Genomic DNA, 138,190 nt, shown 5'->3' on the forward strand with positions numbered 1-138,190 from the left:
CCTGTCGTAAGAGGAGAATAATGGGTACTAGTCGAGAGGTGAAGAGTGTATGTGTGTCTGTGCGTGTGTGCGTGCGTGTGTGAGTGTGTGTGTCTATGTGTCTGTGTCAGTGTGTGTGTGTCCGGTCGGCTCGCAGAGATGAGAACACGGCCGTGGCAAGAAGGCCCTGTCTGTCGTAAGAGACGACTAATGGGTAGGAGTCGAGAGGTGAAGAGTGTATGTGTGTGTGTGTGTGCGTGTGTGCGTGTGTGTGCGTGTGTAAGTGTGTGTGTATGTGTGTGTGTGTCTGTTTGGCTTGTAGAGATAAATTCTGTTCCCTTGGAAGTTTTTTCTCTTGGGATTGTTCCTGTAGCTTCCTCGCGATATTTAAAATAGGTTCTGAGTCGTGTTCTCAATTCGTCGACGGTTCCCTTGGGATCTAAGCCGTATTTTTCGGCCTCGCTCTGCAATTCCTCTTTGCAAAGTCGGTTTATCCACGACGTACCTGTTACTGAGTCTGTGTCTTTATCTGTCGGCATGTTATTAATTTTTGCTCGGGCGCCAGTTTGTGATGGGTAGCTCTTTCGGGGCGACAGACTCAGTAAAACACAGGTTTGAAGTAAAAATAAATCTATTAATTTAGTATATCTACAATAATTAAAAATAAAAGGAATTCTACGTTGTATACTTATACAATGAATAAAACTAAAACGAATTCTACTGGATCCCGTGATGAACGAATTCCTCGGCGAACGTCTATAAAAGAAAAGAAATTAATTAGTACTACTAATAAGAAACGAAATGGGGGAAATCGATCGCGCGCAGATTTATACTCGCTTTCGCTTCAATTCAGCGAAAGCTCCGAATATGCTCGCAAAACAAAATATTTAGCTGTGCAGACCCGTGTGTGTGCGTGTGTGCGTGTATGTGTGTGTGCGTGTGTGCGTGCGTGTGTGCGTGTGTGTGTGCGTGTGTGCGTGCCTGTTTGCGTGTGTGTGTGTGTTTGTGAGTGTGTGTGTGTGTGTGTGTGTGTGTGTCCCTTCGGCTCGCAGAGATAACAAAATAGCGGTTGCAAGAAGGCAATGCCTGTCGTAAGAGGCGACTAATGGGTTGGAGTCAAGAGGTGAAGAGTGTACGTGTGTGCGCGTGTGTGTGTGTGTATGTGAATGTGTGTGTGTATGTGTGTGTGTATGTGTGTGTGTGTGTCCCTTCGGCTCGCAGAGATAAAAATACAGCCGTGGCAAGAAAGCCATGCCAGTCGTAAGGGGCGACTAATGGGTAGGAGTCGAGAGGTGAAGAATGTATTTGTGCGTGCGTGTGTGCGTGTGTGCGTGTGTGTGTGTGAGTGTGTGTGTGTATGTGTGTGTGTCCCTTCGGCTCGCAGAGATAACAAAACAGCGGTTGCAAGAAGGCAATGCCTGTCGTAAGAGGCGATTAATGGGTTGGAGTCAAGAGGTGAAGAGTGTACGTGTGTGCGCGTGTGTGTGTGTGTGTGTGAATGTGTGTGTGTATGTGTGTGTGTATGTGTGTGTGTGTCCCTTTGGCTCGCAGAGATAAAAATACAGCCGTGGTAAGAAGGCCATGCCTGTCGTAAAAGGCGACTAATGGGTAAGAGTCGAGAGGTGAAGAGTGTATGTGTGTGTGCGTGTGTGCGTGTGTGCGTGTGTGTGTAAGTATGTGTGTGTATGTGTGTGTGTCCGTTCGGCTTGCATAGATAAGAATACGGCCGTGGCAAGAAGGCCATGCTTGCTGTAAGGAGCGACTAATTGGTAGGAGTCGAGAGATGAAGAGTGTATGTGTGTGTGTGTGTGTGTGTGTTCCTTTGTGTGTGCGTGTGTAAGTGTGTGTGTATGTATGTGTGTGTCCGTTCGGCTTGCAGAAATTAGAATACGACCGAAGCAAGAAGGCCATGCCTGTCGTAAGAGGCGACTAATGGGTAGAAGTCGAGAGGTGGAGAGTGTATTTGTGTGTGTGTGTGTGTGTGCGTGCGTGTGTGTGTCAGTGTGTGTGTCCTTTCGGCTCACAGAGATAAGAACTCGGCCGTAGCAAGAAGTTCCTGCCTGTCGTAAGAGGCGACTAATGGGTAGGAGTCGAGAGGTGAAGAGTGTATGTGTGTGTGCGTGTGTGCGTGTGTGTGTGCGTGTGTGAGTATGTGTGTGTGTGTTAGTTCGGCTTGCAGAGATAAGAACTTGACCGAGGCAAGAAGGCCCTGCCTATCGTAAGAGGCGTCTAATAGGTAGGAGTCGAGAGGTGAAGAATGTATGTGTGTGTGCGTGTGTGCGTGTGTGTGTGTGTGTGAGTGTATGTGTGTGTGCGTGTGTGCGTGCGTGTGTGCGTGTTTGTGCGTGTGTGCGTGTTTGCCTGTGTGTGTGTGTTTGTGTGTGTGTGTGTGTTCCTTTGTGTGTGCGTGTGTAAGTGTGTGTGTATGTATGTGTGTGTCCGTTCGGCTCGCAGAGATTAGAATACGGCCGAGGCAATAAGTCCATGCCTGTCGTAAGAGGCGACTAATGGGTAGGAGTCGAGAGGTGAAGAGTGTATTTGTGTGGGTGTGTGCATGTGTGCGTGTGTGTGTGAGTGTGTGCCTGTGTGTGTGTGAGTGTGTGTGTGTCCGTTCGGCTTGCAGAGATAAGAACACGGCCGTGGCAAGAAGTCCCTGCCTGTCGTAAGAGGCGACTAATGAATAGGAGTCGAGAGGTGAAGAGTATATGTGTGTGTGTGTGCGCGTGTGTTTGTGCGTGTGTGAGTGTGTGTGTATATGTGTGTGTGTCCGTTTGGCTTGCAGAGATAAGAATACGGCCGAGGCAAGAAGGCCTGCCTGTCGTAAGAGAAGAATCATGGGTAGGAGTCGAGAAGTGAAGAGTGTATGTATGTCTGTGCGTGTGTGCGTGCGTGTGTGAGTGTGTGTGTGTGTGTATGTGTGTGTCAGTGTGTGTGTGTGTCCGGTCGGCTCACAGAGATGAGAACACGGCCGTGGCAAGAAGGCCCTGCCTGTCGTAAGAGGCGACTAATGGGTAGGAGTCGAGAGGTGAAGAGTGTATGTGTGTGTGTGTGTGAGTGTGTGCGTATGTGTGCGTGTGTAAGTGTGTGTGTATGTGTGTGTGTCTGTATGGCTTGCAGAGATAAGAATACTGCCGAGGCAAGAAGGCCATGCTTGCTGTAAGGAGCGACTAATGGATAGGAGTCGAGAGATGAAGAGTGTACTTGTGTGTGTGCGTGTGTTCGTTTGTGTGTACGTGTGTATGTGTTTGTGCGTGTGTAAGTGTGTGTGTGTATGGGTGTGTGTGTCCGTTCGGCTTGCATAGATAAGAATACGGCCGTGACAAGAAGGCCATGCTTGCTGTAAGGAGCGACTAATTGGTAGGAGTCGAGAGATAAAAAATGTGTATGTGTGTGTGTGTGTGTGTTTGTTCCTTTGTGTGTGCGTGTGTAAGTGTGTGTGTATGTATGTGTGTGTCCGTTCGGCTCACAGAGATAAGAACTCGGCCGTGGCAAGAAGTCCCTGAATGTCGTAAGAGGCGACTAATGGGTAGGAGTCGAGAGGTTAAGAGTGTATGTGTGTGCGTGTGTGTGTGTGAGTATGTGTGTGTGTCCGTTCGGCTTGCAGAGATAAGAACACGGCCGAGGCAAGAAGGCCCTGCCTGTCCTAAGAGGTGACTAGTAGGTAGGAGTCGAGAGGTGGAAAGTGTGTGCGTGTGCGTGTGCGTGTGCGTGTGTGCGTCTGTGTGTCTGCGTGTGAGCGTGCGTGTGTGTGTGAGTGTGTGTGTATATCCGTTCGGCTCGCAGAGATAAGAACATGGCTGTAGCAAGAAGGCCCTGCCTGTTGTAAGGGGCGACTAATGGGTAGGAGTCGAGAGGTAAAGAGTGTATGTGTGTGTGCGTGTGTACGTGTGTGTGCGCGTGTGTGAGTATGTGTGTGTGTCCGATCGGCTTGCAGAGATAAGAATACGTCCGTGGCAAGAAGTCCCTGAATGTCGTAAGAGGCAACTAATGGATAGGAGTCGAGAGGTGGAGAGTGTGTGCGTGTGCGTGTGCGTGTGCGTGTGTGCGTGTGTGCCTGTGTGCGTGTAAGTGTGTGTGTGTGCGGTCGGCTCGCAGAGATAAGAACACGGCCGTGGCAAGAAGGCCCTGCCTGTCGTAAGAGGCGACTAATGGGTAGGAGTCGAGAGGTGAAGAATGTATGTGTGTGTGCGTGTGTGCGTGTGTGTGTGTGTGTGAGTGTATGTGTGTGTGCGTGTGTGCGTGCGTGTGTGCGTGTTTGTGCGTGTGTGCGTGTTTGCCTGTGTGTGTGTGTTTGTGTGTGTGTGTGTGTTCCTTTGTGTGTGCGTGTGTAAGTGTGTGTGTATGTATGTGTGTGTCCGTTCGGCTCGCAGAGATTAGAATACGGCCGAGGCAATAAGTCCATGCCTGTCGTAAGAGGCGACTAATGGGTAGGAGTCGAGAGGTGAAGAGTGTATTTGTGTGGGTGTGTGCATGTGTGCGTGTGTGTGTGAGTGTGTGCCTGTGTGTGTGTGAGTGTGTGTGTGTCCGTTCGGCTTGCAGAGATAAGAACACGGCCGTGGCAAGAAGTCCCTGCCTGTCGTAAGAGGCGACTAATGAATAGGAGTCGAGAGGTGAAGAGTATATGTGTGTGTGTGTGCGCGTGTGTTTGTGCGTGTGTGAGTGTGTGTGTATATGTGTGTGTGTCCGTTTGGCTTGCAGAGATAAGAATACGGCCGAGGCAAGAAGGCCTGCCTGTCGTAAGAGAAGAATCATGGGTAGGAGTCGAGAAGTGAAGAGTGTATGTATGTCTGTGCGTGTGTGCGTGCGTGTGTGAGTGTGTGTGTGTGTGTATGTGTGTGTCAGTGTGTGTGTGTGTCCGGTCGGCTCACAGAGATGAGAACACGGCCGTGGCAAGAAGGCCCTGCCTGTCGTAAGAGGCGACTAATGGGTAGGAGTCGAGAGGTGAAGAGTGTATGTGTGTGTGTGTGTGAGTGTGTGCGTATGTGTGCGTGTGTAAGTGTGTGTGTATGTGTGTGTGTCTGTATGGCTTGCAGAGATAAGAATACTGCCGAGGCAAGAAGGCCATGCTTGCTGTAAGGAGCGACTAATGGATAGGAGTCGAGAGATGAAGAGTGTACTTGTGTGTGTGCGTGTGTTCGTTTGTGTGTACGTGTGTATGTGTTTGTGCGTGTGTAAGTGTGTGTGTGTATGGGTGTGTGTGTCCGTTCGGCTTGCATAGATAAGAATACGGCCGTGACAAGAAGGCCATGCTTGCTGTAAGGAGCGACTAATTGGTAGGAGTCGAGAGATAAAAAATGTGTATGTGTGTGTGTGTGTGTGTTTGTTCCTTTGTGTGTGCGTGTGTAAGTGTGTGTGTATGTATGTGTGTGTCCGTTCGGCTCACAGAGATAAGAACTCGGCCGTGGCAAGAAGTCCCTGAATGTCGTAAGAGGCGACTAATGGGTAGGAGTCGAGAGGTTAAGAGTGTATGTGTGTGCGTGTGTGTGTGTGAGTATGTGTGTGTGTCCGTTCGGCTTGCAGAGATAAGAACACGGCCGAGGCAAGAAGGCCCTGCCTGTCCTAAGAGGTGACTAGTAGGTAGGAGTCGAGAGGTGGAAAGTGTGTGCGTGTGCGTGTGCGTGTGCGTGTGTGCGTCTGTGTGTCTGCGTGTGAGCGTGCGTGTGTGTGTGAGTGTGTGTGTATATCCGTTCGGCTCGCAGAGATAAGAACATGGCTGTAGCAAGAAGGCCCTGCCTGTTGTAAGGGGCGACTAATGGGTAGGAGTCGAGAGGTAAAGAGTGTATGTGTGTGTGCGTGTGTACGTGTGTGTGCGCGTGTGTGAGTATGTGTGTGTGTCCGATCGGCTTGCAGAGATAAGAATACGTCCGTGGCAAGAAGTCCCTGAATGTCGTAAGAGGCAACTAATGGATAGGAGTCGAGAGGTGGAGAGTGTGTGCGTGTGCGTGTGCGTGTGCGTGTGTGCGTGTGTGCCTGTGTGCGTGTAAGTGTGTGTGTGTGCGGTCGGCTCGCAGAGATAAGAACACGGCCGTGGCAAGAAGGCCCTGCCTGTCGTAAGAGGCGACTAATGGGTAGGAGTCGAGAGGTGAAGAATGTATGTGTGTGTGTGTGTGTGCCTGTGTGCGTGTGTGTGCGTGTGTGAGTGTTTGTGTATGTGTGTATGTCCGTTTGGCTTGCAGAGATAAGAATACGGCCGAGGCAAGAAGGCCCTGCCTATCGTAAGAGGCGACTAATTGGTAGGAGTCGAGAGGTGAAGAGTGTACGTGTGTGCGTGTGTGCGTGTGTGTGTGCGTGTGTAAGTATGTGTGTGTGTCGGTTCGGCTTGCAGAGATAAGAGCACGGCCGAGACAAGAAGGCCCTGCCTGTCGTAAGAGGCGACTAATAGGTAGGAGTCGAGAGGTGGAGAGTGTGTGCGTGTGCGTGTGCGTGTGTGCGTGTGTGTGTCTTCGTGTGAGCGTGCGTGTGTGTGTGAGTGTGTGTGTATGTCCGTTCGGCTCGCAGAGATAAGAACATGGCTGTGGCAAGAAGGCCCTACCTGTTGTAAAGGGCGACTAATAGGTAGAAGTCGAGAGGTGAAGAGTGTATGTGTGTGTGCGTGTGTGCGTGTGTGTGTGCGTGTGTAAGTATGTGTGTGTGTCTGTTCGGCTTGCAGAGATAAGAACACGGCCGAGGCAAGAAGGCCCTGCCTGTCGTAAGAGGCTACTAATAGGTAGGAGTCGAGAGGTGGAGAGTGTGTGCGTGTGCGAGTGCATGTGCGTGTGTGCGTGTGTGTGTCTGCGTGTGAGCGTGCGTGTGTGTGTGAGTGTGTGTGTATGTCCGTTCGGCTCGCAGAGATAAGAATACGTCCGTGGCAAGAAGTCCCTGAATGTCGTAAGAGGCGACTAATGGGTAGGAGTCGAGAGGTTAAGAGTGTATGTGTGTATGTGTGAGTGTGTGTGTGTCCGTTTGGCCTGCAGAGATAAGAATACGTCCGTGGCAAGAAGGCCCTGCCTGTCTTAAGAGGCGACTAATGGATAGGAGTCGAGAGGTGGAGAGTGTGTGCGTGTGCGTGTGCGTTTGCGTGTGCGTGTATGCGTGTGTGCCTGTATGCGTGTAAGTGTGTGTGTATGTGTGTGTGAGTGTGTGTGTGTGCGGTCGGCTCGCAGAGATAAGAACACGGCCGTGGCAAGAAGGCCCTGCCTGTCGTAAGAGGCGACTAATGGGTAGGAGTCGAGAGGTGAAGAGTGTATGTGTGTATGTGTGTGCCTGTGTGCGTGTGTGTGCGTGTGTGAGTGTGTGTGTATGTGTGTGTGTCCGTTTGGCTGCAGAGATAAGAATACGGCCGAGGCAAGAATGATCTGCCTCTTGTAAGGGGCGACTAATAAGTAGGAGTCGGGAGGTGAAGAGTGTATGTGTGTGTGCGTGTGTGCGTGTGTGTGTGCGTGTGTGAGTATGTGTGTGTGTTAGTGCGGCTTGCAGAAATAAGAACACGACCGAGGCAAGAAGGCCCTGCCTATCGTAAGAGGCGACTAATAGGTAGGAGTCGAGAGGTGAAGAGTGTATGTGTGTGTGTGCGTGTGTGCGTGTGTGCGTGTGTGTGTGCGTGTGTGAGTATGTGTGTGTGTGTATGTTGGGCTTGCAGAGATAAGAACACGGCCGAGGCAAGAAGGCCCTGCCTGTCGTAAGAGGCGACTAATAGGTAGGAGTCGAGAGGTGAAGAGTGTATGTGTGTGTGTGTGTGCCTGTGTGCGTGTGTGTGTGTGTGTGCGTGTGTGAGTATGTGTGTGTCCGTTCGGCTTGCAGAGATAAGAACACGGCCGTGGCAAGAAGGCCCTGCCTTTCGTAAGAGGCGACTAATGGGTAGGAGTCGAGAGGTGAAGAGTGTATTTGTGTGTGTGTGTGTGTGTGCGTGCGTGTGTGTGTCAGTGTGTGTGTCCGTTCGGCTCACAGAGATAAGAACTCGGCCGTGGCAAGAAGTTCCTGCCTGTCGTAGGAGGCGACTAATGGGTAGGAGTCGACAGGTGAAGAGTTTATGTGTGTGTATGTGTGTGCGTGTGTGTGTGTGCGTGTGTGAGTATGTGTGTGTGTAACGATGCTCTGATCGTTTAACAGTTCGAACCGTGGGAGTATCAATATTTGCGCATCCGCTTCTACAACCTGACGGCGTAGTGGGATTCAAACGGCTATTTAAGGCGTGTGAATAGCGGAATTAGACAGTCTTGTAGCTAGCGCTCTAGGCTCCCTGACTCGCCGGTGTAGTGAACCAGCGAGCCATTTTGGACAGAGATAGTTCCGTATTGAGGATCATACTCTGTCCCTAACCAAGCGAAACCCATCGGTATTGCGTATTGAGCATTACCGTGGATCTGCACAGAACCAACCGGGACAGAGATTTCCGTATTGAGGATCATACTCTGTCCTTAGCCAAGCGGAACCCGTCGGCATTGTGTATTGAACATTGCCGCGGGTCTGCACAGCTAAATATTTTGTTTGCGAGCATATTCGGAGCTTTCGCTGAATTGAAGCGAAAGCGAGTATATTAGTAGTACTAATTAATTTCTTTTCTTTTATAGACGTTTGCCGGGGAATTCATTCATCGCGGGACCCAGACGGAAACGTAGAATTCATTTTGTTTTTGTTTTATAAGTATACAACGTAGAATTCCTTTTTTTAATTTTTATTTATTGTATATACTAAATTAATAGATTTATTTTTATTTCAAACCTGTGTTTTACTGAGTCTGTCGCCCCGAAAGAGCTACCCATCACATGTGTTAGTTCGGCTTGCAGAAATAAGAACACGACCGAGGCAAGAAGGCCCTGCCTATCATAAGAGGCGACTTATAGGTAGGAGTCGAGAGGTGAAGAGTGTATGTGTGTGTGCGTGTGTGCGTGTGTGTGTGAGTGTGTGAGTATGTGTGTGTGTCCGTTCGGCTTGCAGAGATAAGAATACGGCCGTGGCAAGAAGGCCATGCTTGCTGTAAGGAGAGACTAATTGGTAGGAGTCGAGAGATATAGATTGTATGTGTGTGTGTGTTTGTTCCTTTGTGTGTGCGTGTGTAAGTGTGTGTGTGTGTATGTATGTGTGTGTCCGTTCGGCTCACAGAGAAAAGAACTCGGCCGTGGCAAGAAGTTCCTGCCTGTCGTAAAATGCGACTAATGGGTAGGAGTCGAGAGGTGAAGGGTGTATGTGTGTGTGCGTGTGTGTGTGTGTGTGCGTGTGTGAGTAGGTGTGTGTCCGTTCGGCTCGCAGAGATTAGAATACGGCCGAGGCAATAAGTCCATGCCTGTCGTAAGAGGCGACTAATGGGTAGGAGTCGAGAGGTGAAGAGTGTATTTGTGTGTGTGTGTGTGTGTGTGTGCGTGTTTGCGTGTGTGTGTGAGTGTGTGCCTGTGTGTGTGTGAGTGTGTGTGTGTCCGTTCGGCTTGCAGAGATAAGAACACGGCCGTGGCAAGAAGTCCCTGCCTGTCGTAAGAGGCGACTAATGAATAGGAGTCGAGAGGAGAAGAGTGTATGTGTGTGTGTGTGTGTGTGTGCGCGTGTGTTTGTGCGTGTGTGAGTGTGTGTGTATATGTGTGTGTGTCCGTTTGGCTTGCAGAGATAAGAATACGGCCGAGGCAAGAAGGCCCTGCCTGTCGTAAGAGAAGAATAATGGGTAGGAGTCGAGAGGCGAAGAGTGTATGTATGTCTGTGCGTGTGTGCGTGCGTGTGTGAGTGTGTGTGTGTGTGTGACAGTGTGTGTGTGTATGTCCGTTCGGCTCGCAGAGATAAGAACATGGCTGTGGCAAGAAGACCCTGCATGTTGTAAGGGGCGACTAATAGGTAGGAGTCGAGAGGTGAAGAGTGTATGTGTGTGTGCGTGTGTGCGTGTGTGCGTGTGTGTGCGTGTGTAAGTATGTGTGTGTGTGTGTCCGTTCGGCTTGCAGAGATAAGAACACGGCCGAGGCAAGAAGGCCCTGCCTGTCGTTATAGGCGACTAATAGGTAGGAGTCGAGAGTCGCACGTGTGAGCGTGCGTGTGTGTGTGAGTGTGTGTGTATGTCCGTTCCGCTCGCAGAGATAAGAATACGTCTGTGGCAAGAAGTCCCTGAATGTCGTAAGAGGCGACTAATGGGTAGGAGTCGAGAGGTTAAGAGTGTATGTGTGTGTGTGTGAGTGTGTGTGTGTCCGTTCGGCCTGCAGAGATAAGAATACGTCTGTGGCAAGAAGGCCCTGCCTGTCTTAAGAGGCGACTAATGGATAGGAGTCGAGAGATGGAGAGTGTGTGCGTGTGCGTGTGCGTGTGCGTTTGCGTGTGCGTGTGTGCGTGTGTGCGTGTAAGTGTGTGTGTATGTGTGTGTGTGTGAGTATGTGTGTGTGCGGTCGGCTCGCAGAGATAAGAACACGGCCGTGGCAAGAAGGCCCTGCCTGTCGTAAGAGGCGACTAATGGGTAGGAGTCGAGAGGTGAAGAGTGTATGTGTGTGTGTGTGCCTGTGTGCGTGTGTGTGCGTGTGTGAGTGTGTGTGTATGTGTGTGTGTCCGTTTGGCTGCGGAGATAAGAATACGGCCGAGGCAAGAAGGATGTGCCTCTTGTAAGGGGCGACTAATAAGTAGGAGTCGGGAGGTGACGAGTGTATGTGTGTGTGTGCGTGTGTGCGTGTGTGTGTGCGTGTGTAAGTATGTGTGTGTGTTAGTTCGGCTTGCAGAAATAAGAACACGACCGAGGCAAAAAGGCCCTGCCTATCGTAAGAGGCGACTAATAGGTAGGAGTCGAGAGGTGAAGAGTGTATGTGTGTTTGCGTGTGTGCGTGTGTGTGTGCGTGTGTGAGTATTTGTGTGTGTCCGTTCGGCTTGCAGAGATAAGAACACGGCCGAGGCAAGAAGGACCTGCCTTTCGTAAGAGGCGACTAATGGGTAGGAGTCGAGAGGTGAAGAGTGTATTTGTGTGTGTGTGTGTGTGTGTGTGCGTGCGTGTGTGTATCAGTGTGTGTGTCCGTTCGGCTCACACAGATAAGAACTCGGCCGTGGCAAGAAGTTCCTGCCTGTCGTAGGAGGCGACTAATGGGTAGGAGTCGACAGGTGAAGAGTGTATGTGTGTGTGTATGTGTGTGCGTATGTGTGTGGGTGTGTGAGTATGTGTGTGTGTTAGTTCGGCTTGCAGAAATAAGAACACGGCCGAGGCAAGAAGGCCCTGCCTATCGTAAGAGGCGACTAATAGGTAGGAGTCGAGAGGTGAAGAGTGTATGTGTGTGTGTGTGTGCCTGTGTGCGTGTGTGTGTGTGTGTGTGCGTGTGTGAGTATGTGTGTGTGTCCGTTCGGCTTGCAGAGATAAGAACACGGCCGTGGCAAGAAGGCCCTGCCTTCCGTAAGAGGCGACTAATGGGTAGGAGTCGAGAGGTGAAGAGTGTATTTGTGTGTGTGTGTGTGTGCGTGCGTGTGTGTGTCAGTGTGTGTGTCCGTTCTGCTCACAGAGATAAGAACTCGGCCGTGGCAAGAAGTTCCTGCCTGTCGTAGGAGGCGACTAATGGGTAGGAGTCGACAGGTGAAGAGTGTATGTGTGTGTATGTGTGTGCGTATGTGTGTGCGTGTGTGAGTATGTGTGTGTGTTAGTTCGACTTGCAGAAATAAGAACACGACCGAGGCAAGAAGGCCCTGCCTATCGTAAGAGGCGACTAATAGGTAGGAGTCGAGAGGTGAAGAGTGTATGTGTGTGTGCGTGTATGTGTGTGTGTGCGTGTGTGAGTATGTGTGTGTGTCCGTTCGGCTTGCAGAGATAAGAACACAACCGAGGCAAGAAGGCCCTGCCTGTCGTAAGAGGCGACTAATAGGTAGGAGTCGAGAGGTGGAGAGTGTGTGAGTGTGCGTGTGGGTGTGCGTGTGTGCGTGTGTGTGTCTGCGTGTGAGCGTGCGTGTGTGTGTGAGTGTGTGTGTGTCCTGCAAGAAGTTCCTGCCCGTCGTAAGATGCGAATAATGGCTAGGAGTCGAGAGGTGAAGAGTGTATGTGTGTGCGTGTCCGTCTGCGTGTGTGCGTGTGTGTCTGCGTGTGAGCGTGCGTGTGTTTGTGAGTGTGTGTGTATGTCCGTTCGGCTCGCAGAGATAAGAACATGGCTGTAGCAAGAAGGCCCTGCCTGTTGTAAGGGGCGACTAATAGGTAGGAGTCGAGAGGTGAAGAGTTTATGTGTGTGTGCGTGTGTGCGTGTGTGTGCGCGTGTGTGAGTATGTGTGTGTGTCCGTTCGGCTTGCAGAGATAAGAATACGTCCGTGGCAAGAAGTCTCTGAATGTCGTAAGAGGCGACTAATGGGTAGGAGTCGAGAGGTGAAGAGTGTATGTGTGTGCGTGTGTGTGTGCGTGTGTGAGTAGGTGTGTGTCCGTTCGGCTTGCAGAGATAAGAACACGGCCGAGGCAAGAAGGCCCTGCCTGTCCTAAGAGGCGACTAATAGGTAGGAGTGGAGAGGTGGAGAGTGTGTGCGTGTGCGTGTGCGTGTGCGTGTGTGCGTGTGTGTGTCTGCGTGTGTGTGTGAGTGTGTCCGTTCGGCTTGCAGAGATAAGAATACGTCCGTGGCAAGAAGTCCCTGAATGTCGTAAGAGGCGACTAATGGATAGGAGTCGAGAGGTGGAGAGTGTGTGCGTGTGCGTGTGCGTGTGCGTGTGTGTGTGTGCGTGTGTGCCTGTGTACGTGTAAGTGTGTGTGTGTGCGGTAGGCTCGCAGAGATAAGAACACGGCCGTGGCAAGAAGGCCCTGCCTGTCGTAAGAGGCGACTAATGGGTAGGAGCCGAGAGGTGAAGAATGTATGTGTGTGTGTGCCTGTGTAACGGTATTTAATTAAGCATCAGATTTAAGTAATCTTTTTAATACTGTGACACACATTTGCAAAATATATTATTTGTTTACAACATTGAAAATATCGTTGTAACGAGGACACACTCTGACCTAGTGAAATTTGCAATGTAGTCGAAAGATTATTAAATAACGTGTATCAATTCACAAATAACAAACGTATTATGATAACAAACTAACGTGTGTTAAATAGCTGGAAATCACAGGATCATTGGTATTATTATTATCAATATAGTTAAGAATGAAGAATCAAGAGAACGGTCTAAGTTAGTCAACGTCAACTGAGTACTATTTAGTATTGTACTTGATTCTAATAAACTAAACTATGAGTATCTAGTGTGTTTTAAATAAATATACCACACGAGACGAAAAGTGAAGCATTATTTATTACATGGCGATCCTACCTTTCGAATAAGGAGTTTTCTGATTCGCAGAAACAAATAAAAAATGCCAACCACATACTGGAAATTTAAATGGAAATTTACATAATGGATGATATATGGAAGCCACTGTACCAGTTTCGAAATAGAAAATGCATCGGCACTTAAGAAAATTCCCGCCAAATTCTGAACCAAACCCGCCAGGAGCCCCGCGACAGAATCCCAGCGCATGATAATGGAAAATAAATCGGAAAAATGGATGAATGGACAAGAGTGAATTATCAAAAACAATATGTGAAATATATTATGTAAGTAAATTTTATTTTTATCCCTTATTTATATAAATTATGCAGTCTAACAGATAGAAAGATTACTTAGTATTTGAATATAAGAATTTAACTAATTCAAATTCAGAATGTTGAGTACACAATTTTTATGGCTTTTAAAAGTACAGAATATAATTTATTTTTAAATTATCGCTAAATAACTGTTTATATATCAAATTCTATTTATTTTTATTTCTATTTTTTTAATGAAACAAATATGTGCCATATAATTTTATTTGCTGAAGGTATAGTTTTAAAAATTATTTATATTTGACCATGAAAATATACTGTGACTAAGTCGGAAAATATTAAATTACGACATGAATTTGCTTAAATGGCAAATTCTTCAATTAATATAGACGAAGAAATTGGATATGACTTTATTTAACTATTTAGCTAAAATAAATTAGGATATTTAGAATTATTGTTACATTTATAAGGAAGAAAAACGAATTTAAAAGAACTTTTAAAGACAATTGACCATGGCGTCAGAAAAATTTTCATTATGTTGGAACAATTTCCACGAAAATATGAGTTCAGGAATAAATTCATTATGGAAGAGTCAAGATTTTGTAGACGTAACGCTTTCAGCACAAGGAAAATGCATAAAAGCCCATAAAATGGTTCTTTCGGTTTGTAGCCCATATTTTAAAGAAATTTTTATGTCAAATCCCTGTCAACATCCTATAGTAATTTTGACAAACGTGACTTACGAAGCACTAAGAGACTTACTACAATTTATATACCATGGAGAAGTACAAATTAGACAAGAAGATTTAAATACCTTCATTGAAACGGCCGAATCATTGCAAATACAAGGACTCACTGGAGATAGAAAAGTTTTAAATGATAATAACATTATGGAAATTTCGGATAAAGAATATACTCAAAATGTAAAAGATTTTAAACCAGTTTCTCTACCTGTGACAAAGAAACAACAACCTATAAAGAAGGAAGAACATAGCGACACAGAGCAAGAAATAAGTATGGCTCTTACAACAAACGAATTTTTAAATATCGCAAGCAAGGTGTTACCCAGCGAGTTTGATGGAAAAGCAGGTAAACTGCAGTCATTTTTAGATGCACTAGAACTCCTTGAGAAAATAGCGATAGGACACGAGGAGACAGCGACAACATTAATAAAGACAAGATTAACGAATAAGGCCAGAAAAGTTATAGCTACAGAGGATACAATCGCAAGAATAGCAGAGGTACTGAAGAGAGAACTGAGAGGCGACAGTCCAAAGACGGTAATAGCTAAATTGGCGAAGAAAAGACAAGGACATAAAGATGCAGAGGTCTATGCATCTGAAGTTGAAGAATTAGCGGAACAGCTAAAAGTTGCATACGTAGCGGAAGGAATGTCATTGGAACTAGCGAAAAAATACACAACGGAGGCAGTAGTAGCTGCAATGAAACGCAACGTCAACACAGAAAAAGCTAAATTCATTCTGGAAGCATGTAACTTTTCAACCACACAAGAGATAATGTACAAATTTTTATCGATCGACGAGACAGAAGATAGCACACAAGGAAAAGTATTAAATTACAGGAACAAATACGATTTTGATATGAGAAAAGAAAGTAAGAATACAATATATGGATATTATAAAAATAAATTCGAAGGAAGAAAAGAATATAGGAACAAAAATTATAGAAATATAAGGGAATATGAAAGACATAATACGAGGATATATCGTAATAGAAACAGAGCAGATTGGCAATCACAACGAAGAACAAAGAATAGTCAATGGACACAGGTGAGATGCCACAGAAATAGAGGCACAGCAAGATTATATTACGCACCGCATGCGAATACGAATACAGTGAGAGGAGTAGATTTTTGACAGAAATGTAGGCAAACTGCATATGGTTCGACCTTAATGGTTGAAACCTACGTCGAGCAGGAGACTGCTAAGAGGATAAGCTAGGGTGGTACTTGAATCCCAACCCGCTGAGAGTCCTGCGGCTCCAGCACGACAATACAGTAACTACAGAATATATTAAAATTGCGGAACGAATTTTGAATAATGATTTTTTTTAATGAAGTAAATGGAAAAATGATTGAAAAAGAAGTTTGTCACAATGAAAGACGATTCCCTACAATTATTTTATTTATATGCAAGAGAAGAAAATATGTTAAGTAAAGTAAGTAAGCACAAAGGCGAAAAATGATGAACAGATTATTTTGAAAAGTATATGTCAGTATTATTACATATTTGGAGAAATTAATTTCGAGATCGAACTGAAAAATAGAAGAAACAGTTACAGTAATAAAAAAAAACCAGAAGTTGAGAAGGAATTTACAGTAGGATTAATAGATAAACCGATTAAAATTATGTTACCTATACGAATCATAAATGTAAATAATCGAGACATATAAATTAGATGTTTAATTGCGAAGATACAAAACCAGGAAAAATTTTATATATTTTATATGGAAGAAACAAGGCAAAGAGTAAAAAAGAGTCAAACAACTATTAAGCACAGTAAAAATCATTAATATTTGAAGAAAAAGGCCCATAGAAAAAATGCAAAATATGTAGACGTTTTTATTTGGGAAAAGACGTATATGTACAAAGCAACAGTTAGTTTGTAAACCAAACAAAACAAACTGTACCTATAATATTTTATCACAACAACAAACACAGTAGCACAGTATTCGTACCTAATATAAACATTACATAACGACATTAGGTTAATGATAGAGTTGGAATGTACGTAGTCAGCATGTCCATAAACTTGAAATAATTAAAATATAACTGACCAGGTTAAATATTTTAATATTAAGATCCGTATATTTAAAATTTTATTTACGATGCAAGAGGAAATATTAAGACCCTCGGAGAGACTTGGTGAGATTTTGGCTCACAAATGTGAGTGCAGAAGATTATAAAGAAAATGATAATAATGAAATGAGAATAAAACGAGATGAAAAAAGAATTAACCAAATCTTAATAAAATACGAAGAGAAAAATAATAATTTTTTTAAGGAAAGTATAAAAGCTTGTATAGTACAAGATAAACATAATACAATCAATACATAATATAGTACAAGATAAGCAGATCAAGAAGAGTTATAATTAATGACTTCCACATGTTACAGGAAGGATATGGAAGAATAAATAGGATATGTTAAATACAGAAATATAAGTTAATACTATTTGTGGAACGAATTACGAAGAAATGTTGAGAAATATGTGAAATGTGAAGAGATGCGATGACTGCCAAAGGCATAAGCAGTAAATCATAAACAAGGAACCCATGAAAATGTACATGGATGAAAATGGAAACAGATATATTGACGTACAATGCGAATTAAGCAACTACGTAGAAGAATATGTAATAAAAAATAAAATAAGCCAAAACAGTAGCCAAATCATTGGTAGAAAAATTTATCTTGAGGTATGGAGTACCCAGAAAAATAATAGCAGACCATGGCAGAGAGTTTATAGCTAGGATAATTAAGGAAACAATACTTTGCTACAATTAGAGTCAATGAATATACTCGTAGTATATACATGTACTTTTGAATGCAAATAATATATTTAAATGAATATAATGTGTAAATATAGTTTTAAGTTCGTACAATATATATTTAAAATATGTATAACAAAAAGAAAAATGTTAGACTGTATAGTAGTAACTAAAAAAAAAGAAATAGGGATAAATGAATAAATGAATAAAACGACAAAACTTTATTGTGAGATGTCAAAGTTATTAATAGTGTATATATGAAAAGTGAAAACAGAACTATTACTTGGTACCAAGAATTAATGCAAGAATTAATGCAAGAATTAATACAAGAATTAATATAAGATTTTATTATTATAAATTTTTATTTATTATTTAAAATATGTAAAGGTTATTGTAAATATTATGTGCACATAATAGGGGGTAAGATATAATATGTAATCAACCACATAATAGGTGGTAATATAAGGTAATATAATCTAAATGATTTAACGTAAGGTAAGAAAAAACGTACGTAAAATATTAAATTAATATACCAGTAATACATAATGAAGGATACCAGATAGCATATTATAAGGGAACAATTTGGGTAACCTTATAATATGCTGAGGTTAGGTTAGGTTAGGTTACTAAATTTTTTAGATATAAGGAAATATGTACCAAAAATTTGTATATAATTCTATAAATATGTATATGTAAATACTGAATGTAAATAATGTATATATGTACAGTAATCAGTTGATGATGACACGAAAAATTTTCTTCTTTCGGAAGGGAAGAGTAAAAACAGTTCATGTAATTGATTGAAAACGAACAGCACTCAGAAAATTTTTCTTCTGAGGGATAGGGATGTAACGGTATTTAATTAAGCATCAGATTTAAGTAATCTTTTTAATACTGTGACACACATTTGCAAAATATATTATTTGTTTACAACATTGAAAATATCGTTGTAACGAGGACACACTCTGACCTAGTGAAATTTGCAATGTAGTCGAAAGATTATTAAATAACGTGTATCAATTAACAAATAACAAACGTATTATGATAACAAACTAACGTGTGTTAAAAAGCTGGAAATCACAGGATCATTGGTATTATTATTATCAATATAGTTAAGAATGAAGAATCAAGAGAACGGTCTAAGTTAGTCAACGTCAACTGAGTACTATTTAGTATTGTACTTGATTCTAATAAACTAAACTATGAGTATCTAGTGTGTTTTAAATAAATATACCACACGAGACGAAAAGTGAAGATTATTTATTACACCTGTGTGCGTGAGTGTGCGTGTGTGAGTGTGTGTGTATGTGTGTATGTCCGTTTGGCTTGCAGAGATAAGAACACGGCCGAGGCAAGAAGGCCCTGCCTGTCCTAAGAGGCGACTAATAGGTAGGAGTGGAGAGGTGGAGAGTGTGTGCGTGTGCGTGTGCGTGTGCGTGTGTGTGTGCGTGTGTGCCTGTGTGCGTGTAAGTGTGTGTGTGTGCGGTCGGCTCGCAGAGATAAGAACACGGCCGTGGCAAGAAGGCCCTGCCTGTCCTAAGAGGCGACTAATAGGTAGGAGTCGAGAGGTGGAAAGTGTGTGCGTGTGCGTGTGCGTGTGCGTGTGTGCGTGTGTGTATCTTCGTGTGAGCGTGCGTGTGTGTGTGAGTGTGTGTGTATGTCCGTTCGGCTCGCAGAGATAAGAACATGGCTGTGGCAAGAAGGCCCTGCCTGTTGTAAGGGGCGACTAATAGGTAGGAGTCGAGAGGTGAAGAGTGCATGTGTGTGTGCGTGTGTGCGTGTGTGTGTGCGTGTGTAAGTATGTATCTGTGTCGGTTCGGCTTGCAGAGATAAGAACACGGCCGAGGCAAGAAGGCCCTGCCTGTCGTAAGAGGCGACTAATAGGTAGGAGTCGAGAGGTGGAGAGTGTGTGCGTGTGCGTGTGCGTGTGTGCGTGTGTGTGTCTGCGTGAGAGCGTGCGTGTGTGTGTGAGTGTGTGTGTATGTCCGTTCGGCTCGCAGAGATAAGAATACGTCCGTGGAAAGAAGTCCCTGAATGTCGTAAGAGGCGACTAAAGGGTAGGAGTCGAGAGGTTAAGAGTGTATGTGTGTGTGTGTGAATGTGTGTGTGTCCGTTCGGCCTGCAGAGATAAGATTACGTCCGTGGCAAGAAGGCCCTGCCTGTCTTAAGAGGCGACTCATGGATAGGAGTCGAGAGGTGGAGAGTGTGTGCGTGTGCGTGTGCGTGTGCGTGTGCGTTTGCGTGTGCGTGTATGCGTGTGTGCCTGTGTGCGTGAAAATGTGTGTGTATGTGTGTGTGAGTGTGTGTGTGTGGGGTCGGCTCGTAGAGATAAGAACACGGCCGTGGCAAGAAGGCCCTGCCTGTCGTAAGAGGCGACTAATGGGTAGGAGTCGAGAGGTGAAGAGTGTATGTGTGTGTGTGTGTGTGTGTGTGTGCGTGTGTGTGCGTCTGTGAGTGTGTGTGTATGTGTATGTGTCCGTTTGGCTGCAGAGATAAGAATACGGCCAAGGCAAGAAGGATCTGCCTCTTGTAAGGGGCGACTAATAAGTAGGAGTCGGGAAGTGAAGAGTGTATGTGTGTGTGTGCGTGTGTGCGTGTGTGTGTGCGTGTGTGAGTATGTGTGTGTGTTAGTTCGGCTTGCAGAAATAAGCACACGACCGAGGCAAAAAGGCCCTGCCTATCGTAAGTGGCGACTAATAGGTAGGAGTCGAGAGGTGAAGAGTGTATGTGTGTGTGTGCGTGTGTGCGTGTGTGTGTGCGTATGTGAGTATGTGTGTGTGTCCGTTCGGCTTGCAGAGATAAGAACACGGCCGAGGCAAGAAGGCCCTGCCTGTCGTAAGAGGCGACTAATAGGTAGGAGTCGAGAGGTGAAGAGTGTATGTGTGTGTGGGTGTGCCTGTGTGCGTGTGTATTTGTGTGTGCGTGTGTGAGTATGTGTGTGTGTCCGTTCGGCTTGCAGAGATAAGAACACGGCCGTGGCAAGAAGGCCCTGCCTTTCGTAAGAGGCGACTAATGGGTAGGAGTCGAGAGGTGAAGAGTGTATTTGTGTGTGGGTGTGTGTGTGTGCGTGCGTGTGTGTGTCAGTGTGTGTGTCCGTTCGGCTCACAGAGATAAGAACTCGGCCGTGGCAAGAAGTTCCTGCCTGTCGTAGGAGGCGACTAATGGGTAGGAGTCGACAGGTGAAGAGTGTATGTGTGTGTATGTGTGTGCGTGTGTGTGTGCGTGTGTGAGTATGTGTGTGTGTTAGTTCGGCTTGCAGAAATAAGAACACGACCGAGGCAAGAAGGCCCTGCCTATCGTAAGAGGCGACTAATAGGTAGGAGTCGAGAGGTGAAGAGTGTATGTGTGTGTGTGCGTGTGTGCGTCTGTGTGTGCGTGTGTGAGTATGTGTGTGTGTTAGTTCGGCTTGCAGAAATAAGAACACGACCGAGGCAAGAAGGCCCTGCCTATCGTAAGAGGCGACTAATAGGTAGGAGTCGAGAGGTGAAGAGTGTATGTGTGTGTGTGTGTGTGTGTGTGTGTGTGCCTGTGTGCGTGTGTGTGTGTGTGTGAGTGTGTGAGTATGTGTGTGTGTCCGTTCGGCTTGCAGAGATAAGAACACGGCCGTGGCAAGAAGGCCCTGCCTTCCGTAAGAGGCGACTAATGGGTAGGAGTCGAGAGGTGAAGAGTGTATTTGTGTGTGTGTGTGTGTGTGCGTGCGTGTGTGTGTCAGTGTGTGTGTCCGTTCTGCTCACAGAGATAAGAACTCGGCCGTGGCAAGAAGTTCCTGCCTGTCGTAGGAGGCGACTAATGGGTAGGAGTCGACAGGTGAAGAGTGTATGTGTGTGTATGTGTGTGCGTATGTGTGTGCGTGTGTGAGTATGTGTGTGTGTTAGTTCGGCTTGCAGAAATAAGAACACGACCGAGGCAAGAAGGCCCTGCCTATCGTAAGAGGCGACTAATAGGTAGGAGTCGAGAGGTGAAGAGTGTATGTGTGTGTGCGTGTATGTGTGTGTGTGTGCGTGTGTGAGTATGTGTGTGTGTCCGTTCGGCTTGCAAAAATAAGAACACGACCGAGGCAAGAAGGCCCTGCCTATCGTAAGAGGCGACTAATAGGTAGGAGTCGAGAGGTGAAGAGTGTATGTGTGTGTGTGCGTGTGTGCGTGTGTGTGTGCGTGTGTGAGTATGTGTGTGTGTCCGTTCGGCTTGCAAAAATAAGAACACGGCCGAGGCAAGAAGGCCCTGCCTGTCGTAAGAGGCGACTAATAGGTAGGAGTCGAGAGGTGGAGAGTGTGTGAGTGTGCGTGTGGGTGTGCGTGTGTGCGTGTGTGTGTCTGCGTGTGAGCGTGCGTGTGTGTGAGTGTGTGTGTGTCCGTTCGGCCCGCAGAGATAAGAATACGTCCGTGGCAAGAAGGCCCTGCCTGTCGTAAGAGGCGACTAATGGGTAGGAGTCGAGAGGTGAAGAGTGTATGTGTGTGTGTGCCTGTGTGCGTGTGTGTGCGTGTATGAGTATGTGTGTGTGTTAGTTCGGCTTGCAAAAATAAGAACACGACCGAGGCAAGAAGGCCCTGCCTATCGTAAGAGGCGACTAATGGATAGGAGTCGAGAGGTGGAGAGTGTGTGCGTGTGCGTGTGCGTCTGCATGTGTGCGTGTGTGCCTGTGTGCGTGTAAGTGTGTGTGTATGTGCGTGTGTGAGTGTGTGTGTGTGCGGTCTGCTCGCAGAGATAAGAACACGGCCGTGGCAAGAAGGCCCTGCCTGTCGTAAGAGGCGACTAATGGGTAGGAGTCGAGAGGTGAAGAGTGTATGTGTGTGTGTGCCTGTGTGCGTGTGTGTGCGTGTATGAGTATGTGTGTGTGTTAGTTCGGCTTGCAAAAATAAGAACACGACCGAGGCAAGAAGGCCCTGCCTATCGTAAGAGGCGACTAATAGGTAGGAGTCGAGAGGTGAAGAGTGTATGTGTGTGTGTGCGTGTGTGCGTGTGTGTGTGCGTGTGTGAGTATGTGTGTGTGTCCGTTCGGCTTGCAGAGATAAGAACACGGCCGAGGCAAGAGGGCCATGCTTGCTGTAAGGAGCGACTAATGGATAGGAGTCGAGAGGTGAAGAATGTACTTGTGTGTGTGCGTGTGTTCGTTTGTGTGTACGTGTGTATGTGTTTGTGCGTGTGTAAGTGTGTGTGTGTGTGTCCGTTCGGCTTGCATAGATCAGAATACGGCCGTGGCAAGAAGGCCATGCTTGCTGTAAGGACTAATGGATAGGAGTCGAGAGGTGGAGAGTGTGTGCGTGTGCGTGTGCGTCTGCATGTGTGCGTGTGTGCCTGTGTGCGTGTAAGTGTGTGTGTATGTGTGTGTGTGAGTGTGTGTGTGTGCGGTCGGCTCGCAGAGATAAGAACACGGCCGTGGCAAGAAGGCCCTGCCTGTCGTAAGAGGCGACTAATGGGTAGGAGTCGAGAGGTGAAGAGTGTATGTGTGTGTGTGCCTGTGTGCGTGTGTGTGCGTGTATGAGTATGTGTGTGTGTTAGTTCGGCTTGCAAAAATAAGAACACGACCGAGGCAAGAAGGCCCTGCCTATCGTAAGAGGCGACTAATAGGTAGGAGTCGAGAGGTGAAGAGTGTATGTGTGTGTGTGCGTGTGTGCGTGTGTGTGTGCGTGTGTGAGTATGTGTGTGTGTCCGTTCGGCTTGCAGAGATAAGAACACGGCCGAGGCAAGAAGGCCATGCTTGCTGTAAGGAGCGACTAATGGATAGGAGTCGAGAGGTGAAGAATGTACTTGTGTGTGTGCGTGTGTTCGTTTGTGTGTACGTGTGTATGTGTTTGTGCGTGTGTAAGTGTGTGTGTGTGTGTCCGTTCGGCTTGCATAGATCAGAATACGGCCGTGGCAAGAAGGCCATGCTTGCTGTAAGGAGCGACTAATTGGTAGGAGTCGAGAGATAAAAAATGTGTATGTGTGTGTGTGTTTGTTCCCTTGTGTGTGCGTGTGTAAGTGTGTGTGTGTATGTATGTGTGTGTCCGTTCGGCTCACAGAGATAAGAACTCGGCCGTGGCAAGAAGTTCCTGCCTGTCGTAGGAGGCGACTAATGGGTAGGAGTCGACAGGTGAAGAGTGTATGTGTGTGTGTATGTGTGTGCGTATGTGTGTGCGTGTGTGAATATGTGTGTGTGTTAGTTCGGCTTGCAGAAATAAGAACACGACCGAGGCAAGAAGGCCCTGCCTATCGTAAGAGGCGACTAATGGGTAGGAGTCGAGAGGTGAAGAATGTATGTGTGTGTGTGTGCCTGTGTGCGTGTGTGTGTGTGTGTGTGCGTGTGTGAGTATGTGTGTGTGTCCGTTCGGCTTGCAGAGATAAGAACACGGCCGTGGCAAGAAGGCCCTGCCTTTCGTAAGAGGCGACTAATGGGTAGGTGTCGAGAGGTGGAGAGTGTGTGCGTGTGCGTGTGCGTGTGTGTGTGTGCGTGTGTGCCTGTGTGCGTGTAAGTGTGTGTGTGTGTGCGGTAGGCTCGCAGAGATAAGAACACGGCCGTGGCAAGAAGGCCCTGCCTGTCGTAAGAGGCGACTAATGGGTAGGAGCCGAGAGGTGAAGAGTGTATGTGTGTGTGTGTGTGCCTGTGTGCGTGTGTGTGTGTGTGCGTGTGTGAGTATGTGTGTGTGTCCGTTCGGCTTGCAGAGATAAGAACACGGCCGTGGCAAGAAGGCCCTGCCTTTCGTAAGAGGCGACTAATGGGTAGGAGTCGAGAGGTGAAGAGTGTATTTGTGTGTGTGTGTGTGTGTGCGTGCGTGTGTGTGTCAGTGTGTGTGTCCGTTCGGCTCACAGAGATAAGAACTCGGCCGTGGCAAGAAGTTCCTGCCTGTCGTAGGAGGCGACTAATGGGTAGGAGTCGACAGGTGAAGAGTGTATGTGTGTGTGTGTATGTGTGTGCGTATGTGTGTGCGTGTGTGAGTATGTGTGTGTGTTAGTTCGGCTTGCAGAAATAAGAACACGACCGAGGCAAGAAGGCCCTGCCTATCGTAAGAGGCGACTAATAGGTAGGAGTCGAGAGGTGAAGAGTGTATGTGTGTGTGCGTGTATGTGTGTGTGTGTGCGTGTGTGAGTATGTGTGTGTGTCCGTTCGGCTTGCAGAGATAAGAACACGGCCGAGGCAAGAAGGCCCTGCCTGTCGTAAGAGGCGACTAATAGGTAGGAGTCGAGAGGTGGAGAGTGTGTGAGTGTGCGTGTGGGTGTGCGTGTGTGCGTCTGTGTGTCTGCGTGTGAGCGTGCGTGTGTGTGTGAGTGTGTGTGTATGTCCGTTCGGCTCGCAGAGATAAGAACATGGCTGTGGCAAGAAGACCCTGCCAGTTGTAAGGGGCGACTAATAGGTAGGAGTCGAGAGGTGAAGAGTGTATGTGTGTGTGCGTGTGTGCGTGTGTGTGCGCGTGTGTGAGTATGTGTGTGTGTCCGTTTGGCTTGCAGAGATAAGAATACGTCCGTGGCAAGAAGTCCCTGAATATCGTAAGAGGCGACTAATGGGTAGGAGTCGAGAGGTTAAGAGTGTATGTGTGTGTGTGTGTGTGTGTGAGTGTGTGTGTGTCCGTTCGGCCCGCAGAGATAAGAATACGTCCGTGGCAAGAAGGCCCTGCCTGTCTTAAGAGGCGACTAATGGATAGGAGTCGAGAGATGGAGAGTGTGTGCGTGTGCGTGTGCGTGTGCGTCTGCATGTGTGCGTGTGTGCCTGTGTGCGTGTAAGTGTGTGTGTATGTGTGTGTGTGAGTGTGTGTGTGTGCGGTCGGCTCGCAGAGATAAGAACACGGCCGTGGCAAGAAGGCCCTGCCTGTCGTAAGAGGCGACTAATGGGTAGGAGTCGAGAGGTGAAGAGTGTATGTGTGTGTGTGCCTGTGTGCGTGTGTGTGCGTGTATGAGTATGTGTGTGTGTTAGCTCGGCTTGCAGAAATAAGAACACGACCGAGGCAAGAAGGCCCTGCCTATCGTAAGAGGCGACTAATAGGTAGGAGTCGAGAGGTGAAGAGTGTATGTGTGTGTGTGCGTGTGTGCGTGTGTGTGTGCGTGTGTGAGTATGTGTGTGTGTCCGTTCGGCTTGCAGAGATAAGAACACGGCCGAGGCAAGAAGGCCATGCTTGCTGTAAGGAGCGACTAATGGATAGGAGTCGAGAGATGAAGAGTGTATTTGTGTGTGTGCGTGTGTTCGTTTGTGTGTACGTGTGTATGTGTTTGTGCGTGTGTAAGTGTGTGTGTGTGTATGGGTGTGTGTGTCCGTTCGGCTTGCATAGATAAGAATACGGCCGTGGCAAGAAGGCCATGCTTGCTGTAAGGAGCGACTAATTGGTAGGAGTCGAGAAATAAAAAATGTGTATGTGTGTGTGTGTTTGTTCCCTTGTGTGTGCGTGTGTAAGTGTGTGTGTGTATGTATGTGTGTGTCCGTTCGGCTCACAGAGATAAGAACTCGGCCGTGGCAAGAAGTTCCTGCCCGTCGTAAGATGCGAATAATGGGTAGGAGTCGAGAGGTGAAGAGTGTATGTGTGTGCGTGTCCGTCTGCGTGTGTGCGTGTGTGTCTGCGTGTGAGCGTGCGTGTGTTTGTGAGTGTGTGTGTATGTCCGTTCGGCTCGCAGAGATAAGAACATGGCTGTAGCAAGAAGGCCCTGCCTGTTGTAAGGGGCGACTAATAGGTAGGAGTCGAGAGGTGAAGAGTTTATGTGTGTGTGCGTGTGTGCGTGTGTGTGCGCGTGTGTGAGTATGTGTGTGTGTCCGTTCGGCTTGCAGAGATAAGAATACGTCCGAGGCAAGAAGTCTCTGAATGTCGTAAGAGGCGACTAATGGGTAGGAGTCGAGAGGTTAAGAGTGTATGTGTGTGCGTGTGTGTGTGCGTGTGTAAGTAGGTGTGTGTCCGTTCGGCTTGCAGAGATAAGAACACGGCCGAGGCAAGAAGGCCCTGCCTGTCCTAAGAGGCGACTAATAGGTAGGAGTGGAGAGGTGGAGAGTGTGTGCGTGTGCGTGTGCGTGTGTGCGTGTGTGTGTCTGCGTGTGAGCGTGCGTGTGTGTGTGAGTGTGTCCGTTCGGCTTGCAGAGATAAGAATACGTCCGTGGCAAGAAGTCCCTGAATGTCGTAAGAGGCGACTAATGGATAGGAGTCGAGAGGTGGAGAGTGTGTGCGTGTGCGTATGCGTGTGTGTGTGTGCGTGTGTGCCTGTGTGCGTGTAAGTGTGTGTGTGTGCGGTAGGCTCGCAGAGATAAGAACACGGCCGTGGCAAGAAGGCCCTGCCTGTCGTAAGAGGCGACTAATAAGTAGGAGCCGAGAGGTGAAGAATGTATGTGTGTGTGTGCCTGTGTGTGTGAGTGTGCGTGTGTGAGTGTGTGTGTATGTGTGTATGTCCGTTTGGCTTGCAGAGATAAGAACACGGCCGAGGCAAGAAGGCCCTGCCTATCGTAAGAGGCGACTAATTGGTAGGAGTCGAGAGGTGAAGAGTGTACGTGTGTGTGCGTGTGTGCGTGTGTGTGTGCGTGTGTAGGTATGTGTGTGTGTCCGTTCGGCTTGCAGAGATAAGAATACGTCCGTGTCAAAAAGTCCCTAAATGTCGTAAGAGGCGACTAATGGATAGGAGCCGAGGGGTGAAGAATGTATGTGTGTGTGTGTGCCTGTGTGCGTGAGTGTGCGTGTGTGAGTGTGTGTGTATGTGTGTATGTCCGTTTGGCTTGCAGAGATAAGAACACGGCCGAGGCAAGAAGGCCCTGCCTGTCCTAAGAGGCGACTAATAGGTAGGAGTGGAGAGGTGGAGAGTGTGTGCGTGTGCGTGTGCGTGTGCGTGTGTGTGTGTGCGTGTGTGCCTGTGTGCGTGTAAGTGTGTGTGTGTGTGCGGTCGGCTCGCAGAGATAAGAACACGGCCGTGGCAAGAAGGCCCTGCCTGTCGTAAGAGGCGACTAATGGGTAGGAGCCGAGAGGTGAAGAATGTATGTGTGTGTGTGTGATCGTTTGTGTGTGCGTGTGTAAGTGTGTGTGTGTATGTATGTGTGTGTCCGTTCGGCTCGCAGAGATTAGAATACGGCCGAGGCAAGAAGGACATGCCTATCGTAAGAGGCGACTAATTGGTAGGAGTCGAGAGGTGAAAAGTGTACGTGTGTGTGCGTGTGTGCGTGTGTGTGTAAGTATGTGTGTGTGTCCGTTCGGCTTGCAGAGATAAGAACACGGCCGAGGCAAGAAGGCCCTGCCTGTCGTAAGAGGCGACTAATATGTAGGAGTCGAGAGGTGGAAAGTGTGTGCGTGTGCGTGTGCGTGTGCGTGTGTGCGTGTTTGTATCTTCGTGTGAGCGTGCGTGTGTGTGTGAGTGTGTGTGTATGTCCGTTCGGCTCGCAGAGATAAGAACATGGCTGTGGCAAGAAGGCCCTGCCTGTTGTAAGGGGCGACTAATAGGTAGGAGTCGAGAGGTGAAGAGTGCATGTGTGTGTGCGTGTGTGCGTGTGTGTGTGCGTGTGTAAGTATGTATCTCTGTCGGTTCGGCTTGCAGAGATAAGAACACGGCCGAGGCAAGAAGGCCCAGCCTGTCGTAAGATTCGACTAATAGGTAGGAGTCGAGAGGTGGAGAGTGTGTGCGTGTGCGTGTGCGTGTGCGTGTGCGTTTGCGTGTGCGTGAATGCGTGTGTGCCTGTGTGCGTGAAAATGTGTGTGTATGTGTGTGTGAGTGTGTGTGTGTGGGGTCGGCTCGTAGAGATAAGAACACGGCCGTGGCAAGAAGGCCCTGCCTGTTGTAAGAGGCGACTAATGGGTAGGAGTCGAGAGGTGAAGAGTGTATGTGTGTGTGTGTGTGCGTGTGTGTGCGTTTGTGAGTGTGTGTGTATGTGTGTGTGTTTGTTTGGCTGCAGAGATAAGGATACGGCCAAGGCAAGAAGGATCTGCCTCTTGTAAGGGGCGACTAATAAGTAGGAGTCGGGAAGTGAAGAGTGTATGTGTGTGTGTGCGTGTGTGCGTGTGTGTGTGCGTGTGTGAGTATGTGTGTGTGTTAGTTCGGCTTGCAGAAATAAGCACACGACCGAGGCAAGAAGGCCCTGCCTATCGTAAGTGGGGACTAATAGGTAGGAATCGAGAGGTGAAGAGTGTATGTGTGTGTGTGCGTGTGTGCGTGTGTGTGTGCGTATGTGAGTATGTGTGTGTGTCCGTTCGGCTTGCAGAGATAAGAACACGGCCGAGGCAAGAAGGCCCTGCCTGTCGTAAGAGGCGACTAATAGGTAGGAGTCGAGAGGTGAAGAGTGTATGTGTGTGTGGGTGTGAATGTGTGCGTGTGTATTTGTGTGTGCGTGTGTGAGTATGTGTGTGTGTCCGTTCGGCTTGCAGAGATAAGAACACGGCCGTGGCAAGAAGGCCCTGCCTTTCGTAAGAGGCGACTAATGGGTAGGAGTCGAGAGGTGAAGAGTGTATTTGTGTGTGGGTGTGTGTGTGTGCGTGCGTGTGTGTGTCAGTGTGTGTGTCCGTTCGGCTCACAGAGATAAGAACTCGGCCGTGGCAAGAAGTTCCTGCCTGTCGTAGGAGGCGACTAATGGGTAGGAGTCGACAGGTGAAGAGTGTATGTGTGTGCATGTGTGTGTGCGTGTGTGAGTATGTGTGTGTGTTAGTTCGGTTTGCAGAAATAAGAACACGACCGAGGCAAGAAGGCCCTGCCTATCGTAAGAGGCGACTAATAGGTAGGAGTCGAGAGGTGAAGAGTGTATGTGTGTGTGCGTGTGTGCGTGTGTGTGTGCGTGTGTGAGTATGTGTGTGGGTCCGTTCGGCTTGCAGAGATAAGAACACGGTCGAGGCAAGAAGGCCCTGCCTGTCGTAAGATGCGACTAATAGGTAGGAGTCGAGAGGTGGAGAGTGTGTGAGTGTGCGTGTGCGTGTGCGTGTGTGCGTGTGTGTGTCTGCGTGTGAGCGTGCGTGTGTGTGTGAGTGTGTGTGTATGTCCGTTCGGCTCGCAGAGATAAGAACATGGCTGTGGCAAGAAGGCCCTGCCTGTTGTAAGGGGCGACTAATAGGTAGGAGTCGAGAGGTGAAGAGTGTATGTGTGTGTGCGTGTGTGCGTGTGTGTGCGCGTGTGTGAGTATGTGTGTGTGTCCGTTCGGCTTGCAGAGATAAGAATACGTCCGTGGCAAGAAGTCCCTGAATATCGTAAGAGGCGACTAATGGGTAGGAGTCGAGAGGTTAAGAGTGTATGTGTGTGTGTGTGTGAGTGTGTGTGTGTCCGTTCGGCCCGCAGAGACAAGAATACGTCCGTGGCAAGAAGGCCCTGCCTGTATTAAGAGGCAACTAATGGATAGGAGTCGAGAGGTGGAGAGTGTGTTCGTGTGCGTTTGCGTGTGCGTGTGCTTGTGTGCGTGTGTGCCTGTGTGCGTGTAAGTGTGTGTGTATGTGTGTGTGTGAGTGTGTGTGTGTGCGGTCGGCTCGCAGAGATAAGAACACGGCCGTGGCAAGAAGGCCCTGCCTGTCGTAAGAGGCGACTAATGGGTAGGAGTCGAGAGGTGAAGAGTGTATGTGTGTGTGTGTGTGCCTGTGTGCGTGTGTGTGCGTGTGTGAGTGTGTGTGTATGTGTGTGTGTCCGTTTGGCTTGCAGAGATAAGAATACGGCCGAGGCAAGAAGGATCTGCCTCTTGTAAGGGGCGACTAATAAGTAGGAGTCGGGAGGTGAAGAGTGTATGTGTGTGTGTGCGTGTGTGCGTCTGTGTGTGCGTGTGTGAGTATGTGTGTGTGTTAGTTCGGCTTGCAGAAATAAGAACACGACCGAGGCAAGAAGGCCCTGCCTATCGTAAGAGGCGACTAATAGGTAAGAGTCGAGAGGTGAAGAGTGTATGTGTGTGTGCGTGTGTGCGTGTGTGTGTGTGTGTGTGAGTATGTGTGTGTGTCCGTTCGGCTTGCAGAAATAAGAACACAGCCGAGGCAAGAAGGGCCTGCCTGTCGTAAGAGGCGACTAATGGATAGGAGTCGAGAGGTGGAGAGTGTGTGCGTGTGCGTGTGCGTGTGTGAGTATGTGTGTGTGTCCGTTCGGGTTGCAGAGATAAGAACACGGCCGTGGCAAGAATTCCCTGCCTGTCGTAAGAGGAGAATAATGGGTAGGAGTCGAGAGGTAAAGAGTGTATGTGTGTCTGTGCGTGTGTGCGTGCGTGTGTGAGTGTGTGTGTGTGTGTATGTGTGTGTGTCAGTGTGTGTGTGTCCGATCGGCTCGCAGAGATGAGAACACGGCCGTGGCAAGAAGGCCCTGCCTGTCGTAAGAGGCGACTAATGGGTAGGAGTCGAGAGGTGAAGAATGTATGTGTGTGTGCGTGTGTGCGTGTTTGTGTGTGTGTGAGTGTATTGTGGCGTACAAAACCGAATCTATATAAAAAAATTACAAAATGAACCAAATATAAATCAGACGTACACCCCGAAAGAAAAGTACTATACGGTGACAGTCTGGGAATGGCTCGCGGCTAGACAAAACAGTGGAGATGGTCGTGCGGTCCACAAAACAAAAAAAAATCCGAAGTTATATCAGGGGCGCCAGGTAAATTGGCCCACAGCCTTCCCTACGTTACTATTCAATAAACCACCAACTTACCAATAGGTTTACTACTAAAATACTAAGTAACAGTATACAACCTGAATAAATAAAAAAAAATAAATGAAATTGTCAGATTAGAATTTAGTCAATTTTAATAAATAGATTCCCAAGATAGTTGAAAATAAATGCATATTACAATATTATTTAACTTTACCATAGGCTTAATAAAAAAATAATATAAAAATGCGGCTTCTACTTGCCTAACAAAAATTCATAAGTTATTTCTATTTAACAGAACAAAATGAAAGGTAAGACGTATAAAAAGTACCGGACGCTAAGGGGTGTGCGGTTCAATACCAACCAAAAAAAAATAATTACCGCAAATAGGACACCACGTGAGCTCAAGTGCGTGCGCAGAAATTAATATAAAAAAATAAATCTCAAATATATAACCCCCCCTTAGACGCAGTTTACAAAATTAAAATAGGTATGTGTAAATATTTAATTAATAAAATAAACCGCAAATAATATTTAAAAAAAAACTGTTAAAGTATTTGTAAATATGAAAATAAAAACTAACAGCAAATAATCTTTAAAAAAAAACTATTGTATCCCGTAAACAAATTAGACGGTGCTTAAATCTTCCGTTGAAAATTAATTATCGATCCATACCTCGAATTTTCATATACTTCACCGCGTGGAATTCCAGTTACAGTTCAGCGTGTCTTCAATCCAAAATCCCATACGATTGTCGCTGTACATAGACTTGTGTGACAATGTTGAAAAGTTAAAAATTACAGCCAGACGGAAAAATACGAAGAAGAAGAAGCAGGAAAAAAAACAAACAAACCAACCCTGAAGCAAGAAAACAATAATTACCATCTGTGTCTAAAATAATTATTTGGAATTAAATATATTGATTTTAACACTTTGTTTATCTGCCTTTTGGCGATAATGGAGCAATACAAAAAAAAACTTGTCTCCGAACTTGAATGTATGAAAACTGATAAAAATGTGAATAGCTTTTTACAGATGGGATAAAAAAATAACTACAACTTTTTAATTAATTAAAAACGAAATGTTCTAACACTCACCCTTCTTAGCCAGATTAGGGGTTTGAAATATCCCAAATTGGACCGAAGCGTAGTCGGCTATTTGGACTCGTGATTAAGGCTAATTTCTTGATCTAAATACGACTCCCGGTATTCACGTGTACTGTAGATCCGCTTTTTTTTAGCGAAATTGTGGATATTCCAAAAAACCCTTCCACGAAGGCAGCAAATCCTCTTGAATATCCACACGGTTCGGACTAGTCCAGATCCCACATGGAACAGCAGCAAAAGCAAAAAACAAAATGCCGTTTTTAATCTAGCCCAACCTTTCAGTAACACCGTCAAACCTAGAATCCCTTTCTTTCCGTCCTCTTTCGAACACTTGACAACTTGACACACGGAGGTCACCGAATAATACCGAGATTCAAAAATTTCAATTTTATGATCCCAATTCTTCCAAGATAACTCTAGAAAGAACGATCTAAATTAGTTTCTTCACAAAAAAGAGGACGTGTTCCCTTAACTTCAGCACAATTTGACAGACATTACCCCTATTTGAAAATTACTAATTTTATTTTCGCCACCTTGCTTATAATATATTATAGGCAACCGCTTTTACACGTCCTGAATTATTTAAATTTTGATAAAATAGAGGTGGGACTTTCTACTTTAAATTTGGAACGTAACAACACCTTCCTTTCCCAGAGGGAAATTTACGAGGAAAAACTAGAAGAAGAAAATTTTCCCTCGCGCTAGCGACGCACTACCTAAACTCCGAGCGAAGTCCACAACACAATCATCATCCACCCCGTCTTCACCATGCGCAAGTACTTGGACAACGAAAGACATACCAATCTCAAACCACACGCACAAAGCAACAACTTACTTACAACACTTACTCCACTTCCACACAACAGTCATCTCTCATCGTATGAGATCAAGTAGAATAGTTTCAAATTCCAACGTCAATCTGACAACACTGATTAGGTCGGTTACTGGATGTTGCCCTTATTCGCGACCTCCCAGCTCTGGGGCATCGCTAGTACTTCACTATACCTCGCATAACATGAGTCCATAAGAAACTCTCCACCATTCCACTCTTACTGATACTGCGAGAAACATCTACCGAAACAGTAGTGTAATTCCAATTGTTCATTAAAATAAAAATGAGATAGGTCTTTCAGAATTTAAATCCGTATACAACGAAATTTAGTGAATCATCCAAAACTAAGCTATTATCCAACAAGATTCACCAAAACATAATTATGTGGCTTCGAAAAAATCCCAATTAAATAGAATGGCTTACTAACATCAAAACAAATCCCAACGCCATATCATCGAAGACAACATATTTCTGACCAAAGCTAAGTGACATTCAATTCCATAAATCAAAAGAAATTAGGGCTACCGTAACCCTACGACTTCGTATTGGCTACCTAACACAAAAAAAAAACGAATCGGTTGACCATCCAAATACATCCTAAGAACCGATCATAGCCAACACTCAGTCATCCTTCACGGACACAACAAAAAAAAATAAATACAACCAATTTCAGAAGACTAACTAAATTTACTTAGACTAGACAAAACTTTTGCTAGTCCGTTCTACTCCGACCTAAATCCTATCGGGATCACCAGTCGGGTTACTAATCCTTAAATCCTTAATATTCCAAATACCTTGATCCTTGCCATTTTCATCCTCTAAACTATATGTCCAGGGGGAAACTTTCTTCTTCACGAAGTAGGGTCCTATCCATCTAGGAGCTAACTTTTTCGTGAAATATTTAGCGGCATCTGACAACACAAAATTTCTCCGCCATACTGACTGATGGGGCTGAAATTCCTCTGGACGTCTCCGTAGATTATAGGTCTTCTCACACTTAGCCGAAGCTTTATCTAAACGTTTTCTAACATCAACAAATAATTCCTGGAGTCCACGCGATCGATTATATCCCATTTTAGCTACTTCGTCCTCTGGGTCTCCGAGTTTGTCCTTTCGGGAAAAATCTCGTCCATCCACTACCATCTTCCGACCGAAATTTATGAAGTAGGGATCTTGACCAGTCGACTCGTGGTATGCAGTGCGCGTAGCACATGCTAGTTTGGCCAAATTTTCATCCCACTTCCTATGGTTGTCAGCTATATAAGTTGCCATCATTGTTTTAAGGGTTCGGTTATAGCGTTCAGATGGATTGCACTGTGGATGATACAACGCATTATAACGAACTGAGACACCATAGGTTTCCATCATTGTCTTGAAAATACCCGAAGTATACTGGACACCATTATCACATAGTAACAGACGTGGAACTCCAAATACGAGGAAAACTTCTTCTTCTATTTTCTTAACGACATGCACGGCTTTTGAGGATTGCAACGGAAATACCAAAGAAAATTTACTAAACACATCCATTACCACTAAGATAAACTTATAGCCTTGAGTTGATCTTGGGAAAGGTCCCATAAGATCGGTTGCTACTATCTCCCATGGTTGAGTAGCTTTAGGTTGAGGAGTCATAAAGCCTTTGGGCTTACCTTGTTCCACCTTATGCATGGCACACAGTGAGCAACGTCCAACGTAACGAGACACATCACTCCGCAGTTTCGGCCAAAAATACTTCTCGTTAATACGCTTATAAGTTTTCAGGATCCCCATATGACCTGCTAAAGGACTATCATGACACAACTTCAGCACTTCCAATCGTTGACCCTTAGGAACGACTTCCTTCCAATTGCCCACTTCCTCGACCAAAAATCCATGACTGGGACGGATGTATTTATAAAGTTTGCCACCAGACATTCTCCACTGAGGATACTTAAAGGGATTAGACTCGATTTTTCTACAAAGTTTATCATACCAACTATCACCACTAGGAAGCGGTACAACCTCTTCAACCATATCAAGCACGGGAACTGAACGAGATAACAAATCGGGGACAACATGTTCTTTTCCTTTCCGATGCACAATCTTAAAGTCATATTGTTGCAATCTTACCGCCCATCGAGCTAATCTTCCAGTAGGATCCTTCAAATTTTGAAGCCATACGAGGGATGCGTGATCAGTCACGACCGTAAACGGAACACCCTCCAAATAAGGACGCAGTTTTTCGACTGCCCATAACACAGCTAAACATTCCCGTTCCGTCGTGGAAAAATTCCTTTCTTGACGCGTTAGTGATCTGCTCAGGAAACTAATTACTTCGTCACCATCCGGGCCTGGCTGCAATAACACGGCGCCCACTCCATATCCTGAGGCATCACATTGGACAACAAAAGGCAAATTGTAGTCAGGACAATTAAGTATCGGAGCAGAAACTAGACATTCTTTTATTTTCTGAAAAGATTCTTCACAACTCGGGGTCCAATTGAATTTTCTTCCTTTCTTCAATATCGCTGTAATTGGAGCTAGTAGTGTCGCAAAGGAAGGAATAAATCTTCGATACCAGGAAAATGTGCCTATGATGCTACGAACTTCCTTGACGGATGTGGGTGTTGGGATACGTAGCATAGCCTTGACCTTATCACCATCAACATGTAGTCCATTCCTATCAACCACATGACCCAAATACTTTAGTTCCGGTCTACAAAATTGACATTTATCCCAGCTAACGGTTAACTTAGCTTCTCTCAAGCGTCTAAAGACTTCCTCTAAGATCCTTACATGTTCTTCAATAGACTTTGTCACGATGACCACGTCATCCAAGTAAGTAAAAACATAGGGTTCCAACTCCGGACCGAGGACACGATCTATCAACCTCTGCCATGTAGCCGGGGCATTATGTAATCCAAAAGGCATTCTGCAAAACTGAAAAAGACCTCGACCAGGAACCGTAAAAGCAGTATAAGGCCTGGAAGCCTTAGCAACAGGTACCTGCCAATACGCCGACTTAATGTCTATGGTGGAAAGATAATGCGCGTTCTTCAATTTATTTAAAATATTAGAGATGTACGGTAATGGGTAGCCATCTCTCTCTGTTACGGCATTGAGCTTTCGATAGTCTACGCAGAACCTCCATTTTGATTCTTCACCTTCTGGAACCTTTTTCTTCACCAAGAGAATCGGGGACGACCAAGCACTATTCGATCGCTCCACTACTCCTTTCGCCAACATATCTTCTAGCTCTTTATCAATATGGCTTTGGATTACTGGGGATACAGGATGGTAACGTTGTTTTATGGGTGCAGATTTACAAACAATCACATGCTCAGTGACATCAGTACAACCAAGAGAAGTGCCCATTAGTTCACGACTTCTATTAATAACTTCCTCCAATTGCGACTTCTCTGCATCGGTCAAAATAGTTTGACCTCGGAGATGATCCACTGAACCTACCATTGCTGGAGCGTCCGAAAAATACCATTCGTTATGCCTCAAATCTGGAACGATACCCATAACACGCCAAAAATCAGATCCTAAAATCAGAATGTGCGGTACGTCCAAAATAACTAATACTGGCAAGACACGCAAGCGATCCCTAACCATGAAAGGTACTAAACATTCCCCCAACGATTCACACATCTGACCATTCGCCACTCTACAAACGGTCTTCTTCGAAGTATACAACTCTAAACCCAAGTTTTGTAAAAATTTCCAACCAGTTCTTCCTACAATGGTCTTTGAAGCACCAGAATCCAATAATCCCAAAATTTCCTTTCCTAAGACTTTAACTTTCAAATATGGACGTTCATCTCCTTCGGAATGATGTAAAATAAAGTCTAAAATAGGACGTAGGTTGGTCGAGTCAACGTCAGCAACACCTCTTCGACCAGTTAGGTGCGCTTCCTTCCGTTTCCCGAATTACACGAAGGACAAGTTCTGACTGTAAACCCTTCTTTCTTACACTTAAAACAGTGAACAGCCTCCTTCTTCATTAGACACCCTACTGCCTTATGGCCTGACTTATTACAACGATAACAGATTAAAGTCCTAAACTTTCCTCTAGCCGACTCCGATTCGGATGAAGCAACAGGACCCTCACTAACACTACTAAAACTTTCAGCATCCACACTGATATAAGCTAGGTCCTTTTCCAAAGTATTCATTTTCCTACTATTCGGTTCAACATAGTTCCTAATACAATCACGTCTTTCCTCTATACTGCGACATAGAACACGAAGTTCCTCCAAGGTACCTGGCAAAGTATCACGTAATCTATCTTGATAGAACGGATGCAAATTCCTAATAACTATAGACAATTTAACTTCCTCTGGAACATGACAACGCAAGCGATTAAAGTAACTATTCATTATTGCCAAGTAAACTCCAATAGTCTCAGACGAATGCTGAGTTCTCCTCCGAAGCTCTTCAAAAAGCGCTTCCCCATGGTGAGCTGACAGGTACTCCCTACGAAACTCTTCAACTAATTCAGCCCAACTCCCTACACGTAGACGAACATCTTTATAAAACTGATAGGCTTTATCCGAAAATAAATCTATACCTGATTCCAAAAGTATACTATCTGGTACATGACGAGCGAGACTCAATTCATTCACCATCTCAAAAAATGCAGAAATAGACATACCCCTAGCAGAACCTGAAAACTTTTCTATTCCCCATTTATGGGGAAGTATCATCCCAGAAGAAAAACTAGAGACAGACCCTGAAAGAACATTATTACCAGCTTGTGACATTGCTCCAGGAGAAGAAGCATGAACTTGTCCTACCCCTGCTTGAAAAGACTGATTTAAAACCGAAATCACATCGAGCGCTACTGGTACCGAACCAGATCCGATTGGATGCTGCTTATCATGTAAATCCTGTGACAACTTCAAAATCTCAGCAAGAAAGTCTGACTTAACAACCTGGGCTGCGTCTGCATCATCACCTGTTGGCAATACCATAAGATCAATTCTCCCCAAGACATGGTTAATCTGTGTCCGCAATCTCAAGGACTCAGCACAAGTAGGAGTTCCGGCAAACTTTCCAACAGCCGTATTCAGCTCTGCAAGTTTAGTCTCGATTGCAGTTTTATCCTGTGAAAAGGTGAATGGGTGCTCAGGATATCTAAAGCTTTTATTTGCTGCCTCACGACTAAGTGCATCAGACAGACTAGACCTCATAGATTCAACAGTGCCAGTAGACACTCCACGAATTTTGAGTTCATATTCCAGTTCCTCTTTCCTTAAGTAGTTGGGTACAAGTTTTCGCACCATCTTGCCAAAGTTCAAAATTTAAAAAAATGTATCAACCGAAAGGAGCAAATATTCAAACAAAATCAAGATATAAGTAAAAATATTAACACACAGGTACAGTTTACTTTATTAATGGGAGCAAACCAAAAGCAAAATAAAAGTAATAGTCGCTTTATTCAATCTATAAAATTTCACAAAAGATTTTCAAAATTTCATTGTTTCAGAACAAATTACAAGTCACAACATAATCTCAAAAAAAGATTTTACATTCCCTAACATAAGTAAGTTAAACCACAATGTAGAATTTCGAAGTCCAACTTCTCAAAAAAATAAATTTGAACTCCAACTGAAATAGAAATATTTCAAAGTCCTAATATATCCATAATTCTTCTAAGTTCCACAACACCACTTCAAAGTATCTTCTTTTAAGTTCCATTTTTGGCTTCTTCCAACTTCACGTCACACAAAAAAAAACTAGTAAGCACTTCTTGGCATACACTTCCACTAAACACGAAGTTCTAAGACTACTACTAAGTGCAAAACCAGTGGTAAAGTAAATAAATCAAAGTTAGTCAATTAAAGCCCAAACACGTTAGGTTAACTAATTAAGAGGAATCTACACAAGGGGTTGACAAAAAAAGGTTAATTAATTAAGGGCCCCACGTTGGGCGCCAAAATATGTGGCGTACAAAACCGAATCTATATAAAAAAATTACAAATTGTACCAAATATAAATCAGACGTACACCCCGAAAGAAAAGTACTATACGGTGACAGTCTGGGAATGGCTCGCGGCTAGACAAAACAGTGGAGATGGTCGTGCGGTCCACAAAACAAAAAAAAATCCGAAGTTATATCAGGGGCGCCAGGTAAATTGGCCCACAGCCTTCCCTACGTTACTATTCAATAAACCACCAACTTACCAATAGATTTACTACTAAAATACTAAGTAACAGTATACAACCTGAATAAATAAAAAAAATAAATGAAATTGTCAGATTAGAATTTAGTCAATTTTAATAAATAGATTCCCAAGATAGTTGAAAATAAATACATATTACAATATTATTTAACTTTACCATAGGCTTAATAAAAAAATAATATAAAAATGCGGCTTCTACTTGCCTAACAAAAATTCATAAGTTATTTCTATTTAACAGAACAAAATGAAAGGTAAGACGTATAAAAAGTACCGGACGCTAAGGGGTGTGCGATTCAATACCAACCAAAAAAAAAATAATTACCGCAAATAGGACACCACGTGAGCTCAAGTGCGTGCGCAGAAAATAATATAAAAAAATAAATCTCAAATATATAACCCTCCCTTAGACGCAGTTTACAAAATTAAAATAGGTATGTGTAAATATTTAATTAATAAAATAAACCGCAAATAATCTTTAAAAAAAACTGTTAAAGTATTTGTAAATATGAAAATAAAAACTAACAGCAAATAATATTTAAAAAAAAACTATTGTATCCCGCAAACAAATTAGACGGTGCTTAAATCTTCCGTTGAAAATTAATTATCGATCCATACCTCGAATTTTCATATACTTCACCGCGTGGAATTCCAGTTATAGTATGTGTGTGTGCCCTTCGCTCGCAGAGATGAGAAAACAGCGGTGGCCTGTCGTAAGAGGCGACTAATGGATAGGAGTCGAGAGGTGGAGAGTGTGTGCGTGTGCGTGTGTGTGTGTGTGCGTGTGTGTGTCCGTTCGGCCTGCAGAGATAAGAACACGGCCGTGGCAAGAAGTCCCTGCCTATCGTAAGAGGAGAATAATGGGTAGAAGTCGAGAGGTGAAGAGTGTATGTGTGTGTGTGCGTTTGTGCGTGCCTGTGTGAGTGTGTGTGTGTGTATGTGTGTGTGTCAGTGTGTGTGTTTCCGGTCAGCTCGCAGATATGAGAACACGGCCGTGGCAAGAAGGCCCTGCCTGTCGTACGGGACGACTAATGGGTAGGAGTCGAGAGGTGAAGAGTGTATGTGTGTGTGTGCGTGTGTGGGTGTGTGTGCGTGTGTAAGTGTGTGTGTATGTGTGTGTGTGTGTCTGTTTGGCTTGCAGAGATAAGAATACGGCCGAGGCAAGAAGGCCCTGCCTCTTGTAAGGGGCGACTAATAAGTAGGAGTCGAGAGGTGAAGAGTGTATGTGTGTGTGCCTGTGTGCGTGTGTTTGTGTGTGTGTGTGTGCGTGTGTGTGTCCGTTCGGCTTGCAGAGATAAGAACACGGCCGAGGGAAGAAGGCCCTGCCTGTCGTAAGAGGCGACTAATAGATAGGAGTCGAGAGGTGAAGAATGTATGTGTGTGTGCGTGTGTGCGTGCATGTGTGCGTGTGTGTGTGTTTGTGAGTGTGTGTGTGTGTATGTGTGTGAGTGTGTGTGTGTGTATGTATGTGTGTGTCCGTTCGGCTCGCAGAGATTAGAATACGGCCGAGGCAATAAGTCCATGCCTGTCGTAAGAGGCGATTAATGAATAGGAGTCGAGAGGTGAAGAGTGTATGTGTGTGTGTGTGTGTGTGCGTGTGTTTGTGCGTGTGTGAGTGTGTGTGTATATGTGTGTGTGTCCGTTTGGCTTGCAGAGATAAGAATACGGCCGAGGCAAGAAGGCCCTGCCTGTCGTAAGAGAAGAATAATGGGTAGGAGTCGAGAGGTGAAGAGTGTATGTATGTCTGTGCGTGTGTGCGTGCGTGTGTGAGTGTGTGTGTGTATGTGTGTGTCAGTGTATGTGTGTCCGGTCGGCTCACAGAGATGAGAACACGGCCGTGGCAAGAAGGCCCTGCCTGTCGTAAGAGGCGACTAATGGTTAGGAGTCGAGAGGTGAAGAGTGTATGTGTGTGTGTGTGTGCGTGTGTGTGTGTGTGTGCGTGTGTGCGTGTGTGTGCGTGTGTAAGTGTGTGTGTGTATGTGTGTGTGTCTGTTTGGCTTGCAGAGATAAGAATACGGCCGAGGCAAGAAGGCCATGCTTGCTGTAAGGAGCGACTAATGGGTAGGAGTCGAGAGATGAAGAGTGTACGTGTGTGTGCGTGTGTTCGTTTGTGTGTACGTGTGTATGTGTTTGTGCGTGTGTAAGTGTGTGTGTGTATGGGTGTGTGTGTCCGTTCGACTTGCACAGATAAGAATACGGCCGTGGCAAGAAGGCCATGCTTGCTGTAAGGAGAGACTAATTGGTAGGAGTCGAGAGATATAGATTGTATGTGTGTGTGTGTTTGTTCCTTTGTGTGTGCGTGTGTAAGTGTGTGTGTGTATGTATGTGTGTGTCCGTTCGGCTCACAGAGATAAGAACTCGGCCGTGGCAAGAAGTTCCTGCCTGTCGTAAGATGCGACTAATGGGTAGGAGTCGAGAGGTGAAGAGTGTATGTGTGTGTGCGTGTGTGTGTGTGTGTGCGTGTGTGAGTAGGTGTGTGTCCGTTCGGCTCGCAGAGATTAGAATACGGCCGAGGCAATAAGTCCATGCCTGTCGTAAGAGGCGACTAATGGGTAGGAGTCGAGAGGTGAAGAGTGTATTTGTGTGTGTGTGTGTGCATGTGTGCGTGTGTGTGTGAGTGTGTGTGTGTGAGTGTGTGTGTGTGTGTGTGTGAGTGTGTGTGTGTCCGTTCGGCTTGCAGAGATAAGAACACGGCCGTAGCAAGAAGTCCCTGCCTGTCGTAAGAGGCGACTAATGAATAGGAGTCGAGAGGTGAAGAGTATATGTGTGTGTGTGTGCGCGTGTGTTTGTGCGTGTGTAAGTGTGTGTGTGTATGGGTGTGTGTGTCCGTTCGGCTTGCATAGATAAGAATACGGCCGTGGCAAGAAGGCCATGCTTGCTGTAAGGAGCGACTAATTGGTGGGAGTCGAGAGATAAAAAATGTGTATGTGTGTGTGTGTGTTTGTTCCTTTGTGTGTGCGTGTGTAAGTGTGTGTGTATGTATGTGTGTGTCCGTTCGGCTCACAGAGATACGAACCCGGCCGTGGCAAGAAGTTCCTGCCTGTCGTAAGATGCGACTAATGGGTAGGAGTCGAGAGGTGAAGAGTGTATGTGTGTGCGTGTGCGTGTGTGCGTGTGTGTCTGCGTGTGAGCGTGCGTGTGTGTGTGAGTGTGTGTGTATGTCCGTTCGGCTCGCAGAGATAAGAACATGGCTGTAGCAAGAAGGCCCTGCCTGTTGTAAAGGGCGACTAATAGGTAGGAGTCGAGAGGTGAAGAGTGTATGTGTGTGTGCGTGTGTGCGTGTGTGTGCGCGTGTGTGAGTATGTGTGTGTGTCCGTTCGGCTTGCAGAGGGAAGAATACGTCCGTGGCAAGAAGTCCCTGAATGTCGTAAGAGGCGACTAATGGGTAGGAGTCGAGAGGTTAAGAGTGTATGTGTGTGCGTGTGTGTGTGTGAGTATGTGTGTGTGTCCGTTCGGCTTGCAGAGATAAGAACACGGCCGAGGCAAGAAGGCCCTGCCTGTCCTAAGAGGCGACTAATAGGTAGGAGTCGAGAGGTGGAGAGTGTGTGCGTGTGCGTGTGCGTGTGCGTGTGTGCGTCTGTGTGTCTGCGTGTGAGCGTGCGTGTGTGTGTGAGTGTGTGTGTATATCCGTTCGGCTCGCAGAGATAAGAACATGGCTGTAGCAAGAAGGCCCTGCCTGTTGTAAGGGGCGACTAATGGGTAGGAGTCGAGAGGTAAAGAGTGTATGTGTGTGTGCGTGTGTGCGTGTGTGTGCGCGTGTGTGAGTATGTGTGTGTGTCCGTTCGGCTTGCAGAGATAAGAATACGTCCGTGGCAAGAAGTCCCTGAATGTCGTAAGAGGCGACTAATGGATAGGAGTCGAGAGGTGGAGAGTGTGTGCGTGTGCGTGTGCGTGTGCGTGTGTGCGTGTGTGCCTGTGTGCGTGTAAGTGTGTGTGTGTGCGGTGGGCTCGCAGAGATAAGAACACGGCCGTGGCAAGAAGGCCCTGCCTGTCGTAAGAGGCGACTAATGGGTAGGAGTCGAGAGGTGAAGAATGTATGTGTGTGTGTGTGTGTGTGTGTGTGTGTGTGTGTGTGTGTGTGTGTGCCTGTGTGCGTGTGTGTGCGTGTGTGAGTGTTTGTGTATGTGTGTATGTCCGTTTGGCTTGCAGAGATAAGAATACGGCCGAGGCAAGAAGGCCCTGCCTATCGTAAGAGGCGACTAATTGGTAGGAGTCAAGAGGTGAAGAGTGTACGTGTGTGCGTGTGTGTGTGCGTGTGTAAGTATGTGTGTGTGTCGGTTCGGCTTGCAGAGATAAGAGCACGGCCGAGACAAGAAGGCCCTGCCTGTCGTAAGAGGCGACTAATAGGTAGGAGTCGAGAGGTGGAGAGTGTGTGCGTGTGCGTGTGCGTGTGTGCGTGTGTGTGTCTTCGTGTGAGCGTTCGTGTGTGTGTGAGTGTGTGTATGTCCGTTCGGCTCGCAGAGATAAGAACATGGCTGTGGCAAGAAGGCCCTACCTGTTGTAAAGGGCGACTAATAGGTAGAAGTCGAGAGGTGAAGAGTGTATGTGTGTGTGCGTGTGTGCGTGTGTGTGTGCGTGTGTAAGTATGTGTGTGTGTCCGTTCGGCTTGCAGAGATAAGAACACGGCCGAGGCAAGAAGGCCCTGCCTGTCGTAAGAGGCGACTAATAGGTAGGAGTCGAGAGGTGGAGAGTGTGTGCGAGTGCGAGTGCGTGTGCGTGTGTGCGTGTGTGTGTCTGCGTGTGAGCGTGCGTGTGTGTGTGAGTGTGTGTGTATGTCCGTTCGGCTCGCAGAGATAAGAATACGTCCGTGGCAAGAAGTCCCTGAATGTCGTAAGAGGCGACTAATGGGTAGGAGTCGAGAGGTTAAGAGTGTATGTATGTGTGTGTGAGTGTGTGTGTGTCCGTTCGGCCTGCAGAGATAAGAATACGTCCCGGGCAAGAAGGCCCTGCCTGTCTTAAGAGGCGACTAATGGATAGGAGTCGAGAGGTGGAGGGTGTGTGCGTGTGCGTGTACGTGTGCGTTTGCGTGTGCGTGTGTGCGTGGGTGCCTGTGTGCGTGTAAGTGTGTGTGTATGTGTGTGTGAGTGTGTGTGTGTGCGGTCGGCTCGCAGAGATAAGAACACGGCCGTGGCCAGAAGGCCCTGCCTGTCGTAAGAGGCGACTAATGGGTAGGAGTCGAGAGGTGAAGAGTGTATGTGTGTGTGTGTGCCTGTGTGCGTGTGTGTGCGTGTGTGAGTGTGTGTGTATGTGTGTGTGTCCGTTTGGCTGCAGAGATAAGAATACGGCCGAGGCAAGAAGGATCTGCCTCTTGTAAGGGGCGACTAATAAGTAGGAGTCGGGAGGTGTAGAGTGTATGTGTGTGTGTGCGTGTGTGTGTGCGTGTGTGAGTATGTGTGTGTGTTAATTCGGCTTGCAGAAATAAGAACACGACCGAGGCAAGAAGGCCCTGCCTGTCGTAAGAGGCGACTAATAGGTAGGAGTCGAGAGGTATAGAGTGTGTGCGTGTGCGTGTGCGTGTGCGTGTGTGCGTGTGTGTGTCTGCGTGTGAGCGTGCGTGTGTGTGTGAGTGTGTGTGTATGTCCGTTCGGCTCGCAGAGATAAGAATACGTCCGTGGCAAGAAGTCCCTGAATGTCGTAAGAGGCGACTAATGGGTAGGAGTCGAGAGGTTAAGAGTGTATGTGTGTGTGTGTGAGTGTGTGTGTCCGTTTGGCCTGCAGAGATAAGAATACGTCCGTGGCAAGAAGGCCCTGCCTGTCTTAAGAGGCGACTAATGGATAGGAGTCGAGAGGTGGAGAGTGTGTGCGTGTGCGTATGCGTGTGCGTTTGCGTGTGCGTGTATGCGTGTGTGCCTGTATGCGTGTAAGTGTGTGTGTATGTGTGTGTGTGAGTGTGTGTGTGTGCGGTCGGCTCGCAGAGATAAGAACACGGCCGTGGCAAGAAGGCCCTGCCTGTCGTAAGAGGCGACTAATGGGTAGGAGTCGAGAGGTGAAGAGTGTATGTGTGTATGTGTGTGCCTGTGTGCGTGTGTGTGCGTGTGTGAGTGTGTGTGTATGTGTGTGTGTCTGTTTGGCTGCAGAGATAAGAATACGGCCGAGGCAAGAATGATCTGCCTCTTGTAAGGGGCGACTAATAAGTAGGAGTCGGGAGGTGAAGAGTGTATGTGTGTGTGCGTGTGTGCGTGTGTGTGTGCGTGTGTAAGTATGTGTGTGTGTTAGTGCGGCTTGCAGAAATAAGAACACGACCGAGGCAAGAAGGCCCTGCCTATCGTAAGAGGCGACTAATAGGTAGGAGTCGAAAGGTGAAGAGTGTATGTGTGTGTGTGCGTGTGTGCGTGTGTGTGTGCGTGTGTGAGTATGTGTGTGTGTATGTTGGGCTTGCAGAGATAAGAACACAACCGAGGCAAGAAGGCCCTGCCTGTCGTAAGAGGCGACTAATAGGTAGGAGTCGAGAGGTGAAGAGTGTATGTGTGTGTGTGCCTGTGTGCGTGTGTGTGTGAGTGTGCGTGTGTGAGTATGTGTGTGTGTCCGTTCGGCTTGCAGAGATAAGAACACGGTCGTGGCAAGAAGGCCCTGCCTTTCGTAAGAGGCGACTAATGGGTAGGAGTCGAGAGGTGAAGAGTGTATTTGTGTGTGTGTGTGTGCGTGCGTGTGTGTGTCAGTGTGTGTGTCCGTTCGGCTCACAGAGATAAGAACTCGGCCGTGGCAAGAAGTTCCTGCCTGTCGTAGGAGGCGACTAATGGGTAGGAGTCGACAGGTGAAGAGTTTATGTGTGTGTATGTGTGTGCGTGTGTGTGTGTGCGTGTGTGAGTATGTGTGTGTGTAACGATGCTCTGATCGTTTAACAGTTCGAACCGTGGGAGTGTCAATATTTGCGCATCCGCTTCTACAACCTGACGGCGTAGTGGGATTCAAACGGCTATTTAAGGCGTGTGAATAGCGGAATTAGACAGTCTTGTAGCTAGCGCTCTAGGCTCCCTGACTTGCTGGTGTATTGAACCAGCGAGCCATTCTGGACAGAGATAGTTCCGTATTGAGGATCATACTCTGTCCCTAACCAAGCGAAACCCATCGGTATTGCGTATTGAGCATTACCGTGGATCTGCACAGAACCAACCGGGACAGAGATTTCCGTATTGAGGATCATACTCTGTCCTTAGCCAAGCGGAACCCGTCGGCATTGTGTATTGAACATTGCCGCGGGTCTGCACAGCTAAATATTTTGTTTGCGAGCATATTCGGAGCTTTCGCTGAATTGAAGCGAAAGCGAGTATATTAGTAGTACTAATTAATTACTTTTCTTTTATAGACGTTTGCCGGGGAATTCATTCATCGCGGGACCCAGACGGAAACGTAGAATTCATTTTGTTTTTGTTTTATAAGTATACAACGTAGAATTCCTTTTTTTAATTTTTATTTATTGTATATACTAAATTAATAGATTTATTTTTATTTCAAACCTGTGTTTTACTGAGTCTGTCGCCCCGAAAGAGCTACCCATCACATGTGTTAGTTCGGCTTGCAGAAATAAGAACACGACCGAGGCAAGAAGGCCCTGCCTATCGTAAGAGGCGACTTATAGGTAGGAGTCGAGAGGTGAAGAGTGTATGTGTGTGTGCGTGTGTGCGTGTGTGTGTGAGTGTGTGAGTATATGTGTGTGTCCGTTCGGCTTGCAGAGATAAGAACACGGCCGAGGCAAGAAGGCCCTGCCTGTCGTAAGAGGCGACTAATAGGTAGGAGTCGAGAGGTGGAGAGTGTGTGAGTGTGCGTGTGCGTGTGAGTGTGTGCGTGTGTGTGTCTGCGTGTGAGCGTGCGTGTGTGTGTGAGAGTGTGTGTATGTCCGTTCGGCTCGCAGAGATAAGAACATGGCTGTGGCAAGAAGGCCCTGCCTGTTGTAAGGGGCGACTAATAGGTAGGAGTCGAGAGGTGAAGAGTGTATGTGTGTGTGCGTGTGTGCGTGTGTGTGCGCGTGTGTGAGTATGTGTGTGTCCGTTTGGCTTGCAAATACGTCCGTGGCAAGAAGTCCCTGAATATCGTAAGAGGCGACTAATGGGTAGGAGTCGAGAGGTTAAGAGTGTATGTATGTGTGTGTGTGTGTGAGTGTGTGTGTGTCCGTTCGGCCCGCAGAGATAAGAATACGTCCGTGGCAAGAAGGCCCTGCCTGTCTTAAAAGGCGACTAATGGATAGGAGTCGAGAGGTGGAGAGTGTGTGCGTGTGCGTGTGCGTGTGCGTGTGTGCGTGTGAGCCTGTGTGCGTGTAAGTGTGTGTGTATGTGTGTGTGTGAGTGTGTGTGTGTGCGGTCGGCTCGCAGAGATAAGAACACGGCCGAGGCAAGAAGGCCCTGCCTGTCGTAGGAGGCGACTAATGGGTAGGAGTCGACAGGTGAAGAGTTTATGTGTGTGTATGTGTGTGCGTGTGTGTGTGTGCGTGTGTGAGTATGTGTGTGTGTAACGATGCTCTGATCGTTTAACAGTTCGAACCGTGGGAGTGTCAATATTTGCGCATCCGCTTCTACAACCTGACGGCGTAGTGGGATTCAAACGGCTATTTAAGGCGTGTGAATAGCGGAATTAGACAGTCTTGTAGCTAGCGCTCTAGGCTCCCTGACTTGCTGGTGTATTGAACCAGCGAGCCATTCTGGACAGAGATAGTTCCGTATTGAGGATCATACTCTGTCCCTAACCAAGCGAAACCCATCGGTATTGCGTATTGAGCATTACCGTGGATCTGCACAGAACCAACCGGGACAGAGATTTCCGTATTGAGGATCATACTCTGTCCTTAGCCAAGCGGAACCCGTCGGCATTGTGTATTGAACATTGCCGCGGGTCTGCACAGCTAAATATTTTGTTTGCGAGCATATTCGGAGCTTTCGCTGAATTGAAGCGAAAGCGAGTATATTAGTAGTACTAATTAATTACTTTTCTTTTATAGACGTTTGCCGGGGAATTCATTCATCGCGGGACCCAGACGGAAACGTAGAATTCATTTTGTTTTTGTTTTATAAGTATACAACGTAGAATTCCTTTTTTTAATTTTTATTTATTGTATATACTAAATTAATAGATTTATTTTTATTTCAAACCTGTGTTTTACTGAGTCTGTCGCCCCGAAAGAGCTACCCATCACATGTGTTAGTTCGGCTTGCAGAAATAAGAACACGACCGAGGCAAGAAGGCCCTGCCTATCGTAAGAGGCGACTTATAGGTAGGAGTCGAGAGGTGAAGAGTGTATGTGTGTGTGTGCCTGTATGCGTGTGTGTATGTGTCTGTGTCCGTTTGGCTTGCAGAGATAAGAATACGGCCGAGGCAAGAAGGATCTGCCTCTTGTAAGGGGCGACTAATAAGTAGGAGTCGGGAGGTGAAGAGTGTATGTGTGTGTGTGCGTGTGGGCGTGTGTGTGTGCTTGTGTGAGTATGTGTGTGTGTTAGTTTGGCTTGTAGAAATAAGAACACGACCGAGACAAAAAGGCCCTGCCTATCGTAAGAGGCGACTAATAGATAGGAGTCGAGAGGTGAAGAGTGTATGTGTGTGTGTGCGTGTGTGCGTGTGTGTGTGCGTGTGTGAGTATGTGTGTGTGTCCGTTCGGCTTGCAGAGATAAGAACACGGCCGAGGCAAGAAGGCCCTGCCTATCGTAAGAGGCGACTAATAGGTAGGAGTCGAGAGGTGAAGAATGTATGTGTGTGTGAGTGTATGAGTGTGTGCGTGTGTGCGTGCGTGTGTGCGTGTGTGTGTGTGAGTGTGTGTGTGTCCGTTCGGCTCGCAGAGATAAGCAAACAGCCGTGGCAAGAAGGCCATGCAAATCGTACCGGGCGACTAATGGGTAGGAGTCGAGAGGTGAAGAGTGGGCGACTAATAAGTAGGGTCGAGAGGTGAAGAGTGTATGTGTGTGTGTGCGTGTGTGCGTGTGTGTGCGTGTGTGAGTATGAATGTGTGTTAGTTCGGCTTGCAGAGATAAGAACGCGACCGAGGCAAGAAGGCCCTGCCTAACGTAAGAGGCGACTAATAGGTAGGAGTCGAGAAGTGAGGAGTGTATTTGTGTGTGTGCGTGTGTGCGTGTGTGTGTGCGTGTGTGAGTATGTGTGTGTGTCCGTTCGGCTTGCAGAGATAAGAATACGTCCGTGGCAAGAAGGCCCTGCCTGTCTTAAGAGGCGACTAATGGATAGGAGTCAAGAGGTGGAGAGTGTGTGCGTGTGCGTGTGCGTGTGCGTGTGCATGTGTGCGTGTGAGCCTGTGTGCGTGTAAGTGTGTGTGTATGTGTGTGTGTGAGTGTGTGTGTGTGCGGTCGGCTCGCAGAGATAAGAACACGGCCGAGGCAAGAAGGCCCTGCCTGTCGTAAGAGGCGACTAATAGGTAGGAGTCGAGAGGTGAAGAATGTATGTGTGTGTGCGTGTGTGCGTGTTTGTGTGTGTGTGAATGTATGTGTGTGTGCGTGTATGCGTGCGTGTGTGTGTGTTTGTGAGTGTGTGTGTGTGTATGTGTGTGTGTCCCTTCGGCTCGCAGAGATAAGCAAACAGCCGTGGCAAGAAGGCCATGCAAATCGTACCGGGCGACTAATGGGTAGGAGTCGAGAGGTGAAGAGTGGGCGACTAATAAGTAGGAGTCGAGAGGTGAAGAGTGTATGTGTGTGTGTGCGTGTGTGCGTGTGTGTGCGTGTGTGAGTATGACTGTGTGTTAGTTCGGCTTGCAGAGATAAGAACACGACCGAGGCAAGAAGGCCCTGCCTAACGTAAGAGGCGACTAATAGGTAGGAGTCGAGAGGTGAGGAGTGTATTTGTGTGTGTGCGTGTGTGCGTGTGTGTGTGCGTGTGTGAGTATGTGTGTGTGTCCGTTCGGCTTGCAGAGATAAGAACACGGCCGAGGAAGAAGGCCCTGCCTGTCGTAAGAGGCGACTAATAGGTAGGAGTCGAGAGCTGAAGAATGTATGTGTGTGTGTGAGTGTATGAGTGTGTGCTTGTGTGCGTGCGTGTGTGCGTGTGTGTGTGTGAGTGTGTGTGTAAGTGTGTGTGTGTCTCTTCGCTCGCAGAGATAAGAAAACAGCGGTGGCAAGAAGGCCATGCCTGTCGTAAGAGGCGACTAATGGATAGGAGTCAAGAGGTGGAGAGTGTGTGCGTGTGCGTGTGTGTGTGAGTGTGTGTGTATGTGTGTGTGTCCCTTCGCTCGCAGAGATAAGAAAACAGCGGTGGCAAGAAGGCCATGCCTGTCGTAAGAGGCGACTAATGGGTAGGAGTCGAGAGGTGAAGAGTGTATGTGTGTGTGTGAGTGTGTGCGTGTGTGTGCGTGTGTAAGTGTGTGTGTATGTGTGTGTGTCTGTTTGGCTTGCAGAGATAAAAATACGGCCGAGGCAAGAAGGCCTTGCCTTTTGTAAGGGGCGACTAATAAGTAGGAGTCGAGAGGTGAAGAGTGTATGTGTGTGTGCCTGTGTGCGTGTGTTTGTGTGTGCGTGTGTGTGTGTGCGTGTGTGTGTGTGTCCGTTCGGCTTGCAGAGATAAAAATACGGCCGAGGCAAGAAGGCCCTGCCTGTCGTAAGAGAAGAATAATGGGTAGGAGTCGAGAGGTGAAGGGTGTATGTGTGTGTGCGTGTGTGTGTGTGTGCGTGTGTGAGTAGGTGTGTGTCCGTTCGGCTCGCAGAGATTAGAATACGGCCGAGGCAATAAGTCCATGCCTGTCGTAAGAGGCGACTAATGGGTAGGAGTCGAGAGGTGAAGAGTGTATTTGTGTGTGTGTGTGTGCGTGTGTGCGTGTGTGTGTGAGTGTGTGCCTGTGTGTGTGTGAGTGTGTGTGTGTCCGTTCGGCTTGCAGAGATAAGAACACGGCCGTGGCAAGAAGTCCCTGCCTGTCGTAAGAGGCGACTAATGAATAGGAGTCGAGAGGTGAAGAGTGTATGTGTGTGTGTGTGTGTGTGTGCGCGTGTGTTTGTGCGTGTGTGAGTGTGTGTGTATATGTGTGTGTGTCCGTTTGGCTTGCAGAGATAAGAATACGGCCGAGGCAAGAAGGCCCTGCCTGTCGTAAGAGAAGAATAATGGGTAGGAGTCGAGAGGCGAAGAGTGTATGTATGTCTGTGCGTGTGTGCGTGCGTGTGTGAGTGTGTGTGTGTGTGTGTATGTGTGTGTCAGTGTGTGTGTGTCCGGTCGGCTCACAAAGATAAGAATACGTCCGTGGCAAGAAGGCCCTGCCTGTCGTAAGAGGCGACTAATGGGTAGGAGTCGAGAGGTGAAGAGTGTATGTGTGTGTGTGTGTGTGCGTGTGTGCGTGTGTGTGCGTGTGTAAGTGTGTGTGTATGTGTGTGTGTCTGTTTGGCTTGCAGAGATAAGAATACGGCCGAGGCAAGAAGGCCATGCTTGCTGTAAGGAGCGACTAATGGGTAGGAGTCGAGAGATGAAGAGTGTACGTGTGTGTGTGCGTGTGTTCGTTTGCGTGTACGTGTGTATGTGTTTGTGCGTGTGTAAGTGTGTGTGTGTATGGGTGTGTGTGTCCGTTCGACTTGCATAGAAAAGAATACAGCCGTGGCAAGAAGGCCATGCTTGCTGTGAGGAGCGACTAATTGGTAGGAGTCGAGAGATATAGAGTGTATGTGTGTGTGTGTTTGTTCCTTTGTGTGTGCGTGTGTAAGTGTGTGTGTGTGTATGTATGTGTGTGTCCGTTCGGCTCACAGAGATAAGAACTCGGCCGTGGCAACAAGTTCCTGCCTGTCGTAAGATGCGACTAATGGGTAGGAGTCGAGAGGTGAAGAGTGTATGTGTGTGTGCGTGTGTGTGTGTGCGTGTGTGAGTAGGTGTGTGTCCGTTCGGCTCGCAGAGATTAGAATACGGCCGAGGCAAGAAGGCCCTGCCTGTCGTAAGAGAAGAATAATGGGTAGGAGTCGAGAGGTAAAGAGTGTATGTGTGTCTGTGCGTGTGTGCGTGCGTGTGTGAGTGTGTGTGTGTATGTGTGTGTGTTAGTGTGTGAGTGTCCGGTCGGCTCACAGAGATGAGAACAGGGCCGTGGCAAGAAGGCCCTGCCTGTCGTAAGAGGCGACTAATGGGTAGGAGTCGAGAGGTGAAGAGTGTATGTGTGTGTGTGCGTGTGTGCGTATGTGTGCGTGTGTAAGTGTGTGTGTATGTGTGTGTGTCTGTTTGGCTTGCAGAGATAAGAATACTGCCGAGGCAAGAAGGCCATGCTTGCTGTAAGGAGCGACTAATGGATAGGAGTCGAGAGATGAAGAGTGTACTTGTGTGTGTGTGCGTGTGTTCGTTTGTGTGAACGTGTGTATGTGTTTGTGCGTGTGTAAGTGTGTGTGTGTGTATGGGTGTGTGTGTCCGTTCGGCTTGCATAGATAAGAATACGGCCGTGGCAAGAAGGCCATGCTTGCTGTAAGGAGCGACTAATTGGTAGGAGTCGAGAGATGAAAAATGTGTATGTGTGTGTGTGTTTGTTCCTTTGTGTGTGCGTGTGTAAGTGTGTGTGTGTATGTATGTGTGTGTCCGTTCGGCTCACAGAGATAAGAACTCGGCCGTGGAAAGAAGTTCCTGCCTGTCGTAAGATGCGACTAATGGGTAGGAGTCGAGAGGTGAAGAGTGTATGTGTGTGCGTGTGCGTGTGCGTATGTGCGTGTGTGTCTGCGTGTGAGCGTGCGTGTGTGTGTGAGTGTGTGTGTATGTCCGTTCGGCTCGCAGAGATAAGAACATGGCTGTAGCAAGAAGGCCCTGCCTGTTGTAAGGGGCGACTAATAGGTAGGAGTCGAGAGGTGAAGAGTGTATGTGTGTGCGTGTGTGCGTGTGTGCGTGTGTGTGCGTGTGTAAGTGTGTGTGTGTATGTGTGTGTGTCTGTTTGGCTTGCAGAGATAAGAATACGGCCGAGGCAAGAAGGCCATGCTTGCTGTAAGGAGCGACTAATGGGTAGGAGTCGAGAGATGAAGAGTGTACGTGTGTGTGCGTGTGTTCGTTTGTGTGTACGTGTGTATGTGTTTGTGCGTGTGTAAGTGTGTGTGTGTATGGGTGTGTGTGTCCGTTCGACTTGCACAGATAAGAATACGGCCGTGGCAAGAAGGCCATGCTTGCTGTAAGGAGAGACTAATTGGTAGGAGTCGAGAGATATAGATTGTATGTGTGTGTGTGTTTGTTCCTTTGTGTGTGCGTGTGTAAGTGTGTGTGTGTATGTATGTGTGTGTCCGTTCGGCTCACAGAGATAAGAACTCGGCCGTGGCAAGAAGTTCCTGCCTGTCGTAAGATGCGACTAATGGGTAGGAGTCGAGAGGTGAAGAGTGTATGTGTGTGTGCGTGTGTGTGTGTGTGTGCGTGTGTGAGTAGGTGTGTGTCCGTTCGGCTCGCAGAGATTAGAATACGGCCGAGGCAATAAGTCCATGCCTGTCGTAAGAGGCGACTAATGGGTAGGAGTCGAGAGGTGAAGAGTGTATTTGTGTGTGTGTGTGTGCATGTGTGCGTGTGTGTGTGAGTGTGTGTGTGTGAGTGTGTGTGTGTGTGTGTGTGAGTGTGTGTGTGTCCGTTCGGCTTGCAGAGATAAGAACACGGCCGTAGCAAGAAGTCCCTGCCTGTCGTAAGAGGCGACTAATGAATAGGAGTCGAGAGGTGAAGAGTATATGTGTGTGTGTGTGCGCGTGTGTTTGTGCGTGTGTAAGTGTGTGTGTGTATGGGTGTGTGTGTCCGTTCGGCTTGCATAGATAAGAATACGGCCGTGGCAAGAAGGCCATGCTTGCTGTAAGGAGCGACTAATTGGTAGGAGTCGAGAGATAAAAAATGTGTATGTGTGTGTGTGTGTTTGTTCCTTTGTGTGTGCGTGTGTAAGTGTGTGTGTATGTATGTGTGTGTCCGTTCGGCTCACAGAGATAAGAACTCGGCCGTGGCAAGAAGTTCCTGCCTGTCGTAAGATGCGACTAATGGGTAGGAGTCGAGAGGTGAAGAGTGTATGTGTGTGCGTGTGCGTGTGCGTGTGTGCGTGTGTGTCTGCGTGTGAGCGTGCGTGTGTGTGTGAGTGTGTGTGTATGTCCGTTCGGCTCGCAGAGATAAGAACATGGCTGTAGCAAGAAGGCCCTGCCTGTTGTAAAGGGCGACTAATAGGTAGGAGTCGAGAGGTGAAGAGTGTATGTGTGTGTGCGTGTGTGCGTGTGTGTGCGCGTGTGTGAGTATGTGTGTGTGTCCGTTCGGCTTGCAGAGGGAAGAATACGTCCGTGGCAAGAAGTCCCTGAATGTCGTAAGAGGCGACTAATGGGTAGGAGTCGAGAGGTTAAGAGTGTATGTGTGTGCGTGTGTGTGTGAGTATGTGTGTGTGTCCGTTCGGCTTGCAGAGATAAGAACACGGCCGAGGCAAGAAGGCCCTGCCTGTCCTAAGAGGCGACCAATAGGTAGGAGTCGAGAGGTGGAGAGTGTGTGCGTGTGCGTGTGCGTGTGCGTGTGTGCGTCTGTGTGTCTGCGTGTGAGCGTGCGTGTGTGTGTGAGTGTGTGTGTATATCCGTTCGGCTCGCAGAGATAAGAACATGGCTGTAGCAAGAAGGCCCTGCCTGTTGTAAGGGGCGACTAATGGGTAGGAGTCGAGAGGTAAAGAGTGTATGTGTGTGTGCGTGTGTGCGTGTGTGTGCGCGTGTGTGAGTATGTGTGTGTGTCCGTTCGGCTTGCAGAGATAAGAATACGTCCGTGGCAAGAAGTCCCTGAATGTCGTAAGAGGCGACTAATGGATAGGAGTCGAGAGGTGGAGAGTGTGTGCGTGTGCGTGTGCGTGTGCGTGTGTGCGTGTGTGCCTGTGTGCGTGTAAGTGTGTGTGTGTGCAGTCGGCTCGCAGAGATAAGAACACGGCCGTGGCAAGAAGGTCCTGCCTGTCGTAAGAGGCGACTAATGGGTAGGAGTCGAGAGGTGAAGAATGTATGTGTGTGTGTGTGTGTGTGCCTGTGTGCGTGTGTGTGCGTGTGTGAGTGTTTGTGTATGTGTGTATGTCCGTTTGGCTTGCAGAGATAAGAATACGGCCGAGGCAAGAAGGCCCTGCCTATCGTAAGAGGCGACTAATTGGTAGGAGTCAAGAGGTGAAGAGTGTACGTGTGTGCGTGTGTTTGTGCGTGTGTAAGTATGTGTGTGTGTCGGTTCGGCTTGCAGAGATAAGAGCACGGCCGAGACAAGAAGGCCCTGCCTGTCGTAAGAGGCGACTAATAGGTAGGAGTCGAGAGGTGGAGAGTGTGTGCGTGTGCGTGTGCGTGTGTGCGTGTGTGTGTCTTCGTGTGAGCGTGCGTGTGTGTGTGAGTGTGTGTGTATGTCCGTTCGGCTCGCAGAGATAAGAACATGGCTGTGGCAAGAAGGCCCTACCTGTTGTAAAAAGCGACTAATAGGTAGAAGTCGAGAGGTGAAGAGTGTATGTGTGTGTGCGTGTGTGCGTGTGTGTGTGCGTGTGTAAGTATGTGTGTGTGTCCGTTCGGCTTGCAGAGATAAGAACACGGCCGAGGCAAGAAGGCCCTGCCTGTCGTAAGAGGCGACTAATAGGTAGGAGTCGAGAGGTGGAGAGTGTGTGCGAGTGCGAGTGCGTGTGCGTGTGTGCGTGTGTGTGTCTGCGTGTGAGCGTGCGTGTGTGTGTGAGTGTGTGTGTATGTCCGTTCGGCTCGCAGAGATAAGAATACGTCCGTGGCAAGAAGTCCCTGAATGTCGTAAGAGGCGACTAATGGGTAGGAGTCGAGAGGTTAAGAGTGTATGTATGTGTGTGTGAGTGTGTGTGTGTCCGTTCGGCCTGCAGAGATAAGAATACGTCCGGGGCAAGAAGGCCCTGCCTGTCTTAAGAGGCGACTAATGGATAGGAGTCGAGAGGTGGAGGGTGTGTGCGTGTGCGTGTACGTGTGCGTTTGCGTGTGTGTGTGTGCGTGTGTGCCTGTGTGCGTGTAAGTGTGTGTGTATGTGTGTGTGAGTGTGTGTGTGTGCGGTCGGCTCGCAGAGATAAGAACACGGCCGTGGCAAGAAGGCCCTGCCTGTCGTAAGAGGCGACTAATGGGTAGGAGTCGAGAGGTGAAGAGTGTATGTGTGTGTGTGTGCCTGTGTGCGTGTGTGTGCGCGTGTGAGTGTGTGTGTATGTGTGTGTGTCCGTTTGGCTGCAGAGATAAGAATACGGCCGAGGCAAGAAGGATCTGCCTCTTGTAAGGGGCGACTAATAAGTAGGAGTCGGGAGGTGTAGAGTGTATGTGTGTGTGTGTGCGTGTGTGTGTGCGTGTGTGAGTATGTGTGTGTGTTAATTCGGCTTGCAGAAATAAGAACACGACCGAGGCAAGAAGGCCCTGCCTGTCGTAAGAGGCGACTAATAGGTAGGAGTCGAGAGGTATAGAGTGTGTGCGTGTGCGTGTGCGTGTGCGTGTGTGCGTGTGTGTGTCTGCGTGTGAGCGTGCGTGTGTGAGTATGTGTGTGTGTTAATTCGGCTTGCAGAAATAAGAACACGGCCGTGGCAAGAAGGCCCTGCCTGTCGTAAGAGGCGACTAATGGGTAGGAGTCGAGAGGTGAAGAGTGTATGTGTGTGTGTGTGCGTGTGTGTGTGCGTGTGTGAGTATGTGTGTGTGTTAATTCGGCTTGCAGAAATAAGAACACGGCCGTGGCAAGAAGGCCCTGCCTGTCGTAAGAGGCGACTAATGGGTAGGAGTCGAGAGGTGAAGAGTGTATGTGTGTGTGTGTGCGTGTGTGTGTGCGTGTGTGAGTATGTGTGTGTGTTAATTCGGCTTGCAGAAATAAGAACACGACCGAGGCAAGAAGGCCCTGCCTGTCGTAAGAGGCGACTAATAGGTAGGAGTCGAGAGGTATAGAGTGTGTGCGTGTGCGTGTGTGTGTGCGTGTGTGCCTGTGTGCGTGTAAGTGTGTGTGTATGTGTGTGTGAGTGTGTGTGTGTGCGGTCGGCTCGCAGAGATAAGAACACGGCCGTGGCAAGAAGGCCCTGCCTGTCGTAAGAGGCGACTAATGGGTAGGAGTCGAGAGGTGAAGAGTGTATGTGTGTATGTGTGTGCCTGTGTGCGTGTGTGTGCGTGTGTGAGTGTGTGTGTATGTGTGTGTGTCTGTTTGGCTGCAGAGATAAGAATACGGCCGAGGCAAGAATGATCTGCCTCTTGTAAGGGGCGACTAATAAGTAGGAGTCGGGAGGTGAAGAGTGTATGTGTGTGTGCGTGTGTGCGTGTGTGTGTGCGTGTGTGAGTATGTGTGTGTGTTAGTGCGGCTTGCAGAAATAAGAACACGACCGAGGCAAGAAGGCCCTGCCTATCGTAAGAGGCGACTAATAGGTAGGAGTCGAGAGGTGAAGAGTGTATGTGTGTGTGTGCGTGTGTGCGTGTGTGTGTGCGTGTGTGAGTATGTGTGTGTGTATGTTGGGCTTGCAGAGATAAGAACACAAGCGAGGCAAGAAGGCCCTGCCTGTCGTAAGAGGCGACTAATAGGTAGGAGTCGAGAGGTGAAGAGTGTATGTGTGTGTGTGTGCCTGTGTGCGTGTGTGTGTGTGTGTGCGTGTGTGAGTATGTGTGTGTGTCCGTTCGGCTTGCAGAGATAAGAACACGGCCGTGGCAAGAAGGCCCTGCCTTTCGTAAGAGGCGACTAATGGGTAGGAGTCGAGAGGTGAAGAGTGTATTTGTGTGTGTGTGTGTGTGTGTGTGCGTGCGTGTGTGTGTCAGTGTGTGTGTCCGTTCGGCTCACAGAGATAAGAACTCGGCCGTGGCAAGAAGTTCCTGCCTGTCGTAGGAGGCGACTAATGGGTAGGAGTCGACAGGTGAAGAGTTTATGTGTGTGTATGTGTGTGCGTGTGTGTGTGTGCGTGTGTGAGTATGTGTGTGTGTAACGATGCTCTGATCGTTTAACAGTTCGAACCGTGGGAGTGTCAATATTTGCGCATCCGCTTCTACAACCTGACGGCGTAGTGGGATTCAAACGGCTATTTAAGGCGTGTGAATAGCGGAATTAGACAGTCTTGTAGCTAGCGCTCTAGGCTCCCTGACTTGCTGGTGTAGTGAACCAGCGAGCCATTCTGGACAGAGATAGTTCCGTATTGAGGATCATACTCTGTCCCTAACCAAGCGAAACCCATCGGTATTGCGTATTGAGCATTACCGTGGATCTGCACAGAACCAACCGGGACAGAGATTTCCGTATTGAGGATCATACTCTGTCCTTAGCCAAGCGGAACCCGTCGGCATTGTGTATTGAACATTGCCGCGGGTCTGCACAGCTAAATATTTTGTTTGCGAGCATATTCGGAGCTTTCGCTGAATTGAAGCGAAAGCGAGTATATTAGTAGTACTAATTAATTTCTTTTCTTTTATAGACGTTTGCCGGGGAATTCATTCATCGCGGGACCCAGACGGAAACGTAGAATTCATTTTGTTTTTGTTTTATAAGTATACAACGTAGAATTCCTTTTTTTAATTTTTATTTATTGTATATACTAAATTAATAGATTTATTTTTATTTCAAACCTGTGTTTTACTGAGTCTGTCGCCCCGAAAGAGCTACCCATCACATGTGTTAGTTCGGCTTGCAGAAATAAGAACACGACCGAGGCAAGAAGGCCCTGCCTATCGTAAGAGGCGACTTATAGGTAGGAGTCGAGAGGTGAAGAGTGTATGTGTGTGTGCGTGTGTGCGTGTGTGTGTGAGTGTGTGAGTATATGTGTGTGTCCGTTCGGCTTGCAGAGATAAGAACACGGCCGAGGCAAGAAGGCCCTGCCTGTCGTAAGAGGCGACTAATAGGTAGGAGTCGAGAGGTGGAGAGTGTGTGAGTGTGCGTGTGCGTGTGAGTGTGTGCGTGTGTGTGTCTGCGTGTGAGCGTGCGTGTGTGTGTGAGTGTGTGTGTATGTCCGTTCGGCTCGCAGAGATAAGAACATGGCTGTGGCAAGAAGGCCCTGCCTGTTGTAAGGGGCGACTAATAGGTAGGAGTCGAGAGGTGAAGAGTGTATGTGTGTGTGCGTGTGTGCGTGTGTGTGCGCGTGTGTGAGTATGTGTGTGTCCGTTTGGCTTGCAAATACGTCCGTGGCAAGAAGTCCCTGAATATCGTAAGAGGCGACTAATGGGTAGGAGTCGAGAGGTTAAGAGTGTATGTGTGTGTGTGTGTGTGTGAGTGTGTGTGTGTGTCCGTTCGGCCCGCAGAGATAAGAATACGTTCGTGGCAAGAAGGCCCTGCCTGTCTTAAAAGGCGACTAATGGATAGGAGTCGAGAGGTGGAGAGTGTGTGCGTGTGCGTGTGCGTGTGCGTGTGCGTGTGCATGTGTGCGTGTGTGCCTGTGTGCGTGTAAGTGTGTATGTATGTGTGTGTGTGTGTGTGTGTGTGTGTGTGTGTGTGCGGTCGGCTCGCAGAGATAGGAACACGACCGAGACAAAAAGGCCCTGCCTATCGTAAGAGGCGACTAATAGATAGGAGTCGAGAGGTGAAGAGTGTATGTGTGTGTGTGCGTGTGTGCGTGTGTGTGTGCGTGTGTGAGTATGTGTGTGTGTCCGTTCGCCTTGCAGAGATAAGAACACGGCCGAGGCAAGAAGGCCCTGCCTGTCGTAAGAGGCGACTAATAGGTAGGAGTCGAGAGGTGAAGAATGTATGTGTGTGTGTGAGTGTATGAGTGTGTGCGTGTGTGCGTGCGTGTGTGCGTGTGTGTGTGTGAGTGTGTGTGTGTCCGTTCGGCTCGCAGAGATAAGCAAACAGCCGTGGCAAGAAGGCCATGCAAATCGTACCGGGCGACTAATGGGTAGGAGTCGAGAGGTGAAGAGTGGGCGACTAATAAGTAGGGTCGAGAGGTGAAGAGTGTATGTGTGTGTGTGCGTGTGTGCGTGTGTGTGCGTGTGTGAGTATGAATGTGTGTTAGTTCGGCTTGCAGAGATAAGAACACGACCGAGGCAAGAAGGCCCTGCCTAACGTAAGAGGCGACTAATAGGTAGGAGTCGAGAGGTGAGGAGTGTATTTGTGTGTGGGCGTGTGTGTGTGCGTGTGTGAGTATGTGTGTGTGTCCGTTCGGCTTGCAGAGATAAGAATACGTCCGTGGCAAGAAGGCCCTGCCTGTCTTAAGAGGCGACTAATGGATAGGAGTCAAGAGGTGGAGAGTGTGTGCGTGTGCGTGTGCATGTGTGCGTGTGAGCCTGTGTGCGTGTAAGTGTGTGTGTATGTGTGTGTGTGAGTGTGTGTGTGTGCGGTCGGCTCGCAGAGATAAGAACACGGCCGAGGCAAGAAGGCCCTGCCTGTCGTAAGAGGCGACTAATAGGTAGGAGTCGAGAGGTGAAGAATGTATGTGTGTGTGCGTGTGTGCGTGTTTGTGTGTGTGTGAGTGTATGTGTGTGTGCGTGTATGCGTGCGTGTGTGTGTGTTTGTGAGTGTGTGTGTGTGTATGTGTGTGTGTCCCTTCGGCTCGCAGAGATAAGCAAACAGCCGTGGCAAGAAGGCCATGCAAATCGTACCGGGCGACTAATGGGTAGGAGTCGAGAGGTGAAGAGTGGGCGACTAATAAGTAGGAGTCGAGAGGTGAAGAGTGTATGTGTGTGTGTGCGTGTGTGCGTGTGTGTGCGTGTGTGAGTATGAGTGTGTGTTAGTTCGGCTTGCAGAGATAAGAACACGACCGAGGCAAGAAGGCCCTGCCTAACGTAAGAGGCGACTAATAGGTAGGAGTCGAGAGGTGAGGAGTGTATTTGTGTGTGTGCGTGTGTGCGTGTGTGTGTGCGTGTGTGAGTATGTGTGTGTGTCCGTTCGGCTTGCAGAGATAAGAACACGGCCGAGGAAGAAGGCCCTGCCTGTCGTAAGAGGCGACTAATAGGTAGGAGTCGAGAGCTGAAGAATGTATGTGTGTGTGTGAGTGTATGAGTGTGTGCGTGTGTGCGTGCGTGTGTGCGTGTGTGTGTGTGAGTGTGTGTGTAAGTGTGTGTGTGTCTCTTCGCTCGCAGAGATAAGAAAACAGCGGTGGCAAGAAGGCCATGCCTGTCGTAAGAGGCGACTAATGGATAGGAGTCAAGAGGTGGAGAGTGTGTGCGTGTGCGTGTGTGTGTGAGTGTGTGTGTATGTGTGTGTGTCCCTTCGCTCGCAGAGATAAGAAAACAGCGGTGGCAAGAAGGCCATGCCTGTCGTAAGAGGCGACTAATGGGTAGGAGTCGAGAGGTGAAGAGTGTATGTGTGTGTGTGAGTGTGTGCGTGTGTGTGCGTGTGTAAGTGTGTGTGTATGTGTGTGTGTCTGTTTGGCTTGCAGAGATAAAAATACGGCCGAGGCAAGAAGGCCTTGCCTTTTGTAAGGGGCGACTAATAAGTAGGAGTCGAGAGGTGAAGAGTGTATGTGTGTGTGCCTGTGTGCGTGTGTTTGTGTGTGCGTGTGTGTGTGTGCGTGTGTGTGTGTGTCCGTTCGGCTTGCAGAGATAAAAATACGGCCGAGGCAAGAAGGACATGCCTGTCGTAAGAGGCGACTAATGGGTAGGAGTCGAGAGGTGAAGAGTGTATTTGTGTGTGTGTGTGTGCGTGTGTGTGCGTGTGTGCGTTCGTGTGTGTGTGAGTGTGTGTGTCCGTTCGGCTTACAGAGATAAGAACTCAGCTTTGGCAAGTAGTGCCTGCCTATCGTAAAAGACGACTAATGGGTAGGAGTCGAGAGGTGAAGAGTGTATGTGTGTGTGTGTGTGCGTGTGTGCGTGTGTGTGCGTGTGTAAGTGTGTGTGTATGTGTGTGTGTGTCTGTTTGGCTTGCAGAGATAAGAATACGGCCGTGGCAAGAAGGCCATGCTTGCTGTAAGGAGCGACTAATGGGTAGGAGTCAAGAGATGAAGAGTGTATGTGTGTGTGTGTGTGTGCGCGTGTGTTTGTGCGTGTGTGAGTGTGTGTGTATATGTGTGTGTCCGTTTGGCTTGCAGAGATAAGAATACGGCCGAGGCAAGAAGGCCCTGCCTGTCGTAAGAGAAGAATAATGGGTAGGAGTCGAGAGGTGAAGGGTGTATGTGTGTGTGCGTGTGTGTGTGTGTGCGTGTGTGAGTAGGTGTGTGTCCGTTCGGCTCGCAGAGATTAGAATACGGCCGAGGCAATAAGTCCATGCCTGTCGTAAGAGGCGACTAATGGGTAGGAGTCGAGAGGTGAAGAGTGTATTTTTGTGTGTGTGTGTGTGCGTGTGTGCGTGTGTGTGTGAGTGTGTGCCTGTGTGTGTGTGAGTGTGTGTGTGTCCGTTCGGCTTGTAGAGATAAGAACACGGCCGTGGCAAGAAGTCCCTGCCTGTCGTAAGAGGCGACTAATGAATAGGAGTCGAGAGGTGAAGAGTGTATGTGTGTGTGTGTGTGTGTGCGCGTGTGTTTGTGCGTGTGTGAGTGTGTGTGTATATGTGTGTGTGTCCGTTTGGCTTGCAGAGATAAGAATACGGCCGAGGCAAGAAGGTCCTGCCTGTCGTAAGAGAAGAATAATGGGTAGGAGTCGAGAGGCGAAGAGTGTATGTATGTCTGTGCGTGTGTGCGTGCGTGTGTGAGTGTGTGTGTGTGTGTGTGTATGTGTGTGTCAGTGTGTGTGTGTCCGGTCGGCTCACAAAGATAAGAATACGTCCGTGGCAAGAAGGCCCTGCCTGTCGTAAGAGGCGACTAATGGGTAGGAGTCGAGAGGTGAAGAGTGTATGTGTGTGTGTGTGCGTGTGTGCGTGTGTGTGCGTGTGTAAGTGTGTGTGTATGTGTGTGTGTAGGTTTGGCTTGCAGAGATAAGAATACGGCCGAGGCAAGAAGGCCATGCTTGCTGTAAGGAGCGACTAATGGGTAGGAGTCGAGAGATGAAGAGTGTACGTGTGTGTGTGTTTGTTCCTTTGTGTGTGCGTGTGTAAGTGTGTGTGTGTGTATGTATGTGTGTGTCCGTTCGGCTCACAGAGATAAGAACTTGGCCGTGGCAACAAGTTCCTGCCTGTCGTAAGATGCGACTAATGGGTAGGAGTCGAGAGGTGAAGAGTGTATGTGTGTGTGCGTGTGTGTGTGTGCGTGTGTGAGTAGGTGTGTGTCCGTTCGGCTCGCAGAGATTAGAATACGGCCGAGGCAAGAAGGCCCTGCCTGTCGTAAGAGAAGAATAATGGGTAGGAGTCGAGAGGTAAAGAGTGTATGTGTGTCTGTGCGTGTGTGCGTGCGTGTGTGAGTGTGTGTGTGTATGTGTGTGTGTTAGTGTGTGAGTGTCCGGTCGGCTCACAGAGATGAGAACAGGGCCGTGGCAAGAAGGCCCTGCCTGTCGTAAGAGGCGACTAATGGGTAGGAGTCGAGAGGTGAAGAGTGTATGTGTGTGTGTGCGTGTGTGCGTATGTGTGCGTGTGTAAGTGTGTGTGTATGTGTGTGTGTCTGTTTGGCTTGCAGAGATAAGAATACTGCCGAGGCAAGAAGGCCATGCTTGCTGTAAGGAGCGACTAATTGGTAGGAGTCGAGAGATATAGAGTGTATGTGTGTGTGTGTTTGTTCCTTTGTGTGTGCGTGTGTAAGTGTGTGTGTGTGTATGTATGTGTGTGTCCGTTCGGCTCACAGAGATAAGAACTTGGCCGTGGCAACAAGTTCCTGCCTGTCGTAAGATGCGACTAATGGGTAGGAGTCGAGAGGTGAAGAGTGTATGTGTGTGTGCGTGTGTGTGTGTGCGTGTGTGAGTAGGTGTGTGTCCGTTCGGCTCGCAGAGATTAGAATACGGCCGAGGCAAGAAGGCCCTGCCTGTCGTAAGAGAAGAATAATGGGTAGGAGTCGAGAGGTAAAGAGTGTATGTGTGTCTGTGCGTGTGTGCGTGCGTGTGTGAGTGTGTGTGTGTATGTGTGTGTGTTAGTGTGTGAGTGTCCGGTCGGCTCACAGAGATGAGAACAGGGCCGTGGCAAGAAGGGCCTGCCTGTCGTAAGAGGCGACTAATGGGTAGGAGTCGAGAGGTGAAGAGTGTATGTGTGTGTGTGCGTGTGTGCGTATGTGTGCGTGTGTAAGTGTGTGTGTATGTGTGTGTGTCTGTTTGGCTTGCAGAGATAAGAATACTGCCGAGGCAAGAAGGCCATGCTTGCTGTAAGGAGCGACTAATGGATAGGAGTCGAGAGATGAAGAGTGTACTTGTGTGTGTGTGCGTGTGTTCGTTTGTGTGTACGTTTGTATGTGTTTGTGCGTGTGTAAGTGTGTGTGTGTGTGTGGGTGTGTGTGTCCGTTCGGCTTGCATAGATAAGAATACGGCCGTGGCAAGAAGGCCATGCTTGCTGTAAGGAGCGACTAATTGGTAGGAGTCGAGAGATGAAAAATGTGTATGTGTGTGTGTGTTTGTTCCTTTGTGTGTGCGTGTGTAAGTGTGTGTGAGTATGTATGTGTGTGTCCGTTCGGCTCACAGAGATAAGAACTCGGCCGTGGCAAGAAGTTCCTGCCTGTCGTAAGATGCGACTAATGGGTAGGAGTCGAGAGGTGAAGAGTGTATGTGTGTGCGTGTGCGTGTGCGTATGTGCGTGTGTGTCTGCGTGTGAGCGTGCGTGTGTGTGTGAGTGTGTGTGTATGTCCGTTCGGCTCGCAGAGATAAGAACATGGCTGTAGCAAGAAGGCCCTGCCTGTTGTAAGGGGCGACTAATAGGTAGGAGTCGAGAGGTGAAGAGTGTATGTGTGTGCGTGTGTGCGTGTGTGTGCGCGTGTGTGAGTATGTGTGTGTGTCCGTTCGGCTTGCAGAGATAAGAATACGTCCGTGGCAAGAAGTCCCTGAATGTCGTAAGAGACGACTAATGGGTAGGAGTCGAGAGGTTAAGAGTGTATGTGTGTGCGTGTGTGTGCGTGTGTGAGTATGTGTGTGTGTGTCCGTACGGCTTGCAGAGATAAGAACACGGCCGAGGCAAGAAGGCCCTGCCTGTCCTAAGAGGCGACTAATAGGTAGGAGTCGAGAGGTGGAGAGTGTGTGCGTGTGCGTGTGCGTGTGCGTGGGTGCGTCTATGTGTCTGCGTGTGAGCGAGCGTGTGTGTGTGAGTGTGTGTGTATGTCCGTTCGGCTCGCAGAGATAAGAACATGGCTGTAGCAAGAAGGCCCTGCCTGTTGTAAGGGGCGACTAATAGGTAGGAGTCGAGAGGTGAAGAGTGTATGTGTGTGTGCGTGTGTGCGTGTGTGTGCGCGTGTGTGAGTATGTGTGTGTGTCCGTTCGGCTTGCAGAGATAAGAATACCTCCGTGGCACGAAGTCCCTGAATGTCGTAAGAGGCGACTAATGGATAGGAGTCGAGAGGTGGAGAGTGTGTGCGTGTGCGTGTGCGTTTGCGTGTGTGCGTGTGTGCCTGTGTGCGTGTAAGTGTGTGTGTGTGCGGTCGGCTCGCAGAGATAAGAATACGGCCGAGGCAAGAAGTCCCTGCCTATCGTAAGAGGCGACTAATTGGTAGGAGTCGAGAGGTGAAGAGTGTACGTGTGTGTGCGTGTGTGCGTGTGTGTGTGCGTGTGTAAGTATGTGTGTGTGTCGGTTCGGCTTGCAGAGATAAGAGCACGGCCGAGGCAAGAAGGCCCTGCCTGTCGTAAGAGGCGACTAATAGGTAAGAGTCGAGATGTGAAGAGTGTGTGCGTGTGCGTGTGCGTGTGTGCGTGTGTGTGTCTTCGTGTGAGCGTGCGTGTGTGTGTGAGTGTGTGTGTGTATGTCCGTTCGGCTCGCAGAGATAAGAACATGGCTGTGGCAAGAAGACCCTGCCTGTTGTAAGGGGCGACTAATAGGTAGGAGTCGAGAGGTGAAGAGTGTATGTGTGTGTGCGTGTGTGCGTGTGTGCGTGTGTATGTGCGTGTGTAAGTATGTGTGTGTCCGTTCGGCTTGCAGAGATAAGAACACGGCCGAGGCAAGAAGGCCCTGCCTGTCGTAATAGGCGACTAATAGGTAGGAGTCGAGAGTCGCACGTGTGAGCGTGCGTGTGTGTGTGAGTGTGTGTGTATGTCCGTTCCGCTCGCAGAGATAAGAATACGTCTGTGGCAAGAAGTCCCTGAATGTCGTAAGAGGCGACTAATGGGTAGGAGTCGAGAGGTTAAGAGTGTATGTGTGTGTGTGTGAGTGTGTGTGTGTCCGTTCGGCCTGCAGAGATAAGAATACGTCTGTAGCAAGAAGGCCCTGCCTGTCTTAAGAGGCGACTAATGGATAGGAGTCGAGAGATGGAGAGTGTGTGCGTGTGCGTGTGCGTGTGCGTTTGCGTGTGCGTGTGTGCGTGTGTGCGTGTAAGTGTGTGTGTATGTGTGTGTGTGTGAGTATGTGTGTGTGCGGTCGGCTCGCAGAGATAAGAACACGGCCGTGGCAAGAAGGCCCTGCCTGTCGTAAGAGGCGACTAATGGGTAGGAGTCGAGAGGTGAAGAGTGTATGTGTGTGTGTGTGTGTGCCTGTGTGCGTGTGTGTGCGTGTGTGAGTGTGTGTGTATGTGTGTGTGTCCGTTTGGCTGCGGAGATAAGAATACGGCCGAGGCAAGAAGGATGTGCCTCTTGTAAGGGGCGACTAATAAGTAGGAGTCGGGAGGTGACGAGTGTATGTGTGTGTGTGCGTGTGTGCGTGTGTGTGTGCGTGTGTGAGTATGTGTGTGTGATAGTTCGGCTTGCAGAAATAAGAACACGACCGAGGCAAAAAGGCCCTGCCTATCGTAAGAGGCGACCAATAGGTAGGAGTCGAGAGGTGAAGAGTGTATGTGTGTTTGCGTGTGTGCGTGTGTGTGTGCGTGTGTGAGTATTTGTGTGTGTCCGTTCGGCTTGCAGAGATAAGAACACGGCCGAGGCAAGAAGGCCCTGCCTTTCGTAAGAGGCGACTAATGGGTAGGAGTCGAGAGGTGAAGAGTGTATTTGTGTGTGTGTGTGTGTGTGTGTGTGCGTGCGTGTGTGTATCAGTGTGTGTGTCCGTTCGGCTCACAGAGATAAGAACTCGGCCGTGGCAAGAAGTTCCTGCCTGTCGTAGGAGGCGACTAATGGGTAGGAGTCGACAGGTGAAGAGTGTATGTGTGTGTGTATGTGTGTGCGTATGTGTGTGCGTGTGTGAGTATGTGTGTGTGTTAGTTCGGCTTGCAGAAATAAGAACACGGCCGAGGCAAGAAGGCCCTGCCTATCGTAAGAGGCGACTAATAGGTAGGAGTCGAGAGGTGAAGAGTGTATGTGTGTGTGTGTGCCTGTGTGCGTGTGTGTGTGTGTGTGCGTGTGTGCGTATGTGTGTGTGTCCGTTCGGCTTGCAGAGATAAGAACACGGCCGTGGCAAGAAGGCCCTGCCTTCCGTAAGAGGCGACTAATGGGTAGGAGTCGAGAGGTGAAGAGTGTATTTGTGTGTGTGTGTGTGTGCGTGCGTGTGTGTGTCAGTGTGTGTGTCCGTTCTGCTCACAGAGATAAGAACTCGGCCGTGGCAAGAAGTTCCTGCCTGTCGTAGGAGGCGACTAATGGGTAGGAGTCGACAGGTGAAGAGTGTATGTGTGTGTATGTGTGTGCGTATGTGTGTGCGTGTGTCAGTGTGTGTGTGTCCGTTCGGCCTGCAGAGATAAGAATACGTCTGTGGCAAGAAGGCCCTGCCTGTCTTAAGAGGCGACTAATGGATAGGAGTCGAGAGATGGAGAGTGTGTGCGTGTGCGTGTGCGTGTGCGTTTGCGTGTGCGTGTGTGCGTGTGTGCGTGTAAGTGTGTGTGTATGTGTGTGTGTGTGAGTATGTGTGTGTGCGGTCGGCTCGCAGAGGTAAGAACACGGCCGTGGCAAGAAGGCCCTGCCTGTCGTAAGAGGCGACTAATGGGTAGGAGTCGAGAGGTGAAGAGTGTATGTGTGTGTGTGCCTGTGTGCGTGTGTGTGCGTGTGTGAGTGTGTGTGTATGTGTGTGTGTCCGTTTGGCTGCGGAGATAAGAATACGGCCGAGGCAAGAAGGATGTGCCTCTTGTAAGGGGCGACTAATAAGTAGGAGTCGGAAGGTGACGAGTGTATGTGTGTGTGTGTGCGTGTGTGCGTGTGTGTGTGCGTGTGTGAGTATGTGTGTGTGTTAGTTCGGCTTGCAGAAATAAGAACACGACCGAGGCAAAAAGGCCCTGCCTATCGTAAGAGGCGACTAATAGGTAGGAGTCGAGAGGTGAAGAGTGTATGTGTGTTTGCGTGTGTGCGTGTGTGTGTGCGTGTGTGAGTATTTGTGTGTGTCCGTTAGGCTTGCAGAGATAAGAACACGGCCGAGGCAAGAAGGCCATGCTTGCTGTAAGGAGCGACTAATGGATAGGAGTCGAGAGATGAAGAGTGTACTTGTGTGTGTGCGTGTGTTCGTTTGTGTGTACGTGTGTATGTGTTTGTGCGTGTGTAAGTGTGTGTGTGTGTGTATGGGTGTGTGTGTCCTTTCGGCTTGCATAGATAAGAATACGGCCGTGGCAAGAAGGCCATGCTTGCTGTAAGGAGCGACTAATTGGTAGGAGTCGAGAAATAAAAAATGTGTATGTGTGTGTGTGTTTGTTCCCTTGTGTGTGCGTGTGTAAGTGTGTGTGTGTATGTATGTGTGTGTCCGTTCGGCTCACAGAGATAAGAACTCGGCCGTGGCAAGAAGTTCCTGCCCGTCGTAAGATGCGAATAATGGGTAGGAGTCGAGAGGTGAAGAGTGTATGTGTGTGCGTGTCCGTCTGCGTGTGTGCGTGTGTGTCTGCGTGTGAGCGTGCGTGTGTTTGTGAGTGTGTGTGTATGTCCGTTCGGCTCGCAGAGATAAGAACATGGCTGTAGCAAGAAGGCCCTGCCTGTTGTAAGGGGCGACTAATAGGTAGGAGTCGAGAGGTAAAGAGTTTATGTGTGTGTGCGTGTGTGCGTGTGTGTGCGCGTGTGTGAGTATGTGTGTGTGTCCGTTCGGCTTGCAGAGATAAGAATACGTCCGTGGCAAGAAGTCTCTGAATGTCGTAAGAGGCGACTAATGGGTAGGAGTCGAGAGGTTAAGAGTGTATGTGTGTGCGTGTGTGTGTGCGTGTGTGAGTAGGTGTGTGTCCGTTCGGCTTGCAGAGATAAAAACACGGCCGAGGCAAGAAGGCCCTGCCTGTCCTAAGAGGCGACTAATAGGTAGGAGTGGAGAGGTGGAGAGTGTGTGCGTGTGCGTGTGCGTGTGCGTGTGTGCGTGTGTGTGTCTGCGTGTGTGTGTGAGTGTGTCCGTTCGGCTTGCAGAGATAAGAATACGTCCGTGGCAAGAAGTCCTAAGAGGCGACTAATGGATAGAAGTCGAGAGGTGGAGAGTGTGTGCGTGTGCGTGTGCGTGTGCGTGTGTGTGTGTGCGTGTGTGCCTGTGTGCGTAAAAGTGTGTGTGTGTGCGGTAGGCTCGCAGAGATAAGAACACGGCCGTGGCAAGAAGGCCCTGCCTGTCGTAAGAGGCGACTAATGGGTAGGAGCCGAGAGGTGAAGAATGTATGTGTGTGTGTGCCTGTGTGCGTGAGTGTGCGTGTGTGAGTGTGTGTGTATGTGTGTATGTCCGTTTGGCTTGCAGAGATAAGAATACGGCCGTGGCAAGAAGGCCCTGCCTATCGTAAGAGGCGACTAATTGGTAGGAGTCGAGAGGTGAAGAGTGTACGTGTGTGTGCGTGTGTGCGTGTGTGTGTGCGTGTGTAAGTATGTGTGTATGTCCGTTCGGCTTGCAGAGATAAGAATACGTTCGTGGCAAAAAGTCCCTAAATGTCGTAAGAGGCGACTAATGGATAGGAGCCGAGAGGTGAAGAATGTATGTGTGTGTGTGTGTGTGCCTGTGTGCGTGAGTGTGCGTGTGTGAGTGTGTGTGTATGTGTGTTTGTCCGTTTGGCTTGCAGAGATAAGAACACGGCCGAGGCAAGAAGGCCCTGCCTGTCCTAAGAGGCGACTAATAGGTAGGAGTGGAGAGGTGGAGAGTGTGTGCATGTGCGTGTGCGTGTGTGTGTGTGTGTGCGTGTGTGCCTGTGTGCGTGTAAGTGTGTGTGTGTGCGGTCGGCTCGCAGAGATAAGAACACGGCCGTGGCAAGAAGGCCCCGCCTGTCGTAAGAGGCGACTAATGGGTAGGAGCCGAGAGGTGAAGAATGTATGTGTGTGTGCGTGATCGTTTGTGTGTGCGTGTGTAAGTGTGTGTGTGTATGTATGTGTGTGTCCGTTCGGCTCGCAGAGATTAGAATACGGCCGAGGCAAGAAGGACATGCCTATCGTAAGAGGCGACTAATTGGTAGGAGTCGAGAGGCGAAAAGTGTACGTGTGTGTGCGTGTGTGCGTGTGTGTGTGCGTGTGTAAGTATGTGTGTGTGTCCGTTCGGCTTGCAGAGATAAGAACACGGCCGAGGCAAGAAGGCCCTGCCTGTCGTAAGAGGCGACTAATAGGTAGGAGTCGAGAGGTGGAAAGTGTGTGCGTGTGCGTGTGCGTGTGCGTGTGTGTATCTTCGTGTGAGCGTGCGTGTGTGTGTGAGTGTGTGTGTATGTCCGTTCGGCTCGCAGAGATAAGAACATGGCTGTGGCAAGAAGGCCCTGCCTGTTGTAAGGGGCGACTAATAGGTAGGAGTCGAGAGGTGAAGAGTGCATGTGTGTGTGCGTGTGTGCGTGTGTGTGTGCGTGTGTAAGTATGTATCTGTGTCGGTTCGGCTTGCAGAGATAAGAACACGGCCGAGGCAAGAAGGCCCTGCCTGTCGTAAGAGGCGACTAATAGGTAGGAGTCGAGAGGTGGAGAGTGTGTGCGTGTGCGTGTGCGTGTGTGCGTGTGTGTGTCTGCGTGAGAGCGTGCGTGTGTGTGTGAGTGTGTGTGTATGTCCGTTCGGCTCGCAGAGATAAGAATACGTCCGTGGCAAGAAGTCCCTGAATGTCGTAAGAGGCGACTAAAGGGTAGGAGTCGAGAGGTTAAGAGTGTATGTGTGTGTGTGTGAGTGTGTGTGTGTCCGTTCGGCCTGCAGAGATAAGATTACGTCCGTGGCAAGAAGGCCCTGCCTGTCTTAAGAGGCGACTAATGGATAGGAGTCGAGAGGTGGAGAGTGTGTGCGTGTGCGTGTGCGTGTGCGTGTGCGTTTGCGTGTGCGTGTATGCGTGTGTGCCTGTGTGCGTGAAAATGTGTGTGTATGTGTGTGTGAGTGTGTGTGTGTGGGGTCGGCTCGTAGAGATAAGAACACGGCCGTGGCAAGAAGGCCCTGCCTGTCGTAAGAGGCGACTAATGGGTAGGAGTCGAGAGGTGAAGAGTGTATGTGTGTGTGTGTGTGTGTGTGTGTGTGTGTGTGTGTGCGTGTGTGTGCGTTTGTAAGTGTGTGTGTATGTGTGTGTGTCCGTTTGGCTGCAGAGATAAGAATACGGCCAAGGCAAGAAGGATCTGCCTCTTGTAAGGGGCGACTAATAAGTAGGAGTCGGGAAGTGAAGAGTGTATGTGTGTGTGTGCGTGTGTGCGTGTGTGTGTGCGTGTGTGAGTGTGTGTGTGTGTTAGTTCGGCTTGCAGAAATAAGCACACGACCGAGGCAAGAAGGCCCTGCCTATCGTAAGTGGCGGCTAATAGGTAGGAGTCGAGAGGTGAAGAGTGTATGTGTGTGTGTGCGTGTGTGCGTGTGTGTGTGCGTATGTGAGTATGTGTGTGTGTCCGTTCGGCTTGCAGAGATAAGAACACGGCCGAGGCAAGAAGGCCCTGCCTGTCGTAAGAGGCGACTAATAGATAGGAGTCGAGAGGTGAAGAGTGTATATGTGTGTGGGTGTGCCTGTGTGCGTGTGTATTTGTGTGTGCGTGTGTGAGTATGTGTGTGTGTCCGTTCGGCTTGCAGAGATAAGAACACGGCCGTGGCAAGAAGGCCCTGCCTTTCGTAAGAGGCGACTAATGGGTAGGAGTCGAGAGGTGAAGAGTGTATTTGTGTGTGGGTGTGTGTGTGTGCGTGCGTGTGTGTGTCAGTGTGTGTGTCCGTTCGGCTCACAGAGATAAGAACTCGGCCGTGGCAAGAAGTTCCTGCCTGTCGTAGGAGGCGACTAATGGGTAGGAGTCGACAGGTGAAGAGTGTATGTGTGTGTATGTGTGTGCGTGTGTGTGTGCGTGTGTGAGTATGTGTGTGTGTTAGTTCGGCTTGCAGAAATAAGAACACGACCGAGGCAAGAAGGCCCTGCCTATCGTAAGAGGCGACTAATAGGTAGGAGTCGAGAGGTGAAGAGTGTATGTGTGTGTGTGCGTGTGTGCGTCTGTTTGTGCGTGTGTGAGTATGTGTGTGTGTGTCCGTTCGGCTTGCAGAGATAAGAACACGGCCGTGGCAAGAAGGCCCTGCCTTCCGTAAGAGGCGACTAATGGGTAGGAGTCGAGAGGTGAAGAGTGTATTTGTGTGTGTGTGTGTGTGTGTGTGTGTGCGTGCGTGTGTGTGTCAGTGTGTGTGTCCGTTCTGCTCACAGAGATAAGAACTCGGCCGTGGCAAGAAGTTCCTGCCTGTCGTAGGAGGCGACTAATGGGTAGGAGTCGACAGGTGAAGAGTGTATGTGTGTGTATGTGTGTGCGTATGTGTGTGCGTGTGTGAGTATGTGTGTGCGTTAGTTCGGCTTGCAGAAATAAGAACACGACCGAGGCAAGAAGGCCCTGCCTATCGTAAGAGGCGACTAATAGGTAGGAGTCGAGAGGTGAAGAGTGTATGTGTGTGTGCGTGTATGTGTGTGTGTGTGCGTGTGTGAGTATGTGTGTGTGTCCGTTCGGCTTGCAGAGATAAGAACACGGCCGAGGCAAGAAGGCCCTGCCTGTCGTAAGAGGCGACTAATAGGTAGGAGTCGAGAGGTGGAGAGTGTGTGAGTGTGCGTGTGGGTGTGCGTGTGTGCGTGTGTGTCTGCGTGTGAGCGTGCGTGTGTGTGTGAGTGGGTGTGTGTCCCTTCGGCCCGCAGAGATAAGAATACGTCAGTGGCAAGAAGGCCCTGCCTGTCTTAAGAGGCGACTAATGGATAGGAGTCGAGAGGTGAAGAGTGTGTGCGTGTGCGTGTGCGTCTGCATGTGTGCGTGTGTGCCTGTGTGCGTGTAAGTGTGTGTGTATGTGTGTGTGTGAGTGTGTGTGTGTGCGGTCGGCTCGCAGAGATAAGAACACGGCTGTGGCAAGAAGGCCCTGCCTGTCGTAAGAGGCGACTAATGGGTAGGAGTCGAGAGGTGAAGAGTGTATGTGTGTGTGTGCCTGTGTGCGTGTGTGTGCGTGTATGAGTATGTGTGTGTGTTAGTTCGGCTTGCAGAAATAAGAACACGACCGAGGCAAGAAGGCCCTGCCTATCGTAAGAGGCGACTAATAGGTAGGAGTCGAGAGGTGAAGAGTGTATGTGTGTGTGTGCGTGTGTGCGTGTGTGTGTGCGTGTGTGAGTATGTGTGTGTGTCCGTTCGGCTTGCAGAGATAAGAACACGGCCGAGGCAAGAAGGCCATGCTTGCTGTAAGGAGCGACTAATGGATAGGAGTCGAGAGATGAAGAATGTACTTGTGTGTGTGCGTGTGTTCGTTTGTGTGTACGTGTGTATGTGTTTGTGCGTGTGTAAGTGTGTGTGTGTGTATGGGTGTGTGTGTCCGTTCGGCTTGCATAGATCAGAATACGGCCGTGGCAAGAAGGCCATGCTTGCTGTAAGGAGCGACTAATTGGTAGGAGTCGAGAGATAAAAAATGTGTATGTGTGTGTGTGTTTGTTCCCTTGTGTGTGCGTGTGTAAGTGTGTGTGTGTATGTATGTGTGTGTCTGTTCGGCTCACAGAGATAAGAACTCGGCCGTGGCAAGAAGTTCCTGCCTGTCGTAGGAGGCGACTAATGGGTAGGAGTCGACAGGTGAAGAGTGTATGTGTGTGTGTATGTGTGTGCGTATGTGTGTGCGTGTGTGAATATGTGTGTGTGTTAGTTCGGCTTGCAGAAATAAGAACACGACCGAGGCAAGAAGGCCCTGCCTATCGTAAGAGGCGACTAATGGGTAGGAGTCGAGAGGTGAAGAATGTATGTGTGTGTGTGTGTGTGCCTGTGTGCGTGTGTGTGTGTGTGTGCGTGTGTGAGTATGTGTGTGTGTCCGTTCGGCTTGCAGAGATAAGAACACGGCCGTGGCAAGAAGGCCCTGCCTTTCGTAAGAGAGGTGAAGAGTGTATGTGTGTGTGTGTGCGTGTGTGCGTGTGTGTGTGCGTGTGTGAGTATGTGTGTGTGTCCGTTCGGCTTGCAGAGATAAGAACACGGCCGAGGCAAGAAGGCCATGCTTGCTGTAAGGAGCGACTAATGGATAGGAGTCGAGAGATGAAGAGTGTACTTGTGTGTGTGCGTGTGTTCGTTTGTGTGTACGTGTGTATGTGTTTGTGCGTGTGTAAGTGTGTGTGTGTGTGTATGGGTGTGTGTGTCCGTTCGGCTTGCATAGATAAGAATACGGCCGTGGCAAGAAGGCCATGCTTGCTGTAAGGAGCGACTAATTGGTAGGAGTCGAGAAATAAAAAATGTGTATGTGTGTGTGTGTTTGTTCCCTTGTGTGTGCGTGTGTAAGTGTGTGTGTGTATGTATGTGTGTGTCCGTTCGGCTCACAGAGATAAGAACTCGGCCGTGGCAAGAAGTTCCTGCCCGTCGTAAGATGCGAATAATGGGTAGGAGTCGAGAGGTGAAGAGTGTATGTGTGTGCGTGTCCGTCTGCGTGTGTGCGTGTGTGTCTGCGTGTGAGCGTGCGTGTGTTTGTGAGTGTGTGTGTATGTCCGTTCGGCCCGCAGAGATAAGAACATGGCTGTAGCAAGAAGGCCCTGCCTGTTGTAAGGGGCGACTAATAGGTAGGAGTCGAGAGGTGAAGAGTTTATGTGTGTGTGCGTGTGTGCGTGTGTGTGCGCGTGTGTGAGTATGTGTGTGTGTCCGTTCGGCTTGCAGAGATAAGAATACGTCCGTGGCAAGAAGTCTCTGAATGTCGTAAGAGGCGACTAATGGGTAGGAGTCGAGAGGTTAAGAGTGTATGTGTGTGCGTGTGTGTGTGCGTGTGTGAGTAGGTGTGTGTCCGTTCGGCTTGCAGAGATAAGAACACGGCCGAGGCAAGAAGGCCCTGCCTGTCCTAAGAGGCGACTAATAGGTAGGAGTGGAGAGGTGGAGAGTGTGTGCGTGTGTGTGTGCGTGTGCGTGTGTGCGTGTGTGTGTCTGCGTGTGTGTGTGAGTGTGTCCGTTCGGCTTGCAGAGATAAGAATACGTCCGTGGCAAGAAGTCCCTGAATGTCGTAAGAGGCGACTAATGGATAGGAGTCGAGAGGTGGAGAGTGTGTGCGTGTGCGTGTGCGTGTGCGTGTGTGTGTGTGTGCGTGTGTGCCTGTGTACGTGTAAGTGTGTGTGTGTGCGGTAGGCTCGCAGAGATAAGAACACGGCCGTGGCAAGAAGGCCCTGCCTGTCGTAAGAGGCGACTAATGGGTAGGAGCCGAGAGGTGAAGAATGTATGTGTGTGTGTGCCTGTGTGCGTGAGTGTGCGTGTGTGTGTGTGTGTATGTGTGTATGTCCGTTTGGCTTGCAGAGATAAGAATACGGCCGAGGCAAGAAGGCCCTGCCTATCGTAATAGGCGACTAATGGGTAGGAGCCGAGAGGTGAAGAATGTATGTGTGTGTGTGCCTGTGTGCGTGAGTGTGCGTGTGTGTGTGTGTGTATGTGTGTATGTCCGTTTGGCTTGCAGAGATAAGAACACGGCCGAGGCAAGAAGGCCCTGCCTGTCCTAAGAGGCGACTAATAGGTAGGAGTGGAGAGGTGGAGAGTGTGTGCGTGTGCGTGTGCGTGTGCGTGTGTGTGTGTGCGTGTGTGCCTGTGTGCGTGTAAGTGTGTGTGTGTGTGCGGTCGGCTCGCAGAGATAAGAACACGGCCGTGGCAAGAAGGCCCTGCCTCTCCTAAGAGGCGACTAATAGGTAGGAGTCGAGAGGTGGAAAGTGTGTGCGTGTGCGTGTGCGTGTGCGTGTGTGCGTGTGTGTATCTTCGTGTGAGCGTGCGTGTGTGTGTCAGTGTGTGTGTATGTCCGTTCGGCTCGCAGAGATAAGAACATGGCTGTGGCAAGAAGGCCCTGCCTGTTGTAAGGGGCGACTAATAGGTAGGAGTCGAGAGGTAAAGAGTGCATGTGTGTGTGCGTGTGTGCGTGTGTGTGTGCGTGTGTAAGTATGTATCTGTGTCGGTTCGGCTTGCAGAGATAAGAACACGGCCGAGGCAAGAAGGCCCTGCCTGTCGTAAGAGGCGACTAATAGGTAGGAGTCGAGAGGTGGAGAGTGTGTGCGTGTGCGTGTGCGTGTGCGTGTGTGCGTGTGTGTGTCTGCGTGAGAGCGTGCGTGTGTGTGTGAGTGTGTGTGTATGTCCGTTCGGCTCGTAGAGATAAGAATACGTCCATGGCAAGAAGTCCCTGAATGTCGTAAGAGGCGACTAAAGGGTAGGAGTCGAGAGGTTAAGAGTGTATGTGTGTGTGTGTGAGTGTGTGTGTGTCCGTTCGGCCTGCAGAGATAAGATTACGTCCGTGGCAAGAAGGCCCTGCCTGTCTTAAGAGGCGACTCATGGATAGGAGTCGAGAGGTGGAGAGTGTGTGCGTGTGCGTGTGCGTTTGCGTGTGCGTGTATGCGTGTGTGCCTGTGTGCGTGAAAATGTGTGTGTATGTGTGTGTGAGTGTGTGTGTGGGGTCGGCTCGTAGAGATAAGAACACGGCCGTGGCAAGAAGGCCCTGCCTGTCGTAAGAGGCGACTAATGGGTAGGAGTCGAGAGGTGAAGAGTGTATGTGTGTGTGGGTGTGCCTGTGTGCGTGTGTGCGTGCGTGTGTGAGTATGTGTGTGTGTTAGTTCGGCTTGCAGAAATAAGCACACGACCGAGGCAAGAAGGCCCTGCCTATCGTTAGTGGCGACTAATAGGTAGGAGTCGAGAGGTGAAGAGTGTATGTGTGTGTGTGCGTGTGTGCGTGTGTGTGTGCGTATGTGAGTATGTTTGTGTGTCCGTTCGGCTTGCAGAGATAAGAACACGGCCGAGGCAAGAAGGCACTGCCTGTCGTAAGAGGCGACTAATAGGTAGGAGTCGAGAGGTGAAGAGTGTATGTGTGTGTGGGTGTGCCTGTGTGCGTGTGTATTTGTGTGTGCGTGTGTGAGTATGTGTGTGTGTCCGTTCGGCTTGCAGAGATAAGAACACGGCCGTGGCAAGAAGGCCCTGCCTTACGTAAGAGGCGACTAATGGGTAGGAGTCGAGAGGTGAAGAGTGTATTTGTGTGTGGGTGTGTGTGTGTGCGTGCGTGTGTGTGTCAGTGTGTGTGTCCGTTCGGCTCACAGAGATAAGAACTCGGCCGTGGCAAGAAGTTCCTGCCTGTCGTAGGAGGCGACTAATGGGTAGGAGTCGACAGGTGAAGAGTGTATGTGTGTGTATGTGTGTGCGTGTGTGTGTGCGTGTGTGAGTATGTGTGTGTGTTAGTTCGGCTTGCAGAAATAAGAACACGACCGAGGCAAGAAGGCCCTGCCTATCGTAAGAGGCGACTAATAGGTAGGAGTCGAGAGGTGAAGAGTGTATGTGTGTGTGTGCGTGTGTGCGTCTGTGTGTGCGTGTGTGAGTATGTGTGTGTGTTAGTTCGGCTTGCAGAAATAAGAACACGACCGAGGCAAGAAGGCCCTGCCTATCGTAAGAGGCGACTAATAGGTAGGAGTCGAGAGGTGAAGAGTGTATGTGTGTGTGTGTGTGTGCCTGTGTGCGTGTGTGTGTCAGTGTGTGTGTCCGTTCTGCTCACAGAGATAAGAATACGTCCGTGGCAAGAAGGCCCTGCCTTCCGTAAGAGGCGACTAATGGGTAGGAGTCGAGAGGTGAAGAGTGTATTTGTGTGTGTGTGTGTGTGTGCGTGCGTGTGTGTGTCAGTGTGTGTGTCCGTTCTGCTCACAGAGATAAGAACTCGGCCGTGGCAAGAAGTTCCTGCCTGTCGTAGGAGGCGACTAATGGGTAGGAGTCGACAGGTGAAGAGTTTATGTGTGTGTATGTGTGTGCGTGTGTGAATATGTGTGTGTGTTAGTTCGGCTTGCAGAAATAAGAACACGACCGAGGCAAGAAGGCCCTGCCTATCGTAAGAGGCGACTAATAGGTAGGAGTCGAGAGGTGAAGAGTGTATGTGTGTGTGCGTGTATGTGTGTGTGTGCGTGTGTGAGTATGTGTGTGTGTCCGTTCGGCTTGCAGAGATAAGAACACGGCCGAGGCAAGAAGGCCCTGCCTGTCGTAAGAGGCGACTAATAGGTAGGAGTCGAGAGGTGGAGAGTGTGTGAGTGTGCGTGTGGGTGTGCGTGTGTGCGTGTGTGTGTCTGCGTGTGAGCGTGCGTGTGTGTGTGAGTGTGTGTGTGTCCGTTCGGCCCGCAGAGATAAGAACACGGCCGTGGCAAGAAGGCCCTGCCTTACGTAAGAGGCGACTAATGGGTAGGAGTCGAGAGGTGAAGAGTGTATTTGTGTGTGGGTGTGTGTGTGCGTGCGTGTGTGTGTCAGTGTGTGTGTCCGTTCTGCTCACAGAGATAAGAACTCGGCCGTGGCAAGAAGTTCCTGCCTGTCGTAGGAGGCGACTAATGGGTAGGAGTCGACAGGTGAAGAGTGTATGTGTGTGTATGTGTGTGCGTATGTGTGTGCGTGTGTGAGTATGTGTGTGTGTTAGTTCGGCTTGCAGAAATAAGAACACGACCGAGGCAAGAAGGCCCTGCCTATCGTAAGAGGCGACTAATAGGTAGGAGTCGAGAGGTGAAGAGTGTATGTGTGTGTGCGTGTATGTGTTTGTGTGTGCGTGTGTGAGTATGTGTGTGTGTCCGTTCGGCTTGCAGAGATAAGAACACGTCCGTGGCAAGAAGGCCCTGCCTGTCTTAAGAGGCGACTAATGGATAGGAGTCGAGAGGTGGAGAGTGTGTGCGTGTGCGTGTGCGTCTGCATGTGTGCGTGTGTGCCTGTGTGCGTGTAAGTGTGTGTGTATGTGTGTGTGTGAGTGTGTGTGTGTGCGGTCGGCTCGCATAGATAAGAACACGGCCGTGGCAAGAAGGCCCTGCCTGTCGTAAGAGGCGACTAATGGGTAGGAGTCGAGAGGTGAAGAGTGTATGTGTGTGTGTGCCTGTGTGCGTGTGTGTGCGTGTATGAGTATGTGTGTGTGTTAGTTCGGGTTGCAGAAATAAGAACACGACCGAGGCAAGAAGGCCCTGCCTATCGTAAGAGGCGACTAATAGGTAGGAGTCGAGAGGTGAAGAGTGTCTGTGTGTGTGTGCGTGTGTGCGTGTGTGTGTGCGTGTGTGAGTATGTGTGTGTGTCCGTTCGGCTTGCAGAGATAAGAACACGTCCGAGGCAAGAAGGCCATGCTTGCTGTAAGGAGCGACTAATGGATAGGAGTCGAGTGGTGAAGAATGTACTTGTGTGTGTGCGTGTGTTCGTTTGTGTGTACGTGTGTATGTGTTTGTGCGTGTGTAAGTGTGTGTGTGTGTGTGTGCGTGCGTGTGTGTGTCAGTGTGTGTGTCCGTTCTGCTCACAGAGATAAGAACTCGGCCGTGGCAAGAAGTTCCTGCCTGTCGTAGGAGGCGACTAATGGGTAGGAGTCGACAGGTGAAGAGTGTATGTGTGTGTATGTGTGTGCGTATGTGTGTGCGTGTGTGAGTATGTGTGTGTGTTAGTTCGGCTTGCAGAAATAAGAACACGACCGAGGCAAGAAGGCCCTGCCTATCGTAAGAGGCGACTAATAGGTAGGAGTCGAGAGGTGAAGAGTGTATGTGTGTGTGCGTGTATGTGTGTGTGTGTGCGTGTGTGAGTATGTGTGTGTGTCCGTTCGGCTTGCAGAGATAAGAACACGTCCGTGGCAAGAAGGCCCTGCCTGTCTTAAGAGGCGACTAATGGATAGGAGTCGAGAGGTGGAGAGTGTGTGCGTGTGCGTGTGCGTCTGCATGTGTGCGTGTGTGCCTGTGTGCGTGTAAGTGTGTGTGTATGTGTGTGTGTGAGTGTGTGTGTGTGCGGTCGGCTCGCAGAGATAAGAACACGGCCGTGGCAAGAAGGCCCTGCCTGTCGTAAGAGGCGACTAATGGGTAGGAGTCGAGAGGTGAAGAGTGTATGTGTGTGTGTGCCTGTGTGCGTGTGTGTGCGTGTATGAGTATGTGTGTGTGTTAGTTCGGCTTGCAGAAATAAGAACACGACCGAGGCAAGAAGGCCCTGCCTATCGTAATAGGCGACTAATGGGTAGGAGTCGAAAGGTGAAGAATGTATGTGTGTGTGTGTGCCTGTGTGCGTGTGTGTGTGTGTGCGTGTGTGAGTATGTGTGTGTGTCCGTTCGGCTTGCAGAGATAAGAACACGGCCGTGGCAAGAAGGCTTTGCCTTTCGTAAGAGGCGACTAATGGGTAGGAGTCGAGAGGTGGAGAGTGTGTGCGTGTGGGTGTGCGTGTGTGTGTGTGCGTGTGTGCCTGTGTGCGTGTAAGTGTGTGTGTGTGTGCGGTAGGCTCGCAGAGATAAGAACACGGCCGTGGCAAGAAGGCCCTGCCTGTCGTAAGAGGCGACTAATGGGTAGGAGCCGAGAGGTGAAGAGTGTATGTGTGTGTGTGTGTGCCTGTGTGCGTGTGTGTGTGCGTGTGTGAGTATGTGTGTGTCCGTTCGGCTTGCATAGATCAGAATACGGCCGTGGCAAGAAGTCCATGCTTGCTGTAAGGAGCGACTAATTGGTAGGAGTCGAGAGATAAAAAATGTGTATGTGTGTGTGTGTTTGTTCCCTTGTGTGTGCGTGTGTAAGTGTGTGTGTGTATGTATGTGTGTGTCCGTTCGGCTCACAGAGATAAGAACTCGGCCGTGGCAAGAAGTTCCTGCCTGTCGTAGGAGGCGACTAATGGGTAGGAGTCGACAGGTGTAGAGTGTATGTGTGTGTGTATGTGTGTGCGTATGTGTGTGCGTGTGTGAATATGTGTGTGTGTTAGTTCGGCTTGCAGAAATAAGAACACGACCGAGGCAAGAAGGCCCTGCCTATCGTAAGAGGCGACTAATGGGTAGTAGTCGAGAGGTGAAGAATGTATGTGTGTGTGTGTGCCTGTGTGCGTGTGTGTGTGTGTGCGTGTGTGAGTATGTGTGTGTGTGTGCGTGTGTGCCTGTGTGCGTGTAAGTGTGTGTGTGTGTGCGGTAGGCTCGCAGAGATAAGAACACGGCCGTGGCAAGAAGGCCCTGCCTGTCGTAAGAGGCGACTAATGGGTAGGAGCCGAGAGGTGAAGAGTGTATGTGTGTGTGTGTGTGTGCCTGTGTGCGTGTGTGTGTGTGTGCGTGTGTGAGTATGTGTGTGTGTCCGTTCGGCTTGCAGAGATAAGAACACGGCCGTGGCAAGAAGGCCCTGCCTTTCGTAAGAGGCGACTAATGGGTAGGAGTCGAGAGGTGAAGAGTGTATTTGTGTGTGTGTGTGTGTGCGTGCGTGTGTGTGTCAGTGTGTGTGTCCGTTCTGCTCACAGAGATAAGAACTCGGCCGTGGCAAGAAGTTCCTGCCTGTCGTAGGAGGCGACTAATGGGTAGGAGTCGACAGGTGAAGAGTGTATGTGTGTGTGTATGTGTGTGCGTATGTGTGTGCGTGTGTGAGTATGTGTGTGTGTTAGTTCGGCTTGCAGAAATAAGAACACGACCGAGGCAAGAAGGCCCTGCCTATCGTAAGGGGCGACTAATAGGTAGGAGTCGAGAAGTAAAGAGTGTATGTGTGTGCGTGTATGTGTGTGTGTGTGCGTGTGTGAGTATGTGTGTGTGTCCGTTCGGCTTGCAGAGATAAGAACACGGCCGAGGCAAGAAGGCCCTGCCTGTCGTAAGAGGCGACTAATAGGTAGGAGTCGAGAGGTGGAGAGTGTGTGAGTGTGCGTGTGGGTGTGCGTGTGTGCGTCTGTGTGTCTGCGTGTGAGCGTGCGTGTGTGTGAGTGTGTGTGTATGTCCGTTCGGCTCGCAGAGATAAGAACATGGCTGTGGCAAGAAGTCCCTGCCAGTTGTAAGGGGCGACTAATAGGTAGGAGTCGAGAGGTGAAGAGTGTATGTGTGTGTGCGTGTGTGCGTGTGTGTGCGCGTGTGTGAGTATGTGTGTGTGTCCGTTTGGCTTGCAGAGATAAGAATACGTCCGTGGCAAGAAGTCCCTGAATATCGTAAGAGGCGACTAATGGGTAGGAGTCGAGAGGTTAAGAGTGTATGTGTGTGTGTGTGTGAGTGTGTGTGTGTCCGTTCGGCCCGCAGAGATAAGAATACGTCAGTGGCAAGAAGGCCCTGCCTGTCTTAAGAGGCGACTAATGGATAGGAGTCGAGAGATGGAGAGTGTGTGCGTGTGCGTGTGCGTGTGCGTCTGCATGTGTGCGTGTAAGTGTGTGTGTATGTGTGTGTGTGAGTGTGTGTGTGTGCGGTCGGCTCGCAGAGATAAGAACACGGCCGTGGCAAGAAGGCCCTGCCTGTCGTAGGAGGCGACTAATGGGTAGGAGTCGACAGGTGAAGAGTGTATGTGTGTGTGTATGTGTGTGCGTATGTGTGTGCGTGTGTGAGTATGTGTGTGTGTTAGTTCGGCTTGCAGAAATAAGAACACGACCGAGGCAAGAAGGCCCTGCCTATCGTAAGAGGCGACTAATAGGTAGGAGTCGAGAAGTAAAGAGTGTATGTGTGTGCGTGTATGTGTGTGTGTGTGCGTGTGTGAGTATGTGTGTGTGTCCGTTCGGCTTGCAGAGATAAGAACACGGCCGAGGCAAGAAGGCCCTGCCTGTCGTAAGAGGCGACTAATAGGTAGGAGTCGAGAGGTGGAGAGTGTGTGAGTGTGCGTGTGGGTGTGCGTGTGTGCGTCTGTGTGTCTGCGTGTGAGCGTGCGTGTGTGTGAGTGTGTGTGTATGTCCGTTCGGCTCGCAGAGATAAGAACATGGCTGTGGCAAGAAGTCCCTGCCAGTTGTAAGGGGCGACTAATAGGTAGGAGTCGAGAGGTGAAGAGTGTATGTGTGTGTGCGTGTGTGCGTGTGTGTGCGCGTGTGTGAGTATGTGTGTGTGTCCGTTTGGCTTGCAGAGATAAGAATACGTCCGTGGCAAGAAGTCCCTGAATATCGTAAGAGGCGACTAATGGGTAGGAGTCGAGAGGTTAAGAGTGTATGTGTGTGTGTGTGTGAGTGTGTGTGTGTCCGTTCGGCCCGCAGAGATAAGAATACGTCAGTGGCAAGAAGGCCCTGCCTGTCTTAAGAGGCGACTAATGGATAGGAGTCGAGAGATGGAGAGTGTGTGCGTGTGCGTGTGCGTGTGCGTCTGCATGTGTGCGTGTAAGTGTGTGTGTATGTGTGTGTGTGAGTGTGTGTGTGTGCGGTCGGCTCGCAGAGATAAGAACACGGCCGTGGCAAGAAGGCCCTGCCTGTCGTAAGAGGCGACTAATGGGTAGGAGTCGAGAGGTGAAGAGTGTATGTGTGTGTGTGCCTGTGTGCGTGTGTGTGCGTGTATGAGTATGTGTGTGTGTTAGTTCGGCTTGCAGAAATAAGAACACGACCGAGGCAAGAAGGCCCTGCCTATCGTAAGAGGCGACTAATAGGTAGGAGTCGAGAGGTGAAGAGTGTATGTGTGTGTGTGCGTGTGTGCGTGTGTGCGTGTGTGTGTGTGCGTGTGTGAGTATGTGTGTGTGTCCGTTCGGCTTGCAGAGATAAGAACACGGCCGAGGCAAGAAGGCCATGCTTGCTGTAAGGAGCGACTAATGGATAGGAGTCGAGAGATGAAGAGTGTACTTGTGTGTGCGTGTGTTCGTTTGTGTGTACGTGTGTATGTGTTTGTGCGTGTGTAAGTGTGTGTGTGTATGTGTGTGTGTCCCTTCGGCTCGCAGAGATAAAAATACAGCCTTGGCAAGAAAGCCATGCCAGTCGTAAGGGGCGACTAATGGGTAGGAGTCGAGAGGTGAAGAGTGTATGTGTGTGTGTGCGTGTGTGCGTGTGTGTAAGTATGTGTGTGTATGTGTGTGTGTCCGTTCGGCTTGCATAGATAAGAATACGGCCGTGGCAAGAAGGCCATGCTTGCTGTAAGGAGCGACTAATTGGTAGGAGTCGAGAGATGAAGAGTGTATGTGTGTGTGTGTGTGTTCCTTTGTGTGTGCGTGTGTAAGTGTGTGTGTATGTATGTGTGTGTCCGTTCGGCTTGCAGAAATTAGAATACGACCGAAGCAAGAAGGCCATGCCTGTCGTAAGAGGCGACTAATGGGTTGGAGTCAAGAGGTGAAGAGTGTACGTGTGTGCGCGTGTGTGTGTGTGTGTGAATGTGTGTGTGTATGTGTGTGTGTATGTGTGTGTGTGTCCCTTCGGCTTGCAGAGATAAAAATACAGCCGTGGTAAGAAGGCCATGCCTGTCGTAAAATGCGACTAATGGGTAGGAGTCGAGAGGTGAAGAGTGTATGTGTGTGTGTGCGTGTGTGCGTGTGTGTGTAAGTATGTGTGTGTATGTGTGTGTGTCCGTTCGGCTTGCATAGATAAGAATACGGCCGTGGCAAGAAGGCCATGCTTGCTGTAAGGAGCGACTAATTGGTAGGAGTCGAGAGATGAAGAGTGTATGTGTGTGTGTGTGTGTTCCTTTGTGTGTGCGTGTGTAAGTGTGTGTGTATGTATGTGTGTGTCCGTTCGGCTTGCAGAAATTAGAATACGACCGAAGCAAGAAGGCCATGCCTGTCGTAAGAGGCGACTAATGGGTAGAAGTCGAGAGGTGGAGAGTGTATTTGTGTGTGTGTGTGTGTGTGCGTGCGTGTGTGTGTCAGTGTGTGTGTCCTTTCGGCTCACAGAGATAAGAACTCGGCCGTAGCAAGAAGTTCCTGTCTGTCGTAAGAGGCGACTAATGGGTAGGAGTCGAGAGGTGAAGAGTGTATGTGTGTGTGCGTGTGTGCGTGTGTGTGTGCGTGTGTGAGTATGTGTGTGTGTGTTAGTTCGGCTTGCAGAGATAAGAACTTGACCGAGGCAAGAAGGCCCTGCCTATCGTAAGAGGCGTCTAATAGGTAGGACTCGAGAGGTGAAGAATGTATGTGTGTGTGCGTGTGTGCGTGTGTGTGTGTGTGTGTGTGAGTGTATGTGTGTGTGCGTGTGTGCGTGCGTGTGTGCGTGTGTGTGCGTGTGTGCGTGCGTGTTTGCCTGTGTGTGTGTGTTTGTGAGTGTGTGTGTGTGTATGTGTATGTGTGTCTTCGGCTCGCAGAGATAAGAACACAGCCGCGGCAAGAAAGCCATGCCAGTCGTAAGGGGCGACTAATGGGTAGAAGTCGAGAGGAGAAGAGTGTATGTGTGCGTGCGTGTGTGAGCATGTGTGTGTGTCTGTTCGGCTTGCAGAGATAAGAACACGGCCGAAGCAAGAAGACCCTGCCTGTCGTAAGAGGCGACTAATAGGTAGGAGTCGAGAGGAGAAGAGTGTATGTGTGCGTGCGTGTGTGCATGTGTGTGTGTTTGAGTGTGTGTGTATGTGTGTCCCTTCAGTTCGCAGAGATAAAAATACAGCCGTGGTAAGAAGGCCATGCCTGTCGTAAGAGGCGACTAATGGGTAGGAGTCGAGAGGTGAAGAGTGTATGTGTGTGTGCGTGTGTGCGTGTGTGTGTAAGTATGTGTGTGTATGTGTGTGTGTGTGTGTGTGGGTGTGTGTGTCCGTTCGGCTTGCATAGATAAGATTACGGCCGTGGCAAGAAGGCCATGCTTGCTGTAAGGAGCGACTAATTGGTAGGAGTCGAGAGATGAAAAATGTGTATGTGTGTGTGTGTTTGTTCCTTTGTGTGTGCGTGTGTAAGTGTGTGTGTGTATGTATGTGTGTGTCCGTTCGGCTCACAGAGATAAGAACTCGGCCGTGGCAAGAAGTTCCTGCCTGTCGTAAGATGCGACTAATGGGTAGGAGTCGAGAGGTGAAGAGTGTATGTGTGTGCGTGTGCGTGTGCGTATGTGCGTGTGTGTCTGCGTGTGAGCGTGCGTGTGTGTGTGAGTGTGTGTGTATGTCCGTTCGGCTCGCAGAGATAAGAACATGGCTGTAGCAAGAAGGCCCTGCCTGTTGTAAGGGGCGACTAATAGGTAGGAGTCGAGAGGTGAAGAGTGTATGTGTGTGCGTGTGTGCGTGTGTGTGCGCGTGTGTGAGTATGTGTGTGTGTCCGTTCGGCTTGCAGAGATAAGAATACGTCCGTGGCAAGAAGTCCCTGAATGTCGTAAGAGACGACTAATGGGTAGGAGTCGAGAGGTTAAGAGTGTATGTGTGTGCGTGTGTGTGCGTGTGTGAGTATGTGTGTGTGTGTCCGTACGGCTTGCAGAGATAAGAACACGGCCGAGGCAAGAAGGCCCTGCCTGTCCTAAGAGGCGACTAATAGGTAGGAGTCGAGAGGTGGAGAGTGTGTGCGTGTGCGTGTGCGTGTGCGTGGGTGCGTCTATGTGTCTGCGTGTGAGCGTGCGTGTGTGTGTGAGTGTGTGTGTATGTCCGTTCGGCTCGCAGAGATAAGAACATGGCTGTAGCAAGAAGGCCCTGCCTGTTGTAAGGGGCGACTAATAGGTAGGAGTCGAGAGGTGAAGAGTGTATGTGTGTGTGCGTGTGTGCGTGTGTGTGCGCGTGTGTGAGTATGTGTGTGTGTCCGTTCGGCTTGCAGAGATAAGAATACCTCCGTGGCACGAAGTCCCTGAATGTCGTAAGAGGCGACTAATGGATAGGAGTCGAGAGGTGGAGAGTGTGTGCGTGTGCGTGTGCGTTTGCGTGTGTGCGTGTGTGCCTGTGTGCGTGTAAGTGTGTGTGTGTGCGGTCGGCTCGCAGAGATAAGAACACGGCCGAGGCAAGAAGTCCCTGCCTATCGTAAGAGGCGACTAATTGGTAGGAGTCGAGAGGTGAAGAGTGTACGTGTGTGTGCGTGTGTGCGTGTGTGTGTGCGTGTGTAAGTATGTGTGTGTGTCGGTTCGGCTTGCAGAGATAAGAGCACGGCCGAGGCAAGAAGGCCCTGCCTGTCGTAAGAGGCGACTAATAGGTAAGAGTCGAGATGTGAAGAGTGTGTGCGTGTGCGTGTGCGTGTGTGCGTGTGTGTGTCTTCGTGTGAGCGTGCGTGTGTGTGTGAGTGTGTGTGTGTATGTCCGTTCGGCTCGCAGAGATAAGAACATGGCTGTGGCAAGAAGACCCTGCCTGTTGTAAGGGGCGACTAATAGGTAGGAGTCGAGAGGTGAAGAGTGTATGTGTGTGTGCGTGTGTGCGTGTGTGCGTGTGTATGTGCGTGTGTAAGTATGTGTGTGTCCGTTCGGCTTGCAGAGATAAGAACACGGCCGAGGCAAGAAGGCCCTGCCTGTCGTAATAGGCGACTAATAGGTAGGAGTCGAGAGTCGCACGTGTGAGCGTGCGTGTGTGTGTGAGTGTGTGTGTATGTCCGTTCCGCTCGCAGAGATAAGAATACGTCTGTGGCAAGAAGTCCCTGAATGTCGTAAGAGGCGACTAATGGGTAGGAGTCGAGAGGTTAAGAGTGTATGTGTGTGTGTGTGAGTGTGTGTGTGTCCGTTCGGCCTGCAGAGATAAGAATACGTCTGTAGCAAGAAGGCCCTGCCTGTCTTAAGAGGCGACTAATGGATAGGAGTCGAGAGATGGAGAGTGTGTGCGTGTGCGTGTGCGTGTGCGTTTGCGTGTGCGTGTGTGCGTGTGTGCGTGTAAGTGTGTGTGTATGTGTGTGTGTGTGAGTATGTGTGTGTGCGGTCGGCTCGCAGAGATAAGAACACGGCCGTGGCAAGAAGGCCCTGCCTGTCGTAAGAGGCGACTAATGGGTAGGAGTCGAGAGGTGAAGAGTGTATGTGTGTGTGTGTGTGTGTGTGCCTGTGTGCGTGTGTGTGCGTGTGTGAGTGTGTGTGTATGTGTGTGTGTCCGTTTGGCTGCGGAGATAAGAATACGGCCGAGGCAAGAAGGATGTGCCTCTTGTAAGGGGCGACTAATAAGTAGGAGTCGGGAGGTGACGAGTGTATGTGTGTGTGTGCGTGTGTGCGTGTGTGTGTGCGTGTGTGAGTATGTGTGTGTGATAGTTCGGCTTGCAGAAATAAGAACACGACCGAGGCAAAAAGGCCCTGCCTATCGTAAGAGGCGACCAATAGGTAGGAGTCGAGAGGTGAAGAGTGTATGTGTGTTTGCGTGTGTGCGTGTGTGTGTGCGTGTGTGAGTATTTGTGTGTGTCCGTTCGGCTTGCAGAGATAAGAACACGGCCGAGGCAAGAAGGCCCTGCCTTTCGTAAGAGGCGACTAATGGGTAGGAGTCGAGAGGTGAAGAGTGTATTTGTGTGTGTGTGTGTGTGTGTGTGCGTGCGTGTGTGTATCAGTGTGTGTGTCCGTTCGGCTCACAGAGATAAGAACTCGGCCGTGGCAAGAAGTTCCTGCCTGTCGTAGGAGGCGACTAATGGGTAGGAGTCGACAGGTGAAGAGTGTATGTGTGTGTGTATGTGTGTGCGTATGTGTGTGCGTGTGTGAGTATGTGTGTGTGTTAGTTCGGCTTGCAGAAATAAGAACACGGCCGAGGCAAGAAGGCCCTGCCTATCGTAAGAGGCGACTAATAGGTAGGAGTCGAGAGGTGAAGAGTGTATGTGTGTGTGTGTGTGTGTGTGCCTGTGTGCGTGTGTGTGTGTGTGTGCGTGTGTGCGTATGTGTGTGTGTCCGTTCGGCTTGCAGAGATAAGAACACGGCCGTGGCAAGAAGGCCCTGCCTTCCGTAAGAGGCGACTAATGGGTAGGAGTCGAGAGGTGAAGAGTGTATTTGTGTGTGTGTGTGTGTGCGTGCGTGTGTGTGTCAGTGTGTGTGTCCGTTCTGCTCACAGAGATAAGAACTCGGCCGTGGCAAGAAGTTCCTGCCTGTCGTAGGAGGCGACTAATGGGTAGGAGTCGACAGGTGAAGAGTGTATGTGTGTGTATGTGTGTGCGTATGTGTGTGCGTGTGTCAGTGTGTGTGTGTCCGTTCGGCCTGCAGAGATAAGAATACGTCTGTGGCAAGAAGGCCCTGCCTGTCTTAAGAGGCGACTAATGGATAGGAGTCGAGAGATGGAGAGTGTGTGCGTGTACGTGTGCGTGTGCGTTTGCGTGTGCGTGTGTGCGTGTGTGCGTGTAAGTGTGTGTGTATGTGTGTGTGTGTGAGTATGTGTGTGTGTCCGTTTGGCTGCGGAGATAAGAATACGGCCGAGGCAAGAAGGATGTGCCTCTTGTAAGGGGCGACTAATAAGTAGGAGTCGGAAGGTGACGAGTGTATGTGTGTGTGTGTGCGTGTGTGCGTGTGTGTGTGCGTGTGTGAGTATGTGTGTGTGTTAGTTCGGCTTGCAGAAATAAGAACACGACCGAGGCAAAAAGGCCCTGCCTATCGTAAGAGGCGACTAATAGGTAGGAGTCGAGAGGTGAAGAGTGTATGTGTGTTTGCGTGTGTGCGTGTGTGTGTGCGTGTGTGAGTATTTGTGTGTGTCCGTTAGGCTTGCAGAGATAAGAACACGGCCGAGGCAAGAAGGCCATGCTTGCTGTAAGGAGCGACTAATGGATAGGAGTCGAGAGATGAAGAGTGTACTTGTGTGTGTGCGTGTGTTCGTTTGTGTGTACGTGTGTATGTGTTTGTGCGTGTGTAAGTGTGTGTGTGTGTGTATGGGTGTGTGTGTCCTTTCGGCTTGCATAGATAAGAATACGGCCGTGGCAAGAAGGCCATGCTTGCTGTAAGGAGCGACTAATTGGTAGGAGTCGAGAAATAAAAAATGTGTATGTGTGTGTGTGTTTGTTCCCTTGTGTGTGCGTGTGTAAGTGTGTGTGTGTATGTATGTGTGTGTCCGTTCGGCTCACAGAGATAAGAACTCGGCCGTGGCAAGAAGTTCCTGCCCGTCGTAAGATGCGAATAATGGGTAGGAGTCGAGAGGTGAAGAGTGTATGTGTGTGCGTGTCCGTCTGCGTGTGTGCGTGTGTGTCTGCGTGTGAGCGTGCGTGTGTTTGTGAGTGTGTGTGTATGTCCGTTCGGCTCGCAGAGATAAGAACATGGCTGTAGCAAGAAGGCCCTGCCTGTTGTAAGGGGCGACTAATAGGTAGGAGTCGAGAGGTAAAGAGTTTATGTGTGTGTGCGTGTGTGCGTGTGTGTGCGCGTGTGTGAGTATGTGTGTGTGTCCGTTCGGCTTGCAGAGATAAGAATACGTCCGTGGCAAGAAGTCTCTGAATGTCGTAAGAGGCGACTAATGGGTAGGAGTCGAGAGGTTAAGAGTGTATGTGTGTGCGTGTGTGTGTGCGTGTGTGAGTAGGTGTGTGTCCGTTCGGCTTGCAGAGATAAAAACACGGCCGAGGCAAGAAGGCCCTGCCTGTCCTAAGAGGCGACTAATAGGTAGGAGTGGAGAGGTGGAGAGTGTGTGCGTGTGCGTGTGCGTGTGCGTGTGTGCGTGTGTGTGTCTGCGTGTGTGTGTGAGTGTGTCCGTTCGGCTTGCAGAGATAAGAATACGTCCGTGGCAAGAAGTCCTAAGAGGCGACTAATGGATAGGAGTCGAGAGGTGGAGAGTGTGTGCGTGTGCGTGTGCGTGTGCGTGTGTGTGTGTGCGTGTGTGCCTGTGTGCGTAAAAGTGTGTGTGTGTGCGGTAGGCTCGCAGAGATAAGAACACGGCCGTGGCAAGAAGGCCCTGCCTGTCGTAAGAGGCGACTAATGGGTAGGAGCCGAGAGGTGAAGAATGTATGTGTGTGTGTGCCTGTGTGCGTGAGTGTGCGTGTGTGAGTGTGTGTGTATGTGTGTATGTCCGTTTGGCTTGCAGAGATAAGAATACGGCCGTGGCAAGAAGGCCCTGCCTATCGTAAGAGGCGACTAATTGGTAGGAGTCGAGAGGTGAAGAGTGTACGTGTGTGTGCGTGTGTGCGTGTGTGTGTGCGTGTGTAAGTATGTGTGTATGTCCGTTCGGCTTGCAGAGATAAGAATACGTCCGTGGCAAAAAGTCCCTAAATGTCGTAAGAGGCGACTAATGGATAGGAGCCGAGAGGTGAAGAATGTATGTGTGTGTGTGTGTGCCTGTGTGCGTGAGTGTGCGTGTGTGAGTGTGTGTGTATGTGTGTTTGTCCGTTTGGCTTGCAGAGATAAGAACACGGCCGAGGCAAGAAGGCCCTGCCTGTCCTAAGAGGCGACTAATAGGTAGGAGTGGAGAGGTGGAGAGTGTGTGCATGTGCGTGTGCGTGTGTGTGTGTGTGTGTGCGTGTGTGCCTGTGTGCGTGTAAGTGTGTGTGTGTGCGGTCGGCTCGCAGAGATAAGAACACGGCCGTGGCAAGAAGGCCCCGCCTGTCGTAAGAGGCGACTAATGGGTAGGAGCCGAGAGGTGAAGAATGTATGTGTGTGTGCGTGATCGTTTGTGTGTGCGTGTGTAAGTGTGTGTGTGTATGTATGTGTGTGTCCGTTCGGCTCGCAGAGATTAGAATACGGCCGAGGCAAGAAGGACATGCCTATCGTAAGAGGCGACTAATTGGTAGGAGTCGAGAGGTGAAAAGTGTACGTGTGTGTGCGTGTGTGCGTGTGTGTGTGCGTGTGTAAGTATGTGTGTGTGTCCGTTCGGCTTGCAGAGATAAGAACACGGCCGAGGCAAGAAGGCCCTGCCTGTCGTAAGAGGCGACTAATAGGTAGGAGTCGAGAGGTGGAAAGTGTGTGCGTGTGCGTGTGCGTGTGCGTGTGTGTATCTTCGTGTGAGCGTGCGTGTGTGTGTGAGTGTGTGTGTATGTCCGTTCGGCTCGCAGAGATAAGAACATGGCTGTGGCAAGAAGGCCCTGCCTGTTGTAAGGGGCGACTAATAGGTAGGAGTCGAGAGGTGAAGAGTGCATGTGTGTGTGCGTGTGTGCGTGTGTGTGTGCGTGTGTAAGTATGTATCTGTGTCGGTTCGGCTTGCAGAGATAAGAACACGGCCGAGGCAAGAAGGCCCTGCCTGTCGTAAGAGGCGACTAATAGGTAGGAGTCGAGAGGTGGAGAGTGTGTGCGTGTGCGTGTGCGTGTGTGCGTGTGTGTGTCTGCGTGAGAGCGTGCGTGTGTGTGTGAGTGTGTGTGTATGTCCGTTCGGCTCGCAGAGATAAGAATACGTCCGTGGCAAGAAGTCCCTGAATGTCGTAAGAGGCGACTAAAGGGTAGGAGTCGAGAGGTTAAGAGTGTATGTGTGTGTGTGTGAGTGTGTGTGTGTCCGTTCGGCCTGCAGAGATAAGATTACGTCCGTGGCAAGAAGGCCCTGCCTGTCTTAAGAGGCGACTAATGGATAGGAGTCGAGAGGTGGAGAGTGTGTGCGTGTGCGTGTGCGTGTGCGTGTGCGTTTGCGTGTGCGTGTATGCGTGTGTGCCTGTGTGCGTGAAAATGTGTGTGTATGTGTGTGTGAGTGTGTGTGTGTGGGGTCGGCTCGTAGAGATAAGAACACGGCCGTGGCAAGAAGGCCCTGCCTGTCGTAAGAGGCGACTAATGGGTAGGAGTCGAGAGGTGAAGAGTGTATGTGTGTGTGTGTGTGTGTGTGTGTGTGTGTGTGCGTGTGTGTGCGTTTGTGAGTGTGTGTGTATGTGTGTGTGTCCGTTTGGCTGCAGAGATAAGAATACGGCCAAGGCAAGAAGGATCTGCCTCTTGTAAGGGGCGACTAATAAGTAGGAGTCGGGAAGTGAAGAGTGTATGTGTGTGTGTGCGTGTGTGCGTGTGTGTGTGCGTGTGTGAGTGTGTGTGTGTGTTAGTTCGGCTTGCAGAAATAAGCACACGACCGAGGCAAGAAGGCCCTGCCTATCGTAAGTGGCGGCTAATAGGTAGGAGTCGAGAGGTGAAGAGTGTATGTGTGTGTGTGCGTGTGTGCGTGTGTGTGTGCGTATGTGAGTATGTGTGTGTGTCCGTTCGGCTTGCAGAGATAAGAACACGGCCGAGGCAAGAAGGCCCTGCCTGTCGTAAGAGGCGACTAATAGATAGGAGTCGAGAGGTGAAGAGTGTATATGTGTGTGGGTGTGCCTGTGTGCGTGTGTATTTGTGTGTGCGTGTGTGAGTATGTGTGTGTGTCCGTTCGGCTTGCAGAGATAAGAACACGGCCGTGGCAAGAAGGCCCTGCCTTTCGTAAGAGGCGACTAATGGGTAGGAGTCGAGAGGTGAAGAGTGTATTTGTGTGTGGGTGTGTGTGTGTGCGTGCGTGTGTGTGTCAGTGTGTGTGTCCGTTCGGCTCACAGAGATAAGAACTCGGCCGTGGCAAGAAGTTCCTGCCTGTCGTAGGAGGCGACTAATGGGTAGGAGTCGACAGGTGAAGAGTGTATGTGTGTGTATGTGTGTGCGTGTGTGTGTGCGTGTGTGAGTATGTGTGTGTGTTAGTTCGGCTTGCAGAAATAAGAACACGACCGAGGCAAGAAGGCCCTGCCTATCGTAAGAGGCGACTAATAGGTAGGAGTCGAGAGGTGAAGAGTGTATGTGTGTGTGTGCGTGTGTGCGTCTGTTTGTGCGTGTGTGAGTATGTGTGTGTGTGTCCGTTCGGCTTGCAGAGATAAGAACACGGCCGTGGCAAGAAGGCCCTGCCTTCCGTAAGAGGCGACTAATGGGTAGGAGTCGAGAGGTGAAGAGTGTATTTGTGTGTGTGTGTGTGTGTGTGTGCGTGCGTGTGTGTGTCAGTGTGTGTGTCCGTTCTGCTCACAGAGATAAGAACTCGGCCGTGGCAAGAAGTTCCTGCCTGTCGTAGGAGGCGACTAATGGGTAGGAGTCGACAGGTGAAGAGTGTATGTGTGTGTATGTGTGTGCGTATGTGTGTGCGTGTGTGAGTATGTGTGTGTGTTAGTTCGGCTTGCAGAAATAAGAACACGACCGAGGCAAGAAGGCCCTGCCTATCGTAAGAGGCGACTAATAGGTAGGAGTCGAGAGGTGAAGAGTGTATGTGTGTGTGCGTGTATGTGTGTGTGTGTGCGTGTGTGAGTATGTGTGTGTGTCCGTTCGGCTTGCAGAGATAAGAACACGGCCGAGGCAAGAAGGCCCTGCCTGTCGTAAGAGGCGACTAATAGGTAGGAGTCGAGAGGTGGAGAGTGTGTGAGTGTGCGTGTGGGTGTGCGTGTGTGCGTGTGTGTCTGCGTGTGAGCGTGCGTGTGTGTGTGAGTGGGTGTGTGTCCCTTCGGCCCGCAGAGATAAGAATACGTCAGTGGCAAGAAGGCCCTGCCTGTCTTAAGAGGCGACTAATGGATAGGAGTCGAGAGGTGAAGAGTGTGTGCGTGTGCGTGTGCGTCTGCATGTGTGCGTGTGTGCCTGTGTGCGTGTAAGTGTGTGTGTATGTGTGTGTGTGAGTGTGTGTGTGTGCGGTCGGCTCGCAGAGATAAGAACACGGCTGTGGCAAGAAGGCCCTGCCTGTCGTAAGAGGCGACTAATGGGTAGGAGTCGAGAGGTGAAGAGTGTATGTGTGTGTGTGCCTGTGTGCGTGTGTGTGCGTGTATGAGTATGTGTGTGTGTTAGTTCGGCTTGCAGAAATAAGAACACGACCGAGGCAAGAAGGCCCTGCCTATCGTAAGAGGCGACTAATAGGTAGGAGTCGAGAGGTGAAGAGTGTATGTGTGTGTGTGCGTGTGTGCGTGTGTGTGTGCGTGTGTGAGTATGTGTGTGTGTCCGTTCGGCTTGCAGAGATAAGAACACGGCCGAGGCAAGAAGGCCATGCTTGCTGTAAGGAGCGACTAATGGATAGGAGTCGAGAGATGAAGAATGTACTTGTGTGTGTGCGTGTGTTCGTTTGTGTGTACGTGTGTATGTGTTTGTGCGTGTGTAAGTGTGTGTGTGTGTGTATGGGTGTGTGTGTCCGTTCGGCTTGCATAGATCAGAATACGGCCGTGGCAAGAAGGCCATGCTTGCTGTAAGGAGCGACTAATTGGTAGGAGTCGAGAGATAAAAAATGTGTATGTGTGTGTGTGTTTGTTCCCTTGTGTGTGCGTGTGTAAGTGTGTGTGTGTATGTATGTGTGTGTCTGTTCGGCTCACAGAGATAAGAACTCGGCCGTGGCAAGAAGTTCCTGCCTGTCGTAGGAGGCGACTAATGGGTAGGAGTCGACAGGTGAAGAGTGTATGTGTGTGTGTATGTGTGTGCGTATGTGTGTGCGTGTGTGAATATGTGTGTGTGTTAGTTCGGCTTGCAGAAATAAGAACACGACCGAGGCAAGAAGGCCCTGCCTATCGTAAGAGGCGACTAATGGGTAGGAGTCGAGAGGTGAAGAATGTATGTGTGTGTGTGTGTGTGTGCCTGTGTGCGTGTGTGTGTGTGTGTGCGTGTGTGAGTATGTGTGTGTGTCCGTTCGGCTTGCAGAGATAAGAACACGGCCGTGGCAAGAAGGCCCTGCCTTTCGTAAGAGAGGTGAAGAGTGTATGTGTGTGTGTGTGCGTGTGTGCGTGTGTGTGTGCGTGTGTGAGTATGTGTGTGTGTCCGTTCGGCTTGCAGAGATAAGAACACGGCCGAGGCAAGAAGGCCATGCTTGCTGTAAGGAGCGACTAATGGATAGGAGTCGAGAGATGAAGAGTGTACTTGTGTGTGTGCGTGTGTTCGTTTGTGTGTACGTGTGTATGTGTTTGTGCGTGTGTAAGTGTGTGTGTGTGTGTGTATGGGTGTGTGTGTCCGTTCGGCTTGCATAGATAAGAATACGGCCGTGGCAAGAAGGCCATGCTTGCTGTAAGGAGCGACTAATTGGTAGGAGTCGAGAAATAAAAAATGTGTATGTGTGTGTGTGTTTGTTCCCTTGTGTGTGCGTGTGTAAGTGTGTGTGTGTATGTATGTGTGTGTCCGTTCGGCTCACAGAGATAAGAACTCGGCCGTGGCAAGAAGTTCCTGCCCGTCGTAAGATGCGAATAATGGGTAGGAGTCGAGAGGTGAAGAGTGTATGTGTGTGCGTGTCCGTCTGCGTGTGTGCGTGTGTGTCTGCGTGTGAGCGTGCGTGTGTTTGTGAGTGTGTGTGTATGTCCGTTCGGCCCGCAGAGATAAGAACATGGCTGTAGCAAGAAGGCCCTGCCTGTTGTAAGGGGCGACTAATAGGTAGGAGTCGAGAGGTGAAGAGTTTATGTGTGTGTGCGTGTGTGCGTGTGTGTGCGCGTGTGTGAGTATGTGTGTGTGTCCGTTCGGCTTGCAGAGATAAGAATACGTCCGTGGCAAGAAGTCTCTGAATGTCGTAAGAGGCGACTAATGGGTAGGAGTCGAGAGGTTAAGAGTGTATGTGTGTGCGTGTGTGTGTGCGTGTGTGAGTAGGTGTGTGTCCGTTCGGCTTGCAGATATAAGAACACGGCCGAGGCAAGAAGGCCCTGCCTGTCCTAAGAGGCGACTAATAGGTAGGAGTGGAGAGGTGGAGAGTGTGTGCGTGTGTGTGTGCGTGTGCGTGTGTGCGTGTGTGTGTCTGCGTGTGTGTGTGAGTGTGTCCGTTCGGCTTGCAGAGATAAGAATACGTCCGTGGCAAGAAGTCCCTGAATGTCGTAAGAGGCGACTAATGGATAGGAGTCGAGAGGTGGAGAGTGTGTGCGTGTGCGTGTGCGTGTGCGTGTGTGTGTGTGTGTGCGTGTGTGCCTGTGTACGTGTAAGTGTGTGTGTGTGCGGTAGGCTCGCAGAGATAAGAACACGGCCGTGGCAAGAAGGCCCTGCCTGTCGTAAGAGGCGACTAATGGGTAGGAGCCGAGAGGTGAAGAATGTATGTGTGTGTGTGCCTGTGTGCGTGAGTGTGCGTGTGTGTGTGTGTGTATGTGTGTATGTCCGTTTGGCTTGCAGAGATAAGAATACGGCCGAGGCAAGAAGGCCCTGCCTATCGTAATAGGCGACTAATTGGTAGGAGTCGAGAGGTGAAGAGTGTACGTGTGTGTGCGTGTGTGCGTGTGTGTGTGCGTGTGTAAGTATGTGTGTGTGTCCGTTCGGCTTGCAGAGATAAGAATACGTCCGTGGCAAAAAGTCCCTAAATGTCGTAAGAGGCGACTAATGGATAGGAGCCGAGAGGTGAAGAATGTATGTGTGTGTGTGTGCCTGTGTGCGTGAGTGTGCGTGTGTGAGTGTGTGTGTATGTGTGTATGTCCGTTTGGCTTGCAGAGATAAGAACACGGCCGAGGCAAGAAGGCCCTGCCTGTCCTAAGAGGCGACTAATAGGTAGGAGTGGAGAGGTGGAGAGTGTGTGCGTGTGCGTGTGCGTGTGCGTGTGTGTGTGTGCGTGTGTGCCTGTGTGCGTGTAAGTGTGTGTGTGTGTGCGGTCGGCTCGCAGAGATAAGAACACGGCCGTGGCAAGAAGGCCCTGCCTCTCCTAAGAGGCGACTAATAGGTAGGAGTCGAGAGGTGGAAAGTGTGTGCGTGTGCGTGTGCGTGTGCGTGTGTGCGTGTGTGTATCTTCGTGTGAGCGTGCGTGTGTGTGTCAGTGTGTGTGTATGTCCGTTCGGCTCGCAGAGATAAGAACATGGCTGTGGCAAGAAGGCCCTGCCTGTTGTAAGGGGCGACTAATAGGTAGGAGTCGAGAGGTAAAGAGTGCATGTGTGTGTGCGTGTGTGCGTGTGTGTGTGCGTGTGTAAGTATGTATCTGTGTCGGTTCGGCTTGCAGAGATAAGAACACGGCCGAGGCAAGAAGGCCCTGCCTGTCGTAAGAGGCGACTAATAGGTAGGAGTCGAGAGGTGGAGAGTGTGTGCGTGTGCGTGTGCGTGTGCGTGTGTGCGTGTGTGTGTCTGCGTGAGAGCGTGCGTGTGTGTGTGAGTGTGTGTGTATGTCCGTTCGGCTCGTAGAGATAAGAATACGTCCATGGCAAGAAGTCCCTGAATGTCGTAAGAGGCGACTAAAGGGTAGGAGTCGAGAGGTTAAGAGTGTATGTGTGTGTGTGTGAGTGTGTGTGTGTCCGTTCGGCCTGCAGAGATAAGATTACGTCCGTGGCAAGAAGGCCCTGCCTGTCTTAAGAGGCGACTCATGGATAGGAGTCGAGAGGTGGAGAGTGTGTGCGTGTGCGTGTGCGTTTGCGTGTGCGTGTATGCGTGTGTGCCTGTGTGCGTGAAAATGTGTGTGTATGTGTGTGTGAGTGTGTGTGTGGGGTCGGCTCGTAGAGATAAGAACACGGCCGTGGCAAGAAGGCCCTGCCTGTCGTAAGAGGCGACTAATGGGTAGGAGTCGAGAGGTGAAGAGTGTATGTGTGTGTGGGTGTGCCTGTGTGCGTGTGTGCGTGCGTGTGTGAGTATGTGTGTGTGTTAGTTCGGCTTGCAGAAATAAGCACACGACCGAGGCAAGAAGGCCCTGCCTATCGTTAGTGGCGACTAATAGGTAGGAGTCGAGAGGTGAAGAGTGTATGTGTGTGTGTGCGTGTGTGCGTGTGTGTGTGCGTATGTGAGTATGTTTGTGTGTCCGTTCGGCTTGCAGAGATAAGAACACGGCCGAGGCAAGAAGGCACTGCCTGTCGTAAGAGGCGACTAATAGGTAGGAGTCGAGAGGTGAAGAGTGTATGTGTGTGTGGGTGTGCCTGTGTGCGTGTGTATTTGTGTGTGCGTGTGTGAGTATGTGTGTGTGTCCGTTCGGCTTGCAGAGATAAGAACACGGCCGTGGCAAGAAGGCCCTGCCTTACGTAAGAGGCGACTAATGGGTAGGAGTCGAGAGGTGAAGAGTGTATTTGTGTGTGGGTGTGTGTGTGTGCGTGCGTGTGTGTGTCAGTGTGTGTGTCCGTTCGGCTCACAGAGATAAGAACTCGGCCGTGGCAAGAAGTTCCTGCCTGTCGTAGGAGGCGACTAATGGGTAGGAGTCGACAGGTGAAGAGTGTATGTGTGTGTATGTGTGTGCGTGTGTGTGTGCGTGTGTGAGTATGTGTGTGTGTTAGTTCGGCTTGCAGAAATAAGAACACGACCGAGGCAAGAAGGCCCTGCCTATCGTAAGAGGCGACTAATAGGTAGGAGTCGAGAGGTGAAGAGTGTATGTGTGTGTGTGCGTGTGTGCGTCTGTGTGTGCGTGTGTGAGTATGTGTGTGTGTTAGTTCGGCTTGCAGAAATAAGAACACGACCGAGGCAAGAAGGCCCTGCCTATCGTAAGAGGCGACTAATAGGTAGGAGTCGAGAGGTGAAGAGTGTATGTGTGTGTGTGTGTGTGCCTGTGTGCGTGTGTGTGTCAGTGTGTGTGTCCGTTCTGCTCACAGAGATAAGAATACGTCCGTGGCAAGAAGGCCCTGCCTTCCGTAAGAGGCGACTAATGGGTAGGAGTCGAGAGGTGAAGAGTGTATTTGTGTGTGTGTGTGTGTGTGTGCGTGCGTGTGTGTGTCAGTGTGTGTGTCCGTTCTGCTCACAGAGATAAGAACTCGGCCGTGGCAAGAAGTTCCTGCCTGTCGTAGGAGGCGACTAATGGGTAGGAGTCGACAGGTGAAGAGTTTATGTGTGTGTATGTGTGTGCGTGTGTGAATATGTGTGTGTGTTAGTTCGGCTTGCAGAAATAAGAACACGACCGAGGCAAGAAGGCCCTGCCTATCGTAAGAGGCGACTAATAGGTAGGAGTCGAGAGGTGAAGAGTGTATGTGTGTGTGCGTGTATGTGTGTGTGTGCGTGTGTGAGTATGTGTGTGTGTCCGTTCGGCTTGCAGAGATAAGAACACGGCCGAGGCAAGAAGGCCCTGCCTGTCGTAAGAGGCGACTAATAGGTAGGAGTCGAGAGGTGGAGAGTGTGTGAGTGTGCGTGTGGGTGTGCGTGTGTGCGTGTGTGTGTCTGCGTGTGAGCGTGCGTGTGTGTGTGAGTGTGTGTGTGTCCGTTCGGCCCGCAGAGATAAGAACACGGCCGTGGCAAGAAGGCCCTGCCTTACGTAAGAGGCGACTAATGGGTAGGAGTCGAGAGGTGAAGAGTGTATTTGTGTGTGGGTGTGTGTGTGCGTGCGTGTGTGTGTCAGTGTGTGTGTCCGTTCTGCTCACAGAGATAAGAACTCGGCCGTGGCAAGAAGTTCCTGCCTGTCGTAGGAGGCGACTAATGGGTAGGAGTCGACAGGTGAAGAGTGTATGTGTGTGTATGTGTGTGCGTATGTGTGTGCGTGTGTGAGTATGTGTGTGTGTTAGTTCGGCTTGCAGAAATAAGAACACGACCGAGGCAAGAAGGCCCTGCCTATCGTAAGAGGCGACTAATAGGTAGGAGTCGAGAGGTGAAGAGTGTATGTGTGTGTGCGTGTATGTGTTTGTGTGTGCGTGTGTGAGTATGTGTGTGTGTCCGTTCGGCTTGCAGAGATAAGAACACGTCCGTGGCAAGAAGGCCCTGCCTGTCTTAAGAGGCGACTAATGGATAGGAGTCGAGAGGTGGAGAGTGTGTGCGTGTGCGTGTGCGTCTGCATGTGTGCGTGTGTGCCTGTGTGCGTGTAAGTGTGTGTGTATGTGTGTGTGTGAGTGTGTGTGTGTGCGGTCGGCTCGCATAGATAAGAACACGGCCGTGGCAAGAAGGCCCTGCCTGTCGTAAGAGGCGACTAATGGGTAGGAGTCGAGAGGTGAAGAGTGTATGTGTGTGTGTGCCTGTGTGCGTGTGTGTGCGTGTATGAGTATGTGTGTGTGTTAGTTCGGGTTGCAGAAATAAGAACACGACCGAGGCAAGAAGGCCCTGCCTATCGTAAGAGGCGACTAATAGGTAGGAGTCGAGAGGTGAAGAGTGTCTGTGTGTGTGTGCGTGTGTGCGTGTGTGTGTGCGTGTGTGAGTATGTGTGTGTGTCCGTTCGGCTTGCAGAGATAAGAACACGTCCGAGGCAAGAAGGCCATGCTTGCTGTAAGGAGCGACTAATGGATAGGAGTCGAGTGGTGAAGAATGTACTTGTGTGTGTGCGTGTGTTCGTTTGTATGTACGTGTGTATGTGTTTGTGCGTGTGTAAGTGTGTGTGTGTGTGCGTGCGTGTGTGTGTCAGTGTGTGTGTCCGTTCTGCTCACAGAGATAAGAACTCGGCCGTGGCAAGAAGTTCCTGCCTGTCGTAGGAGGCGACTAATGGGTAGGAGTCGACAGGTGAAGAGTGTATGTGTGTGTATGTGTGTGCGTATGTGTGTGCGTGTGTGAGTATGTGTGTGTGTTAGTTCGGCTTGCAGAAATAAGAACACGACCGAGGCAAGAAGGCCCTGCCTATCGTAAGAGGCGACTAATAGGTAGGAGTCGAGAGGTGAAGAGTGTATGTGTGTGTGCGTGTATGTGTGTGTGTGTGCGTGTGTGAGTATGTGTGTGTGTCCGTTCGGCTTGCAGAGATAAGAACACGTCCGTGGCAAGAAGGCCCTGCCTGTCTTAAGAGGCGACTAATGGATAGGAGTCGAGAGGTGGAGAGTGTGTGCGTGTGCGTGTGCGTCTGCATGTGTGCGTGTGTGCCTGTGTGCGTGTAAGTGTGTGTGTATGTGTGTGTGTGAGTGTGTGTGTGTGCGGTCGGCTCGCAGAGATAAGAACACGGCCGTGGCAAGAAGGCCCTGCCTGTCGTAAGAGGCGACTAATGGGTAGGAGTCGAGAGGTGAAGAGTGTATGTGTGTGTGTGCCTGTGTGCGTGTGTGTGCGTGTATGAGTATGTGTGTGTGTTAGTTCGGCTTGCAGAAATAAGAACACGACCGAGGCAAGAAGGCCCTGCCTATCGTAATAGGCGACTAATGGGTAGGAGTCGAAAGGTGAAGAATGTATGTGTGTGTGTGTGCCTGTGTGCGTGTGTGTGTGTGTGCGTGTGTGAGTATGTGTGTGTGTCCGTTCGGCTTGCAGAGATAAGAACATGGCCGTGGCAAGAAGGCTTTGCCTTTCGTAAGAGGCGACTAATGGGTAGGAGTCGAGAGGTGGAGAGTGTGTGCGTGTGCGTGTGCGTGTGTGTGTGTGCGTGTGTGCCTGTGTGCGTGTAAGTGTGTGTGTGTGTGCGGTAGGCTCGCAGAGATAAGAACACGGCCGTGGCAAGAAGGCCCTGCCTGTCGTAAGAGGCGACTAATGGGTAGGAGCCGAGAGGTGAAGAGTGTATGTGTGTGTGTGTGCCTGTGTGCGTGTGTGTGTGCGTGTGTGAGTATGTGTGTGTCCGTTCGGCTTGCATAGATCAGAATACGGCCGTGGCAAGAAGTCCATGCTTGCTGTAAGGAGCGACTAATTGGTAGGAGTCGAGAGATAAAAAATGTGTATGTGTGTGTGTGTTTGTTCCCTTGTGTGTGCGTGTGTAAGTGTGTGTGTGTATGTATGTGTGTGTCCGTTCGGCTCACAGAGATAAGAACTCGGCCGTGGCAAGAAGTTCCTGCCTGTCGTAGGAGGCGACTAATGGGTAGGAGTCGACAGGTGTAGAGTGTATGTGTGTGTGTATGTGTGTGCGTATGTGTGTGCGTGTGTGAATATGTGTGTGTGTTAGTTCGGCTTGCAGAAATAAGAACACGACCGAGGCAAGAAGGCCCTGCCTATCGTAAGAGGCGACTAATGGGTAGGAGTCGAGAGGTGAAGAATGTATGTGTGTGTGTGTGCCTGTGTGCGTGTGTGTGTGTGTGCGTGTGTGAGTATGTGTGTGTGTGTGCGTGTGTGCCTGTGTGCGTGTAAGTGTGTGTGTGTGTGCGGTAGGCTCGCAGAGATAAGAACACGGCCGTGGCAAGAAGGCCCTGCCTGTCGTAAGAGGCGACTAATGGGTAGGAGCCGAGAGGTGAAGAGTGTATGTGTGTGTGTGTGTGCCTGTGTGCGTGTGTGTGTGTGTGCGTGTGTGAGTATGTGTGTGTGTCCGTTCGGCTTGCAGAGATAAGAACACGGCCGTGGCAAGAAGGCCCTGCCTTTCGTAAGAGGCGACTAATGGGTAGGAGTCGAGAGGTGAAGAGTGTATTTGTGTGTGTGTGTGTGTGTGCGTGCGTGTGTGTGTCAGTGTGTGTGTCCGTTCTGCTCACAGAGATAAGAACTCGGCCGTGGCAAGAAGTTCCTGCCTGTCGTAGGAGGCGACTAATGGGTAGGAGTCGACAGGTGAAGAGTGTATGTGTGTGTGTATGTGTGTGCGTATGTGTGTGCGTGTGTGAGTATGTGTGTGTGTTAGTTCGGCTTGCAGAAATAAGAACACGACCGAGGCAAGAAGGCCCTGCCTATCGTAAGAGGCGACTAATAGGTAGGAGTCGAGAAGTGAAGAGTGTATGTGTGTGTGCGTGTATGTGTGTGTGTGTGCGTGTGTGAGTATGTGTGTGTGTCCGTTCGGCTTGCAGAGATAAGAACACGGCCGAGGCAAGAAGGCCCTGCCTGTCGTAAGAGGCGACTAATAGGTAGGAGTCGAGAGGTGGAGAGTGTGTGAGTGTGCGTGTGGGTGTGCGTGTGTGCGTCTGTGTGTCTGCGTGTGAGCGTGCGTGTGTGTGAGTGTGTGTGTATGTCCGTTCGGCTCGCAGAGATAAGAACATGGCTGTGGCAAGAAGTCCCTGCCAGTTGTAAGGGGCGACTAATAGGTAGGAGTCGAGAGGTGAAGAGTGTATGTGTGTGTGCGTGTGTGCGTGTGTGTGCGCGTGTGTGAGTATGTGTGTGTGTCCGTTTGGCTTGCAGAGATAAGAATACGTCCGTGGCAAGAAGTCCCTGAATATCGTAAGAGGCGACTAATGGGTAGGAGTCGAGAGGTTAAGAGTGTATGTGTGTGTGTGTGTGAGTGTGTGTGTGTCCGTTCGGCCCGCAGAGATAAGAATACGTCAGTGGCAAGAAGGCCCTGCCTGTCTTAAGAGGCGACTAATGGATAGGAGTCGAGAGATGGAGAGTGTGTGCGTGTGCGTGTGCGTGTGCGTCTGCATGTGTGCGTGTAAGTGTGTGTGTATGTGTGTGTGTGAGTGTGTGTGTGTGCGGTCGGCTCGCAGAGATAAGAACACGGCCGTGGCAAGAAGGCCCTGCCTGTCGTAAGAGGCGACTAATGGGTAGGAGTCGAGAGGTGAAGAGTGTATGTGTGTGTGTGCCTGTGTGCGTGTGTGTGCGTGTATGAGTATGTGTGTGTGTTAGTTCGGCTTGCAGAAATAAGAACACGACCGAGGCAAGAAGGCCCTGCCTATCGTAAGAGGCGACTAATAGGTAGGAGTCGAGAGGTGAAGAGTGTATGTGTGTGTGTGCGTGTGTGCGTGTGTGCGTGTGTGTGTGTGCGTGTGTGAGTATGTGTGTGTGTCCGTTCGGCTTGCAGAGATAAGAACACGGCCGAGGCAAGAAGGCCATGCTTGCTGTAAGGAGCGACTAATGGATAGGAGTCGAGAGATGAAGAGTGTACTTGTGTGTGCGTGTGTTCGTTTGTGTGTACGTGTGTATGTGTTTGTGCGTGTGTAAGTGTGTGTGTGTATGTGTGTGTGTGTCCCTTCGGCTCGCAGAGATAAAAATACAGCCTTGGCAAGAAAGCCATGCCAGTCGTAAGGGGCGACTAATGGGTAGGAGTCGAGAGGTGAAGAGTGTATGTGTGTGTGTGCGTGTGTGCGTGTGTGTAAGTATGTGTGTGTATGTGTGTGTGTCCGTTCGGCTTGCATAGATAAGAATACGGCCGTGGCAAGAAGGCCATGCTTGCTGTAAGGAGCGACTAATTGGTAGGAGTCGAGAGATGAAGAGTGTATGTGTGTGTGTGTGTGTTCCTTTGTGTGTGCGTGTGTAAGTGTGTGTGTATGTATGTGTGTGTCCGTTCGGCTTGCAGAAATTAGAATACGACCGAAGCAAGAAGGCCATGCCTGTCGTAAGAGGCGACTAATGGGTTGGAGTCAAGAGGTGAAGAGTGTACGTGTGTGCGCGTGTGTGTGTGTGTGTGAATGTGTGTGTGTATGTGTGTGTGTATGTGTGTGTGTGTCCCTTCGGCTCGCAGAGATAAAAATACAGCCGTGGTAAGAAGGCCATGCCTGTCGTAAAATGCGACTAATGGGTAGGAGTCGAGAGGTGAAGAGTGTATGTGTGTGTGTGCGTGTGTGCGTGTGTGTGTAAGTATGTGTGTGTATGTGTGTGTGTCCGTTCGGCTTGCATAGATAAGAATACGGCCGTGGCAAGAAGGCCATGCTTGCTGTAAGGAGCGACTAATTGGTAGGAGTCGAGAGATGAAGAGTGTATGTGTGTGTGTGTGTGTTCCTTTGTGTGTGCGTGTGTAAGTGTGTGTGTATGTATGTGTGTGTCCGTTCGGCTTGCAGAAATTAGAATACGACCGAAGCAAGAAGGCCATGCCTGTCGTAAGAGGCGACTAATGGGTAGAAGTCGAGAGGTGGAGAGTGTATTTGTGTGTGTGTGTGTGTGCGTGCGTGTGTGTGTCAGTGTGTGTGTCCTTTCGGCTCACAGAGATAAGAACTCGGCCGTAGCAAGAAGTTCCTGTCTGTCGTAAGAGGCGACTAATGGGTAGGAGTCGAGAGGTGAAGAGTGTATGTGTGTGTGCGTGTGTGCGTGTGTGTGTGCGTGTGTGAGTATGTGTGTGTGTGTTAGTTCGGCTTGCAGAGATAAGAACTTGACCAAGGCAAGAAGGCCCTGCCTATCGTAAGAGGCGTCTAATAGGTAGGACTCGAGAGGTGAAGAATGTATGTGTGTGTGCGTGTGTGCGTGTGTGTGTGTGTGTGTGTGAGTGTATGTGTGTGTGCGTGTGTGCGTGCGTGTGTGCGTGTGTGTGCGTGTGTGCGTGCGTGTTTGCCTGTGTGTGTGTGTTTGTGAGTGTGTGTGTGTGTATGTGTGTGTGTGTCTTCGGCTCGCAGAGATAAGAACACAGCCGCGGCAAGAAAGCCATGCCAGTCGTAAGGGGCGACTAATGGGTAGAAGTCGAGAGGAGAAGAGTGTATGTGTGCGTGCGTGTGTGAGCATGTGTGTGTGTCTGTTCGGCTTGCAGAGATAAGAACACGGCCGAAGCAAGAAGACCCTGCCTGTCGTAAGAGGCGACTAATAGGTAGGAGTCGAGAGGAGAAGAGTGTATGTGTGCGTGCGTGTGTGCATGTGTGTGTGTTTGAGTGTGTGTGTATGTGTGTCCCTTCAGTTCGCAGAGATAAAAATACAGCCGTGGTAAGAAGGCCATGCCTGTCGTAAGAGGCGACTAATGGGTAGGAGTCGAGAGGTGAAGAGTGTATGTGTGTGTGCGTGTGTGCGTGTGTGTGTAAGTATGTGTGTGTATGTGTGTGTGTGTGTGTATCCCTTCTGCTCGCAGAGATAAGAATACGTCCGTGGCAATAAGGCCATGCTTGCTGTAAGGAGCGACTAATGGGTAGGAGTCGAGAGATGAAGAGTGTACGTGTGTGTGTGTGTGTGCGTGTGTTCGTTTGTGTGTACGTGTGTATGTGTTTGTGCGTGTGTAAGTGTGTGTGTGTGTATGTATGTGTGTGTTCTTTCGGCTTGCAAAAATTAGAATACAACCGAAGCAAGAAGGCCATGCCTGCCGTAAGAGGCGACTAATGGGTAGAAGTCGAGAGGTTGAGAGTGTATTTGTGTGTGTGTGTATGTGTGCGTGTGTGCGTGCGTGTGTGTGTTAGAGTGTGTGTGTGTCCGTTCGGCTTGCAGAGATAAGAATACGTCCGTGGCAAGAAGCCCCTGAATGTCGTAAGAGGGGACTAATCAGTTGGAGTCGAGAGGTTAAGAGTGTATGTGTGTGTGTGAGTGTGTGTGTGTGTGTGTCCGTTCGGCCCGCAGAGAAAAGAATACGTCCGTGGCAAGAAGGCCCTGCCTGTCTTAAGAGGCTACTAATGGATAGGAGTCGAGAGGTGAAGAGTGTATGTGTGTGTGTGTGTGTTCGTTTGTGTTTGCGTGTGTAAGTGTGTGTGTATGTATGTGTGTGTCCGTTCGGCTCGCAGAGATTAGAATACGGCCGAGGCAAGAAGGACATGCCTGTCGTAAGAGGCGACTAATGGGTAGGAGTCGAGAGGTAAAGAGTGTATTTGTGTGTGTGTGTGTGTGTGTGTGTGTGCGTGTGTGTGTGCGTGTGAGCGTGCGTGTGTGTGTGAGTGTGTGTGTCCGTTCGGCACACAGAGATAAGAACTCGGCTGTGGCAAGTAGTCCCTGTCTGTCGTAAGAGGCGACTAATGGGTAGGAGTCGAAAGGTGAAGAGTGTATGTGTGTGTGTGTGTGCGTGTCTGCGTGTGTTTGTGCGTGTGTGATTGTGTGTGTGTGCGTGTGTGCGTGCGCGTGTGTGTGAGTGTGTGTATCCGATCGGCTTGCAGAGTTAAGAATACGGCCGGAGCAAGAAGGCTTTGCCTCTCGTAAGAGGCGACTAAGGGATAGGAGTCAAGAGGTGGAGAGTTTGTGCGTGTGCGTGTGCGTGTGCGTGTGCGTTTGCGTGTGCGTGTGCGTGTGCGTGTGCGTGTGCGTGTGCGCGTGTGTGTGGCGTGTGTGCGTGCGTGTCTGTGTGAGTGTGTGTGTGTGTCCGTTCGGCTCGCAGAGATAAGAAAACGGCCGTGGCAAGAAGTCCCTGAAGTAATAAGTAGGAGTCGAGAGGTGAAGAGTGTATGTGTGTGTGTGCGTGTGTGCGTGTGTGTGTGCGTGTGTGAGTATGTGTGTGTGTTAGTTCGGCTTGCAGAAATAAGAACACGACCGAGGCAAGAAGGCCCTGCCTATCGTAAGAGGCGACTAATAGGTAGGAGTCGAGAGGTGAAGAGTGTATGTGTGTGTGCGTGTGTGCGTGTGTGTGTGCGTGTGTGAGTATGTGTGTGTGTCCGTTTGGCTTGCAGTGATAAGAACACGGCCAAGGCAAGAAGGCCCTGCCTGTCGTAAGGGGCGACTAATAGGTAGGAGTCGAGAGGTGAAGAATGTATGTGTGTGTGCGTGTGTGCGTGTTTGTGTGTTTGTGAGTGTATGTGTGTGTGCGTGTGTGCGTGCGTGTGTGTGTGTCAGTGTGTGTGTCCTTTCGGCTCACACAGATAAGAACTCGGCCGTGGCAAGAAGGCCCTGCCTATCGTAAGAGGCGTCTAATAGGTAGGAGTCGAGAGGTGAAGAATGTATGTGTGTGTGCGTGTGTGCGTGTGTGTGTGTGTGTGTGAGTGTATGTGTGTGTGCGTGTGTGCGTGCGTGTCTGCGTGTGTGTGTGCGTGTGTGCGTGCGTGTTTGCCTGTGTGTGTGTTTGTGAGTGTGTGTGTGTGTGTGTATGTGTGTGTGTGTCTTCGGCTCGCAGAGATAAGAACACAGCCGCGGCACGAAAGCCATGCCAGGCGTAAGGGGCGACTAATGGGTAGGAGTCGAGAGGAGAAGAGTGTATGTGTGCGTGCGTGTGTGAGTATGTGTGTGTGTCTGTTCGGCTTGCAGAGATAAGAACACTTCCGAAGCAAGAAGGCCCTGCCTGTCGTAAGAGGCGACTAATCGGTAGGAGTCGAGAGGAAAAGGGTGTATGTGTGCGTGCGTGTGTGCATGTGTGTGTGTATGAGTGTGTGTGTATGTGTGTTTCTTCGATTCGCAGAGATAAAAATACAGCCGTGGTAAGAAGGCCATGCCTGTCGTAAGAGGCGACTAATGGGTAGGAGTCGAGAGGTGAAGAGTGTATGTGTGTGCGTGTGTGCGTGTGTGTGTAAGTATGTGTGTGTATGTGTGTGTGTGTGTGTGTATCCCTTCTGCTTGCAGAGATAAGAATACGTCCGTGGCAAGAAGGCCATGCTTGCTGTAAGGAGCGACTAATGGGTAGGAGTTGAGAGATGAAGAGTGTACGTGTGTGTGTGTGCGTGTGTTCGTTTGTGTGCACGTGTGTATGTGTTTGTGCGTGTGTAAGTGTGTGTGTGTGTGTGTTTTAAAGTATGTGTGTGTCCGTTCGGCTTGCAGAAATTAGAATACGACCGAAGCAAGAAGGCCATGCCTGTCGTAAGAGGCGACTAATGGGTAGAAGTCGAGAGGTGGAGAGTGTATTTGTGTGTGTGTGTGTGCTTGCGTGTGTGTGTCAGTGTGTGTTTGTGTGTGTATGTGTGCGTGTGTGCGTGCGTGTGTGTGTGTGAGTGTGTGTGTGTGTCCGTTCGGCTTGCAGAGATAAGAATACGTCCGTGGCAAGAAGCCCCTGAATGCCGTAAGAGGGGACTAATCGGTTGGAGTCGAGAGGTTAAGAGTGTATGTGTGTGTGAGTGTGTGTGTGTGTGTGTCCGTTTGGCCCGCAGAGATGAGAATACGTCCGTGTCAAGAAGGCCCTGCCTGTCTTAAGAGGCGACTAATGGGTAGGAGTCAAGAGGTGAAGAGTGTATGTGTGCGTGTGTGTGTGTGCGTGTGTGAGTATGTGTGTGTGTCCGTTCGGCTTGTAGAGATAAGAATACGTCCGTGGCAAGAAGCCCCTAAATGTCGTAAGAGGCGACTAATGGGTAGGAGTCGAGAGGTTAAGAGTGTATGTGTGTGTGAGTGTGTGTGTGTGTGTGTCCGTTCGGCCCGCAGAGATAAGAGGCAAGTGGCAAGAAGGCCCTGCCTGTCTTAAGAGGCGACTAATGGGTAGGAGTCAAGAGGTGAAGAGTGTATGTGTGTGTGTGTGCGTGTGTGAGTATGTGTGTGTGTCCGTTCGGCTTGCAGAGATAAGAATACGTCCGTGGCAAGAAGCCCCTGAATGTCGTAAGAGGCGACTAATGGGTAGGAGTCGAGAGGTTAAGAGTGTATGTGTGTGTGAGTGTGTGTGTGTGTGTGTGTCCGTTCGACCCGCAGAGATAAGAGGCAAGTGGCAAGAAGGCCCTGCCTGTCTTAAGAGGCGACTAATTGGTAGGAGTCGAGAGGTGAAGGGTGTATGTGTGCGTGTGTGCGTGCGTGTGTGTGTGAGTGTGTGTGTGTGTCCGTTCGGCTTGCAGAGATAAGAATACGTCCGTGGCAAGAAGCCCCTGAATGCCGTAAGAGGGGACTAATCGGTTGGAGTCGAGAGGTTAAGAGTGTATGTGTGTGTGTGTGAGTGTGTGTGTGTGTGTGTGTGTCCGTTTGGCCCGCAGAGATAAGAATACGTCCGTGGCAAGAAGGCCCTGCCTGTCTTAAGAGGCGACTAATGGGTAGGAGTCAAGAGGTGAAGAGTGTATGTGTGCGTGTGTGTGTGCGTGTGTGAGTATGTGTGTGTGTCCGTTCGGCTTGCAGAGATAAGAATACGTCCGAGGCAAGAAGGATCTGCCTCATGTAAGGGGCGACGAATAAGTAGGAGTCGGGAGGTGAAGAGTGTATGTGTGTGTGCGTGTGTGCGTGTGTGTGTGCGTGTGTAAGTATGTGTGTGTGTTAGTTCGGCTTGCAGAGATAAGAACTTGACCGAGTCAAGAAGGCCCTCCCTATCGTAAGAGACGACTAATAGGTAGGAGTCGAGAGGTGAAGATTGTATGTGTGTGTGCGTGTGTGCGTATGTGTGTGCGAGTGTGAGTATGTGTGTGTGTCCGTTCGGCTTGCATAGATAAGAATACGGCCGTGGCAAGAAGGCCATGCTTGCTGTAAGGAGCGACTAATTGGTAGGAGTCGAGAGATGAAGAGTGTATGTGTGTGTGTGTGTGTTTGTGTGTTCCTTTGTGTTTGCGTGTGTAAGTGTGTGTGTATGTATGTGTGTGTCCGTTCGGCTTGCAGAAATTAGAATACGACCGAAGCAAGAAGGCCATGCCTGTCGTAAGAGGCGTCTAATGGGTAGAAGTCGAGAGGTGGAGAGTGTATTTGTGTGTGTGTGTGTGTGTGCGTGCGTGTGTGTGTCACTGTTTGTGTCCTTTCGGCTCACAGAGATAAGAACTCGGCCGTGGCAAGAAGTTCCTGCCTGTCGTAAGAGGCGACTAATGGGTAGGAGTCGAGAGGTGAAGAGTGTATGTGTGTGTGCGTGTGTGCGTGTGTGTGTGCGTGTGTGAGTATGTGTGTGTGTTAGTTCGGCTTGCAGAGATAAGAACTTGACCGAGGCAAGAAGGCCCTGCCTATCGTAAGAGGCGTCTAATAGGTAGGAGTCGAGAGGTGAAGAATGTATGTGTGTGTGCGTGTGTGCGTGTGTGTGTGTGTGTGAGTGTATGTGTGTGTGCGTGTGTGCGTGCGTGTGTGCGTGTGTGTGTGCGTGTGTGCGTGTGTGTTTGCCTGTGTGTGTGTCTTTGAGTGGCAAGAAGGATCTGCCTCTTGTAAGGGGCCACTAATAAGTAGGAGTCGGGAGGTGAAGAGAGTATGTGTGTGTGTGCGTGTGTGCGTGTGTGTGTGCGTGTGTGAGTATGTGTGTGTGTGTCCGTTCGGCTTGCAGAGATAAGAACAGGGCCGAGGCAAGAAGGCCCTGCCTGTCGTAAGAGGCGACTAATAGGTAGGAGTCGAGTGGTGAAGAATGTATGTGTGTGTGCGTGTGTGTGTGTGAGTGTATGTGTGTGTGCGTCTTTAGTGCGTGTGTGCGTGTGCGTGTCCGTGTGTGCGTACGTGTGTGCGTGTTTGTGTGTGTTTGTGAGTGTGTGAGTATGTGTGTGTGTTAGTTCGGCTTGCAGAAATAAGAACACGACCGAGGCAAGAAGGCCCTGCCTATCGTAAGAGGCGACTAATAGGTAGGAGTCGAGAGGTGAAGAGTGCATGTGTGTGTGCGTGTGTGCGTGTGTGTGTGCGTGTGTGAGTATGTGTGTGTGTTAGTTCGGCTTGCAGAGATAAGAACTTGACCGAGGCAAGAAGGCCCTGCCTATCGTAAGAGGCGTCTAATAGGTAGGAGTCGAGAGGTGAAGAATGTATGTGTGTGTGCGTGTGTGCGTGTTTGTGTGTTTGTGAGTGTATGTGTGTGTGCGTGTGTGCGTGCGTGTGTGTGTCAGTGTGTGTGTCCTTTCGGCTCACAGAGATAAGAACTCGGCCGTGGCAAGAAGTTCCTGCCTGTCGAAAGAGGCGACTAATGGGTAGGAGTCGAGAGGTGAAGAGTGTATGTGTGTGTGCGTGTGTGCGTGTGTGTGTGCGTGTGTGAGTATGTGTGTGTGTGTTAGTTCGGCTTGCAGAGATAAGAACTTGACCGAGGCAAGAAGGCCCTGCCTATCGTAAGAGGCGTCTAATAGGTAGGAGTCGAGAGGTGAAGAATGTATGTGTGTGTGCGTGTGTGCGTGTGTGTGTGTGTGTGTGAGTGTATGTGTGTGTGCGTGTGTGCGTGCGTGTGTGCGTGTGTGTGTGCGTGTGTGCGTGCGTGTTTGCCTGTGTGTGTGTGTTTGTGAGTGTGTGTGTGTGTGTGTGTGTATGTGTGTGTGTGTCTTCGGCTCGCAGAGATAAGAACACAGCCGCGGCAAGAAAGCCATGCCAGTCGTAAGGGGCGACTAATGGGTAGGAGTCGAGAGGAGAAGAGTGCATGTGTGTGTGCGTGTGTGCGTGTGTGTGTGCGTGTGTGAGTATGTGTGTGTGTTAGTTCGGCTTGCAGAGATAAGAACTTGACCGAGGCAAGAAGGCCCTGCCTATCGTAAGAGGCGTCTAATAGGTAGGAGTCGAGAGGTGAAGAATGTATGTGTGTGTGCGTGTGTGCGTGTGTGTGTGTGTGTGAGTGTATGTGTGTGTGCGTGTGTGCGTGCGTGTGTGCGTGTGTGTGTGCGTGTGTGCGTGTGTGTTTGCCTGTGTGTGTGTCTTTGAGTGGCAAGAAGGATCTGCCTCTTGTAAGGGGCCACTAATAAGTAGGAGTCGGGAGGTGAAGAGAGTATGTGTGTGTGTGCGTGTGTGCGTGTGTGTGTGCGTGTGTGAGTATGTGTGTGTGTGTCCGTTCGGCTTGCAGAGATAAGAACAGGGCCGAGGCAAGAAGGCCCTGCCTGTCGTAAGAGGCGACTAATAGGTAGGAGTCGAGTGGTGAAGAATGTATGTGTGTGTGCGTGTGTGTGTGTGAGTGTATGTGTGTGTGCGTCTTTAGTGCGTGTGTGCGTGTGCGTGTCCGTGTGTGCGTACGTGTGTGCGTGTTTGTGTGTGTTTGTGAGTGTGTGAGTATGTGTGTGTGTTAGTTCGGCTTGCAGAAATAAGAACACGACCGAGGCAAGAAGGCCCTGCCTATCGTAAGAGGCGACTAATAGGTAGGAGTCGAGAGGTGAAGAGTGCATGTGTGTGTGCGTGTGTGCGTGTGTGTGTGCGTGTGTGAGTATGTGTGTGTGTTAGTTCGGCTTGCAGAGATAAGAACTTGACCGAGGCAAGAAGGCCCTGCCTATCGTAAGAGGCGTCTAATAGGTAGGAGTCGAGAGGTGAAGAATGTATGTGTGTGTGCGTGTGTGCGTGTTTGTGTGTTTGTGAGTGTATGTGTGTGTGCGTGTGTGCGTGCGTGTGTGTGTCAGTGTGTGTGTCCTTTCGGCTCACAGAGATAAGAACTCGGCCGTGGCAAGAAGTTCCTGCCTGTCGAAAGAGGCGACTAATGGGTAGGAGTCGAGAGGTGAAGAGTGTATGTGTGTGTGCGTGTGTGCGTGTGTGTGTGCGTGTGTGAGTATGTGTGTGTGTGTTAGTTCGGCTTGCAGAGATAAGAACTTGACCGAGGCAAGAAGGCCCTGCCTATCGTAAGAGGCGTCTAATAGGTAGGAGTCGAGAGGTGAAGAATGTATGTGTGTGTGCGTGTGTGCGTGTGTGTGTGTGTGTGTGTGTGAGTGTATGTGTGTGTGCGTGTGTGCGTGCGTGTGTGCGTGTGTGTGTGCGTGTGTGCGTGCGTGTTTGCCTGTGTGTGTGTGTTTGTGAGTGTGTGTGTGTGTGTGTGTGTATGTGTGTGTGTGTGTCTTCGGCTCGCAGAGATAAGAACACAGCCGCGGCAAGAAAGCCATGCCAGTCGTAAGGGGCGACTAATGGGTAGGAGTCGAGAGGAGAAGAGTGTATGTGTGCGTGCGTGTGTGAGTATGTGTGTGTGTCCGTTCGGCTTGCAGAGATAAGAACACGGCCGAAGCAAGAAGGCCCTGCCTGTCGTAAGAGGCGACTAATGGGTAGGAGTCGAGAGGTTAAGAGTGTATGTGTGTGTGTGTGAGTGTGTGTGTCCGTTTGGCCTGCAGAGATAAGAATACGTCCGTGGCAAGAAGGCCTTGCCTGTCTTAAGAGGCGACTAATGGATAGGAGTCGAGAGGTGGAGAGTGTGTGCGTGTGCGTGTGCGTGTGCGTTTGCGTGTGCGTGTATGCGTGTGTGCCTGTATGCGTGTAAGTGTGTGTGTATGTGTGTGTGTGAGTGTGTGTGTGTGCGGTCGGCTCGCAGAGATAAGAACACGGCCGTGGCAAGAAGGCCCTGCCTGTCGTAAGAGGCGACTAATGGGTAGGAGTCGAGAGGTGAAGAGTGTATGTGTGTATGTGTGTGCCTGTGTGCGTGTGTGTGCGTGTGTGAGTGTGTGTGTATGTGTGTGTGTCTGTTTGGCTGCAGAGATAAGAATACGGCCGAGGCAAGAATGATCTGCCTCTTGTAAGGGGCGACTAATAAGTAGGAGTCGGGAGGTGAAGAGTGTATGTGTGTGTGCGTGTGTGCGTGTGTGTGTGCGTGTGTGAGTATGTGTGTGTGTATGTTGGGCTTGCAGAGATAAGAACACAAGCGAGGCAAGAAGGCCCTGCCTGTCGTAAGAGGCGACTAATAGGTAGGAGTCGAGAGGTGAAGAGTGTATGTGTGTGTGTGTGCCTGTGTGCGTGTGTGTGTGTGTGTGCGTGTGTGAGTATGTGTGTGTGTCCGTTCGGCTTGCAGAGATAAGAACACGGCCGTGGCAAGAAGGCCCTGCCTTTCGTAAGAGGCGACTAATGGGTAGGAGTCGAGAGGTGAAGAGTGTATTTGTGTGTGTGTGTGTGTGTGTGTGTGCGTGCGTGTGTGTGTCAGTGTGTGTGTCCGTTCGGCTCACAGAGATAAGAACTCGGCCGTGGCAAGAAGTTCCTGCCTGTCGTAGGAGGCGACTAATGGGTAGGAGTCGACAGGTGAAGAGTTTATGTGTGTGTATGTGTGTGCGTGTGTGTGTGTGCGTGTGTGAGTATGTGTGTGTGTAACGATGCTCTGATCGTTTAACAGTTCGAACCGTGGGAGTGTCAATATTTGCGCATCCGCTTCTACAACCTGACGGCGTAGTGGGATTCAAACGGCTATTTAAGGCGTGTGAATAGCGGAATTAGACAGTCTTGTAGCTAGCGCTCTAGGCTCCCTGACTTGCTGGTGTAGTGAACCAGCGAGCCATTCTGGACAGAGATAGTTCCGTATTGAGGATCATACTCTGTCCCTAACCAAGCGAAACCCATCGGTATTGCGTATTGAGCATTACCGTGGATCTGCACAGAACCAACCGGGACAGAGATTTCCGTATTGAGGATCATACTCTGTCCTTAGCCAAGCGGAACCCGTCGGCATTTTGTATTGAACATTGCCGCGGGTCTGCACAGCTAAATATTTTGTTTGCGAGCATATTCGGAGCTTTCGCTGAATTGAAGCGAAAGCGAGTATATTAGTAGTACTAATTAATTTCTTTTCTTTTATAGACGTTTGCCGGGGAATTCATTCATCGCGGGACCCAGACGGAAACGTAGAATTCATTTTGTTTTTGTTTTATAAGTATACAACGTAGAATTCCTTTTTTTAATTTTTATTTATTGTATATACTAAATTAATAGATTTATTTTTATTTCAAACCTGTGTTTTACTGAGTCTGTCGCCCCGAAAGAGCTACCCATCACATGTGTTAGTTTGGCTTGCAGAAATAAGAACACGACCGAGGCAAGAAGGCCCTGCCTATCGTAAGAGGCGACTTATAGGTAGGAGTCGAGAGGTGAAGAGTGTATGTGTGTGTGCGTGTGTGCGTGTGTGTGTGAGTGTGTGAGTATATGTGTGTGTCCGTTCGGCTTGCAGAGATAAGAACACGGCCGAGGCAAGAAGGCCCTGCCTGTCGTAAGAGGCGACTAATAGGTAGGAGTCAAGAGGTGGAGAGTGTGTGAGTGTGCGTGTGCGTGTGAGTGTGTGCGTGTGTGTGTCTGCGTGTGAACGTGCGTGTGTGTGTGAGTGTGTGTGTATGTCCGTTCGGCTCGCAGAGATAAGAACATGGCTGTGGCAAGAAGGCCCTGCCTGTTGTAAGGGGCGACTAATAGGTAGGAGTCGAGAGGTGAAGAGTGTATGTGTGTGTGCGTGTGTGCGTGTGTGTGCGCGTGTGTGAGTATGTGTGTGTCCGTTTGGCTTGCAAATACGTTCGTGGCAAGAAGTCCCTGAATATCGTAAGAGGCGACTAATGGGTAGGAGTCAAGAGGTTAAGAGTGTATGTGTGTGTGTGTGTGTGTGAGTGTGTGTGTGTGTCCGTTCGGCCCGCAGAGATAAGAATACGTTCGTGGCAAGAAGGCCCTGCCTGTCTTAAAAGGCGACTAATGGATAGGAGTCGAGAGGTGGAGAGTGTGTGCGTGTGCGTGTGCGTGTGCGTGTGCGTGTGCATGTGTGCGTGTGTGCCTGTGTGCGTGTAAGTGTGTATGTATGTGTGTGTGTGTGTGTGTGTGTGTGTGTGTGTGCGGTCGGCTCGCAGAGATAGGAACACGGCCGTGGCAAGAAGGCCCTGCCTGTCGTAAGAGGCGACTAATGGGTAGGAGTTGAGAGGTGAAGAGTGTATGTGTGTGTGTGTGCCTGTATGCGTGTGTGTATGTGTCTGTGTCCGTTTGGCTTGCAGAGATAAGAATACGGCCGAGGAAAGAAGGATCTGCCTCTTGTAAGGGGCGACTAATAAGTAGGAGTCGGGAGGTGAAGAGTGTATTTGTGTGTGTGCGTGTGGGCGTGTGTGTGTGCTTGTGTGAGTATGTGTGTGTGTTAGTTTGGCTTGTAGAAATAAGAACACGACCGAGACAAAAAGGCCCTGCCTATCGTAAGAGGCGACTAATAGATAGGAGTCGAGAGGTGAAGAGTGTATGTGTGTGTGTGCGTGTGTGCGTGTGTGTGTGCGTGTGTGAGTATGTGTGTGTGTCCGTTCGCCTTGCAGAGATAAGAACACGGCCGAGGCAAGAAGGCCCTGCCTGTCGTAAGAGGCGACTAATAGGTAGGAGTCGAGAGGTGAAGAATGTATGTGTGTGTGTGAGTGTATGAGTGTGTGCGTGTGTGCGTGCGTGTGTGCGTGTGTGTGTGTGAGTGTGTGTGTGTCCGTTCGGCTCGCAGAGATAAGCAAACAGCCGTGGCAAGAAGGCCATGCAAATCGTACCGGGCGACTAATGGGTAGGAGTCGAGAGGTGAAGAGTGGGCGACTAATAAGTAGGGTCGAGAGGTGAAGAGTGTATGTGTGTGTGTGCGTGTGTGCGTGTGTGTGCGTGTGTGAGTATGAATGTGTGTTAGTTCGGCTTGCAGAGATAAGAACACGACCGAGGCAAGAAGGCCCTGCCTAACGTAAGAGGCGACTAATAGGTAGGAGTCGAGAGGTGAGGAGTGTATTTGTGTGTGTGCGTGTGTGTGTGCGTGTGTGAGTATGTGTGTGTGTCCGTTCGGCTTGCAGAGATAAAAATACGTCCGTGGCAAGAAGGCCCTGCCTGTCTTAAGAGGCGACTAATGGATAGGAGTCAAGAGGTGGAGAGTGTGTGCGTGTGCGTGTGCATGTGTGCGTGTGAGCCTGTGTGCGTGTAAGTGTGTGTGTATGTGTGTGTGTGAGTGTGTGTGTGTGCGGTCGGCTCGCAGAGATAAGAACACGGCCGAGGCAAGAAGGCCCTGCCTGTCGTAAGAGGCGACTAATAGGTAGGAGTCGAGAGGTGAAGAATGTATGTGTGTGTGCGTGTGTGCGTGTTTGTGTGTGTGTGAGTGTATGTGTGTGTGCGTGTATGCGTGCGTGTGTGTGTGTTTGTGAGTGTGTGTGTGTGTATGTGTGTGTGTCCCTTCGGCTCGCAGAGATAAGCAAACAGCCGTGGCAAGAAGGCCATGCAAATCGTACCGGGCGACTAATGGGTAGGAGTCGAGAGGTGAAGAGTGGGCGACTAATAAGTAGGAGTCGAGAGGTGAAGAGTGTATGTGTGTGTGTGCGTGTGTGCGTGTGTGTGCGTGTGTGAGTATGAGTGTGTGTTAGTTCGGCTTGCAGAGATAAGAACACGACCGAGGCAAGAAGGCCCTGCCTAACGTAAGAGGCGACTAATAGGTAGGAGTCGAGAGGTGAGGAGTGTATTTGTGTGTGTGCGTGTGTGCGTGTGTGTGTGCGTGTGTGAGTATGTGTGTGTGTCCGTTCGGCTTGCAGAGATAAGAACACGGCCGAGGAAGAAGGCCCTGCCTGTCGTAAGAGGCGACTAATAGGTAGGAGTCGAGAGCTGAAGAATGTATGTGTGTGTGTGAGTGTATGAGTGTGTGCGTGTGTGCGTGCGTGTGTGCGTGTGTGTGTGTGAGTGTGTGTGTAAGTGTGTGTGTGTCTCTTCGCTCGCAGAGATAAGAAAACAGCGGTGGCAAGAAGGCCATGCCTGTCGTAAGAGGCGACTAATGGATAGGAGTCAAGAGGTGGAGAGTGTGTGCGTGTGCGTGTGTGTGTGAGTGTGTGTGTATGTGTGTGTGTCCCTTCGCTCGCAGAGATAAGAAAACAGCGGTGGCAAGAAGGCCATGCCTGTCGTAAGAGGCGACTAATGGGTAGGAGTCGAGAGGTGAAGAGTGTATGTGTGTCTGTGAGTGTGTGCGTGTGTGTGCATGTGTAAGTGTGTGTGTATGTGTGTGTGTCTGTTTGGCTTGCAGAGATAAAAATACGGCCGAGGCAAGAAGGCCTTGCCTTTTGTAAGGGGCGACTAATAAGTAGGAGTCGAGAGGTGAAGAGTGTATGTGTGTGTGCCTGTGTGTGTGTGCGTGTGTGAGTATGTGTGTGTGTTAGTTCGGCTTGCAGAGATAAGAACTTGACCGAGGCAAGAAGGCCCTGCCTATCGTAAGAGGCGTCTAATAGGTAGGAGTCGAGAGGTGAAGAATGTATGTGTGTGTGCGTGTGTGCGTGTGTGTGTGTGTGTGAGTGTATGTGTGTGTGCGTGTGTGCGTGCGTGTGTGCGTGTGTGTGTGCGTGTGTGCGTGTGTGTTTGCCTGTGTGTGTGTCTTTGAGTGGCAAGAAGGATCTGCCTCTTGTAAGGGGCCACTAATAAGTAGGAGTCGGGAGGTGAAGAGAGTATGTGTGTGTGTGCGTGTGTGCGTGTGTGTGTGCGTGTGTGAGTATGTGTGTGTGTGTCCGTTCGGCTTGCAGAGATAAGAACAGGGCCGAGGCAAGAAGGCCCTGCCTGTCGTAAGAGGCGACTAATAGGTAGGAGTCGAGTGGTGAAGAATGTATGTGTGTGTGCGTGTGTGTGTGTGAGTGTATGTGTGTGTGCGTCTTTAGTGCGTGTGTGCGTGTGCGTGTCCGTGTGTGCGTACGTGTGTGCGTGTTTGTGTGTGTTTGTGAGTGTGTGAGTATGTGTGTGTGTTAGTTCGGCTTGCAGAAATAAGAACACGACCGAGGCAAGAAGGCCCTGCCTATCGTAAGAGGCGACTAATAGGTAGGAGTCGAGAGGTGAAGAGTGCATGTGTGTGTGCGTGTGTGCGTGTGTGTGTGCGTGTGTGAGTATGTGTGTGTGTTAGTTCGGCTTGCAGAGATAAGAACTTGACCGAGGCAAGAAGGCCCTGCCTATCGTAAGAGGCGTCTAATAGGTAGGAGTCGAGAGGTGAAGAATGTATGTGTGTGTGCGTGTGTGCGTGTTTGTGTGTTTGTGAGTGTATGTGTGTGTGCGTGTGTGCGTGCGTGTGTGTGTCAGTGTGTGTGTCCTTTCGGCTCACAGAGATAAGAACTCGGCCGTGGCAAGAAGTTCCTGCCTGTCGAAAGAGGCGACTAATGGGTAGGAGTCGAGAGGTGAAGAGTGTATGTGTGTGTGCGTGTGTGCGTGTGTGTGTGCGTGTGTGAGTATGTGTGTGTGTGTTAGTTCGGCTTGCAGAGATAAGAACTTGACCGAGGCAAGAAGGCCCTGCCTATCGTAAGAGGCGTCTAATAGGTAGGAGTCGAGAGGTGAAGAATGTATGTGTGTGTGCGTGTGTGCGTGTGTGTGTGTGTGTGAGTGTATGTGTGTGTGCGTGTGTGCGTGCGTGTGTGCGTGTGTGTGTGCGTGTGTGCGTGCGTGTTTGCCTGTGTGTGTGTGTTTGTGAGTGTGTGTGTGTGTGTGTGTATGTGTGTGTGTGTCTTCGGCTCGCAGAGATAAGAACACAGCCGCGGCAAGAAAGCCATGCCAGTCGTAAGGGGCGACTAATGGGTAGGAGTCGAGAGGAGAAGAGTGTATGTGTGCGTGCGTGTGTGAGTATGTGTGTGTGTCCGTTCGGCTTGCAGAGATAAGAACACGGCCGAAGCAAGAAGGCCCTGCCTGTCGTAAGAGGCGACTAATGGGTAGGAGTCGAGAGGTTAAGAGTGTATGTGTGTGTGTGTGAGTGTGTGTGTCCGTTTGGCCTGCAGAGATAAGAATACGTCCGTGGCAAGAAGGCCTTGCCTGTCTTAAGAGGCGACTAATGGATAGGAGTCGAGAGGTGGAGAGTGTGTGCGTGTGCGTGTGCGTGTGCGTTTGCGTGTGCGTGTATGCGTGTGTGCCTGTATGCGTGTAAGTGTGTGTGTATGTGTGTGTGTGAGTGTGTGTGTGTGCGGTCGGCTCGCAGAGATAAGAACACGGCCGTGGCAAGAAGGCCCTGCCTGTCGTAAGAGGCGACTAATGGGTAGGAGTCGAGAGGTGAAGAGTGTATGTGTGTATGTGTGTGCCTGTGTGCGTGTGTGTGCGTGTGTGAGTGTGTGTGTATGTGTGTGTGTCTGTTTGGCTGCAGAGATAAGAATACGGCCGAGGCAAGAATGATCTGCCTCTTGTAAGGGGCGACTAATAAGTAGGAGTCGGGAGGTGAAGAGTGTATGTGTGTGTGCGTGTGTGCGTGTGTGTGTGTGCGTGTGTGAGTATGTGTGTGTGTATGTTGGGCTTGCAGAGATAAGAATACAAGCGAGGCAAGAAGGCCCTGCCTGTCGTAAGAGGCGACTAATAGGTAGGAGTCGAGAGGTGAAGAGTGTATGTGTGTGTGTGTGCCTGTGTGCGTGTGTGTGTGTGTGTGCGTGTGTGAGTATGTGTGTGTGTCCGTTCGGCTTGCGGAGATAAGAACACGGCCGTGGCAAGAAGGCCCTGCCTTTCGTAAGAGGCGACTAATGGGTAGGAGTCGAGAGGTGAAGAGTGTATTTGTGTGTGTGTGTGTGTGTGTGTGCGTGCGTGTGTGTGTCAGTGTGTGTGTCCGTTCGGCTCACAGAGATAAGAACTCGGCCGTGGCAAGAAGTTACTGCCTGTCGTAGGAGGCGACTAATGGGTAGGAGTCGACAGGTGAAGAGTTTATGTGTGTGTATGTGTGTGCGTGTGTGTGTGTGCGTGTGTGAGTATGTGTGTGTGTAACGATGCTCTGATCGTTTAACAGTTCGAACCGTGGGAGTGTCAATATTTGCGCATCCGCTTCTACAACCTGACGGCGTAGTGGGATTCAAACGGCTATTTAAGGCGTGTGAATAGCGGAATTAGACAGTCTTGTAGCTAGCGCTCTAGGCTCCCTGACTTGCTGGTGTAGTGAACCAGCGAGCCATTCTGGACAGAGATAGTTCCGTATTGAGGATCATACTCTGTCCCTAACCAAGCGAAACCCATCGGTATTGCGTATTGAGCATTACCGTGGATCTGCACAGAACCAACCGGGACAGAGATTTCCGTATTGAGGATCATACTCTGTCCTTAGCCAAGCGGAACCCGTCGGCATTTTGTATTGAACATTGCCGCGGGTCTGCACAGCTAAATATTTTGTTTGCGAGCATATTCGGAGCTTTCGCTGAATTGAAGCGAAAGCGAGTATATTAGTAGTACTAATTAATTTCTTTTCTTTTATAGACGTTTGCCGGGGAATTCATTCATCGCGGGACCCAGACGGAAACGTAGAATTCATTTTGTTTTTGTTTTATAAGTATACAACGTAGAATTCCTTTTTTTAATTTTTATTTATTGTATATACTAAATTAATAGATTTATTTTTATTTCAAACCTGTGTTTTACTGAGTCTGTCGCCCCGAAAGAGCTACCCATCACATGTGTTAGTTCGGCTTGCAGAAATAAGAACACGACCGAGGCAAGAAGGCCCTGCCTATCGTAAGAGGCGACTTATAGGTAGGAGTCGAGAGGTGAAGAGTGTATGTGTGTGTGCGTGTGTGCGTGTGTGTGTGAGTGTGTGAGTATATGTGTGTGTCCGTTCGGCTTGCAGAGATAAGAACACGGCCGAGGCAAGAAGGCCCTGCCTGTCGTAAGAGGCGACTAATAGGTAGGAGTCAAGAGGTGGAGAGTGTGTGAGTGTGCGTGTGCGTGTGAGTGTGTGCGTGTGTGTGTCTGCGTGTGAGCGTGCGTGTGTGTGTGAGTGTGTGTGTATGTCCGTTCGGCTCGCAGAGATAAGAACATGGCTGTGGCAAGAAGGCCCTGCCTGTTGTAAGGGGCGACTAATAGGTAGGAGTCGAGAGGTGAAGAGTGTATGTGTGTGTGCGTGTGTGCGTGTGTGTGCGCGTGTGTGAGTATGTGTGTGTCCGTTTGGCTTGCAAATACGTTCGTGGCAAGAAGTCCCTGAATATCGTAAGAGGCGACTAATGGGTAGGAGTCGAGAGGTTAAGAGTGTATGTGTGTGTGTGTGTGTGTGAGTGTGTGTGTGTGTCCGTTCGGCCCGCAGAGATAAGAATACGTTCGTGGCAAGAAGGCCCTGCCTGTCTTAAAAGGCGACTAATGGATAGGAGTCGAGAGGTGGAGAGTGTGTGCGTGTGCGTGTGCGTGTGCGTGTGCGTGTGCATGTGTGCGTGTGTGCCTGTGTGCGTGTAAGTGTGTATGTATGTGTGTGTGTGTGTGTGTGTGTGTGTGTGTGTGCGGTCGGCTCGCAGAGATAGGAACACGGCCGTGGCAAGAAGGCCCTGCCTGTCGTAAGAGGCGACTAATGGGTAGGAGTTGAGAGGTGAAGAGTGTATGTGTGTGTGTGTGCCTGTATGCGTGTGTGTATGTGTCTGTGTCCGTTTGGCTTGCAGAGATAAGAATACGGCCGAGGAAAGAAGGATCTGCCTCTTGTAAGGGGCGACTAATAAGTAGGAGTCGGGAGGTGAAGAGTGTATTTGTGTGTGTGCGTGTGGGCGTGTGTGTGTGCTTGTGTGAGTATGTATGTGTGTTAGTTTGGCTTGTAGAAATAAGAACACGACCGAGACAAAAAGGCCCTGCCTATCGTAAGAGGCGACTAATAGATAGGAGTCGAGAGGTGAAGAGTGTATGTGTGTGTGTGCGTGTGTGCGTGTGTGTGTGCGTGTGTGAGTATGTGTGTGTGTCCGTTCGCCTTGCAGAGATAAGAACACGGCCGAGGCAAGAAGGCCCTGCCTGTCGTAAGAGGCGACTAATAGGTAGGAGTCGAGAGGTGAAGAATGTATATGTGTGTGTGAGTGTATGAGTGTGTGCGTGTGTGCGTGCGTGTGTGCGTGTGTGTGTGTGAGTGTGTGTGTGTCCGTTCGGCTCGCAGAGATAAGCAAACAGCCGTGGCAAGAAGGCCATGCAAATCGTACCGGGCGACTAATGGGTAGGAGTCGAGAGGTGAAGAGTGGGCGACTAATAAGTAGGGTCGAGAGGTGAAGAGTTTATGTGTGTGTGTGCGTGTGTGCGTGTGTGTGCGTGTGTGAGTATGAATGTGTGTTAGTTCGGCTTGCAGAGATAAGAACACGACCGAGGCAAGAAGGCCCTGCCTAACGTAAGAGGCGACTAATAGGTAGGAGTCGAGAGGTGAGGAGTGTATTTGTGTGTGTGCGTGTGTGTGTGCGTGTGTGAGTATGTGTGTGTGTCCGTTCGGCTTGCAGAGATAAGAATACGTCCGTGGCAAGAAGGCCCTGCCTGTCTTAAGAGGCGACTAATGGATAGGAGTCAAGAGGTGGAGAGTGTGTGCGTGTGCGTGTGCATGTGTGCGTGTGAGCCTGTGTGCGTGTAAGTGTGTGTGTATGTGTGTGTGTGAGTGTGTGTGTGTGCGGTCGGCTCGCAGAGATAAGAACACGGCCGAGGCAAGAAGGCCCTGCCTGTTGTAAGAGGCGACTAATAGGTAGGAGTCGAGAGGTGAAGAATGTATGTGTGTGTGCGTGTGTGCGTGTTTGTGTGTGTGTGAGTGTATGTGTGTGTGCGTGTATGCGTGCGTGTGTGTGTGTTTGTGAGTGTGTGTGTGTGTATGTGTGTGTGTCCCTTCGGCTCGCAGAGATAAGCAAACAGCCGTGGCAAGAAGGCCATGCAAATCGTACCGGGCGACTAATGGGTAGGAGTCGAGAGGTGAAGAGTGGGCGACTAATAAGTAGGAGTCGAGAGGTGAAGAGTGTATGTGTGTGTGTGCGTGTGTGCGTGTGTGTGCGTGTGTGAGTATGAGTGTGTGTTAGTTCGGCTTGCAGAGATAAGAACACGACCGAGGCAAGAAGGCCCTGCCTAACGTAAGAGGCGACTAATAGGTAGGAGTCGAGAGGTGAGGAGTGTATTTGTGTGTGTGCGTGTGTGCGTGTGTGTGTGCGTGTGTGAGTATGTGTGTGTGTCCGTTCGGCTTGCAGAGATAAGAACACGGCCGAGGAAGAAGGCCCTGCCTGTCGTAAGAGGCGACTAATAGGTAGGAGTCGAGAGCTGAAGAATGTATGTGTGTGTGTGAGTGTATGAGTGTGTGCGTGTGTGCGTGCGTGTGTGCGTGTGTGTGTGTGAGTGTGTGTGTAAGTGTGTGTGTGTCTCTTCGCTCGCAGAGATAAGAAAACAGCGGTGGCAAGAAGGCCATGCCTGTCGTAAGAGGCGACTAATGGATAGGAGTCAAGAGGTGGAGAGTGTGTGCGTGTGCGTGTGTGTGTGAGTGTGTGTGTATGTGTGTGTGTCCCTTCGCTCGCAGAGATAAGAAAACAGCGGTGGCAAGAAGGCCATGCCTGTCGTAAGAGGCGACTAATGGGTAGGAGTCGAGAGGTGAAGAGTGTATGTGTGTCTGTGAGTGTGTGCGTGTGTGTGCATGTGTAAGTGTGTGTGTATGTGTGTGTGTCTGTTTGGCTTGCAGAGATAAAAATACGGCCGAGGCAAGAAGGCCTTGCCTTTTGTAAGGGGCGACTAATAAGTAGGAGTCGAGAGGTGAAGAGTGTATGTGTGTGTGCCTGTGTGCGTGTGTTTGTGTGTGCGTGTGTGTGTGTGCGTGTGTGTGTGTGTCCGTTCGGCTTGCAGAGATAAAAATACGGCCGAGGCAAGAAGGACATGCCTGTCGTAAGAGGCGACTAATGGGTAGGAGTCGAGAGGTGAAGAGTGTATTTGTGTGTGTGTGTGTGTGCGTGTGTGTGCGTGTGTGCGTTCGTGTGTGTGTGAGTGTGTGTGTCCGTTCGGCTTACAGAGATAAGAACTCAGCTTTGGCAAGTAGTGCCTGCCTATCGTAAAAGACGACTAATGGGTAGGAGTCGAGAGGTGAAGAGTGTATGTGTGTGTGTGTGTGCGTGTGTGCGTGTGTGTGCGTGTGTAAGTGTGTGTGTATGTGTGTGTGTGTCTGTTTGGCTTGCAGAGATAAGAATACGGCCGTGGCAAGAAGGCCATGCTTGCTGTAAGGAGCGACTAATGGGTAGGAGTCAAGAGATGAAGAGTGTATGTGTGTGTGTGTGTGCGCGTGTGTTTGTGCGTGTGTGAGTGTGTGTGTATATGTGTGTGTCCGTTTGGCTTGCAGAGATAAGAATACGGCCGAGGCAAGAAGGCCCTGCCTGTCGTAAGAGAAGAATAATGGGTAGGAGTCGAGAGGTGAAGGGTGTATGTGTGTGTGCGTGTGTGTGTGTGTGCGTGTGTGAGTAGGTGTGTGTCCGTTCGGCTCGCAGAGATTAGAATACGGCCGAGGCAATAAGTCCATGCCTGTCGTAAGAGGCGACTAATGGGTAGGAGTCGAGAGGTGAAGAGTGTATTTTTGTGTGTGTGTGTGTGCGTGTGTGCGTGTGTGTGTGAGTGTGTGCCTGTGTGTGTGTGAGTGTGTGTGTGTCCGTTCGGCTTGTAGAGATAAGAACACGGCCGTGGCAAGAAGTCCCTGCCTGTCGTAAGAGGCGACTAATGAATAGGAGTCGAGAGGTGAAGAGTGTATGTGTGTGTGTGTGTGTGTGCGCGTGTGTTTGTGCGTGTGTGAGTGTGTGTGTATATGTGTGTGTGTCCGTTTGGCTTGCAGAGATAAGAATACGGCCGAGGCAAGAAGGTCCTGCCTGTCGTAAGAGAAGAATAATGGGTAGGAGTCGAGAGGCGAAGAGTGTATGTATGTCTGTGCGTGTGTGCGTGCGTGTGTGAGTGTGTGTGTGTGTGTGTATGTGTGTGTCAGTGTGTGTGTGTCCGGTCGGCTCACAAAGATAAGAATACGTCCGTGGCAAGAAGGCCCTGCCTGTCGTAAGAGGCGACTAATGGGTAGGAGTCGAGAGGTGAAGAGTGTATGTGTGTGTGTGTGTGCGTGTGTGCGTGTGTGTGCGTGTGTAAGTGTGTGTGTATGTGTGTGTGTAGGTTTGGCTTGCAGAGATAAGAATACGGCCGAGGCAAGAAGGCCATGCTTGCTGTAAGGAGCGACTAATGGGTAGGAGTCGAGAGATGAAGAGTGTACGTGTGTGTGTGCGTGTGTTCGTTTGCGTGTACGTGTGTATGTGTTTGTGCGTGTGTAAGTGTGTGTGTGTATGGGTGTGTGTGTCCGTTCGACTTGCATAGAAAAGAATACAGCCGTGGCAAGAAGGCCATGCTTGCTGTAAGGAGCGACTAATTGGTAGGAGTCGAGAGATATAGAGTGTATGTGTGTGTGTGTTTGTTCCTTTGTGTGTGCGTGTGTAAGTGTGTGTGTGTGTATGTATGTGTGTGTCCGTTCGGGTCACAGAGATAAGAACTTGGCCGTGGCAACAAGTTCCTGCCTGTCGTAAGATGCGACTAATGGGTAGGAGTCGAGAGGTGAAGAGTGTATGTGTGTGTGTGCGTGTGTGTGTGTGCGTGTGTGAGTAGGTGTGTGTCCGTTCGGCTCGCAGAGATTAGAATACGGCCGAGGCAAGAAGGCCCTGCCTGTCGTAAGAGAAGAATAATGGGTAGGAGTCGAGAGGTAAAGAGTGTATGTGTGTCTGTGCGTGTGTGCGTGCGTGTGTGAGTGTGTGTGTGTATGTGTGTGTGTTAGTGTGTGAGTGTCCGGTCGGCTCACAGAGATGAGAACAGGGCCGTGGCAAGAAGGCCCTGCCTGTCGTAAGAGGCGACTAATGGGTAGGAGTCGAGAGGTGAAGAGTGTATGTGTGTGTGTGCGTGTGTGCGTATGTGTGCGTGTGTAAGTGTGTGTGTATGTGTGTGTGTCTGTTTGGCTTGCAGAGATAAGAATACTGCCGAGGCAAGAAGGCCATGCTTGCTGTAAGGAGCGACTAATGGATAGGAGTCGAGAGATGAAGAGTGTACTTGTGTGTGTGTGCGTGTGTTCGTTTGTGTGTACGTTTGTATGTGTTTGTGCGTGTGTAAGTGTGTGTGTGTGTGTGGGTGTGTGTGTCCGTTCGGCTTGCATAGATAAGAATACGGCCGTGGCAAGAAGGCCATGCTTGCTGTAAGGAGCGACTAATTGGTAGGAGTCGAGAGATGAAAAATGTGTATGTGTGTGTGTGATTGTTCCTTTGTGTGTGCGTGTGTAAGTGTGTGTGTGTATGTATGTGTGTGTCCGTTCGGCTCACAGAGATAAGAACTCGGCCGTGGCAAGAAGTTCCTGCCTGTCGTAAGATGCGACTAATGGGTAGGAGTCGAGAGGTGAAGAGTGTATGTGTGTGCGTGTGCGTGTGCGTATGTGCGTGTGTGTCTGCGTGTGAGCGTGCGTGTGTGTGTGAGTGTGTGTGTATGTCCGTTCGGCTCGCAGAGATAAGAACATGGCTGTAGCAAGAAGGCCCTGCCTGTTGTAAGGGGCGACTAATAGGTAGGAGTCGAGAGGTGAAGAGTGTATGTGTGTGCGTGTGTGCGTGTGTGTGCGCGTGTGTGAGTATGTGTGTGTGTCCGTTCGGCTTGCAGAGATAAGAATACGTCCGTGGCAAGAAGTCCCTGAATGTCGTAAGAGACGACTAATGGGTAGGAGTCGAGAGGTTAAGAGTGTATGTGTGTGCGTGTGTGTGCGTGTGTGAGTATGTGTGTGTGTGTCCGTACGGCTTGCAGAGATAAGAACACGGCCGAGGCAAGAAGGCCCTGCCTGTCCTAAGAGGCGACTAATAGGTAGGAGTCGAGAGGTGGAGAGTGTGTGCGTGTGCGTGTGCGTGTGCGTGGGTGCGTCTATGTGTCTGCGTGTGAGCGTGCGTGTGTGTGTGAGTGTGTGTGTATGTCCGTTCGGCTCGCAGAGATAAGAACATGGCTGTAGCAAGAAGGCCCTGCCTGTTGTAAGGGGCGACTAATAGGTAGGAGTCGAGAGGTGAAGAGTGTATGTGTGTGTGCGTGTGTGCGTGTGTGTGCGCGTGTGTGAGTATGTGTGTGTGTCCGTTCGGCTTGCAGAGATAAGAATACCTCCGTGGCACGAAGTCCCTGAATGTCGTAAGAGGCGACTAATGGATAGGAGTCGAGAGGTGGAGAGTGTGTGCGTGTGCGTGTGCGTTTGCGTGTGTGCGTGTGTGCCTGTGTGCGTGTAAGTGTGTGTGTGTGCGGTCGGCTCGCAGAGATAAGAACACGGCCGAGGCAAGAAGTCCCTGCCTATCGTAAGAGGCGACTAATTGGTAGGAGTCGAGAGGTGAAGAGTGTACGTGTGTGTGCGTGTGTGCGTGTGTGTGTGCGTGTGTAAGTATGTGTGTGTGTCGGTTCGGCTTGCAGAGATAAGAGCACGGCCGAGGCAAGAAGGCCCTGCCTGTCGTAAGAGGCGACTAATAGGTAGGAGTCGAGATGTGAAGAGTGTGTGCGTGTGCGTGTGCGTGTGTGCGTGTGTGTGTCTTCGTGTGAGCGTGCGTGTGTGTGTGAGTGTGTGTGTATGTCCGTTCGGCTCGCAGAGATAAGAACATGGCTGTGGCAAGAAGACCCTGCCTGTTGTAAGGGGCGACTAATAGGTAGGAGTCGAGAGGTGAAGAGTGTATGTGTGTGTGCGTGTGTGCGTGTGTGCGTGTGTGCGTGTGTATGTGCGTGTGTAAGTATGTGTGTGTCCGTTCGGCTTGCAGAGATAAGAACACGGCCGAGGCAAGAAGGCCCTGCCTGTCGTAATAGGCGACTAATAGGTAGGAGTCGAGAGTCGCACGTGTGAGCGTGCGTGTGTGTGTGAGTGTGTGTGTATGTCCGTTCCGCTCGCAGAGATAAGAATACGTCTGTGGCAAGAAGTCCCTGAATGTCGTAAGAGGCGACTAATGGGTAGGAGTCGAGAGGTTAAGAGTGTATGTGTGTGTGTGTGAGTGTGTGTGTGTCCGTTCGGCCTGCAGAGATAAGAATACGTCTGTAGCAAGAAGGCCCTGCCTGTCTTAAGAGGCGACTAATGGATAGGAGTCGAGAGATGGAGAGTGTGTGCGTGTGCGTGTGCGTGTGCGTTTGCGTGTGCGTGTGTGCGTGTGTGCGTGTAAGTGTGTGTGTATGTGTGTGTGTGTGAGTATGTGTGTGTGCGGTCGGCTCGCAGAGATAAGAACACGGCCGTGGCAAGAAGGCCCTGCCTGTCGTAAGAGGCGACTAATGGGTAGGAGTCGAGAGGTGAAGAGTGTATGTGTGTGTGTGTGTGTGCCTGTGTGCGTGTGTGTGCGTGTGTGAGTGTGTGTGTATGTGTGTGTGTCCGTTTGGCTGCGGAGATAAGAATACGGCCGAGGCAAGAAGGATGTGCCTCTTGTAAGGGGCGACTAATAAGTAGGAGTCGGGAGGTGACGAGTGTATGTGTGTGTGTGCGTGTGTGCGTGTGTGTGTGCGTGTGTGAGTATGTGTGTGTGATAGTTCGGCTTGCAGAAATAAGAACACGACCGAGGCAAAAAGGCCCTGCCTATCGTAAGAGGCGACCAATAGGTAGGAGTCGAGAGGTGAAGAGTGTATGTGTGTTTGCGTGTGTGCGTGTGTGTGTGCGTGTGTGAGTATTTGTGTGTGTCCGTTCGGCTTTCAGAGATAAGAACACGACCGAGGCAAGAAGGCCCTGCCTTTCGTAAGAGGCGACTAATGGGTAGGAGTCGAGAGGTGAAGAGTGTATTTGTGTGTGTGTGTGTGTGTGTGTGTGTGCGTGCGTGTGTGTATCAGTGTGTGTGTCCGTTCGGCTCACAGAGATAAGAACTCGGCCGTGGCAAGAAGTTCCTGCCTGTCGTAGGAGGCGACTAATGGGTAGGAGTCGACAGGTGAAGAGTGTATGTGTGTGTGTATGTGTGTGCGTATGTGTGTGCGTGTGTGAGTATGTGTGTGTGTTAGTTCGGCTTGCAGAAATAAGAACACGGCCGAGGCAAGAAGGCCCTGCCTATCGTAAGAGGCGACTAATAGGTAGGAGTCGAGAGGTGAAGAGTGTATGTGTGTGTGTGTGTGTGTGCCTGTGTGCGTGTGTGTGTGTGTGTGCGTGTGTGCGTATGTGTGTGTGTCCGTTCGGCTTGCAGAGATAAGAACACGGCCGTGGCAAGAAGGCCCTGCCTTCCGTAAGAGGCGACTAATGGGTAGGAGTCGAGAGGTGAAGAGTGTATTTGTGTGTGTGTGTGTGTGCGTGCGTGTGTGTGTCAGTGTGTGTGTCCGTTCTGCTCACAGAGATAAGAACTCGGCCGTGGCAAGAAGTTCCTGCCTGTCGTAGGAGGCGACTAATGGGTAGGAGTCGACAGGTGAAGAGTGTATGTGTGTGTATGTGTGTGCGTATGTGTGTGCGTGTGTCAGTGTGTGTGTGTCCGTTCGGCCTGCAGAGATAAGAATACGTCTGTGGCAAGAAGGCCCTGCCTGTCTTAAGAGGCGACTAATGGATAGGAGTCGAGAGATGGAGAGTGTGTGCGTGTGCGTGTGCGTGTGCGTTTGCGTGTGCGTGTGTGCGTGTGTGCGTGTAAGTGTGTGTGTATGTGTGTGTGTGTGAGTATGTGTGTGTGCGGTCGGCTCGCAGAGGTAAGAACACGGCCGTGGCAAGAAGGCCCTGCCTGTCGTAAGAGGCGACTAATGGGTAGGAGTCGAGAGTTGAAGAGTGTATGTGTGTGTGTGTGCCTGTGTGCGTGTGTGTGCGTGTGTGAGTGTGTGTGTATGTGTGTGTGTCTGTTTGGCTGCGGAGATAAGAATACGGCCGAGGCAAGAAGGATGTGCCTCTTGTAAGGGGCGACTAATAAGTAGGAGTCGGAAGGTGACGAGTGTATGTGTGTGTGTGTGCGTGTGTGCGTGTGTGTGTGCGTGTGTGAGTATGTGTGTGTGTTAGTTCGGCTTGCAGAAATAAGAACACGACCGAGGCAAAAAGGCCCTGCCTATCGTAAGAGGCGACTAATAGGTAGGAGTCGAGAGGTGAAGAGTGTATGTGTGTTTGCGTGTGTGCGTGTGTGTGTGCGTGTGTGAGTATTTGTGTGTGTCCGTTAGGCTTGCAGAGATAAGAACACGGCCGAGGCAAGAAGGCCATGCTTGCTGTAAGGAGCGACTAATGGATAGGAGTCGAGAGACGAAGAGTGTACTTGTGTGTGTGCGTGTGTTCGTTTGTGTGTACGTGTGTATGTGTTTGTGCGTGTGTAAGTGTGTGTGTGTGTGTATGGGTGTGTGTGTCCGTTCGGCTTGCATAGATAAGAATACGGCCGTGGCAAGAAGGCCATGCTTGCTGTAAGGAGCGACTAATTGGTAGGAGTCGAGAAATAAAAAATGTGTATGTGTGTGTGTGTTTGTTCCCTTGTGTGTGCGTGTGTAAGTGTGTGTGTGTATGTATGTGTGTGTCCGTTCGGCTCACAGAGATAAGAACTCGGCCGTGGCAAGAAGTTCCTGCCCGTCGTAAGATGCGAATAATGGGTAGGAGTCGAGAGGTGAAGAGTGTATGTGTGTGCGTGTCCGTCTGCGTGTGTGCGTGTGTGTCTGCGTGTGAGCGTGCGTGTGTTTGTGAGTGTGTGTGTATGTCCGTTCGGCTCGCAGAGATAAGAACATGGCTGTAGCAAGAAGGCCCTGCCTGTTGTAAGGGGCGACTAATAGGTAGGAGTCGAGAGGTGAAGAGTTTATGTGTGTGTGCGTGTGTGCGTGTGTGTGCGCGTGTGTGAGTATGTGTGTGTGTCCGTTCGGCTTGCAGAGATAAGAATACGTCCGTGGCAAGAAGTCTCTGAATGTCGTAAGAGGCGACTAATGGGTAGGAGTCGAGAGGTTAAGAGTGAATGTGTGTGCGTGTGTGTGTGCGTGTGTGAGTAGGTGTGTGTCCGTTCGGCTTGCAGAGATAAAAACACGGCCGAGGCAAAAAGGCCCTGCCTGTCCTAAGAGGCGACTAATAGGTAGGAGTGGAGAGGTGGAGAGTGTGTGCGTGTGCGTGTGCGTGTGCGTGTGTGCGTGTGTGTGTCTGCGTGTGTGTGTGAGTGTGTCCGTTCGGCTTGCAGAGATAAGAATACGTCCGTGGCAAGAAGTCCTAAGAGGCGACTAATAGATAGGAGTCGAGAGGTGGAGAGTGTGTGCGTGTGCGTGTGCGTGTGCGTGTGTGTGTGTGCGTGTGTGCCTGTGTGCGTAAAAGTGTGTGTGTGTGCGGTAGGCTCGCAGAGATAAGAACACGACCGTGGCAAGAAGGCCCTGCCTGTCGTAAGAGGCGACTAATGGGTAGGAGCCGAGAGGTGAAGAATGTATGTGTGTGTGTGCCTGTGTGCGTGAGTGTACGTGTGTGAGTGTGTGTGTATGTGTGTATGTCCGTTTGGCTTGCAGAGATAAGAATACGGCCGTGGCAAGAAGGCCCTGCCTATCGTAAGAGGCGACTAATTGGTAGGAGTCGAGAGGTGAAGAGTGTACGTGTGTGTGCGTGTGTGCGTGTGTGTGTGCGTGTGTAAGTATGCGTGTATGTCCGTTCGGCTTGCAGAGATAAGAATACGTCCGTGGCAAAAAGTCCCTAAATGTCGTAAGAGGCGACTAATGGATAGGAGCCGAGAGGTGAAGAATGTATGTGTGTGTGTGTGTGCCTGTGTGCGTAAGTGTGCGTGTGTGAGTGTGTGTGTATGTGTGTATGTCCGTTTGGCTTGCAGAGATAAGAACACGGCCGAGGCAAGAAGGCCCTGCCTGTCCTAAGAGGCGACTAATAGGTAGGAGTGGAGAGGTGGAGAGTGTGTGCATGTGCGTGTGCGTGTGTGTGTGTGTGTGTGCGTGTGTGCCTGTGTGCGTGTAAGTGTGTGTGTGTGTGCGGTCGGCTCGCAGAGATAAGAACACGGCCGTGGCAAGAAGGCCCCGCCTGTCGTAAGAGGCGACTAATGGGTAGGAGCCGAGAGGTGAAGAATGTATGTGTGTGTGCGTGATCGTTTGTGTGTGCGTGTGTAAGTGTGTGTGTGTATGTATGTGTGTGTCCGTTCGGCTCGCAGAGATTAGAATACGGCCGAGGCAAGAAGGACATGCCTATCGTAAGAGGCGACTAATTGGTAGGAGTCGAGAGGTGAAAAGTGTACGTGTGTGTGCGTGTGTGCGTGTGTGTGTGCGTGTGTAAGTATGTGTGTGTGTCCGTTCGGCTTGCAGAGATAAGAACACGGCCGAGGCAAGAAGGCCCTGCCTGTCGTAAGAGGCGACTAATAGGTAGGAGTCGAGAGGTGGAAAGTGTGTGCGTGTGCGTGTGCGTGTGCGTGTGTGTATCTTCGTGTGAGCGTGCGTGTGTGTGTGAGTGTGTGTGTATGTCCGTTCGGCTCGCAGAGATAAGAACATGGCTGTGGCAAGAAGGCCCTGCCTGTTGTAAGGGGCGACTAATAGGTAGGAGTCGAGAGGTGAAGAGTGCATGTGTGTGTGCGTGTGTGCGTGTGTGTGTGCGTGTGTAAGTATGTATCTGTGTCGGTTCGGCTTGCAGAGATAAGAACACGGCCGAGGCAAGAAGGCCCTGCCTGTCGTAAGAGGCGACTAATAGGTAGGAGTCGAGAGGTGGAGAGTGTGTGCGTGTGCGTGTGCGTGTGTGCGTGTGTGTGTCTGCGTGAGAGCGTGCGTGTGTGTGTGAGTGTGTGTGTATGTCCGTTCGGCTCGCAGAGATAAGAATACGTCCGTGGCAAGAAGTCCCTGAATGTCGTAAGAGGCGACTAAAGGGTAGGAGTCGAGAGGTTAAGAGTGTATGTGTGTGTGTGTGAGTGTGTGTGTGTCCGTTCGGCCTGCAGAGATAAGATTACGTCCGTGGCAAGAAGGCCCTGCCTGTCTTAAGAGGCGACTAATGGATAGGAGTCGAGAGGTGGAGAGTGTGTGCGTGTGCGTGTGCGTGTGCGTGTGCGTTTGCGTGTGCGTGTATGCGTGTGTGCCTGTGTGCGTGAAAATGTGTGTGTATGTGTGTGTGAGTGTGTGTGTGTGGGGTCGGCTCGTAGAGATAAGAACACGGCCGTGGCAAGAAGGCCCTGCCTGTCGTAAGAGGCGACTAATGGGTAGGAGTCGAGAGGTGAAGAGTGTATGTGTGTGTGTGTGTGTGTGTGCGTGTGTGTGCGTTTGTGAGTGTGTGTGTATGTGTGTGTGTCCGTTTGGCTGCAGAGATAAGAATACGGCCAAGGCAAGAAGGATCTGCCTCTTGTAAGGGGCGACTAATAAGTAGGAGTCGGGAAGTGAAGAGTGTATGTGTGTGTGTGCGTGTGTGCGTGTGTGTGTGCGTGTGTGAGTGTGTGTGTGTGTTAGTTCGGCTTGCAGAAATAAGCACACGACCGAGGCAAGAAGGCCCTGCCTATCGTAAGTGGCGGCTAATAGGTAGGAGTCGAGAGGTGAAGAGTGTATGTGTGTGTGTGCGTGTGTGCGTGTGTGTGTGCGTATGTGAGTATGTGTGTGTGTCCGTTCGGCTTGCAGAGATAAGAACACGGCCGAGGCAAGAAGGCCCTGCCTGTCGTAAGAGGCGACTAATAGATAGGAGTCGAGAGGTGAAGAGTGTATATGTGTGTGGGTGTGCCTGTGTGCGTGTGTATTTGTGTGTGCGTGTGTGAGTATGTGTGTGTGTCCGTTCGGCTTGCAGAGATAAGAACACGGCCGTGGCAAGAAGGCCCTGCCTTTCGTAAGAGGCGACTAATGGGTAGGAGTCGAGAGGTGAAGAGTGTATTTGTGTGTGGGTGTGTGTGTGTGCGTGCGTGTGTGTGTCAGTGTGTGTGTCCGTTCGGCTCACAGAGATAAGAACTCGGCCGTGGCAAGAAGTTCCTGCCTGTCGTAGGAGGCGACTAATGGGTAGGAGTCGACAGGTGAAGAGTGTATGTGTGTGTATGTGTGTGCGTGTGTGTGTGCGTGTGTGAGTATGTGTGTGTGTTAGTTCGGCTTGCAGAAATAAGAACACGACCGAGGCAAGAAGGCCCTGCCTATCGTAAGAGGCGACTAATGGGTAGGAGTCGAGAGGTGAAGAGTGTATTTGTGTGTGTGTGTGTGTGTGTGTGTGCGTGCGTGTGTGTGTCAGTGTGTGTGTCCGTTCTGCTCACAGAGATAAGAACTCGGCCGTGGCAAGAAGTTCCTGCCTGTCGTAGGAGGCGACTAATGGGTAGGAGTCGACAGGTGAAGAGTGTATGTGTGTGTATGTGTGTGCGTATGTGTGTGCGTGTGTGAGTATGTGTGTGTGTTAGTTCGGCTTGCAGAAATAAGAACACGACCGAGGCAAGAAGGCCCTGCCTATCGTAAGAGGCGACTAATAGGTAGGAGTCGAGAGGTGAAGAGTGTATGTGTGTGTGCGTGTATGTGTGTGTGTGTGCGTGTGTGAGTATGTGTGTGTGTCCGTTCGGCTTGCAGAGATAAGAACACGGCCGAGGCAAGAAGGCCCTGCCTGTCGTAAGAGGCGACTAATAGGTAGGAGTCGAGAGGTGGAGAGTGTGTGAGTGTGCGTGTGGGTGTGCGTGTGTGCGTGTGTGTCTGCGTGTGAGCGTGCGTGTGTGTGTGAGTGGGTGTGTGTCCCTTCGGCCCGCAGAGATAAGAATACGTCAGTGGCAAGAAGGCCCTGCCTGTCTTAAGAGGCGACTAATGGATAGGAGTCGAGAGGTGAAGAGTGTGTGCGTGTGCGTGTGCGTCTGCATGTGTGCGTGTGTGCCTGTGTGCGTGTAAGTGTGTGTGTATGTGTGTGTGTGAGTGTGTGTGTGTGCGGTCGGCTCGCAGAGATAAGAACACGGCTGTGGCAAGAAGGCTCTGCCTGTCGTAAGAGGCGACTAATGGGTAGGAGTCGAGAGGTGAAGAGTGTATGTGTGTGTGTGCCTGTGTGCGTGTGTGTGCGTGTATGAGTATGTGTGTGTGTGTCCGTTCGGCTTGCAGAGATAAGAACACGGCCGTGGCAAGAAGGCCCTGCCTTCCGTAAGAGGCGACTAATGGGTAGGAGTCGAGAGGTGAAGAGTGTATTTGTGTGTGTGTGTGTGTGTGTGTGTGCGTGCGTGTGTATGTCAGTGTGTGTGTCCGTTCTGCTCACAGAGATAAGAACTCGGCCGTGGCAAGAAGTTCCTGCCTGTCGTAGGAGGCGACTAATGGGTAGGAGTCGACAGGTGAAGAGTGTATGTGTGTGTATGTGTGTGCGTATGTGTGTGCGTGTGTGAGTATGTGTGTGTGTTAGTTCGGCTTGCAGAAATAAGAACACGACCGAGGCAAGAAGGCCCTGCCTATCGTAAGAGGCGACTAATAGGTAGGAGTCGAGAGGTGAAGAGTGTATGTGTGTGTGCGTGTATGTGTGTGTGTGTGCGTGTGTGAGTATGTGTGTGTGTCCGTTCGGCTTGCAGAGATAAGAACACGGCCGAGGCAAGAAGGCCCTGCCTGTCGTAAGAGGCGACTAATAGGTAGGAGTCGAGAGGTGGAGAGTGTGTGAGTGTGCGTGTGGGTGTGCGTGTGTGCGTGTGTGTCTGCGTGTGAGCGTGCGTGTGTGTGTGAGTGGGTGTGTGTCCCTTCGGCCCGCAGAGATAAGAATACGTCAGTGGCAAGAAGGCCCTGCCTGTCTTAAGAGGCGACTAATGGATAGGAGTCGAGAGGTGAAGAGTGTGTGCGTGTGCGTGTGCGTCTGCATGTGTGCGTGTGTGCCTGTGTGCGTGTAAGTGTGTGTGTATGTGTGTGTGTGAGTGTGTGTGTGTGCGGTCGGCTCGCAGAGATAAGAACACGGCTGTGGCAAGAAGGCTCTGCCTGTCGTAAGAGGCGACTAATGGGTAGGAGTCGAGAGGTGAAGAGTGTATGTGTGTGTGTGCCTGTGTGCGTGTGTGTGCGTGTATGAGTATGTGTGTGTGTTAGTTCGGCTTGCAGAAATAAGAACACGACCGAGGCAAGAAGGCCCTGCCTATCGTAAGAGGCGACTAATAGGTAGGAGTCGAGAGGTGAAGAGTGTATGTGTGTGTGTGCGTGTGTGCGTGTGTGTGTGCGTGTGTGAGTATGTGTGTGTGTCCGTTCGGCTTGCAGAGATAAGAACACGGCCGAGGCAAGAAGGCCATGCTTGCTGTAAGGAGCGACTAATGGATAGGAGTCGAGAGATGAAGAATGTACTTGTGTGTGTGCGTGTGTTCGTTTGTGTGTACGTGTGTATGTGTTTGTGCGTGTGTAAGTGTGTGTGCGTGTATGGGTGTGTGTGTCCGTTCGGCTTGCATAGATCAGAATACGGCCGTGGCAAGAAGGCCATGCTTGCTGTAAGGAGCGACTAATTGGTAGGAGTCGAGAGATAAAAAATGTGTATGTGTGTGTGTGTTTGTTCCCTTGTGTGTGCGTGTGTAAGTGTGTGTGTGTATGTATGTGTGTGTCTGTTCGGCTCACAGAGATAAGAACTCGGCCGTGGCAAGAAGTTCCTGCCTGTCGTAGGAGGCGACTAATGGGTAGGAGTCGACAGGTGAAGAGTGTATGTGTGTGTGTATGTGTGTGCGTATGTGTGTGCGTGTGTGAATATGTGTGTGTGTTAGTTCGGCTTGCAGAAATAAGAACACGACCGAGGCAAGAAGGCCCTGCCTATCGTAAGAGGCGACTAATGGGTAGGAGTCGAGAGGTGAAGAATGTATGTGTGTGTGTGTGTGTGTGCCTGTGTGCGTGTGTGTGTGTGTGTGCGTGTGTGAGTATGTGTGTGTGTCCGTTCGGCTTGCAGAGATAAGAACACGGCCGTGGCAAGAAGGCCCTGCCTTTCGTAAGAGGCGACTAATAGGTAGGAGTGGAGAGGTGGAGAGTGTGTGCGTGTGTGTGTGCGTGTGCGTGTGTGCGTGTGTGTGTCTGCGTGTGTGTGTGAGTGTGTGAGTATGTGTGTGTGTCCGTTCGGCTTGCAGAGATAAGAACACGGCCGAGGCAAGAAGGCCATGCTTGCTGTAAGGAGCGACTAATGGATAGGAGTCGAGAGATGAAGAGTGTACTTGTGTGTGTGCGTGTGTTCGTTTGTGTGTACGTGTGTATGTGTTTGTGCGTGTGTAAGTGTGTGTGTGTGTGTATGGGTGTGTGTGTCCGTTCGGCTTGCAGAGATAAGAACACGGCCGAGGCAAGAAGGCCATGCTTGCTGTAAGGAGCGACTAATGGATAGGAGTCGAGAGATGAAGAGTGTACTTGTGTGTGTGCGTGTGTTCGTTTGTGTGTACGTGTGTATGTGTTTGTGCGTGTGTAAGTGTGTGTGTGTGTGTATGGGTGTGTGTGTCCGTTCGGCTTGCATAGATAAGAATACGGCCGTGGCAAGAAGGCCATGCTTGCTGTAAGGAGCGACTAATTGGTAGGAGTCGAGAAATAAAAAATGTGTATGTGTGTGTGTGTTTGTTCCCTTGTGTGTGCGTGTGTAAGTGTGTGTGTGTATGTATGTGTGTGTCCGTTCGGCTCACAGAGATAAGAACTCGGCCGTGGCAAGAAGTTCCTGCCCGTCGTAAGATGCGAATAATGTGTAGGAGTCGAGAGGTGAAGAGTGTATGTGTGTGCGTGTCCGTCTGCGTGTGTGCGTGTGTGTCTGCGTGTGAGCGTGCGTGTGTTTGTGAGTGTGTGTGTATGTCCGTTCGGCTCGCAGAGATAAGAACATGGCTGTAGCAAGAAGGCCCTGCCTGTTGTAAGGGGCGACTAATAGGTAGGAGTCGAGAGGTGAAGAGTTTATGTGTGTGTGCGTGTGTGCGTGTGTGTGCGCGTGTGTGAGTATGTGTGTGTGTCCGTTCGGCTTGCAGAGATAAGAATACGTCCGTGGCAAGAAGTCTCTGAATGTCGTAAGAGGCGACTAATGGGTAGGAGTCGAGAGGTTAAGAGTGTATGTGTGTGCGTGTGTGTGTGCGTGTGTGAGTAGGTGTGTGTCCGTTCGGCTTGCAGAGATAAGAACACGGCCGAGGCAAGAAGGCCCTGCCTGTCCTAAGAGGCGACTAATAGGTAGGAGTGGAGAGGTGGAGAGTGTGTGCGTGTGTGTGTGCGTGTGCGTGTGTGCGTGTGTGTGTCTGCGTGTGTGTGTGAGTGTGTCCGTTCGGCTTGCAGAGATAAGAATAC

Source organism: Diabrotica undecimpunctata, unplaced genomic scaffold (genome assembly GCF_040954645.1).
Source record: "Diabrotica undecimpunctata isolate CICGRU unplaced genomic scaffold, icDiaUnde3 ctg00000571.1, whole genome shotgun sequence".
Lineage (NCBI taxonomy): Eukaryota > Metazoa > Arthropoda > Insecta > Coleoptera > Chrysomelidae > Diabrotica > Diabrotica undecimpunctata.